Raw genomic sequence first — 126,520 nt, forward strand, 5'->3', positions numbered from 1 at the left:
TATAACTACTATAATACTGCCCCCTATGTACAGGAATATAACTACTATAATACTGCCCCCTATGTACAGGAATATAACTACTATAATACTGCCCCCTATGTACAGGAATATAACTACTATAATACTGCCCCTATGTACAAGAATATAACTACTATAATACTGCCCCCTATGTACAGGAATATAACTACTATAATACTGCCCCCTATGTACAGGAATATAACTACTATAATACTGCCCCCTATGTAGTATTCGCCTTCTCCTGTAGTGGGTGACATGTTCCTCGCTCCCTCTGGTGGTCACGTGTTCTCCATGTTGTGTCTGGGGATAATTCCTCCTTGGAGCGGCCGCTCTGTCCTTGTTCTGGCACCTGGGATTAGTGTAACATCTGTTCCCTGTATATTGCAGAGTCAGGGACAGAGGAGGAGGGGATAGTGCCGCCATACTGTGCTCCCCTCCACCCCTGACACATTGCAACAAATATCTAATCCTATCCTGTGTGATACTGTCTGCTGAGCTGTGTATCTAATCCTATCCTGTGTGATACTGTCTGCTGAGCTGTGTATCTAATCCTATCCTGTGTGATACTGTCTGCTGAGCTGTGTATCTAATCCTATCCTGTGTGATACTGTCTGCTGAGCTGTGTATCTAATCCTATCCTGTGTGATACTGTCTGCGGAGCGGTGTATCTTATCCCATCCTGTGTGATACAGTCTGCAGAGCGGTGTATCTAAGTCTTCATGTGTGATACAGTCTGCAGAGCGGTGTATCTAAGTCTTCATGTGTGATACAGCCAGTCGGTGAATAGGAGTCTGTGTAGCGGTGTATCTAAGTCTTCATGTGTGATACAGTCTGTGTAGCGGTGTATCTAAGTCTTCATGTGTGATACAGTATGCAGAGCGGTGTATCTAAGTCTTCATGTGTGATACAGCCAGTCGGTGAATAGGAGTCTGTGTAGCGGTGTATCTAAGTCTTCATGTGTGATACAGTCTGCAGAGCGGTGTATCTAAGTCTTCATGTGTGATACAGTCTGCAGAGCGGTGTATCTAAGTCTTCATGTGTGATACAGCCAGTCGGTGAATAGCAGTCTGTGTAGCGGTGTATCTAAGTCTTCATGTGTGATACAGCCAGTGAGTGAATGGCGGTGGGGGTCAGCCGCTGGTCACTAGGATTTGCAGGTCACACACAGGAGGCTGGTAACCCTTTCCTTGCTGGGGCAATGTGAGGGCCAAGGAGAAGAGGACACAGCGGCAGCTGGTCCAGGGAGGGAGAAGAAGTGAGAGGGATGGGTGGGGGGCAGTGCTGAGATTAGGCCTGCGCCGCCTGCGCCTGAAATCCTGTGTGATTAGCACAGGGCGAGCTGAGATGATAGGGCATTAGGTAGGGACAAGGAGCATGGAGCGGCTGCTGCTCTGAGGGTCCTGCACACCCCGGGGTCCTGGATGAGATGTCCTATCTCAAACCTCCTGGGAAGGAGCTGGAGAGATTCGATGGTCTGTCCTTGATCTACTGGTGAGTACAGCCGACTACAACCCCCATCATGGCAGCTGCTTCAGGTGGCATCTAGGGGGAAGTTGTTCTCGTCAGACATAGGGGGTCAGGACTGCTCTGAGGTCACTCCTGGTGGTGACCCTTGAACTCTTCTATGGGGGTCCTCACAGCCGTCCACTGGGGGAAGATTTCAGTGTTACCTTTTATCTGTTCTATATTTATTATGTTGCAACTTTGTTGCCATTGAATTATGTGTCTGCTACTTCTCCCTGTTATCAGCCATGCCAATGTATCCAGAATGCTCCATCCTCCCTGGCCCCCATGATAACCACTATATCTCCAGTATTGTAAAAAGTCTGTATAACTTCTTTGGCTGATATCTGATTCTGGGAAAGCTGGGTATTAGTGATACTTACACAAAGATTGTAACCCAGCTTTACATGTCACCCAGCTTTACATGGATTGTATTATTGTATCACTGGGAAAGTTGGATGACCGCGCTGGGCAGTGGACATAACATACAGAAATGATTGCACGGGATCTCTGACCCCCCCAGGCTGTCGCCAGGAAAGCTGAGTGATTCCTGAACTTATGGGATCAGACGGCGGTGCACTTTCATTTCCAGTGTTAGAAACGTAATTACTGGTTCCATGCGCTCATTAACTTGTATAATATGGAATGAGGCGCAGGACACGTGCCGCCACGATTACCCAGCGGGAGACTAGACACAGGTTAACTCTGTCAGCGCTGGTCGTGTATATATTGTGCTCGTCACCCAGCTTTCCCAGATTCATTTCCCAGAGTCATTCATATCTCAACTTTCCTAATATTCAGCACCAAACCAAGGGAACCCCCAGCTGAGGTACCCCAATAATACCACCATAGCGTGACCGTACACCCACCCACACCCTGCAGACCTTATAGGCCAATGGTGGCGAACCTATGGCACGGGTGCCAGAGGTGACACTCAGAGCTCTTTCTGTGGGCACCCGGGCCATCGCCCCAGCGCACCACACAGGACTCAAAGAATAAGTTACTGCTTTAATTTTTGGTTGGCACCTCGCGGGGTTTTGGGTTGCAGTTTGGGCACTTGGCTTCTAAAGGTTCCCCATCACTGATATAGGCGAATTCAGTGCAGTAATAAGTGAGAGTAATTATTCACATTGTCATCTTTTCCCTCTGACCTCCATGATGACTTCTTCCAGCCATGACTTAAGTTTCTAACACGAATACATTTACTGAATGCAAGTTATTGGGGCACATTTACTTACCCGTCCTGATCCCTGGGGTGCGTTGTCCGATGAGGATAAAGTCTGCCGCGATTCACTAAGATTGTGCGCCCGATATGTGTTGATTCCCCACTCAGGTCCCAGGAGTTCACCATCTTCTTCTTCCTGGTGCATGTAAGTGCTTGGGCTTGCGACACAATTTGAATTTTAAATCCTGCGCTCAGTCCGAATCAGTCGGATCGTCCAATGGCCACGCCCCCCCTGATTTGTGTCACATGAAAGTCGGTGCGAATGCGCCAAAATCTGATTCTGTGCGGCAAAAACCCTGTTAAATGCGGCACAAAATAGTCGGGAAACCTGACAAAAATGCTGTGTGCGGACCCTTGGTAAATGTGCCCCATTGACTCACAAACATAACTCAAAGGGGTTGTCCAACATTAATAAAAACTTAATCAAAAGCGCAGAGGAAAGTGAGTGTAAGTCTCCTTCCTCAGTCCACAAGGACATTTTTTATTAGTTTTGGACAACCCCTTTTACAGGGGAGAGGCAACTACACATTCAGCATTGTGGGGGAGATTCCAGCCCAGGTGAACCAAAACTACCAACACACAGTGACCATGCAGATCCTGGCCATATACTCGCAGACCGTAGTCGTGAATACAATACAGTAATATCAGTCCTTCATCTATTCCATCAGGCCCAGGCAGCCATGATGACTTCTTCCAGCCATGACTTGTTTAATTTACCAACATCTTAAATACATGAGTTTGACCCAAAAGTAAAGGGTTAAAATAGTGCCAGACCCTTAAAAGTGGAGCCTTACCCCTCCAGTACACTATGCTCCAGTACACTACGCTCCAGTACACTACGCTCCAGTACTCTTCCCTCCAGTACTCTACCCTCCAGTACTCTACCCTCCAGTACTCTACCCTCCAGTACTCTTCCCTCCAGTACTCTACCCTCCAGTACTCTACCCTCCAGTACTCTACCCTCCAGTACTCTTCCTCCAGTACGTTACCCTGCAGTTCTATACCCGCCGGTACTCTACCCTCTAGAACTCTAGTATCCAGTACTCTATCCTCCAAAAATCTACCCTCAAGAACTCTACCCTCAATTACTCTACCCTCCAGTACTTTTCCTCCAGTACTCTACACTCCAGTACTCTACCCTCCAGTACTCTACCCTCCAGTACTCTACCCTCCAGTATTCTTCCTCCAGTACTCGACACTCCAGTATTCTTCCTCCAGTACTCCACCCTCCAGTACTCTACCCTCCAGTACTCTACCTCCAGTACTCTACCCTCCAGTACTCTACCCTCTGGTACTCTATCCTCCAGTTCTATACCCGCTGGTACTCTACCCTCTGGTACTCTATCCTCCAGTACTCTATCCTCCAAAAATCTAACCTCGAGAACTCTACCCTCCAGTACTCTTCCTCCAGTACTCTACTCTCCAGTACTCTTCCTCCAGTACGTTACCCTCCAGTACTCTACCATGAAGTACTTTAACCTCCAGTACTCTACCCTGAAGTACTTTACCTCCAGTACTGTACCCTCCAGCAATATACACTCCAGTACTCTACCCTCCAGTACTATAACCTCCAGTACTATACCCTTGAGTACTATAACCTCCAGTAATCTACCCTCCAATACTATACCCTCCAGAACGATACCCTCCAGTACTCTACCCTCCAGTACTCTACACTCCAGTATTCTACCTTCCAGTACTATACCCTGCAGTACTCTACTCTCCCGTACTATACCCCCCAGTGCTCTTCCCTCCAGTGCTCTTCCCTCCAGTGCTCTTCCCTCCAGTGCTATACCATCCAGTACTATAACCTTGAGTACTATAACCTCCAGTAATCTACCCTCCAACACTATACCCTCCAGTATTCTACCCTCCAGTACTACACCCTCCAGAACAATACCGTCCAGTACTATACCCTCCAGTACTCTTCCTCCAGTACTCTTCCTCCAATACTCTAATCTCCAGTATTCTACCTTCCAGTACTCTACCCTCCAGTACTCTACCCTCCAGTACTCTACCCTCCAGTACTTTACCCTCCAAAAATCTATGCTCCAGTACTCTACCCTCCAGTAAATTTACCTCCACTGCTATACCTTCCTGTGCTATACCCTCCAGTATTCTTCCTCCAGTACTCTACCCTCCGGTACTCTATCCTCCAGTTCTATACCTGCTGGTACTCTACCCTCTAGAACTGTAGTCTCCAGTACTCTATCCTCAAAAAATCTACCCTGCAGTACTCTACCCTCCAGTACTCTACCCTCAATTACTGTACCCTTAAGAACTCTACCCTGCAGTACTGTACCATCCTGTACTCTACCCTGCAGTACTCTACCCTCCTGTAATCTACCCTCAAGAACTCTACCCTCCTGTACTCTACCCAGCAGTACTGTTCACTGCAGTACTCTACCTTCCAGTACTCTTCCCTCCAGTGCTCTTCCCTCCAGTGCTCTTCCCTCCAGTGCTCTTCCCTCCGGTGCTCTACCCTCCAGTGCTATACCATCCAGTACTATAACCTCCAGTAATCTACCCTCCAACACTATACCCTCCAGTACTTCACCCTCCAGTATTCTACCCTCCAGTACTACACCCTCCAGAACAATACCGTCCAGTACTATACCCTCCAGTACTCTTCCTCCAATACTCTACTCTCCAGTATTCTACCTTCCAGTACTTTTCCCTCCAGTACTCTATCCTCCAGTACTCTACCCTCCAGTACTCTACCCTCCAGTACTTTACCCTCCAAAAATCTATGCTCCAGTACTCTACCCTCCAGTAAATTTACCTCCACTGCTATACCTTCCTGTGCTATACCCTCCAGTACTCGACACTCCAGTATTCTTCCTCCAGTACTCTACCCTCCAGTACTCTTCCCTCCAGTGCTCTTCCCTCCAGTACTCTTCCCTCCACTACTCTTCCCTCCACTACTCTTCCCTCCAGTACTCTACCCTCCAGTACTCTACCCTCCAGTACTTTACCCTCCAAAAATCTATGCTCCAGTACACTACCCTCAAGTAAATTTACCTCCACTGCTATACCTTCCTGTGCTATACCCTCCAGTATTCTTCCTCCAGTACTCTACCCTCCAGTACTCTATCCTCCAGTTCTATACCTGCTGGTACTCTACCCTCTAGAACTCTAGTCTCCAGTACTCTATCCTCAAAAAATCTACCCTGCAGTACTCTACCCTCCAGTACTCTACCCTCAATTACTGTACCCTTAAGAACTCTACCCTGCAGTACTGTACCATCCTGTACTCTACCCTGCAGTACTCTACCCTCCTGTAATCTACCCTCAAGAACTCTACCCTCCTGTACTCTACCCAGCAGTACTGTTCACTGCAGTACTCTACCTTCCAGTACTCTACCTTCCAGTGCTCTTCCCTCCAGTGCTCTTCCCTCCAGTGCTCTTCCCTCCGGTGCTCTACCCTCCAGTGCTATACCATCCAGTACTATAACCTTGAGTACTATAACCTCCAGTAATCTACCCTCCAACACTATACCCTCCAGTACTTCACCCTCCAGTATTCTACCCTCCAGTACTACACCCTCCAGAACAATACCGTCCAGTACTATACCCTCCAGTACTCTTCCTCCAATACTCTACTCTCCAGTATTCTACCTTCCAGTACTTTTCCCTCCAGTACTCAACCCTCCAGTACTCTACCCTCCAGTACTCTACCCTCCAGTACTCTACCCTCCAGTACTTTACCCTCCAAAAATCTATGCTCCAGTACTCTACCCTCCAGTAAATTTACCTCCACTGCTATACCTTCCTATGCTATACCCTCCAGTACTCGACACTCCAGTATTCTTCCTCCAGTACTCTACCCTCCAGTACTCTTCCCTCCAGTGCTCTTCCCTCCAGTACTCTTCCCTCCACTACTCTTCCCTCCAGTACTCTTCCCTCCAGTACTCTACCCTACAGTAATCTTCTTCCAGTACTCTACCCTACAGTAATCTAACATGCAGAACTGTACCCTCCAGTACTCTACCCTCCAGTAATTTACCCTCCACTGCTATACCCTCCTGTGGTATACCCTCCAGTACTCTAGTCTACAGTAGTCTACCATCCAGTACTCGACACTCCATTACTCCACCCGCAAGTACTCACCCGCAAGTACTCTATCCTCCAGCACTCTATCTTCCAGTACTATACCCTCTAGAACTCTACGCTCCTGTATTTTTCCCTCCAGTATTCTACCCTCCAGTATTCTACCCTCCAGTATTCTACCCTCCAGTACTATACCATCCAGAGCTAAACACTCTAGTACTATACTGTCCAGTACTCTACCCTCCAGTGCAATACCCCCCAGTATCTACCCTCCAGTACTCTACCCTCCAGTACACTACTCTCCAGTACTATACCCTCCAGTACTATACCCTCCAGTACTATACCTTCCAGTACTATACCCTCCAGTGCTATACCCTCCAGTGCTATACCCGCCAGTACTCTACCCTTTAGTACTCTACCCTTCAGACCTCTACCCTCTAGTACTCTACCCTCCAGTACCCTAAGCTCCGGTACTCTACCCTCCAGTACTATACCCTCCAGTGCTAAACCCTTTAGAACTCTAACCTCTAGTACTCTACCCTCCAAAAATCTTCCCTCCATTACTTTACCCTCCTCTGCTATACCCTTCAGTACTCTACCCCATGGTGCTATACCTTTCAGTATTCTACACTCCAGTACTCTACCCTCTGGTGCTTTACTCTCCACTATTATATCCTCCAGTACTCTACCCTCTAGAACAATACCCTCCAGTACTATACAGTGCAGTATTCTTCCCTCCAGTACTCTACCCTCCAGTAGTATAACCTTCAGTTTTATACCCTTCAGTACTATACAGTGCAGTATTCTTCCCTCCAGTATTATACCCTCCAGTATGATACAATGTAGTAATCTACCCTCCAGTTCTCTCGCCTCCCTGTCCCCCACCCTCCAGTATTCTAATTTCCGGTACTGTACCCTTTAGTTCTCTACCTTCAGTACTCAACCTTCCAGTACTCTACCCTCCAGTACAGTACCCTGCAGTATGTTACCCTTCAGTTCTCTAACCTCTAGTACTCTAGCCTCCAGCACTATACCCTCTTGTACTATACCCTCTTGTACTATACCCTCTTGTACTCTACCCTTCAGTGCTATACCCTCCAGGACTATACCCTCCAGGACTATACCATCCAGTACTATCCCCTGCAGTACTGTAGCCTCCAATACTATACCACCAGTACTGTGCCCTCCAGGACTATACCATCCAGTACTGTACCCTCCAGGACTGTGCCCTCCAGGACTATACCCTCCAGTACTGTACCCTCCAGTACTATACCCTCCAGGACGATACCCTCCAGTACTCTACCCTCCCGTACTTTACCCTCAATTACTGTACCCTCCAGTACTCTGCCCTCCTTTACTCTACCAACCAGTAGTCTACCCTCCAGTACTCTACCCTCCAATAATTTACTCTCGAGTACTCTACCCTCCACTACTATACCATCCACTACTCTACCATCCAGTACTCTACCCTCCAGTACTCTACCCTCCAGAACTCTACCCTCCAGGACTCTACCCTCCAGTACTCTACCCTCCAGTACTCTACCCTCCAGTACTCTACCCTCCATCACTCTACCCTGCCGTACTATGCCTTCAGTTACTGTACCCTCCAGTACTGTATCCTCCTTTACTCTACCATCCAGTAGTCTACCCTCCAGTACTCTACCCTCCAGTAGTCTACCCTCCAGTAGTCTACTCTCCAGTACTCTGCCCACCAGTACTCTGCCCTCCAGTACTCTACCCTCCAGCACTCTACCCTCCAACAGTCTACCCTCCAACAGTCTACCCTCCAGTACTCTGCCCTCCTTTACTCTACCAACCAGTAGTCTACCCTCCAGTACTCTACCCTCCAATAATTTACTCTCCAGTACTCTACCCTCCACTACTATACCATCCACTACTCTACCATCCAGTACTCTACCCTCCAGTACTCTACCCTCCAGAACTCTACCCTCCAGGACTCTACCCTCCAGTACTCTACCCTCCAGTACTCTACCCTCCAGTACTCTACCCTCCATCACTCTACCCTGCCGTACTATGCCTTCAGTTACTGTACCCTCCAGTACTGTATCCTCCTTTACTCTACCATCCAGTAGTCTACCCTCCAGTACTCTACCCTCCAGTAGTCTACCCTCCAGTAGTCTACTCTCCAGTACTCTGCCCACCAGTACTCTGCCCTCCAGTACTCTACCCTCCAGCACTCTACCCTCCAACAGTCTACCCTCCAACAGTCTACCCTCCAGTACTCTACCCTCCAGTACTCTACCCTCCAGTACTCTACCCACCAGTACTCTGCCCACCAGTACTCTGCCCTCCAGCACTCTACCCTCCAGCACTCTACCCTCCAGTACTCTGCCCTCCAGTACTCTGCCCTCCAGTACTCTGCCCTCCAGTACTCTGCCCTCCAGTACTCTACCCTCCAGCACTCTACCCTCCAGTACTCTACCCTCTAGTACTCTACCCTCCAGCACTCTACCCTCCAGCACTCTACCCTCCAGTACTACACCCTCCAGTACTCTACCCTCCAGTACTCCACCCTCCAGTACTCCACCCTCCAGTACTCTACCCTCTAGTACTCTACCCTCTAGTACTCTGCCCTCTAGTACTCTGCCCTCTAGTACTCTGCCCTCTAGTACTCTAGCCTCTAGTACTCTACCCTCTAGTACTCTACCCTCTAGTACTCAACCCTCTAGTATTCTACCCTCCAGTACTCTACCCTCCATCACTCTACCCTCCATCACTCTACCCTCCCGTACTATGCCTTCAGTTACTGTACCCTCCAGTACTGTATCCTCCTTTACTCTACCATCCAGTAGTCTACCCTCCAGTACTCTACCCTCCAGTACTCTACCCTCCAGTAGTCTACCCTCCAGTACTCTGCCCACCAGTACTCTGCCCACCAGTACTCTACCCTTCAGTACTCTACCCTCCAGCACTCTACCCTCCAGCAGTCTACCCTCCAGTACTCTACCCTCCAGTACTCTGCCCTCCAGTACTCTGCCCACCAGTACTCTGCCCACCAGTACTCTGCCCTCCAGTACTCTGCCCTCCAGTACTCTACCCTCCAGTACTCTGCCCTCCAGTACTCTGCCCTCCAGTACTCTGCCCTCCAGCACTCTGCCCTCCAGCACTCTGCCCTCCAGCACTCTGCCCTCCATCACTCTACCCTCCAGCACTCTGCCCTCCAGTATTATACAACCTCTTCCTCACCTACACAACTTCCCAATCCCTCTGCTACCCCACAATCCAGTACCTGTCATCCTATTATTGATCCCATTGCGGGACATAAACATAATTACAACTACTATTGTTCCGCCCAAATATCATCCTACAGAGAGGACCCGAAAAATAGTGACAAATACAGAGCATCCAAAAATAATCGGAATCAGGTAAACAAATGCTATATGTACAGTTTATTATTAGAAACAGTCAGCAATACACACAGTGATGTCACAGTACAGGGATAGTACACACAGTGATGTCACAGTACAGGCATAATACACACAGTGATGTCACAGTACAGGGATAATACACACAGCGATGTCACAGTACAGGGATAATACACACAGTGATGTCACAGTACAGGGGTAATACACACAGTGATGTCACAGTACAGGGATAATACACACAGCGATGTCACAGTACAGGGATAATACACACAGTAATGTCACAGCACAGGGATAATACACACAGTGATGTCACAGTACAGGGATAATACACACAGTGACGTCACAGTACAGGGATAATACACACAGCGATGTCACAGTACAGGGATAATACACACAGTGATGTCACAGTACAGGATAATACACACAGTGATGTCACAGTACAGGGGTAATACACACAGTGATGTCACAGTACAGGCATAATACACACAGTGATGTCACAGTACAGGCATAATACACACAGTGATGTCACAGTACAGGGATAATACACACAGTGATGTCACAGTACAGGGATAATACACATAGTGATGTCACAGTACAGGGATAATACACACAGTGATGTCACAGTACAGGCATAATACACACAGCGATGTCACAGTACAGGGATAATACACACAGCGATGTCACAGTACAGGGATAATACACACAGTGATGTCACAGTACAGGGATAATACACACAGTGATGTCACAGTACAGGGATAATACACACAGTGATGTCACAGTACAGGGATAATACACACAGTGATGTCACAGTACAGGGATAATACAGTGATGTCACAGTACAGGGATAATACACACAGTGATGTCACAGTACAGGATAATACACACAGTGATGTCACAGTACAGAGATAATACACACATATGGGTATTTTATATACAGCCCCATCACCAGGCGCTGCCATGCTGTGGGGGACTGAGATTTGGCTGTGTGGGTGTTTGTGCAGCTCTGGGACCTGGTATATGCCCGGGTATGCCTGGTGCTGGCACCGGTCCGGGTCATGTATGTGCACTGTATATCTGGTGTGTGTCCTCCCCTCCTCCAGCTGTAGAGATGGCAGCACATCCCTCGCATGATGCAGCCGCTGCCTCCCTGGTCACAACAGTCTGTAATCAGCGCCAATCCCATTATGGGCTGAGGCTTTTGTCACTTGAAGTTCAGATCAAGTCCAACAATGGGTAGAAAACCTCTGACCCTCCGCAAAGGAGAACATGATGTGATACAGAGTCACCTCCACACAAGGTCAGGACCAATGTGTACAGGATAATAGTACTACAAGAACTACTACAGGAGAGGCAGCATCCGTATTGTATCATTATATGTACACAGTGCGGTTATATTTATAATAGCTATCTGCAGGACATAAATATAAGTATTTATATTATAGAATATAACTACTATAATACTGCCCCCTCTGTACAAGAATATAACTACTATAATACTGCCCCCTATGTACAGGAATATAACTACTATAATACTGCCCCCTATGTACAGGAATATAACTACTATAATACTGCCCCCTATGTACAAGAATATAACTACTATAATACTGCCCCCTATGTACAAGAATATAACTACTATAATACTGCCCCCTATGTACAGGAATATAACTACTATAATACTGCCCCCTATGTACAAGAATATAACTACTATAATACTGCCCCCTATGTACAGGAATATAACTACTATAATACTGCCCCCTATGTACAGGAATATAACTACTATAATACTGCCCGCTATGTACAGGAATATAACTACTATAATACTGCCCCCTATGTACAAGAATATAACTACTATAATACTGCCCCCTGTGTACAGGAATATAACTACTATAATACTGCCCCCTGTGTACAAGACTATAACTACTATAATACTGCCCCCTATGTACAGGAATATAACTACTATAATACTGCCCGCTATGTACAGGAATATAACTACTATAATACTGCCCCCTATGTACAAGAATATAACTACGATAATACTGCCCCCTATGTACAGGAATATAACTACTATAATACTGCCCCCTCAGTACAAGAATATAACTACTATAATACTGCCCCCTATGTACAGGAATATAACTACTATAATACTGCCCCCTATGTACAAGAATATAACTACTATAATACTGCTCCCTATGTACAAGAATATAACTACTATAATACTGCCCCCTATGTACAAGAATATAACTACTATAATACTGCCCCCTATGTACAGGAATATAACTACTATAATACTGCCCCCTCTGTACAAGAATATAACTACTATAATACTGCTCCCTATGTACAAGACTATAACTACTATAATACTGCCCCCTATGTACAAGAATATAACTACTATAATACTGCCCCCTCTGTACAAGAATATAACTACTACAATACTGCCCCCTATGTACAAGAATATAACTACTATAATACTGCCCCCTATGTACAAGAATATAACTACTATAATACTGCCCCCTATGTACAAGAATATAACTACTATAATACTGCCCTCTATGTACAAGAATATAACTACTATAATACTGCCCTCTATGTACAAGAATATAACTACTATAATACTGCCCTCTATGTACAAGAATATAACTACTATAATACTGCTCCCTATGTACAAGAATATAACTACTATAATACTGCCCCCTATGTACAAGAATATAACTACTATAATACTGCCCCCTATGTACAAGAATATAACTACTATAATACTGCCCCTATGTACAAGAATATAATTACTATAATACTGCCCCCTATGTACAAGAATATAACTATTATAATACTGCCCCCTTTGTACAAGAATATAACTACTATAATACTGCCCCCTATGTACAAGAATATAACTACTATAATACTGCCTCCTATGTACAAGAATATAACTACTATAATACTGCCCCCTATGTACAAGAATATAACTACTATAATACTGCCCCCTATGTACAGGAATATAACTACTATAATACTGCCCCCTATGTACAAGAATATAACTACTATAATACTGCCCCTAAGTACAAGAATATAATTACTATAATACTGCCCCCTATGTACAAGAATATAACTATTATAATACTGCCCCCTTTGTACAAGAATATAACTACTATAATACTGCCCCCTATGTACAAGAATATAACTACTATAATACTGCCTCCTATGTACAAGAATATAACTACTATAATACTGCCCCCTATCTACAGGAATATAGCTACTATAATACTGCCCCCTATGTACAAGAATATAACTACTATAATACTGCCCCCTATGTACAGGAATATAACTACTATAATACTGCCCCCTATGTACAGGAATATAACTACTATAATACTGCCCCCCTATGTACAGGAATATAACTACTATAATACTGCCCCCTGTGTACAAGAATATAACTACTATAATACTGCCTCCTATGTACAAGAATATAACTACTATAATACTGCCCCCTATGTACAAGAATATAACTACTATAATACTGTCCCCTATGTACAGGAATATAACTACTATAATACTGCCCCCTATGTACAGGAATATAACTACTATAATACTGCTCCCTATGTACAAGAATATAACTACTATAATACTGCCCCCTATGTACAGGAATATAACTACTATAATACTGCCCCCTCTGTACAAGAATATAACTACTACAATACTGCCCCCTATGTACAAGAATATAACTACTATAATACTGCCCCCTATGTACAAGACTATAACTACTATAATACTGCCCCCTATGTACAGGAATATAACTACTATAATACTGCCCCTATGTACAGGAATATAACTACTATAATACTGCCCCCTATGTACAGGAATATAACTACTATAATACTGCCCCCTCTGTACAAGAATATAACTACTACAATACTGCCCCCTATGTACAAGAATATAACTACTATAATACTGCCCCCTATGTACAAGAATATAACTACTATAATACTGCCCCCTATGTACAGGAATATAACTACTATAATACTGCCCTCTATGTACAGGAATATAACTACTATAATACTGCCCCCCTATGTACAGGAATATAACTACTATAATACTGCCCCCTGTGTACAAGAATATAACTACTATAATACTGCCTCCTATGTACAAGAATATAACTACTATAATACTGCCCCCTATGTACAAGAATATAACTACTATAATACTGTCCCCTATGTACAGGAATATAACTACTATAATACTGCCCCCTATGTACAGGAATATAACTACTATAATACTGCTCCCTATGTACAAGAATATAACTACTATAATACTGCCCCCTATGTACAGGAATATAACTACTATAATACTGCCCCCTCTGTACAAGAATATAACTACTACAATACTGCCCCCTATGTACAAGAATATAACTACTATAATACTGCCCCCTATGTACAAGAATTTAACTACTATAATACTGCCCCCTCTGTACAAGAATATAACTACTACAATACTGCCCCCTATGTACAAGAATATAACTACTATATTACTGCCCCCTATGTACAAGAATATAACTACTATAATACTGCCCCCTATGTACAGGAATATAACTACTATAATACTGCCCTCTATGTACAAGAATATAACTACTATAATACTGCCCTCTATGAACAAGAATATAACTACTATAATACTGCCCTCTATGTACAAGAATATAACTACTATAATACTGCCCCCTATGTACAAGAATATAACTACTATAATACTGCCCCCTATGTACAAGAATATAACTACTATAATACTGCCCCTATGTACAAGAATATAATTACTATAATACTGCCCCCTATGTACAAGAATATAACTATTATAATACTGCCCCCTTTGTACAAGTATATAACTACTATAATACTGCCCCCTATGTACAAGAATATAACTACTATAATACTGCCTCCTATGTACAAGAATATAACTACTATAATACTGCCCCCTATCTACAGGAATATAACTACTATAATACTGCCCCCCTATGTACAGGAATATAACTACTATAATACTGCCCCCTATGTACAAGAATATAACTACTATAATACTGCCCCCTATGTACAAGAATATAACTACTATAATACTGCCCTCTATGTACAAGACTATAACTACTATAATACTGCCCCCTATGTACAAGAATATAACTACTATAATACTGTCCCCTATATACAGGAATATAACTACTATAATACTGCCCCCTATGTACAGGAATATAACTACTATAATACTGCCCCCTATGTACAGGAATATAACTACTATAATACTACCCCCTATGTACAGGAATATAACTACTATAATACTGCCCCCTGTGTACAAGAATATAACTACTATAATACTGCCTCCTATGTACAAGAATATAACTACTATAATACTGCCCCCTATGTACAGGAATATAACTACTATAATACTGCCCCTATGTACAGGAATATAACTACTATAATACTGCCTCCTATGTACAAGAATATAACTACTATAATACTGCCTCCTATGTACAAGAATATAACTACTATAATACTGCCCCCTATGTACAAGAATATAACTACTATAATACTGCCTCCTATGTACAAGAATATAACTACTATAATACTGCCCCCTATGTACAAGAATATAACTACTATAATACTGCCCCCTGTGTACAAGAATATAACTACTATAATACTGCCCCCTATGTACAGGAATATAACTACTATAATACTGCCCCCTATATACAGGAATATAACTACTATAATACTGCCCCCTATGTACAAGAATATAACTACTATAATACTGCCCTCTGTGTACAAGAATATAACTACTATAATACTGCCCTCTATGTACAGGAATATAACTACTATAATACTGCCCCCTATATACAGGAATATAACTACTATAATACTGCCCCCTATGTACAAGAATATAACTACTATAATACTGTCCCCTATGTACAGGAATATAACTACTATAATACTGCCCCCTATGTACAGGAATATAACTACTATAATACTGCCCCTATGTACAAGAATATAACTACTATAATACTGCCCCCTATGTACAGGAATATAACTACTATAATACTGCCCCCTATGTACAGGAATATAACTACTATAATACTGCCCCCTATGTACAGGAATATAACTACTATAATACTGCCCCCTATGTACAAAAATATAACTACTTTAATGACTGGTCTATTATTGCCTCCCATAGTCTTATAGATGATTATAGTGAGTTGAGTATCTGCGGTGTATTTGTTACAATGTGTCATTGCAGTCTCCTCTCGGCGGTCTCCTGTAGGCGGCCGTCACATTGGCGCTCGTCTTGTGTAGATGATGATGATGCGATGTAACATTTAGGCCGGTCGCCCCCTGTGGCGCAGGCAGATGACACGGGATATCAGTGTTATGGGGTGACCTCTATGTGACTGCGGCTCGGGCTCAGGGTCTGGGGGTCAGTGTAATTACTTTTCAAGAAAAGATTAGTCGGGGGCGGTATTATTTATGGTGGGAGGACGGTTGATCTGTGCGGGTGCAGACAGTGAGATAATCCCCCTCCACACACAGACAGACGCTATAATGAATATACTCAGCACAAGCCTTCCAAGTTGAGGTGGGGGAGTAAAAAGTGCGGTATTATCTGCCCCGTGTATACAGGCGGTATTATATATGATGTCATTACAGGCTGCCAGGTCATAGGTGGAGGTAATATTTTTGCACACAGAGGTCCTGTAAGGTGAAGTGATTCAGGAACTTAGTATATAGGCGCTGTGTACTGTAGTATATAGGCGCTGTGTACTGTAGTATATAGGCACTGTATGGCGGTGTTATATGGACTCATGTTGGTGCTATTATGACACTTGATGATGGTTATATGTCGGCGCTGTGCCATGGTAATATTTGGGCACCTGTGTATAGAACCAGATGGTCGTATCAATTGAGGACCTGGTGGCGGTATTATTGAAGCACCATGTGGTGGTATTATCTCACTACTTGGTGGTATGATGTGGAAAATGATTGGTCCTATTATGTTGCTATTATTTTGAGTGTGTATGATGGTGTGGTGCGGGGGACTATATTAGAGAATTATTTGGAGACTGTATGGCGGTATTATCTAAACAATGTGTTGTGTAATGAGAAATCTGTGCTTTTTTGCGGTATTATTTGGGGACTGTATGGCGGTATTATCTGAACACTGTATTATGTAATGATAAATCTGTGCATTATTTGGGGGCTGTATGGCGGTTTTATATCTGCATTTTTTGGTCAGTATTATTTTAGGGTGGTTTAGCTGAATTATTTGGTTGCTCTATGGTGATAGTATATAGTATATATGGGTGATCTTATTTCTGCATTATTTTTTGAATAATTTGCTTTATTACGGTATTATTTAACTGAATAACTGCTCATTAATTATCATCACTAGGGCAGTATATGGTGGTATTATTTATGGACCATATGATGCTTTTAATTCTGTACTACATGGCGGTAAGTGATACTTACTGTATTGTGGTAATGCAGCACAGCTTGGCGGTTTTATTTAGGGAATGTGAGGTTCTGTCCTCTGGATGCTCTATGCTATTATCATTCGGACAGTATGTGGCGGTATTATTTATACTTCCTATGTTAATGTTTTTATCGCATTGTATGGTGGTATAAGTCAATCGTTACACTACGGTATTAATAAGAGGGATGTCTAGTCATGTATTCGGATACTCTATGGTATACAGTGGCAATAATGATACAGCGTATGGCGGTATTATTTATACCCCTTATGCTGGTGTTATTATTGCATATTATGGCGGCATAAGTCAATCGTTACACTACGGTATTAATAAGAGGGATGTCTAGTCATGTATTCGGATACTCTATGGTATACAGTGGCATTATTGATACAGCGTATGGCGGTATTATTTATACCCCTTATACTGGTGTTATTATTGCATATTATGGCAGTATAAGTCAATCGTTACACTACGGTATTAATAAGAGGGATGTCTAGTCATGTATTCGGATACTCTATGGTATACAGTGGCATTATTGATACAGCGTATGGCGGTATTATGTGTAATTGGTAGTGTGGCTGTATCTATAACATCCTGAGGATTCTGTGGAGGCGGATTAAGCCATAGATGGATGCAGATGTGATTAGATCGGAGTCCGTGCCCCCCGGTGCCGCCTCATAGCAGGGTCCGGAGATGAGATGGCGGACGCTGTGACTATCCCGGGGCTGCCCGCTGACTGGCACAGATTACAGTGACCCATTTAGTGGCTCTCACGTGACGCGCCCTCCCCCCCGCACACAGGCGCCCGCTCGCCCTCTCCTTCCACACTCGTCCCTGGTGGCAGCGCAGGAGGATGCCGTCCGTGTCCGTGTTCTGTAAAGGAGCCATGATGATCAGCAGGTGAGGCGCGATACTTTGTTGCCCGGAGGATTCCGGAAATGTTTCTTTTAATTCTTCAAGTTCCAAATGTGGATCCGATTAGAGGGAGGGTTCAGGGGATGTTCTTTCTGTCTTTGAAACCCAATTTTTCAGCCCCTGCCAGAACCACAGGACCCGGGTGCCGGAGGTTATACCCAGGGGAGTTTATGGTGCCGGGCGCTGTGTAATGTTCTGCAGTATTATAATTGATTTATGAATTTTAATTTAGTTTTTATTTTATTTGAATTCATTTTATAATATTTTCATTTACATTATTTTTAATGTTTAATAATTACATTATTACAAGTTTCCGAATCCATAAGGAGGTGTGAAGGTTATAACATGTCTGTACAAATATGAGTGTCAGTCCTCACATACACTACATAAAGGAAGGAAACCATCAGCAGGTGTCACCACGGACACTTATCCCTGGAGAGATGTGTAATCAGACCTCACACTGCTGTGCTCTGTGCTGTCTGTAGCCAGTGTTATGTATTGTCCTTGGACAGATGTGTAATCAGACCTTTGTGTATGTTGTTGTAGCAGCAGGACTGTGATATATGGATTTATATTCCAGGATCGTAGCGCTGGGGATGTGTCCTCACACTGCTGTGCTCTGTAGCCAGTGTTATGTATTGTCCCTGGAGAGACACTGCTGTTCTCTGTGCTCTCTGTAGCCAGTGTTATGGGTTGTCCCTGGAGACATGTGTAATTGGACTTCTGTGTATATTGTTAGTAGCAGCAGGACTGTGATATATGGATTTATATTCCAGGATTGTAGTGCTGGATATGTGTCCTCACACTGCTGTGCCATGTAGCCAGTGTTATATATTGTCCCTGGAGAGATGTGTAAACATATCTCACACTGCTGTGCTCCCTGCAGCGAGTGTTAGGTATTGTCCCTGGAGAGATGTTAGTAGAACAGGACAGTGCTATATGGATTTATATTCCAGGACTGCAGCTTCATATCCTCACACTGCTGTTCTCTCTCTGCCTTGAATAGTCTGCCTACTATATAGTCCCTTTTCTTTTCTTTGAATAATATATATAGTAATAAATCCACATTTTATAGTCCTGTTGTAATAACACACATCTCCAGAGATCTGCTGTCTTCAGAGAGCACAGCAGTGTGAGGACACACCTCTAGAGCTACAATCCTGGAATATTAATCCATATATCACAGTCCTACTCACACCACAGTCTGATTACACATCTTTGCAGGGACAATACACTGGCTTTAAGTGATAAAATCCTATTTTTTTGCCAATCCTATGTCTAATGCCACCACTAGGGGGAGCTAAGTCCATGTAAATGAATACAACTACTATAGAATCCTTGCAGAGAGCGCCTCTAGTGGCGGCTGCAGGAAAATGTAGTTTATTATGTTATATAAAAGCTCCAACCAGGACCGTTGGCTCGTAGCTCTATTTTTCCTGTAGGGGCGCTGTTTACCCTTCATTATTCTCTTGGAATATTAATGGAATATCTAACTCCCTATTGGTTCTGTGTTTGCAGGACATTAATGGGTCCGTACGGAATGGATCGAACTGTCTACTGCATGGAATTCAATGACTGCGTCAATGGACTGGGTGATGTATCTCCATATCTTCTCCTAACCCAGGGTCAACCCAAAAACATTGGGGTGGGAGGGGGGCTGCAGGATGTGCAGAGGCAGCTGTCACACCTAGGTGACCCCTGTGTCATCCCAGCAGGATACATAAACTAGGAGTCTACATAACTTGACAGCTCCTTCATGTCTTTGTGCCCTCTACAGGCCAATGAGGGTGGTGCACTGTGCAGCCAGGGCCCGCCCCTGAGGAGCAGCTGTAGGTTGCTGCCTGTATCCATACTGATTATCACCTATGCAGCCTCACAGTTTATGAACTGAATGTCAGAGCCACAGTAAAGACTGACACATGCAGGGGTGTAGCTTGCGGGTCGGCTCAGGTACATGGCAGCACTGGAGGAGGCGGCTCCAGGGATCTCTGTGCTCTCCAGCTGTATAAGCCGCTGACAGGTCGCGGTGCCCTTGAATAATAAGCATCTCCATAGTATTTAGGATTGGGGGCTTCCAGAGCCCGTCATGTACAGCAATCGCCCCCAGCTGTAATCACTCTGGATTTAGCCCCCCTCCCCCTAAGAGGATTTGTGAGATTTCGGGGAAATATGAGACCATTACCGCAATTGAGCGACGGATCGGAAAATTAAAATGGAAATCAGGAAGAGAAAGAACGAAGCGAAGGAGGGGATGGGGACCAACATCTATCCATCCGTCATCCATCATCCCTGGTGTAGCCCAGAATCCTAACTCCTAAATGTGTTCCACAGGAATCAAGGTGATTGGAGGATTACGGGAATTCTGTAGAGAAGAATATGGAGTTTATGTCAAGAGAATCCTTCCGGGTGGAGTCGCCTATTCTGATGGTAGGAGGAGCTTGTGTCTCCATGTTTCCTTCTCCAGATCTTCCAGTGTCTATTTCTTGTCCACAATCTCATAAACCAGTTGTTAAGTGGCAACAACTCTTAGTCTACTATATTGCTTGCCAAAAGACATTGGGGTCCTAAAATGGTGGCCACCAGTCATAAGGGTTGTATTTTGTTGGCCATAAGTCATTAGGGCTTTATAGTTGTAGCCATCAATCTTTAGGGTCATATAATGGTGGAGACGAGTCTTTAGGGTCATACAGTGATGGAGACCAGTCATTAGGGTCATACAGTGGTGGAGACCAGTCATTAGGGTCATACAGTGGTGGAGACCAGTCATTAGGGTCATACAGTGGTGGAGACCAGTCTTTAGGGTCATAGAGTGGTGGAGACCAGTCATTAGGGTCATACAGTGGTGGAGACCAGTCATTAGGGTCATATTGTAGTGGACATGAGTCATTAGGGTCATACAGTGGTGGACACCAGTCTTTAGGGTCATACAGTGGTGGAGACCAGTCATTAGGGTCATACAGTGGTGGAGACCAGTCATTAGGGTCATATTGTAGTGGACATGAGTCATTAGGGTCATACAGTGGTGGACACCAGTCATTAGGGTCATACAGTGGTGGAGACCAGTCATTAGGGTCATATTGTAGTGGACATGAGTCTTTAGGGTCATACTGTGATGGTCACCAGTCTTTAGGGTCATACAGTGGTGGACACCAGTCTTTAGGGTCATACAGTGGTGGACACCAGTCTTTAGGGTCATACAGTGGTGGACACCAGTCTTTAGGGTCATAAGTGGTGGACACCAGTCATTAGGGTCATACAGTGGTGGACACCAGTCAATAGGGTCATACAGTGGTGGAGACCAGTCTTTAAGGTCATAAGTGGTGGACTCCAGTCTTTAGGGTCATAAGTGGTGGACTCCAGTCTTTAGGGTCATACTGTGATGGTCACCAGTCTTTAGGGTCATACAGTGGTGGACACCAGTCTTTAGGGTCATACAGTGGTGGACACCAGTCTTTAGGGTCATAAGTGGTGGACACCAGTCTTTAGGGTCATATTGTGGTGCACACCAGTTATTAGAGTATGACACCGGTGGATATCAGTCATTAGGGTCATACAGTGGTGAAAACCGGTCTTTAGGGTCATATCTTTGTGGAAACCAGTCATTGGGTCATATCTTTGTGGACACCAGTCATTAGGGCAATATCTTGGTGGACACCAGTCGTTAGAGTCATGTTGTGGTGGACACCACTCATTAGGATTATACAGTGGTTGCCACTAGTCAGTAGTAGTCCTTTGCCGGTCATACTCGGTCATGAATGTCCTATACAGCTCCTTGCCATCACCTACTGCCAGCTGTTTCCACTCCAAGCCTTTTAAACAATCTTCATCCAGAAGTGGCCACTCCCATTCTCCATCATCCCTTTGGGCCACAATTTCCACCAATGCTTCTAGTAATGTTCTCAACACTTCATCCATAATTGTCTGGTGGGTTTTGCATGATCTTTAAAGGCCACGGTGGCTGATTTCATCTTTAATTATAATTTCTTCAGGCCGTCTGCAACCTGGAGATCAGATTCTGGAAGTCAACGGAGAAAGTCTCCTCGGAATCTCCAATGACAGGTGAGTTACGGCACAGTCAAGTTGTCAATTTTCATGTGTCCAGCCCTAGCGCTGATTTGTTGACCTTTCTCTGGCAGAGCTGTGGACATTTTACGGATGGCATCTGCTACCGGCTACATGCGTCTCCTCATTGCCCGAGATGATGAAGCCAGGTCTGGAAAACTTTTTGTCTGATTTTTTTTAGATGGTTATTTTGGTGTAGTCTGGTTAAATGATGAAACTTTACTAGAAAATCAAGGATGGAACTTCATAGATGGTTCCATAAGCATCATGGACACAAAGATTACTGGTAGACCTACTTAGCCATGGCCGGCCAACTTTTTGTCTGTTCTCCAGACCATCTATCATGTGGCTTTCCTAGGAAATCAAGGTAGGAGGTAAATAGAGACTTCCAGAAGAAACAAATATTACTGGTGAACCATCAACGGAGGTTGGAGCTCAAACATGTTGGGTCACAATTGGTGGCACTGTTCCTGATGGAATGATGGAGTTTTAGACCTCCGAAGGTCAACCCTAGTCCCTCCAGATGGGGGATTGTCCGTAAAGTTTTAGTATCAACCAAGATCTCTGTGGACATCAAGCCCCAAAGTCTACTTTTGTCCGTCCACCTCTACAGTGACCTAGGTGGTCTACCTGAGACAGCACATTAGTGAACCTGATGATTGAGCCTGACTCTAAGCTGAGATAACTCCAGCCCTGGTAGGATAGAGACATGACACAGCGGGAGACCTCTCCATTCAGGTCACCGTGTCATGGATTTGGAGACTTACTAGAAGACGGGCGTCTAATACTCTTCATGTTGTGCCTCTGCACATGGTGACATCTGGTCTCGAGAGTCCACCACATGACCTCACACATCCCCCATCATCACATTGGGGGTCATTTACTAAGGGCCCGATTCGCGTTTTCCCGACGTGTTACCCGAATATTTCCGATTTGCACCGATTTGCCCTGTATTGCCCCGGGATTTTGGCGCACGCGATCGGATTGTGGCGCATCGGCGCCGGCATGCACGCGACGGAAATCTGGGGCGTGGCCGAGCGAAAACCCGACGGATTCGGAAAAACCGCCGCATTTAAAAAAAGAAATGTGTCGCTTGGGACGCGCTTACCTTCACTTGGTCTGGCCCGGTGAACTCCGGCGCGTTCAGATGCTTTTCAGCGCAGCAGCGCCACCTGGTGGACGGCGGAGGAACTGCCTTAATGAATCCCGGCTGGACCCGAATCCAGCGCAGAGAACGCGCCGCTGGATCGCGAACGGACTGGGTAAATAAATCTGCCCCAATGTGTGCTATTTCTAAGTTTTTGTCACATGGGAGGAGCTTAGTTGTCACATGACTGAGGATCTGTGTCAGAGTTGGGGAATTACTCCCTGTTCTGGGACCCCTGGATCTCACGACTCAATAGAAACCCTAAACTCACGACAGCTTAGACCCTGGAACTCCTGGTGACCGAATTACAGAACAATTTCAGAAAAAAAATGATCCATTTATCTAGAAAATCCTGTTATAGAAAGAGATAAAGAATAGAGAGGCCGAAGCGATCGTAATACACAGAGAATATAAGATAAACTCCCAAAGTCATTATCCTAGAGACAGACCGACCCCCCGGGTGTAATCCGCTCCACCGCACCGATCTACTGCCAGATGTACAGAGATAACTACATCCCCTGCACCCAGAGAGGATATATGTGTTATACATAGGGGGCAGTATTATAGCAGTTATATTCTTGTACATAGGGGGCAGTATTATAGTAGTTATATTCTTGTACATAGGGGCAGTATTATAGTAGTTATATTCCTGTACATAGGGGGCAGTATTATAGTAGTTATATTCCTATACATAGGGGCAGTATTATAGTAGTTATATTCCTGTACATAGGGGGCAGTATTATAGTAGTTATATTCTTGTACATAGGGGCAGTATTATAGTAGTTATATTCCTGTACATAGGGGGCAGTATTATAGTAGTTATATTCCTGTACATAGGGGCAGTATTATAGTAGTTATATTCCTGTACATAGGAGGCAGTATTATAGTAGTTATATTCCTGTACATAGGGTCAGTATTATAGTAGTTATATTCCTGTACATAGGGAGCAGTATTATAGTAGTTATATTCTTGTACATAGGGGGAAGTATTATAGTAGTTATATTCTTGTACATAGGGGCAGTATTATAGTAGTTATATTCCTGTACATAGGAGGCAGTATTATAGTAGTTATATTCTTGTACATAGGGGGCAGTATTATAGCAGTTATATTCTTGTACATAGGGGGCAGTATTATAGTAGTTATATTCTTGTACATCGGGGCAGTATTATAGGAGTTATATTCCTGTACATAGGGAGCAGTATTATAGTAGTTATATTCTTGTACATAGGGGGCAGTATTATAGTAGTTATATTCTTGTACATAGGGGGCAGTATTATAGTAGTTATATTCTTGTACATAGGGGGCAGTATTATAGTAGTTATATTCCTGTACATAGGGGGCAGTATTATAGCAGTTATATTCTTGTACATAGGGGGCAGTATTATAGTAGTTATATTCTTGTACATAGGGGCAGTATTATAGTAGTTATATTCCTGTACATAGGGGGCAGTATTATAGTAGTTATATTCTTGTACATAGGGGGCAGTATTATAGTAGTTATATTCCTGTACATAGGGGGCAGTATTATAGTAGTTCTATTCTTGTACATAGGGGGCAGTATTATAGTAGTTATATTCTTGTACATAGGGGGCAGTATTATAGTAGTTATATTCCTGTACATAGGGGGCAGTATTATAGTAGTTATATTCCTGTACATAGGGGCAGCATTATAGTAGTTATATTCTTGTACATAGGGGGCAGTATTATAGTAGTTATATTCTTGAACATAGGGGCAGTATTATAGTAGTTATATTCTTGTACATAGGGGTAGTATTATAGTAGTTATATTCCTGTACATAGGGGGCAGTATTATAGTAGTTATATTCCTGTACATAGGGGTCAGTATTATAGTAGTTATATTCCTGTACATAAGGGGCAGTATTATAGTAGTTATATTCCTGTACATAGGGGGCAGTATTATAGTAGTTATATTCTTGTACATGGGGGCAGTATTATAGTAGTTATATTCCTGTACATAGGGGGCAGTATTATAGTAGTTCTATTCTTGTACATAGGGGGCAGTATTATAGTAGTTATATTCTTGTACATAGGGGGCAGTATTATAGTAGTTATATTCCTGTACATAGGGGGCAGTATTATAGTAGTTATATTCCTGTACATAGGGGCAGCATTATAGTAGTTATATTCTTGTACATAGGGGGCAGTATTATAGTAGTTATATTCTTGTACATAGGGGCAGTATTATAGTAGTTATATTCTTGTACATAGGGGTAGTATTATAGTAGTTATATTCCTGTACATAGGGGGCAGTATTATAGTAGTTATATTCCTGTACATAGGGGTCAGTATTATAGTAGTTATATTCCTGTACATAAGGGGCAGTATTATAGTAGTTATATTCCTGTACATAGGGGGCAGTATTATAGTAGTTATATTCTTGTACATGGGGGCAGTATTATAGTAGTTATATTCTTGTATTATAGTAGTTATATTCTTGTACATAGGGGGTAGTATTATAGTAGTTATATTCCAGTACAAAGGGGGCAGTATTATAGTAGTTATATTCTTGTACATAGGGGGCAGTATTATAGTAGTTATATTCTTGTACATAGGGGTAGTATTATAGTAGTTATATTCTTGTACATAGGGGGCAGTATTATAGTAGTTATATTCCTGTACATAGGGGGCAGTATTATAGTAGTTATATTCCTGTACATAGGGGGCAGTATTATAGTAGTTATAGTCTTGTACATAGGGGGCAGTATTATAGTAGTTATATTCCTGTACATAGGGGGCAGTATTATAGTAGTTATATTCTTGTACATAGGGGGCAGTATTATAGTAGTTATATTCTTGTACATAGGGGTAGTATTATAGTAGTTATATTCCAGTACAAAGGGGGCAGTATTATAGTAGTTATATTCTTGTACATAGGGGGCAGTATTATAGTAGTTATATTCTTGTACATAGGGGTAGTATTATAGTAGTTATATTCTTGTACATAGGGGGCAGTATTATAGTAGTTATATTCCTGTACATAGGGGGCAGTATTATAGTAGTTATATTCCTGTACATAGGGGGCAGTATTATAGTAGTTATAGTCTTGTACATAGGGGGCAGTATTATAGTAGTTATATTCCTGTACATAGGGGGCAGTATTATAGTAGTTATATTCTTGTACATAGGGGGCAGTATTATAGTAGTTATATTCCTGTACATAGGGGGCAGTATAATAGTAGTTATATTTTTGTACATAGGGGACAGTATTATAGTAGTTATATTCCTGTACATAGGGGGCAGTATAATAGTAGTTATAGTCTTGTACATAGGGGGCAGTATTATAGTAGTTATATTCCTGTACATAGGGGGCAGTATTATAGTAGTTATATTCCTGTACATAGGGGGCAGTATAATAGTAGTTATATTTTTGTACATAGGGGACAGTATTATAGTAGTTATATTCCTGTACATAGGGGGCAGTATAATAGTAGTTATAGTCTTGTACATAGGGGACAGTATTATAGTAGTTATATTCCTGTACATAGGGGGCAGTATTATAGTAGTTATATTCTTGTACATAGAGGGCAGTATTATAGTAGTTATATTCTTGTACATAGGGGGCAGTATTATAGTAGTTATATTCCTGTACATAGGGGGCAGTATTATAGTAGTTATATTCCTGTACATAGGGGGCAGTATTATAGTAGTTATATTCCTGTACATAGGGGGCAGTATTATAGTAGTTATATTCCTGTACATAGGAGGCAGTATTATAGTAGTTATATTCTTGTACATAGGGGGCAGTATTATAGTAGTTATATTCTTGTACATAGGGGGCAGTATTATAGTAGTTATATTCCTGTACATAGGGGGCAGTATTATAGTAGTTATTGTCACGGGTGGTCCCGTGGCCCATATCGCGGGTCGCGGGCTTACCCGTGCTTCCCTGCCCCCGCCAGCGCGCCGCCAGCGCTGCTTACCTTCCCCGGCTCCCGGCTCGCTCCCTGCCGCCGTGCGCGCGCGGTCCCGAATGCTAGGGCGCGCGCGGTCACTTCTCTAAATTTAAAGGACCAGTGCGCCATTAATTGGCGCTGGCCATTTTGGCAGAATCTATTTAAGCCTGCCTCTTCCTGCAAGCCCCTGCCGGATCTTCGTGCCTTGCGCCCTAGAGAAAGCTTTTCTGATGCCTTGTGCTCTTCTTGTGAATACCCGTTGTGACCCTGGTTCCGTTTCTGACATCGCTCCTTTGCCGCCTGCCCTGACCTGTTGCTACGTCCCTGACTCCGAACCTGTGCTGCCTGTCTTGACCTCCTGCCTGTCCCCGACTACGAGATTGCCTGCCGTTTCTGTACCTCAACCTTGGCTGCCACTGCGGACAAGTCACGCCTGTGGAACGACCTGGTGGTACCACGCCGCAGCTTGTCTAACCCGCTTTGCGACGGGCTCTGGTGAAAACCGGGTACCACTTAGACTCCGGTCCCAGGTAGTGGCTTGTGCCATCGTCCGCAGTGGTTCAGAGGATCCACAACCTCACGGACCCTGACAGTTATATTCCTTTACATAGGGGGCAGTATTATATAGATTGTCTGTATTGTGTTGTTTCAGGAAGGAATTCTCTGAACTGTTGGAGAAGTGCAGTTCTCATAGTGACACTGGATCTTCCCGGAGTTCCCCCATAATGCACAGCAGTGAGTATAAGATTATATATCATGGACAAGGGTGTAACTTGAGGGAATGTAGAGGGTGCGGTTGCAACCAGTCCCAAAAGGCTAAGGGGGCCCACAAGGTGTCACTTTCCTATATGAGAAGACTTGTACCATAAACCATATATTATAGTCAGTGTCAGACGGCACAGATTTTGCCCTGGGGTCCCATCAGCTTCATGTTCCACCACTGATCCTGGAGATATGTGGATCTATGGGGTAGGAGGACATTGTACATCTTCTCCTTGTTTCCATGTATCGCAGGCCGGTACCTGGAGAGCACCTCCTCCGAGTCGTCCTCGCGTTCCCAGAGTCCTTTGCTCCTAAGTCCGGCCAGCTCTCATAGCCAGTTTGGTGGCAGCAGCGGAGTGTCTTCATACTCCACCGCGAGGTAATGTGGACGTCTGTGAGATATGAAGATTTCTTGGGAAAATTATTAGTAATGATGATAATTTCTTCTGTTCTTCTCTCAGTGACTTAGGGGTCCAGAACATTTCCATACATAAATCTACAGGATTGGGTCTGGTGATCGGCGGAGGATCTAATCGTCAGGAAGGGCCCATGGTCTATGTGCAGGAGGTGCTACCGGATGGAGACGGCTTTCGGGTAAGAAAGTCTGATGATGTCAAGGACAATTGTAATCCTCAGTCCTAGGCTTTCGAGAAACATCAGAACTCAAGCCACACTTAGAACTGGGGACAACCGTACGGTTCAATCATGTTCGGAGTTAATGACTACGTTAGGGTTGGGCCAGGCCTAAGTATTTGGAAACTTCTAAAGCTGCACCTAGAAATGGGGGCAAGTGTAGGGTTCAGCCATATCTCGAGCGTTGGACATCCATAGGGTCGGGTTAGGCCTAGAGTTGAGAACTACTTTAGGGTTAAAGTCAGGTTTAGGTTTTGGAGAACCTCAAGAGCTACAGCAATGGGAGTCAGAGCTAATGTTACTGAAAATCCAGGCTAAGGATTAGGCAAATATCACCACGTATGACCCAAACCATCAACCCTAATGGGCTAAGGAAAGGGTTGGTGGAGCGTCTGTACCTGGTGGATGTATCTCTCTTCTTGGAGAACAGCAGACGTCTTCCTAATGCTCCTCAACCATCTTCACCTCATACTTACTTTCTAGGATGGACGACTGCGATCAGGAGACCAACTATTGTCCATCAACAAGGACTCAATGATTGGAGTCACCAATGAAGAAGCCAAACGCATCCTGGCCCGGGCCCGATTTAGGTGAGTGGAGGACCTAGTGATCCAGAGCAATGGCTGGACCATAAGAGGTTGGATACGTGGAGGCCATGATCTTGAAATCTTTACATCCCCCTCATCACACTGTTCATCCTTCTTCTAAGACAGGACAGCTGCACAGACGTGTCCTTCATTCCAAATACGGGCCGCATCCCCAGCGTCTCCGGATCCAGTAGTTCTTCCTCACTACAGCACAGGATGATGGGAAATGGACTGGCCCCATGTAGACTTAAGGTCCACGTCCGGTCTCCAGAGGTGAGAAGGGTCCATATTCTCCATTTACCATTGTAGAGTGTTGGTGGCCATCACAAACATCTTATGGGGCTTTCTCCACCCTTTGCCCCCCCCCACCCACTCCCAATAAGTAAGTGCCCCCTCTGCTAGCAAGGAAACAACATACCTCATGTTTGCATTGGTGATTTTTTTTTTAGTGCCGACATGAAAATAATGTGCCTTCTTCATCCCCCGATATTTGCCCCCCGGAACTTACCATATCAGGTAGGTGGATGCCTGTCATTATAATATCACATGTGTCATGTGACCCATTGTGACGTCTCCAGAATGGATTAGTGCCGTTACATCAAATCCCTCCCCCTAATGCCAAGCCCCACCCCTTCCACTAAGCCCCTCCCCAGATGTTGATCTTGTGAATGCCCCTATAAGGTACAGTCCCGGGCAGCAGATACCCCCATATTACACCTTGGGGTTGTCTATAGGGTCAGGGAGGAGGTTTATAGGATAATTTATGCCACATCCCGCAGCTCCAGTGTCTCCGCCAAATCACCGAACATCCGCAGGGAACAAGCAGAAAGTCTCCTTAGACCCCCATGTCCGGATCAAAGAGGAAAAGCTGGATCTGGTAAGTGATCCCTATCTTCTTCTCTAGTCACATCCAGAGCTGCGTCAGATTTCGGATGAGTGGAGTGTGGGTCCTGTACCCCATGTGATTGCTGCGCTGGTATTGCAGGTCCTGCAGTTCCTGGGGATGGACGTGTCAGATGAGAAGAGGAGAGAACTGCGCCAGGGCCTGATCACAGACTGCCAGGGCACCGTGGCGTATGGGGGTGGGTATATGTGCCCCTCCGGGGGTATCTACAGCCCTGATTATACAGCACATACGGCACAGGCCCAGCAACGAAGCACATTCCACTTCTGAGGGTGTGTCCTCACACTGCTGTGCACTGTGCTCTATAGCCCCTCCCATCTGCATTAAATTATGTCCAACAAGAATTGAGCTACAGCTTTTACTAAACTCCTGGAATATAAATCCATATATCACAGTCCTGCTGCTACTAACAACATACAGAAATGTCTGATTACACAACTCTCCAGGCAAATACATAACACTGGCTGCAGGGAGCTTAAAGCACAGCAGTGTGAGTACAACACATAACACTGCAACAGAGAGTACAACACAGCAGTGTGAGGATAATACATAACACTGGCTGCAGAGAGCACATCACAGCAGTGTGAGGACAATACATAACACTGGCTGCAGAGAGCACATCACAGCAGTGTGAGGACGATACATAACACTGGCTGCAGAGAGCACAGCACAGCAGTGTGAGGACAATACATAACACTGGCTGTAGAGAGCACAGCACAGCAGTGTGAGGACAATACATAACACTGGCTGCAGAGAGCACTGCACAGCAGTGTGAGGACAATACATAACACTGGCTGCAGAGAGCACATCACAGCAGTGTGAGGACAATACATAACACTGGCTGCAGAGAGCACATCACAGCAGTGTGAGGATAATACATAACACTGGCTGCAGAGAGCACATCACAGCAGTGTGAGGACAATACATAACACTGGCTGCAGAGAGCACATCACAGCAGTGTGAGGACGATACATAACACTGGCTGCAGAGAGCACATCACAGCAGTGTGAGGACGATACATAACACTGGCTGCAGAGAGCACATCACAGCAGTGTGAGGACAATACATAACACTGGCTACAGAGAGCACATCACAGCAGTGTGAGGACAATACATAACACTGGCTACAGAGAGCACATCACAGCAGTGTGAGGACAATACATAACACTGGCTGCAGAGAGCACATCACAGCAGTGTGAGGACAATACATAACACTGGCTGCAGAGAGCACATCACAGCAGTGTGAGGACAATACATAACACTGGCTGCAGAGAGCACATCACAGCATTGTGAGGATAATACATAACACTGGCTGCAGAGAGCACATCACAGCAGTGTGAGGACAATACATAACACTGGCTACAGAGAGCACATCACAGCAGTGTGAGGACAATACATAACACTGGCTGCAGAGAGCACATCACAGCAGTGTGAGGACAATACATAACACTGGCTGCAGAGAGCACATCACAGCAGTGTGAGGACAATACATAACACTGGCTACAGAGAGCACATCACAGCAGTGTGAGGACAATACATAACACTGGCTACAGAGAGCACATCACAGCAGTGTGAGGACAATACATAACACTGGCTGCAGAGAGCACATCACAGCAGTGTGAGGACAATACATAACACTGGCTGCAGAGAGCACATCACAGCAGTGTGAGGATAATACATAACACTGGCTGCAGAGAGCACATCACAGCAGTGTGAGGACAATACATAACACTGGCTGCAGAGAGCACTGCACAGCAGTGTGAGGACAATACATAACACTGGCTGCAGAGAGCACATCACAGCAGTGTGAGGATAATACATAACACCGGCTGCAGAGAGCACATCACAGCAGTGTGAGGACAATACATAACACTGGCTGCAGAGAGCACATCACAGCAGTGTGAGGACAATACATAACACTGGCTGCAGAGAGCACATCACAGCAGTGTGAGGACAATACATAACACTGGCTACAGAGAGCACATCACAGCAGTGTGAGGATAATACATAACACCGGCTGCAGAGAGCACATCACAGCAGTGTGAGGACAATACATAACACTGGCTGCAGAGAGCACATCACAGCAGTGTGAGGACGATACATAACACTGGCTGCAGAGAGCACATCACAGCAGTGTGAGGGCGATACATAACACTGGCTGCAGAGAGTACAGCACAGCAGTATGAGGACAATACATAACACTGGCTGCAGAGAGCACAGCACAGCAGTGTGAGGACAATACATAACACTGGCTGCAGAGAGCACATCACAGCAGTGTGAGGACAATACATAACACTGGCTACAGAGAGCACATCACAGCAGTGTGAGGACAATACATAACACTGGCTGCAGAGAGCACATCACAGCAGTGTGAGGACGATACATAACACTGGCTGCAGAGAGCACATCACAGCAGTGTGAGGGCAATACATAACACTGGCTGCAGAGAGCACATCACAGCAGTGTGAGGACAATACATAACACCGGCTGCAGAGAGCACTGCACAGCAGTGTGAGGACGATACATAACACTGGCTGCAGAGAGCACATCACAGCATTGTGAGGACAATACATAACACTGGCTGCAGAGAGCACATCACAGCAGTGTGAGGACAATACATAACACTGGCTGCAGAGAGCACATCACAGCAGTGTGAGGACGATACATAACACTGGCTGCAGAGAGTACAGCACAGCAGTGTGAGGATAATACATAACACTGGCTGCAGAGAGCACATCACAGCATTGTGAGGACAATACATAACACTGGCTGCAGAGAGCACATCACAGCAGTGTGAGGACGATACATAACACTGGCTGCAGAGAGTACAGCACAGCAGTGTGAGGATAATACATAACACTGGCTGCAGAGAGCACATCACAGCAGTGTGAGGACGATACATAACACTGGCTGCAGAGAGCACAGCACAGCAGTGTGAGGACGATACATAACACTGGCTGCAGAGAGCACAGCACAGCAGTGTGAGGACGATACATAACACTGGCTACAGAGAGCACATCACAGCAGTGTGAGGACAATACATAACACTGGCTGCAGAGAGCACATCACAGCAGTGTGAGGACGATACATAACACTGGCTGCAGAGAGTACAGCACAGCAGTGTGAGGACGATACATAACACTGGCTGCAGAGAGCACAGCACAGCAGTGTGAGGACAATACATAACACTGGCTGCAGAGAGCACATCACAGCAGTATGAGGACAATACATAACACTGGCTGCAGAGAGCACATCACAGCAGTGTGAGGACAATACATAACACTGGCTGCAGAGAGTACAGCAGTGTGAGGACAATACATAACACTGGCTGTAGAGAGCACAGCACAGCAGTGTGAGGACAATACATAACACTGGCTGCAGAGAGCACTGCACAGCAGTGTGAGGACAATACATAACACTGGCTGCAGAGAGCACATCACAGCAGTGTGAGGACAATACATAACACTGGCTGTAGAGAGCACTGCACAGCAGTGTGAGGACAATACATAACACTGGCTGCACAGAGCACTGCACAGGAGTGTGAGGACAATACACAACACTGCAGAATTTACTTTACATATGCTACTGGGGGTTTTGAATGACCTTCATGGCTCTTGTCCTATCATCCCATGAGATTAGTCCGCTGTCCTCCTGAAATGCTCTGTGCTGCTGTCACCATTCTCAGCTCTGGTTCCTGTCCTCCTTCCCTCAGATTTCCTTCAGGCCCTCCGTGACGGTCTCCAGGATGAGCTGGATGATGCCGGTCTGGACTCCAGCTCTATCCTCTTTACTCACTATGAAGCGGCCAATTTGCTGGACACATGTGCTTTCCATTCCCCGATCACCAAGGTAAGAGGCGAGTTCTAGCACCTCAGATCCTCAGGGGCTGCTCCGCCATGTGTGACCTCCTCCTGGGCTCCTCCGCCATGTGTGACCTCCTCCCGGGCTCCTCCGCCATGTGTGACCTCCTCCCGGGCTCCTCCGCAATGTGTGACCTCCTCCCGGGCTCCTCCCCCATGTGTGACTTCCTCCCGGGCTCCTCCGCCATGTGTGACCTTCTCCCGGGCTCCTCAGCAATGTGTGACCTCTTCCCGGCTCCTCCCCCATTTGTGACCTCCTCCTGGGCTCCTCAGCAATGTGTGACCTCTTCCCGGGCTCCTCCCCCATTTGTGACCTCCTCCTGGGCTCCTCCCCCATGTGTGACCTCCTCCTGGGCTCCTCCCCCATGTGTGACCTCCTCCTGGGCTCCTCCACCATGTGTGACCTCCTCCCGGGCTCCTCCGCCATGTGTGACCTACTCCAGGGCTCCTCCCCCATATGTGACCTCCTCCCGGGCTCCTCCGCCATGTGTGACCTACTCCAGGGCTCCTCCCCCATGTGTGACCTCCTCCGGGGCTCCTCCGCCAAGTGTGACCTCCTCCCGGGCTCCTCCGCCATGTGTGACCTCCTCCAGGGCTCCTCCCCCATGTGTGACCTCCTCCCGGGCTCCTCCGCCATGTGTGACCTCCTCCCGGGCTCCTCCGCCATGTGTGACCTCTTCCCGGGCTCCTCCATCATGTGTGACCTCTTCCCGGGCTCCTCCACCATGTGTGACCTCCTCCCGGGCTCCTCCGCAATGTGTGACCTCCTCCCGGGCTCCTCCCCCATGTGTGACTTCCTCCTGGGCTCCTCCGCCATGTGTGACCTCCTCCCGGGCTCCTCAGCAATGTGTGACCTCTTCCCGGGCTCCTCCCCCATGTGTGACCTCCTCCCGGGCTCCTCCCCCATGTGTGACCTCCTCCCGGGCTCCTCCCCCGTGTGACCTCCTCCTGGGCTCCTCCCCCATGTGTGACCTCCTCCTGGGCTCCTCCGCCATGTGTGACCTCCTCCCGGGCTCCTCCGCCATGTGTGACCTCCTCCCGGACTCCTCCGCCATGTGTGACCTACTCCAGGGCTCCTCCCCTAGGTGTGACCTCCTCCGGGGCTCCTCCGCCAAGTGTGACCTCCTCCCGGGCTCCTCTGCCATGGGTGACCTCCTCCCAGGCTCCTCCACCATCTTTGAGCTCATCCCGGGCTCCTCCACCATCTGTGAGCTCATCCCAGGCTCCTCCTCCATCTATGAGCTCATCCCGGGCTCCTCCGCCATGTGTGACCTCCTCCAGGGCTCCACCCCCATGTGTGACCTCCTCCTGGGCTCCTCCCTCATGTGTGACCTCTCCAGGGCTCCTCCGCCATGTGTGACCTCCTCCCGGGCTCCTCCGCCATGTGTGACCTCTTCCCGGGCTCCTCCGTCATGTGTGACCTCCTCCCGGGCTCCTCCGCAATGTGTGACCTCCTCCTGGGCTCCTCCCTCATGTGTGACTTCCTCCCGGGCTCCTCCGCCATGTGTGACCTCCTCCCGGGCTCCTCAGCAATGTGTGACCTCTTCCCGGGCTCCTCCCCCATGTGTGACCTCCTCCCGGGCTCCTCCCCCGTGTGACCTCCTCCTGGGCTCCTCCCCCATGTGTGACCTCCTCCTGGGCTCCTCCGCCATGTGTGACCTCCTCCCGGGCTCCTCCGCCATGTGTGACCTCCTCCCGGACTCCTCCGCCATGTGTGACCTACTCCAGGGCTCCTCCCCTATGTGTGACCTCCTCCGGGGCTCCTCCGCCAAGTGTGACCTCCTCCCGGGCTCCTCTGCCATGGGTGACTTCCTCCCAGGCTCCTCCACCATCTGTGAGCTCATCCCGGGCTCCTCCACCATCTGTGAGCTCATCCCGGGCTCCTCCTCCATCTATGAGCTCATCCCGGGCTCCTCCGCCATGTGTGACCTCCTCCCGGGCTCCTCCCCCATGTGTGACCTCCTCCTGGGCTCCTCCCCCATGTGTGACCTCTCCAGGGCTCCTCCGCCATGTGTGACCTCCTCCCGGGCTCCTCCGCCATGTGTGACCTCCTCCTCCCGGGCTCCTCCGCCATGTGTGACCTCCTCCCGGGCTCCTCCCCCATGTGTGACCTCCTCCAGGGCTCCTCCCCCATGTGTGACCTCCTCCGCCATGTGTGACCTCCTCCAGGGCTCCTCCCCCATGTGTGACCTCCTCCCGGACTCCTCCACCATGTGTGACCTCCTCCCAGGCTCCTCCGCCATGTGTGACCTCCAGCATCTTCCTTCTGCAGGAGATGGATGTTCCTGGTTTCTTTGACAGCTTAGATCTAGAGAAACTGCAGGACGAGGTGTCGGAGCTTAAGCTGGAAGTGCGGCGGCTGAAGGTGGGTGACAGGTCCTGGGTGTCAGTGATTTACAGCAGCAGATTTACAGAGCCACATTGTATCCAGATGCAGGACAGTAAAGGATTCTTCTACTGTCATCATCCCTCGTAATCTTGGGCAACTAAAGAGTTCATGTGGAGAAAGTGAAGAGATTAATGTTAGACTCTCTAGTGGCCATGGTTAGTGAAGGGGTTAAAGTCTGTATACCAGGTGCTCTTGGGTAGTGCTAGGATTGCTGTTACGACCTGGGTCAGCGAATAGGTTAATGTCTGTATTCACGGTGATCAAGGGCGATGACACCGGTAAAAGGAAATCCTTGATGGCCTAGGAAATGGGTTGGTGTCAGTATAACTGGTGTTCCGGGGCAGTGATGGGGTTGATGTCACTATAACTGGTGGTCCGGGGCAGTGATGGGGTTGATGTCAGTATAACTGGTGGTCCGGGGCAGTGAAGGGGTTGATGTCAGTATAACTGGTGGTCCGGGGCAGTGATGGGGTTGATGTCAGTATAACTGGTGGTCCGGGGCAGTGATGGGGTTGATGTCAGTATAACTGGTGGTCCGGGGCAGTGAAGGGGTTGATGTCAGTATAACTGGTGGTCCGGGGCAGTGAAGGGGTTGATGTCAGTATAACTGGTGGTCCGGGGCAGTGAAGGGGTTGATGTCAGTATAACTGGTGGTCCGGGGCAGTGATGGGGTTGATGTCAGTATAACTGGTGGTCCGGGGCAGTGAAGGGGTTGATGTCAGTATAACTGGTGGTCCGGGGCAGTGAAGGGGTTGATGTCAGTATAACTGGTGGTCCGGGGCAGTGAAGGGGTTGATGTCAGTATAACTGGTGGTCCGGGGCAGTGAAGGGGTTGATGTCAGTATAACTGGTGGTCCGGGGCAGTGATGGGGTTGATGTCAGTATAACTGGTGGTCCGGGGCAGTGAAGGGGTTGATGTCAGTATAACTGGTGGTCCGGGACAGTGAAGGGGCTGATGTCAGTATAACTGGTGGTCCGGGGCAGTGAAGGGGTTGATGTCACTATAACTGGTGGTCCGGGGCAGTGATGGGGTTGATGTCAGTATAACTGGTGGTCCGGGGCAGTGAAGGGGTTGATGTCAGTATAACTGGTGGTCCGGGGCAGTGATGGGGTTGATGTCAGTATAACTGGTGGTCCGGGGCAGTGAAGGGGTTGATGTCAGTATAACTGGTGGTCCGGGGCAGTGAAGGGGTTGATGTCACTATAACTGGTGGTCCGGGGCAGTGATGGGGTTGATGTCACTATAACTGGTGGTCCGGGGCAGTGAAGGGGTTGATGTCAGTATAACTGGTGGTCCGGGGCAGTGATGGGGTTGATGTCAGTATAACTGGTGGTCCGGGGCAGTGAAGGGGTTGATGTCAGTATAACTGGTGGTCCGGGGCAGTGAAGGGGTTGATGTCAGTATAACTGGTGGTCCGGGGCAGTGAAGGGGTTGATGTCAGTATAACTGGTGGTCCGGGGCAGTGAAGGGGTTGATGTCAGTATAACTGGTGGTCCGGGGCAGTGAAGGGGTTGATGTCAGTATAACTGGTGGTCCGGGGCAGTGAAGGGGTTGATGTCAGTATAACTGGTGGTCCGGGGCAGTGAAGGGGTTGATGTCAGTATAACTGGTGGTCCGGGGCAGTGAAGGGGTTGATGTCAGTATAACTGGTGGTCCGGGGCAGTGATGGGGTTGATGTCAGTATAACTGGTGGTCCGGGACAGTGAAGGGGCTGATGTCAGTATAACTGGTGGTCCGGGGCAGTGAAGGGGCTGATGTCAGTATAACTGGTGGTCCGGGGTTGGTGTCAGTATAACTGGTGGTCCGGGACAGTGAAGGGGTTGATGTCAGTATAACTGGTGGTCCGGGGCAGTGAAGGGGCTGATGTCAGTATAACTGGTGGTCCGGGGTTGGTGTCAGTATAACTGGTGGTCCGCGGCAGTGATGGGGTTGATGTCAGTATAACTGGTGGTCCGGGGCAGTGAAGGGGTTGGTGTCAGTATAACTGGTGGTCCGGGGCAGTGAAGGGGTTGATGTCACTATAACTGGTGGTCCGGGGCAGTGAAGGGGTTGATGTCAGTATAACTGGTGGTCCGGGGCAGTGAAGGGGTTGATGTCAGTATAACTGGTGGTCCGGGGCAGTGATGGGGTTGATGTCAGTATAACTGGTGGTCCGGGACAGTGAAGGGGTTGGCGTCAGTATAACTGGTGGTCCGGGACAGTGAAGGGGTTGGCGTCAGTATAACTGGTGGTCCGGGGCAGTGAAGGGGTTGGCGTCAGTATAACTGGTGGTCCGGGGCAGTGAAGGGGTTGGTGTCAGTATAACTGGTGGTCCGGGGCAGTGAAGGGGTTGGTGTCAGTATAACTGGTGGTCCGGGGCAGTGATGGGGTTGATGTCACTATAACTGGTGGTCCGGGGCAGTGAAGGGGTTGGTGTCAGTATAACTGGTGGTCCGGGGCAGTGAAGGGGTTGGTGTCAGTATAACTGGTGGTCCGGGGCAGTGATGGGGTTGATGTCACTATAACTGGTGGTCTGGGGCAGTGATGGGGTTGATGTCACTATAACTGGTGGTCCGGGGCAGTGAAGGGGTTGATGTCAGTATAACTGGTGGTCCGGGGCAGTGAAGGGGTTGATGTCACTATAACTGGTGGTCCGGGGCAGTGAAGGGGCTGATGTCAGTATAACTGGTGGTCCGGGGCAGTGAAGGGGTTGATGTCAGTATAACTGGTGGTCCGGGGCAGTGAAGGGGCTGATGTCAGTATAACTGGTGGTCCGGGGCAGTGAAGGGGTTGATGTCAGTATAACTGGTGGTCCGGGGCAGTGATGGGGTTGATGTCAGTATAACTGGTGGTCCGGGGCAGTGAAGGGGTTGATGTCACTATAACTGGTGGTCCGGGGCAGTGAAGGGGTTGATGTCACTATAACTGGTGGTCCGGGGCAGTGAAGGGGTTGATGTCAGTATAACTGGTGGTCCGGGGCAGTGAAGGGGTTGATGTCAGTATAACTGGTGGTCCGGGGCAGTGAAGGGGTTGATGTCACTATAACTGGTGGTCCGGGGCAGTGAAGGGGTTGATGTCAGTATAACTGGTGGTCCGGGGCAGTGAAGGGGTTGATGTCAGTATAACTGGTGGTCCGGGGCAGTGATGGGGTTGATGTCAGTATAACTGGTGGTCCGGGGCAGTGAAGGGGTTGATGTCAGTATAACTGGTGGTCCGGGGCAGTGAAGGGGTTGATGTCAGTATAACTGGTGGTCCGGGGCAGTGAAGGGGTTGATGTCAGTATAACTGGTGGTCCGGGGCAGTGAAGGGGTTGATGTCAGTATAACTGGTGGTCCAGGCTAGTAAGACGACTCGGCCTCCAGTGGTCACTTACACCTCTTTACATCCCATCCTTGGCCCGGACCTCATAGATCTTTTCTTACTTGGATTTTGTAGGTTTTATTACGAGAGGCAGAAACGAATAAAAAAGAAGCAGAAGAAGAACTGGAGAAGATAAACCAGGTGAGTGGCCACCTAATCCCTGGTCCTATGGCGTCCACAGACGACCTCTGAGGGAACGTCACCCATGTGGCTCCATGTTTTACAGAAAGTGATTGGACTCTTGTCCGAGAACCGAAGTCTTCAGAACAAGCTGCAGGTGGTGGAGCTGGCGCAGCGCCAGTCCCATAGCGCAGAGCACGACTACGAAGAAGTCATCCACCTCCTGGAGACAGAGATCTCCGAACTCAAGAGCCAGATGTCAGGGAAGAAGAAGCTGATGGCCATCGAGGTCCAAGAGGTGAGGAACCATGAAGCCATCATCAATCTAATGTGAATGTAGCTCTGAGCCTATGGGGGGCGCCAATGAGTGTCCTCTGTGCCTTTAGGGGATGGATCTGAACAGACGGTTATCATTGTCTGACTGTCAACTACGGAAATCTGAAGTAACCCGAAAACATCTGGAGGTGTCCAATAAGAAGCTACTAAACTTTGTACAAGTAAATATTATCCACATCACTAAAAATATGAAAAATTCTCTGCCTATGGATAAAAAACCCTCTAACCCCGGGAATATGTTCTCGGAAAAACCTCCTGTTACCACCAAATCCAGCAAGAGAAGACAAAGTATGGAATAGTGGAGGGGAATGAGGCTGCAGAATCTCTCTCTGTTATTGTGAGTGATTGCTGCGAGAGGGGAGGAGGAGCCGCAGGGAAGACGATATATCCAGGGAATACCTCCAGGGAAAAGCTTCTCTCAGAAACCAAGTCGCCAGAAATTCCATCGCTGAAGGAAAATATAGGGTCGAGAAAGGAGATGTAGCTGCAGGATCTCTCTGTGATTATGAAACTGACTGCTGCAAGAGGGGAGAAGGAGCTGCACGGAAGGAGGCCTCTAATTGGGCTTATACAGCCTTATCGAACATCTCCTCTGAAAAGCCTCCTGATCCCTATAAAAAAATAAAAATCAAAGGAAAACATTTATTAGAATACAAGGCGGGGGAAGAGAAGGGGGATGAAGCTGTAGAATCTGCTGCGAGAGGGGAGGTGGAGCTGCAGGAAAGATGACATCCAATTGGGGTTATACAGCCCAACATACAGCACAGGTCACAGTTAGCATCCACCGCGTATAGACCTACGCGGTGCCTCCACCATTAGCCCCTCCTCCTGTTACTATCAGATTTCTATGGTTTTATTTTATGGTTTTATTTTCTCTTCCCCAAGAAAATCCAGAAAATATTATCAGCATCTCTCCAGCTTCATGTCGAGAAAAGGTAAGACTCAGGACCTCTATGTTGATGAAAATTTACAAATTTTAACTACAAAGTAGACTCCACCCACAGCCCCACCCCCTGTATGTTCAGAAGTCGTTCTTCTCTTTTAGAGCTGGGGATGTAGAGGACGGTCCTGGCGAGAGTCCTCTGACCGTGTGCCTGCCCTCCGCTCACATGTTGGCTACAGAAGTCACTGACATCTTAGAGTCGTGTACAAGTGAGTGGTAGAACACCAAATATAAGGCATAACCCCCGCCTAAAACTGACCCCCAAGGACAACGGGGTCCACCCTCTGCAGATATACACATAATCACCAATATCCTACTGTTGTTTCAGCCTGTCCATTCTCTTGTGGCGATTTTCACAAGTACAACCGTACAACATACCAACCGGGGTGAGTACCGTGTCCCTATGATAGTTCTGATGGGATTTCATTGGGACAACAGTGTATAACATTTCTTCTCTTCTCTTTTTGTTAGACCTTCAAACCGAAAAGACAGCTGGTCCTCCTCACCATCCCCGCTGTCCACACACAACCTCAGCCGTAGTGAAGACGTTCTGTACACAGCCAAAGGTTCAAAGGATAAACCAAAATAAACCGTGCTATATGGGACTGGATCCATCTGCCAATGGAGGGAGCCATAGCCAAACACTCCCTGGACCACACAGTGATTGGAAATATGGCCGCATCTCCATAAAACCAAAGAACTCCACCGGGAAACTGGAGTGCCAACTAATATGGACAGCAAAGGGAAACCGAACCAAAAACCGAGTTCCGAAATGTACTGCCGCAGAAGCAGAAGATTCTCACTGAGCTCTGAACATGCAGAACCACAAGCAGGAAACTCACACTGAGCACTGAACTTGAAGCTCCACAAGCTGAAATGTTATTGGAGTGTGGTATATTATATATCAATAGAGGACCTGGAATTTAGGATTATTGAAAGACTGGGGATTATTTTGGCTGTCATCTGCTTTTCCTGGGGATGACTCGAGGACTGGGAATACATAGACAAGTCACTATAACGGTCATCATTACCAGATACTACAAATCACTAGCGATCACATTAGTGTGACATCTGTAGTCACATGGTTCTACCATCACAACGTACACATGTAGTGACCCCCCCCGAGTGTGTGTTCATGTGACTATGACCCCCATCATCCAGGACCTGAAGGGAAAAACTTTGTCTTTTTCTATATACAAATTTGCCCTTATTCCTTGTAAATAAACCATCTACATGATGAGAATATTCCTCTGTATGGATACTTCAACCTTTACTATCCTATCCTATTAACTAGCATTCAGTGTATGCAGCTCCTGTGCTCATCTATGTGGACTACACTATAGAGTAATCTGTAGTCAGGGAAGGACAGTAACTCACACACATGATAATGCAGGGACATTACTCATAGATCCGGGCACCGTGACTGTGGCATCTTCTTATATTTGTCATCCATGGCCTCCTTCCTTCTAAAATCAACTTTTAAAACTATGTTAATGATCTTGAGGGGCTGAGCCCTGAACCTGCAGATCCACAAGCAAGGAACACCCACTGAGCTCTGAACTTGTGGCTCCACAAGCAAGGAACACCCTATGAGCTCTGAACCTGTAGATCCAATAAACCTCTAAAAAAGTGTAGCATAAGAATGAAACACTCACTGAGCGCTGAACCTGTAGATCTGAGCATGCAACTCTATGAGCAGGGAATATCCACTAAGCTCTGAACTTGCAGCTCCACATACAGGAAACAACAACTGAGCTCTGAACATGCAGATCCATAAACAGGGAACATCCACTTAACTCTGAACCTGTGGCTCTTCTAGCAGGGGACATCCACATCAAAGGACCAACCGGTAACCTCTGAATCTGCATCTCCACAAGCTGGGAACACCCACTGAGCTCTGAACCTGTGGCTCCTCTAGCAGGGGATACCCACTGTGCTCTTAACCTGTAGATCCACAAAAAAGGAACAACCACTGAGCTCTGAACCTGCAGTTCCATAAGCAGGGCAGGTCATGGATAGCACATATAAGAAGACTATCACAGCCCTGCTGCCTGGATCTATGACTAATTGTCCCTGGTTTATCATGATGGATTTTGATGATAGATGTACAAAAATTTTCTCTCACAGGTTAGAGAGAAGGGAAAAAGGAGCTTCACAGAAAAATTTTTTTTAGCTGGAAAGCCTTAAATGCCCACTGAACTCTAAACCTGCAGGGCCACAAGCAGAAAACACCTACTGAGATCTCCATTACCAGGGAAACCCACTGAGCTCTAAACATGCAGATCCACAAGCAGGGGACACACACTAAGCTCTGAACTTGAAGGTCCAAAAGCAGGAACACATACTTGGCTCTAAATATGCAGTTTAATAAGCAAGAAAAATCCACTCAGCTCTGCGCCACCACTAACAGCAGGGCGCACCCATTGAACATTGAATGGCCATTCTAAAGGCTGGCAACACCCCCTGAGCTCTGGACTTGCGGCTGCACAAGCAATCACACTACATTGAGCCAACATAACCTTCTTAGATACACGGACTTAGAGCTAGAGAAGAAGTCTTTGTGTCTACACTATCTCTGACAAATGTAGATAAACTAAAATTTATTGAAGCCAGAGCCCGAGACAGGAAGTGTTGTCAGTGGGACACTCGCTGCATAGAAGACGGGAGACGAGGTGAACAATCTAGAATTTATTTCATTATGAAACATAGGCCTGAGCTCAGTCACAAAAATCCTCTGCAAATAAGTTAACAAGTCATTAAAGGCAAACGTGATGAAAAGTGCTGGTAGTGTCGGGGGGCCGGGACCCCCGTCCTTCGGTCACCCTACACATGATAGCCCTGTAGTAACGTCACTTCCCGAGGTTCTCAGGGTCCACCTGGTGGTGGCACCTGCTATAGCTGCACATGGGTAAGTAGGTCCCTGTAGATTTGGTTTCAGATGAACCGAACAATTATGACCCCTGGGGCCTCATGTCTGTGAATACTCAATCTTCTTGACCTACAGGCCTCCGCAGGCCCCGCCAGGTCCGGGAGCAGGCACATTCCAGGGCGGAGGACCCTGCAGTGTCTCCATTAGTAAAAAGGCCAAGGAAAGCATAAGGTCCAAATGCTAAGGAGAGGAGGGTTTCCTCCACCCCCCAATGTTATCTGGAGATCAGAGAGCTGCTGTGAGACTTGTTTGAAGAGCTGGTGACCCCGCTGAGCTGGGAGAAGCCGCTGCAAGACTCCAGGCTGGACATGGAGCCCCTGAAAAATAACACAAGAATAACACAACAATGACTGCCACATCTAAAGCTCAGTGTGTTACAGACAACTTTTATGTAGAGTTCTAGTTTAAATGGGTTGCACCGGATCAGAGAAACATGGCTTCATCAGTAAATAGCCTGATATGTAGGTGTAGTTGGTATTACAGCTAAGAAACTTCAGCATAAGAAGGAAACACCCACTGAGCTCTGAATATGTGGCTCCACAAGCAAGGAACACCCTATGAGCTCTGAACCTGTGGCTCCACAAGCAAGGAGCACCCACTGAGCTCTGAAACTGTAGAGCCTCATGAAATAAACCTAAGAAACTGCTGCATAAGCAGGAAACACCCACTGAGTCCTGAACCTGTAGATGAAAAGGCAAGGAACAACCACTGAGCTTGCACCACCCCAAAAATGGCATGCCCTAAAGACTCTGAATTTGCAGCTCCACAGGTAGGAAATACCCACCGAGCTCTGAACATGCAGTGGACACCCACTGTGGTCTTTACCTGTAGACCCACAAAGCTCTGAACTTGCAGCTCCACCAGCAGGGAACACCGGCTGAGCTCTGAACCTTTGGCTCCTCTAGCAAGAGACACCTACTGTGCTCTTAACCTGTAGATCCACAAAAAGGAACAACCACTGCGCTCTGAAGCTGCAGCTCCACAAACAGGGAACACCCACTGAGCTCTGAACCTGTGACTCCTCTAGCAGGGGACATGTACTGAGCTCTTAACCTGCAGCTCCACGGCCAGGGAACATTCACTGAACTCCGAACCTGTGGCTCCTCTAGCAAGGGACACCCAATGATCTCTTAACTTGCGGCTCCACAAGCAGGAAAAGCTACCTAAACTGAAAAACCTGTAGATCTCCAAACAGAAAGTGCCTGTTACATTGGGTAGATTGCTACATCTAGGGGCAGCTTGTATCCAGAGTTCTTCTTTAAAGACATTTCAGCAGATTACATAAAAATGACCGGTCCCATTGACACACAGCATCACCAATAGGTCATGTTTGGTATTGCAGCTTAGATGCATAAAAGCTAATAGGCTGTAGTACCACTCACTCCCTACTGTCAGGAGTGGCGCTGTTATGAGCTTTAATTACCTGAAGTCCTCTGATGCCAGAACCTCGAAGTAATACAGGACCTTACACTTGTGACTGGACCCCTGCAGCGAGGCCAGGACGTCGTCCACCCGGGCCAGGCTGGAGCCCGACGCAGGACTGTGCATCTTCCATTGGAGGATGTAGAATCCAGGCCAGCGAGTCACATGGGACCCCTAAGGAGACAAGGAGGAGTCTGGGTAATTTCCTGCACAACATGGTCCAGGATGGGAGTTGTAGTCAGCACATTAGTGACATCTAGTGGTCATATGTGATAATGCAGCCAATATACTACAACCCCCATCTGAGGAGCATGAGGATGACCCACCTGGATGCTCTCGCCCTCCCGGCACACCAGGGGCGACTCCACCCTCCTGTAGTCCACCCCCAGGACCCAGTTCTTGTCCATCAGCTGCACGTTGTTGCCGGAGGTAGCGCCGGTCGCCCCGGACGCGGGTTCCTTCTGCCCGACCTCTGGCGCCCGCTTAGAATGGAAGAGGCTGAAGACGACATCTCCACGGAGGACATCAAAGTCCCAGGTGATGACCGACTCCACCTCCACGATCTCAGCTGTGATCTGCAAGGAACCGGGAGACGTGTGGTCAGGGGTGTCTCACTACACGGGGAATGTAAAGCGGCACCATGCCGGGGCGCTGTATGGCGGCACCATGCCGGGGCGCTGTATGGCGGCACCATGCCGGGGCGCTGTATGGCGGCACCATGCCGGGGGGCTGTATGGCGGCACCATGCCGGGGGGCTGTATCGTATGTGTGCTCAGTATTAAAGACACCTTATAGCTGTGTTACATTATGTGAGGTCTACATAACAGTTGCTAAATAGCAGTATTATGTGTGCGCTCTATATGACGGTATTATGTGTGCGCTCTATATGACGGAATTATGTGTGCGCTCTATATGACGGAATTATGTGTGCGCTCTATATGACGGTATTATGTGTGCGCTCTATATGACGGTATTATGTGTGCGCTCTATATGACGGTATTATGTGTGCGCTCTATATGACGATATTATGTGTGCGCTCTATATGACGGTATTATGTGTGCGCTCTATATGACGGTATTATGTGTGCGCTCTATATGACGGTATTATGTGTGCACTATATATGCACAGGCGGCTTAATTCTGCTATACAGCCATACACTAGGGTCACTGTATGTGTGAGTTACATTACGTGGGTCGCCATGTAGCAGTATTATATGGGTGTATAGTGTGTGCTCCATACATGACCCTGCAGTACATGGCAGTTTTAGGTGGACACTGTTTGGCGGTATTATCTCTGCTCTCCTCTTACTTCATGTGGGGCCCCCTTGTAGATGAAGGCAGAGTGGTAGAGGGTCTCGGTCCACAGTCGGATGTGATCCGATGTCTCCGCTTCGTCGTCTGATTGGTAGAGGGATTTGGGGACCAGGCCGCCCTCCGGGATATTACACTGTAACACACGACAGAGCCAGATCTTACACAGACGACCCACAGGGAAACGGGGCCACAGAACCAATAAGAACCACAGAACCTGTAGCGGACCTGGGGCTGCAGTGTAAAGCATGGGGGAGGGGGGACAAGCTTTTCACACTGCAACTGACCAGGTACAAACTCCGCCCTCTTACCATACAGTCTCCGCCCAGAAAATCGGGGATGATCTCCTTGTCCAGGTAATCGCAGACGCCGCCAGGACCCTGGTAGTTGTTGCCGCTATAGATCAGGAACTTGCGGCGCGAGTTCTCATTGATGAATGGACTGACCTGGAAGAGAGGGTCCGGTGAGGAGGGGGGCCCCGGCCTGCGGGGGGCGCTATATATAACTATAGTCTATGGTATATCTCACCAGTGTCCACAGGACAGGGAAGACTCGGGGGGCCCGGACTATCAGCAGCCGCCCCAAAGTCTCCGGGTAATTGGCCTCCACCACCTCAATTATCCGCAGCAAGGCCTTCACCCCCGGCCGCCACAGGTGCCGCATGTTTAACCCTTCCAGGTCCACGAGGCAGGTCCAAGACCTGGGAAGACGGATCATTATACAGCAGATACATAATTTAATGAGATAAAAGTAATGAATGGATGTAGTAGAGCTGTGTGTGCAAGTGAATGGATGTAGTAGAGCTGTGTGTAAGTGAATGGATGTAGCATAGCAATGTGTGTAAGTGAATGGATGTAGCAGAGCTTTGTGAAGGTGAATGGATGTAGCAGAGCTGTGTGTAAGTGAATGGATGTAGCAAAGTTGTGTTTGTAAGTGAATGGATGTAGCATAGTTATGTGTGTATGTGAATGGATGTAGCAGAGCTGTGTGTATGTGAATGGATGTAGCAAAGTTGTGTTTGAAAGTGAATGGATGTAGCATAGTTATGTGTGTATGTGAATGGATGTAGCAGAGCTGTGTGTAAGTGAATGGATGTAGCAGAGCTGTGTGTAAGTGAATGGATGTAGCAGAGCTGTGTGTAAGTGAATGGATGTAGCAGAGCTGTGTGTAAGTGAATGGATGTAGCAGAGCTGTGTGTAAGTGAATGGATGTAGCAGAGCTGTGTGTAAGTGAATGGATGTAGCAGAGCTGTGTGTAAGTAAATGGATGTAGCAGAGCTGTGTGTAAGTAAATGTATTCAGTAGAGCTGTGTGTAAGTGAATGGATGTAGCAGAGCTGTGTGTGTCAAATATATATTTTCAATTATTTTGATTACCAAAACTGAGGTGTGTCTTATAATAATATTATTTTGGACTATGGTACCTAACATCATATAAAATTATATAACAAAATATGATATAATAAAAAGTAGTATAACATAAAACACTACCCTGCCGTCTTACCTACCTGATTGGTTGGCCAAAAAGGTGAGTGTTCTCGTCGCAGCGTCTCTGCCCCTCCTCATTGATGGACAGGACCTGTAAAATACCGAATGGGACCAGAATTATGTAAATTTGCCCTAATCCAAGTGCATTTTTCTAGTGTAAAGTACTTATAGGATGTGTGGAGTTATAGTCTATATATACTATATACACTCACGTGGCGCAGGATGGCCTCCTCCCCCACCGCCTTCAGCAGCCCCTTGGTGTCTATCTGTCCCAGGCGCAGGATATACAGCGGACGCCCATCTGTAACAGAATAGAGTCATATTTTCTGTCACTTGCAGTACCACTTCTCACCACCGCTAGAGTCTATATAGAACAGTACAACAGCGCCCCCACCAGTGATGTGGGACTGACCTCTGTCGTGGTAGTGCCACCCCCCGGCGTAGTACTCCTCCAGTATCGGGGGCGGGCGCCAGGTCTGCAGGATGTAGTCCACCTGGTACTGCTTGCGCCAGGACAGGGACTGGCAGAGCATCTCTCGGGCTTTCTCCAGGTTGAAGTCTCGGGCACGGAGGAAACGCAGGATGTGGTCGTCTTTAGGGATCTGCACATGAGGACGGGATATTTAGACGGTAACAGGAGGGGGTGTGGTCAGAGGATGGTGACGCCCCCCCGCTGACCCTTCACCTTGCCCTTGTGGGTCTCCTGCAGCCATTGTCGCAGGTGGATGAGGGCGCTCTCCTGCAGGGGGGTGAGGTGTCCCAGATAGCGCTCAATGTACTCCGCCTCCAACTTATCTCCTGGGGGAAGAAGAGAATGATGGGCGGGGCCATCAGGAGTGACATCATCATCATCCGTGCTACCAGGAGTGACATCATCATCCGTGCTACCAGGAGTGACATCATCATCCGTGCTACCAGGAGTGACATCATCATCCGTGCTACCAGGAGTGACATCATCATCCGTGCTACCAGGAGTGACATCATCATCCGTGCTACCAGGAGTGACATCATCATCCGTGCTACCAGGAGTGACATCATCATCCGTGCTACCAGGAGTGACATCATCATCCGTGGTACCAGGAGTGACATCATCATCCGTGGTACCAGGAGTGACATCATCATCCGTGGTACCAGGAGTGACATCATCATCCGTGGTACCAGGAGTGACATCATCATCCGTGGTACCAGGAGTGACATCATCATCCGTGGTACCAGGAGTGACATCATCATCCGTGGTACCAGGAGTGACATCATCATCCGTGGTACCAGGAGTGACATCATCATCCGTGGTACCAGGAGTGTCATCATCATCCGTGGTACCAGGAGTGACATCATCATCCGTGGTACCAGGAGTGACATCATCATCCGTGGTACCAGGAGTGACATCATCCGTGATATCTGGAGTGACATCATCCGTGGTACCAGGAGTGACATCATCAGTGATACCAGGAGTGACATCATCAGTGATACCAGGAGTGACATCATCCGTGGTACCAGGAGTGACATCATCCGTGATATCTGGAGTGACATCATCCGTGGTACCAGGAGTGACATCATCAGTGATACCAGGAGTGACATCATCAGTGATACCAGGAGTGACATCATCCGTGATACCTGGAGTGACATCATCCGTGGTACCAGCACATACCCCGTCCCATATCCTGCACTTACCGTCCTGTTCGGCTCCCGGGGCGTCTGCTCGTTGCGGTGTTGGTGCGGATGACGCCTCCAGCTCCGGTTCCCGTCCCTCTATGCTGCACCGGTGCCCACTAGTGGCCGCCCTGGAGACGTGCGGGGGTCCCCCTGTGCCCCCTGGGGTCCATCGCGGGATGTGAGTGATGCCCTGAGATATCAGCTCATTCAGGTAGAACTCAATGACCTCCTTACCCTGTAACCAGCAGAATACAAGACTGAGACCCCCCGATATTCATAGTTACCCCAAATCATCTTACAAGAGGGCGCCCTAATGTCCAACCCCGCCTCTAGGGGAGGGGCATAGATGACCATAGGGGGAGCACAGGTCACACTGGGGGAGCCACACAGTTGACCCTAGCTGGGAGGGTGGGGGCACTAATAACCCTATTGGGGGGGGGCACAGATGACCCCAGTGGGGGGGGGGGGAGGGGCACAGATGACCCCAGTGGGGGGGGGGCACAGATGACCCCAGTGGGGGGGGGGCACAGATGACCCCAGTGGGGAGGGGGGCACCGATGACCCAGTGGGGGGGGGGGCACAGATGACCCCAGTGGGGGGGGGGCACAGATGACCCAGTGTGGGGGGGGGCACAGATGACCCCAGTGGGGGGGGGGGCACAGATGACCCCAGTGGGGGGGGGCACAGATGACCCCAGTGGGGGGGGGGCACAGATGACCCCAGTGGGGGGGGGGCACAGATGACCCCAGTGGGGGGGGGGGCACAGATGACCCCAGTGGGGGGGGGGGGCACAGATGACCCAGTGGGGGGAGGGAACAGATGACCCAGTGGGGGGGGGGGCACAGATGACCCAGTGGGGGGGGGGGCACAGATGACCCAGTGGGGGGGGGCACAGATGACCCAGTGTGGGGGGGGGGGCACAGATGACCCCAGTGGGGGGGGGCACAGATGACCCAGTGGGGGGGGGGGCACAGATGACCCAGTGGGGGGGGGGGGCACAGATGACCCAGTGGGGGGGCACTCACCCTCTTGATGTTGGCAGTGTACTGCTTCATTGCGATCTTCTCCACCGTGCTCTCAAAACCAAAGAAAGATTTGATGTCCAGTGAAGCCGACTGCTCGAAGCAGGTCCAGTCCTCATTGTCAGGATGGACCTAGAACCACAGGACAAGCTCTAGAACCGCTGCACAGCCCCACCCTGTCTACATGTCCAGTACACCTATAGGGGGGCACAATAAGGGGGTGCCTAGATTCTTGGGGAGGCCACAGTGTCCCCCTCATCTGTCTCCCTCATGTCCTGCTGGTATTCATCATGGTCCTGCCAGCAGGGGGCGCTCTGGAGCTTTATGTCCTGGCAGACGGACCTCCACAGAACAGGAATCTGCTCAGGGATTGTAAGACCACAGGGTGTAGTAAACATTCTGGCCACCGGGGGGCGCTCCTGTCCTGTCTGTGAAAATCTTACAGAAAATCCTAAAACCTCCCCAGTAATAAGGTCCTTGAGTCGTCCTTTTCTGTCAAATGGTAAAAAGGAGAAATTCTAAGCCTCGTTTTACCCAAAACAGGGAAACAGGCAGATCAGCCGTCACCCCCATCTGTCAGCTCCTCTGCACACATAATACCGCCATACAGTGCAAGGGGTGAACCCACTGTGTACAGCACCACCACATAGTGCAGAAATAGTACATAATACTCCCAGGTACAATCTATATAATACTGCCATATAGTGCAGAGACTTTGCAGAATATCTCCCTACGCTTTCCACCTTATACCGCCATATAGTGCACAAATGATATATCATAATACATGAAGGGGCTGGAATATTACTTATACTATATAATACATATCTTACAATATACAACTCACATAATACCACTATATTGTGTACAAGTAATATATAATAAACCCTAAAGAGCCTACATTATACCGCCATATAGTTTCCACATAATACCACCATATAGCACAAAATGAATATATAATAGCCTACAAAATTACCGCTGTATAGATGACACACTATATGACCACATGGTGCACATACAATAATCCAATAATTGGCCTTCATTATACCGCCATATAGTGCCCACTATATTATACTGCCATATAGTGCCCACTATATGATACCACCATACAGTGCACTAGTTTTAGTTTGCTCTAGGAGTCCCCTTAGTCACCCCGGACCCTAGGCATCTGCAGATGGTGTCACCCCCATGACTTTTTGTGCGGAGCCTCATCTTTAAGACTTCAGCCTCAAATTCTTTTCTGTTTGAAGACAAGTGAAGACAAGATACAAAATATTCCAAATATGTAAAGCGGCCGATGACTCCTGATGTCTGTATCACAGCTGCGGACCTCCCCCTGGTCCTCCACAGGGTTCCCATTTCATCCTGTAGCTGTATCGGAGCTTGGGAAAGCTGGGTGGTTACCAATCTGGCTTCTCTGGCTGGGTGGTTACCAATCTCAGCTTCTCCGGACTCTTGTGCAGCACAATGATGGAGTGACAGGAGTAAGGGGGGGGGGGGGACTCACGGAGTAGCTGCAGGTCTCGTTGACCAGGACTCGGGTGGAGAAGGTCTCATTCCGGGCCTCGATGAGCAGCGTCCGCTCCTTCCAGTTCAGGGTGTTCTTCTGGATAAAATAGACGTATTCCACCCCTGCGATCTGTAATATAGAGGAGGTGTTACTACAGTTACATATAGAGGGCGCTATGGATTCCTTATATAGAGGGGCACAGTGCGGGGGTCTTTGGCCTCATCTGCACTGACCATGTGAGATCCTCAGTAGAGCGACTCCTACTCGTTCCTTATAGTCCATCAAATTTTATCTCCATTCCCAAGTCCTGGGCGCCTCATGCCGCTACTCCTGTGCCCCTTACCACTAGATCCCTGGGGTGCAGGAGGTCCTACGTTTTGGTGGAGCTCAGTCTGCGTTTACCTTTTTGAGCAGCCGAGGGGCGTCCACGTTGAGCTTGCAGCTGCGCTCCACCACGTGGAGGGACCCGTCCTCGCTCTTGTGCTCATTGATGATGTCGCTGCCGATGAAGACCGGGATGAGCGGGCAGGTAGGGAAGCGCTTCTCGTAGGCCTGCAGGAAGGAGAAGATTGGCCGTCTACATTCACATGACAAAGAAAAACCCCAAAATGTCCCCTATTCACCACTACCTTCCACCTATTTTGGTTATTTACTTGGATAACCTTCCACAAGTCCACGTGCCTAGTCCCCGATTTACACATCCTATGATCCATTATGGCTTTGCAGCCACTGCCTAGCATTGCCCACTATAGGGGTGACCACAAATCACATTCCACACTGAACCAGATGAGAGATGTGGGGACACCATGAGGTCATCATGCCGAAAAGGATGAAAAACTCCTCACGTAAAGATCCCTACGCTACTTCCCTATAATAACAAACTTTCTCCTGTAGCTTCAACACAAGAAATTCCGTGGTAAATGAGGTGACGATGAGAAGAAGCGCCGAGCTGACAGAAGACATCAAGCCCATATCTCATCCGAGCGAGATAATCCCGAGTGCCAACATTCCTGTAGACCTTCTACATCATGGATTCGTTGACGACTAAGTATCTTCTAGGGCAGTGATGGCTAACCTATGGCACTGGTGCCAGAGGTGGCACTCAGAGCCCTTTCTGTGGGCACTCAGGCCATCACCAAAGATGACTCTAGGTATCTTCCTGCAATCCCAGACAGCCCAGGACTTGCTGTGCACAGAGGTATTTTATATATATTAAAGTGACAGCTCTACCTGGGACTATTTTCTGTTTTATTGGTGTCCTCAGGTGCTGGTATCAATGAAAGATGTGACACAGAAGGGAATATAAATCACAAATTAAATTTCTGTGTTGGCACTTTGCGATAAATAAGTGGGTCTTTGTTGTAGTTTGGGCACTCGGCCTCTAAAAGGTTCGCCATCACTGTTCTAGGGGTTCTAGAAAGGGTCAAAGATCCAGGGTATGTTCCGGGAAGAATTTACTTTCCCAAGAGGAGAACAAATGTTAATGATGTCATCGTTCTACCCAACTTTTGATGTCCTACAAAAAGTAGAGAAGACTTTTCATCCCATCAAGGACATCTCCGCATTATACCTTCCATGACTGATGACCTTTCATGACTTCCGTGACTGATACAATGTCAAAGATGAAATAGAGGATTCATTTTTACTTCAAGGTGAGGACTACAACTGGTCATCTCCTCAATGTTCTACCTTCTAGATGACACTTATGATGTAATCTGTAGGAGAAGGAACTTTTCATTTCGAGGTCATCTATGGAGTCCAGAAGAATCTTTTTCTCATGATGAGAAGTCCCCAATGTTCTACCTTCCATGTGACACTTATGGAGAAAAGTTCCTTCTCCCACTGATTCCATCATGAGATGAGGACAATTAGAAGCCATTCCTTGTTCTATTATCCATTTGTGACATTTGATGTCATCTATGGAGTCGAGAAGACGCTTTCCCTCAGAATGAGGACAACTGGTCAACTACTACACAGTCCACCTTCCATGTGATTGTTCCGATATCATAGATGAAGTCGAAAGGAATTTTTTTCCGCCAAGAAGAGGACAGAAATCCATCATCATACAAGATAGAAATGGGTTAAAGAGAAAACATCTGCTGACGCCTGCAGAACATTCCACAAGTGCCGATCCTACAATGGGTCCAGGGAAGGACATTCCTCTGAAGAGTGGAGATAACCTTCTGATAAAGACACAGAGAAGGTCCCTGGACTGCTGCAACTCCACAAACCGATCCGTGATGGCATCTGACGTACATGGCAGAGAAATCACTGGACTAACGTACAGACCCTGGCGCAGGCGGAGCGTCACATGACAGACGACAAAGCAACTTGGGAAAATGTAAAAGTTACCCCATTTTTGTAGTAGTATATCTAAAAAAAATGCTAAAAAGATCAACTCAGAAGACAAGGGCATTTGCTCTAGATAGCTGTGAATGTGTAGAATAATCTCCTGAGGGGCTGGTTCTTTACAGTAAGAGCTGTGAATGTGTAGAATAGTCTCCTCAGGGGCTGGTTCTTTAGGGTAACAGCAGTGAATGTGTAGAATAGTCTCCTTAGGGTCTGGCTCTTTAGGGTAATAGCAGTGAATGTGTAGAATAGTCTCCTCAGGGGCTGGTTCTTTAGGGTAGTAGCAGTGGATGTGTAGAATAGGCTCGTCAGGGGCTGGGCCTTTAGGGTAATAGCAGTGAATGTGTAGAATAATCTCCTCAGGGGCTGGTTCTTTACAGTAATAGCAGTGAATGTGTAGAATAGTCTCCTCAGGGGCTGGCTCTTTAGAGTAATAGCAGTGAATGTATAGAATAGTCTACTCAGGGGCTTGTTCTTTAGGGTAATAGCAGTGAATGTGTAGAATAATCTCCTCATGGGCTGGTTCTTTACAGTAAGAGCTGTGAATGTGTAGAATAGTCTCCTCAGGGGCTGGCTCTTTACAGTAAGAGCTGTGAATGTGTAGAATAGTCTCCTCAGGGGCTGGTTCTTTACGGTAATAGCAGTGAATGTGTAGAATAGTCTCCTCAGGGTCTGGCTCTTTAGGGTAATAGCAGTGAATGTGTAGAATAGTCTCCTCAGGGACTGGTTCTTTAGGGTAATAGCCGTGAATGTGTAGAATAGTCTCCTCAGGGACTGGCTCTTTAGGGTTATAGCAGTGAATGTGTAGAATAGTCTAGTCAGGGGCTGGTTCTTTAGGGTAATAGCAGTGGATGTGTAGAATAGTCTCCTCAGGGGCTGGTTCTTTAGGGTAGTAGCAGTGGATGTGTAGAATAGGCTCGTCAGGGGCTGGGCCTTTAGGGTAATAGCAGTGAATGTGTAGAATAATCTCCTCAGGGGCTGGTTCTTTACAGTAATAGCAGTGAATATGTAAAATAATCTCCTCAGGGGCTGGCTCTTTAGGGTAATAGCAGGAAATGTGAAGAATACTCTCCTCAGGGGCAGGTTCTTTAGGGTAATAGCAGTGAATGTGTAGAATAATCTCCTCAGGGGCTGGCTCTTTAGAGTAATAGCAGTGAATGTGTAGAATAGTCTACTCAGGGGCTTGTTCTTTAGGGTAATAGCAGTGAATGTGTAGAATAATCTCCTCATGGGCTGGTTCTTTACAGTAAGAGCTGTGAATGTGTAGAATAGTCTCCTCAGGGGCTGGATCTTTAGGGTAATAGCAGTGAATGTGTAGAATAGTCTCCTCAGGGTCTGGCTCTTTACGGTAATAATAGCAGTGAATGTGTAGAATAGTCACCTCAGGGTCTGGCTCTTTACGGTAATAGCAGTGAATGTGTAGAATAGTCTCCTCAGGGTCTGGCTCTTTAGGGTAATAGCAGCAAATGTGTAGAATAGTCTCCTCAGGAGCTGGTTCTTTAGGGTAATAGCCGTGAATGTGTAGAATAGTCTCCTCAGGGACTGGTTCTTTAGGGTAATAGCCGTGAATGTGTAGAATAGTCTCCTCAGGGACTCGCTCTTTAGGGTTATAGCAGTGAATGTGTAGAATAGTCTAGTCAGGGGCTGGTTCTTTAGGGTAATAGCAGTGGATGTGTAGAATAATCTCCTCAGGGGCTGGCTCTTCAGGGTAATAGCAGTGAATGTGTAGAATAGTCTCCTCAGGGTCTGGTTCTTTACGGTAATAGCAGTGAATGTGTAGAATAGTCTCCTCAGGGGCTGGTTCTTTACGGTAATAGCAGTGAATGTGTAGAATAGTCTCCCCAGGGGCTGGTTCTTTACGGTAATAGCACTGAATGTGTAGAATAGTCTCCTCAGGGTCTGGCTCTTTAGGGTAATAGCAGCAAATGTGTAGAATAGTCTCCTCAGGAGCTAGTTCTTTAGGGTAATAGCCGTGAATGTGTAGAATAGTCTCCTCAGGGACTGGCTCTTTAGGGTTATAGCAGTGAATGTGTATAATAGTCTAGTCAGGGGCTGGCTCTTTAGGGTAATAGCAGTGAATGTGTAGAATAGTCTCCTCAGGGTCTGGTTCTTTACGGTAATAGCAGTGAATGTGTAGAATAGTCTCCTCAGGGGCTGGTTCTTTACGGTAATAGCAGTGAATGTGTAGAATAGTCTCCTCAGGGGCTGGTTCTTTACGGTAATAGCACTGAATGTGTAGAATAGTCTCCTCAGGGACTGGCTCTTTAGGGTAATAGCAGCAAATGTGTAGAATAGTCTCCTCAGGAGCTGGTTCTTTAGGGTAATAGCCGTGAATGTGTAGAATAATCTCCTCAGGGGTGGTTCTTTAGGGTAATAGCAGTGGATGTGTAAAATAATCTCCTCAGGGGCTGGCTCTTTAGGGTAATAGCAGTGAATGTGTAGAATAGACTCCTCATGGGTGGTTCTTTAGGGTAATAGCAGTGAATGTGTAGAATAGACTCCTCAGGGGTGGTTCTTTAGGGTAATAGCAGTGAATGTGTAGAATAGACTCCTCAGGGGTGGTTCTTTAGGGTAATAGCAGTGAATGTGTAGAATAGTCTTCTCAGGGGCTGGTTCTTTAGGGTAATAGCAGTGAATGTGTAGAATAGTCTCCTCAGGGGTGGTTCTTTAGGGTAATAGCAGTGAATGTGTAGAATAGTCTCCTCAGGGGCTGGTTCTTTAGGGTAATAGCAGTGAATGTGTAGAAAAGTCACCTCAGGGGCTGGTTCTTTAGGGTAATAGCAGTGAAAGTGTAGAATAGTCTCCTCAGGGGCTGGTTCTCTACAGTAAGAGCTGTGAATGTGTAGAATAGTCACTTAAAGGATTGGATTACATAGCCATACATTTGTGCAGTGGTATGAGGTCTGTATAATGAGAACAGATGTTTGGTAGTAATGTGGGGCCTATAGTAGGGAGAGGATAGTGCGAGAATAGTATGTGAGTATTAGGTAGTCTGTATTAGGAGAATGGGAGTATGTAAAGATCTATGGTAGGAGAGGATTTGTAGGTCCATCTCATGTCCCTATTACCCCCACACATACTTCTCTCTGCCCACGACACGGTTAAGCAGATCTATGTAATCCAATTTACAGGCGCTAAAAATACAGTCTGTGCACAGGGCTAAGGTTATGACTTTCCCTTCATAGACGAGCCCAGGATGGCGGTATTATGGCCACATACTGGCTACACGGCTTGTATATAGGAGAGTGTGGATTATAGAAGAAAATTCACATACCACATATATACATATTGTACATGCAGCGGTGATATGTTGTGTTCTTCTGGATGTATAATGTGCGGCACATCTTATCTCACAGTGCCAGGGCTTTCCTGCTCACTGGACCTGTCACCAGGACTAACTATTATTAGTACAGAATAAAACTATATAATACATCATGTGTCACCCACTGCACTATACTATGCAGGATATATCTGACAGCAAAGCACAACCACCCGCCATATATAACAGAGAATTACATATATATAGTAGTTATATTCCTGTACATAGGGGGCAGTATTATAGCAGTTATATTCCTGTACATAGAGGGCAGTATTATAGCAGTTATATTCCTGTACATAGGGGGCAGTATTATAGCAGTTATATTCCTGTACATAGGGGGCAGTATTATAGCAGTTATAGCAGTATTATAGTAGTTATATTCCTGTACATAGGGGGCGGTATTATAGTAGTTATATTCCTGTACATAGGGGGCGGTATTACAGTAGTTCTATTCTTGTACATAGGGGGCGGTATTACAGTAGTTCTATTCTTGTACATAGGGGGCAGTATTATAGCAGTTATATTCCTGTACATAGGGGGCAGTATTATAGCAGTTATATTCCTGTACATAGGGGGCAGTATTATAGTAGTTATATTCCTGTACATAGGGGGCGGTATTATAGTAGTTATATTCCTGTGCATAGGGGGCGGTATTACAGTAGTTCTATTCTTGTACATAGGGGGCGGTATTACAGTAGTTCTATTCTTGTACATAGGGGGCGGTATTACAGTAGTTCTATTCTTGTACATAGGGGGCGGTATTACAGTAGTTCTATTCTTGTACATAGGGGGCGGTATTACAGTAGTTCTATTCTTGTACATAGGGGGCGGTATTACAGTAGTTCTATTCTTGTACATAGGGGGCGGTATTACAGTAGTTCTATTCTTGTACATAGGGGGCGGTATTACAGTAGTTCTATTCTTGTACATAGGGGGCGGTATTACAGTAGTTCTATTCTTGTACATAGGGGGCGGTATTACAGTAGTTCTATTCTTGTACATAGGGGGCAGTATTATAGTAGTTCTATTCTTGTACATAGGGGGCAGTATTATAGTAGTTCTATTCTTGTACATAGGGGGCAGTATTATAATAGTTATATTCTTGTACATATGGGCAGTATTATAGTAGTTATATTCCTGTACATAGGGGGCAGTATTATAGTAGTTATATTCTTGTACATAGGGGGCAGTATTATAGTAGTTATATTCTTGTACATAGGGGGCAGTGTTATAGTGGTTATATTCTTGTACATAGAGGGCAGTATTATAGTGGTTATATTCTTGTACATAGGGGGCAGTATTATAGTAGTTATATTCTTGTACATAGAGGGCAGTATTATAGTAGTTATATTCCTGTACATAGGGGGCAGTAATATAGTAGTTATATTCTTGTACATAGGGGGCAGTATTATAGTAGTTATATTCCTGTACATAGGGGGCAGTAATATAGTAGTTATATTCCTGTACATAGGGGGCAGTAATATAGTAGTTATATTCTTGTACATAGGGGGCAGTATTATAGTAGTTATATTCTTGTACATAGGGGGTAGTATTATAGTAGTTATATTCCTGTACATAGGGGGCAGTATTATAGTAGTTATATTCTTGTACATAGGGGGTGATATTTTATCATTGGCATTTTCTGGTCTTTCCGTCTGGATTTTCCCTGTATTACTGGTGTTAGGAGTAGGAGAAGAATATTCTGTCTCTCCCCTCTATTACTCAGTGTCATCTGTTGTGTAGAACTTCTCAGTAGAAAATCAGATTCAGGGAGGAAACAACTTGTCTGAACACATTGGAATCCACAATTCCGGCTCATCTGCCTCAGTCAGTCCAGTCCGGTTCTCTCAGCCGATTACTGTTCAGCAGAAGTGACTGCACCAGACGCCAATTTATTACATAAGGAGAAGGAGCGGTAGTACAGGACAGACAGGATCCCTCAGATATCATTGGAAACACAGAATTTCAGGAATTGCTAAATTATTTAAGGGGTTGTAAAAGAAAAAATGTCATCTTAAAATGTCCCATACACAACTCTGTGCCCATATTGAATGATGCAGCTCTCCCCTCCCCTCTCACAGGAGGAAATCCCAGCAATCTCACAGTGGTTATTCTATTCTCTTCCCATGTGCCATAACTTTTTTTTTTTAGTTGTTTACAACTAATGGTAAAAGCCATAGCAGTGGTGAATGAAATATTCTTACTATCAGACGTGAGATCCGGTCCTCCGCCGCAGGAAGGAGCTCATTCTCACCGGATTGAAAAACAATTAGGCCGCATTCCACTCCTCTATTTGCATTCGTGCCTTAGGTGCTTACTGAGGAACTGGTGATCCTTTCTCCTCCAGGGTCCCGTGTTCTAATCCCAGAGTCTGATAATCCAGAGATTCCAGACAATTAGGAAGCTATCAACATATTATATACGTAATTGTCTTGTATCCTTAGGACATTCCCAGGAGCAGCCATAGGGGACCTCACTATGATGTTTTGGGATTACATGTGCTGGATTATCAGGATTGCATGGATTAGAGGATTGCTTCAGGTTTTGCATGGGTTTGCATATGGGACAATCCATTCTCTACATATGTTGGGTCTGTGTCAGCCATAGGCCGTCACGTCTACTGGTTACTCTTACATTAGACTTGGTGACCTTGAAGTGTGGAGCTCTAGGAGGGGGAAGGGGCTCCTGCAGGAATTTAGCCTGGGTGCATGCACAGCACATAGTATAGAGCAGCTAACAAACCCTCTGCAGGCCAGACCAGAACCGGGCAGTTCTGTGGATGGAGGTCAGGAGATAAGAGGTGACTGTGACCCTCACTGACTCACATAACCTGCAGGGCCAGCTTTGTACCTACCCTCATAACCTCCATGTCCAGGAGACAAACCTGCCAGAGGCCTACACATCACAGCCATCATCCTAGTGGTAACCTGAGGACACCATCAGTGGTAGCACCCAGGAGAGGAGGGCTTGTGTACGAGTCACAATGGAGGTCCGTATTTAGTAAGAGGGTCTGGGGTCTATATCTGTAGTCAGTTATTCATTATGTTTAGTTTTTTACGCAAGTTATTTTTAGGTGCCAGGTCAGATGTCTATATCTGTTTAGGGGGTCCGGTTTGTGGTTCATATTCGATCAGGAGGTTTGGTCTGGGGTCTGCATTTACTTAAGGTTCTGGGGTCCAAATGAGATCAGAGCGCCTGCATTCCTTTAAGAGCTGTGATCTACAATTTGTATCAAGTGGGATTAGTCTAGCGGGTTTGTTTGGGGTCTGAAGGGGTCTCTTGTCCTATTTAGTTTGTGGTCTGGGGTCTGTATAAAACTGAAGGTATAGACCCCCAGACAGTGAATATATTTTGAGTTGTGTCTGGGTATTCACTTATAAGTCTGGGGTCTTATTTAGATCATGGGGGCTGGTGACTTATTGTTAGGGGTCTGTAGTCATTTATGAATTCTGGGTTTATATTCGAGTGGGATTGAGTTGGTTTGGTTTGAACAGTCGGTATTTAAAAGGTCTGGTCTGGGGTCTATATTCACCTAAGCATGCTGTCTGGGGTCTATACTTGACTAGGGGGGCTGGCCTGTTTACTTAGTAGGTCTGGGGTGTGTACTTGATTAGGGAGTCTGGCCTGTTTACTAAGGTCTGCGGTCCATAATTAGTTAGTGGGTCTATCCTGTTTACTTAGTAGGTCTGGGGTCTATACTTGATTAGGGAGTCTGGCCTATTTACTTATTTCTGGAGTCTATACTTTATTAGTGGGTCTCTCCTGTTAGTAGGTCTGGGGTCTATATTTGAATATGGGGTCTAGCCCGTTTACTTAGTAGGTCTGGGGTCTACAATTGATAAGGGAACCTACCCATTTACTGGGTAGGTCTGGGGTCTATATTCATTCTTTGATTAAAGCTTTGATGAAAGGGGCCATATACATTTGGTGTGACATGCAATCCCCTTGATGTCTCTTTTCCCCAAATATAACATCGCAGCCAAATCCCCCCCTCCTTCGGAGAGGCACCCGGGATCTTCCTATGACAGGACATACTCCTCGTGCCGCGGTTATCACTATATGACACAGCAAAAATAAGGCAACAGTAGACAAGAGACGTGCGTGCCGGCAGGATGTGCTGCTTTCCCTAAGCCCCGGATACCTGATCTGTGACCGTGTACAGTATTTGTGTATCCACCACAAGGAGCATTGCTCTCTTGGTGGGAAGGGTTAATACTAGAGATGAGCGAACATGCTCGTCCGAGCTTGATGCTCGGTCGAGCATTAGCGTACTCGAAACTGCTCGTTGCTCGGACGAATACTTCGCCCGCTCGAGAAAATGGCAGCTCCCGCCGTTTTGCTTTTTGGCGGCCAGAAACAGAGCCAATCACAAGCCAGGAGACTCTGCACTCCACCCAGCATGACGTGGTACCCTTACACGTCGATAGCAGTGGTTGGCTGGCCAGATCAGGTGACCCTGGGATAGACTAGCCGCTGGCCGCGCTGCTCGGATCATTCTGTGTCTGGATGCCGCTAGGGAGAGAGCTGCTGCTGGTCAGGGAAAGCGTTAGGGTGTTCTATTAGCTTACTGTTAGGCAGGAGTGATTCTCAAAGAACCCAACAGCCCTTCTTAGGGCTACAATAACGTTATACTTTTTTTTTTTTATTTGCATCTAGTACCATATTGTGAGGAATTTGCAGGGGGACTTGCTACCGTTGTGTTTAGCTCTTAGTGACGCACATATCCACCTCAAACACCAAAGTGGGAAAATTTAGTAGGGGTTTGATTTCAATTAGGCACAGTCTGCCATTTACTTTTTATTTTACGTTTATTTTTTTAATAACTCAGCGTCATCTCATCTGGCATAGTAGTGTGCTTTCATACTTGGCTAGAAAATAGCCATAGGAGAATCCAAACGGCTTACTTACGCCTACAGTAGCGTTCTATATATTTGATTTCTGGTTGATCTGCTGGTGGCTGTACTTGCTGCAGTGCATCTACTAGCCAATTGTGAGCAATTTGTAGTGAGACTTGCGACCGCTGTGTTTTGCGCTTAGTGACGCACATATCCATTGCAAAGACCGAAGTGGGAAAATTTAGTAGGGGTTGGATTTCAATTAGGCACAGTCTGCCATTTTTCCTTTTTTATTTTACGTTTATTTTGTTTCATAACTCTGCGTCATCTCATCTGGCATAGTAGTGTGCTTTCATACTTGGCTAGAAAATAGCCATAGCAATAGGATAGCATCGTTTGGTTTTAAAAACTCAAAAACACAAAAAAAAACAAAAAACACAAAAAAAAGTTTAAAAAAAATTAAAGTTATAACTCTCATTTTAAAAATGTTTAACCCGAGGGCTAGGGGTAGAGGACGAGGGCGGGGACGTGGGCGTCCAACTACTGCAGGGGTCAGAGGCCGTGGTCCTGGGCGGGGTGAGACACCACCTGCTTATGAGGGAGCAGGGGAACGCCGCAGAGCTACACTCCCTAGGTTCATGTCTGAAGTTACTGGGACTCGTGGTAGAGCACTGTTGAGGCCAGAACAGTGCGAACAGGTGATGTCGTGGATTGCTGACAATGCTTCGAGCAATTTGTCCACCAGTCAGTCTTCCACGCAGTCCACCCATGTCACCGAAATCGCCACTCCTCCAGCTCCTGCACCTCAGCCTCCTCCCCCCCAGTCTGCCCCCTCCCAGGAAAATTTGGCATTTGAACTGGCATACTCTGAGGAACTGTTTTCTGGACCCTTCCCACAGTCACAAACCACTTGTCCGGTTGCTGCTGAGCTATTTTCCGATGCCCAGGTTTTCCACCAGTCACAGTCTGTGGGTGATGATGACCTTCTTGACGTACTGGAAGAAGTGTGTAAAGAGGTGTCCGACGATGAGGAGACACGGTTGTCAGACAGTGGGGAAGTTGTTGTCAGGGCAGGAAGTCCGAGGGGGGAGCAGACTGAGGGATCGGAGGATGATGAGGTGACAGACCCAAGCTGGGTTGATAGGCCGGGTGAACACAGTGCTTCTGAGACGGAGGAGAGTCCTCGACCAGAACAGGTTGGAAGAGGCAGTGGTGGGGCCAGACGGAGAGGCAGGGCCAGAGCTGGTGCATCAGAGCCAAATGTGTCAACTAGTGAAGCTCCCGTGGTGAGGGCTCTTGCGGCGAGGGCTAGATCTTCAGAAGTCTGGAGGTTCTTTAAGGAAACACCGGATGACCGACGGACTGTGGTGTGCAACATTTGCCAAACCAGGATCAGCAGGGGTTCCACCACTACTAGCTTAACTACCACCAGTATGCGCAGGCATATGAATGCTAAACACCCCACTCAGTGGCAACAAGCCCGTTCACCTCCGGCCGTGCACACCACTGCTCCTTCCCCTGTGTCAGCTGATAGTCAGCCCCCTGCCCAGGACCCTGCCACAAAAACCCCATCGTCGCCTCCACGATCCTCCACAGCATCCACCAGCGTTCAGCTCTCCATACCCCAGACGCTGGAGCGGAAACGCAAATATAGTGCAACCCACCCGCACGCCCAAGCCCTTAATGTCCACATCTCCAGATTGCTTAGCCTGGAGATGCTGCCCTATAGGCTAGTAGAGACCGAGGCCTTTCGCAACCTCATGGCGGCGGCCGCCCCTCGGTATTCGGTCCCCAGCTGCCACTACTTTTCCCGGTGTGCCGTCCCAGCCCTGCACCAGCACGTGTCAGACAACATCACCCGTGCCCTGACCAACGCCGTTTCTGACAAGGTCCACCTGACCACGGACACGTGGACGAGTGCTGCCGGGCAGGGCCACTATATATTGCTGACGGCACATTGGGTTAACTTGGTGGAGGCTGGGACCGAGTCTGACCCTGGGGCTGGTCATATACTGCCGACGCCGAGGATTGCGGGGCCTACCTCGGTCCAGGTGTTTCAGGCCTACTATGCCTCCTCCTCCTCCCACCCCTCCTCCACCTCCTCCTCCGAACTACCATCCGTGGGCACGGCGCCATCAGTCGGTAGCTCTAGGCACAGCAGCAGTGCCGTCGCTAAGCGACAGCAGGCGGTGCTCAAACTGCTGAGCCTAGGCGACAAAAGGCACACCGCCCAAGAGCTATTACATACCCCAATCTGTCTGATTTGCTCACGAAGGTGCGCCGCATCTGTGCGCATTTCAGGAAGTCCAGCACAGATGCTGCCACTCTCAGGGCAGCGCAGCGCCGCCTCCAACTGCCCGCTCACCGACTGTTGTGCGACGTGCCCACGAGGTGGAATTCAACACTGACCATGTTATCCAGAGTTTACCAGCAGCGCAGAGCGATTGTAGACTGCCAGATGTCAACTTCCACCAGAAGTGGTAGTCAGGTCAGTCAGCTTCCTCAAGTCTACAATGAGGAGTGGACGTGGATGTCTGATATCTGTCAGGTGCTGAGTAACTTTGAGGAGTCAACACAGATGGTCAGTGGCGATGCCGCCATCATCAGCCTCACCATCCCGCTGCTTGGCCTGTTGAAAAACTCTCTGATCAGCATGAAGTCGGAAGCTTTGCGCTCGTCACAAGAGACGGGGGAAGAAGATTCCCTTGTTGATAGCCAAAGCACCCTCAGGTCTGTTTCTCAGCGCATATCGGAGGAGGTGGAGGTGGAGGAGGATGAGGAGGAAGAGGAGGAGAATGTTGGCGAGACACAAGAGGGGACCATTGTTGAGTCCTTCACTGTTCAGCGTGTATGGGCAGAAGAAGAGGAGTTGGAGGAGTTGGAGGAGGAGGAAATGGACAGTCAGGCCAGTGAGGGGAGTGAATTCTTACGCGTTGGTACTCTGGCGCATATGGCAGATTTCATGCTAGGCTGCCTATCCCGTGACCCTCGCGTTCAAAGAATTTATTCCAGCACCGATTACTGGGTGTTCACTCTCCTGGACCCACGGTACAAGCAAAATCTTTCCACTCTCATCCCTGCAGAGGAAAGGAGTGTGAGAATGCATGAATACCAGCAGGCCCTGGTGCACAAGCTGAAACAGTATTTCCCTTCTGACAGCGCTAGCGGCAGAGTGCGTAGTTCTGCGGGACAAGTAGCGAGGGAGAGTAGGCGAGCAGGCAGCTTGTCCAGCACTGGCAAGGGTACGCTTTACAAGGCTTTTGCCAGCTTTATGTCACCCCAGCAAGACACTGTCACCTGTCCCCAGTCTCGGCAGAGTAGGGCTGATCTTTACAGAAAGATGGTGAGGGAGTACGTAGCTGACCATACCATCGTCCTTAATGATCACACAGCTCCCTACAACTACTGGGTTTCAAAGCTGGACATGTGGCACGAACTGGCGCTGTACGCCTTGGAGGTTCTTGCCTGCCCTGCCGCTAGCGTCTTGTCCGAGCGGGTTTTCAGTGCAGCTGGTGGCATCATCACCGATAAGCGTACACGCCTGTGGACTGACAGCGCTGACAGGCTGACGCTTATTAAGATGAATAAAGCCTGGATTTCTCATAATTTCCAATCTCCACCAGGTGAAGGAAGCTCAACCTGAATAATTGATCCACTCCTCCTCCTCCTCATTTTCCTCCTTCTCCTCCTCTTTGTACAGTAAAGCAGAGGAAACTGGCTATTTTTTGACAGGGCCCACATACAGGCACTCAATCTATTCTATTTTTCTGGAGGGCCACCTACCTGCTCCTCTGGTTTGAAAACTTTTTGGGACTGCCACATACAGGCACTCAATCTATTCAATTTTTCTGGAGGGCCACCTACCTGCTCCTCTGGTTTGAAAACTTTTTGGGACTGCCACATACAGGCACTCAATCTATTCTATTTTTCTGGAGGGCCACCTACCTGCTCCTCTGGTTTGAAAACTTTTTGGGACTGCCACATACAGGCACTATCCAAATTAAATTGTCTCCATAGCAGCCTCCACACGTTGTCTCCATTGCTACCTCCAAAAGTCGTCCATATAGCTGCCTCCATACATCGTCCCTTTATCAAACGAGGTGTGTCAGGAAGAAATTTGGGTTGTTTTCATGGCTTCCACAACAAACTTGTTAACTTTGTCGCCACCCTGCTGTGTAATACACAAAAAATACTGGCAAACTTTTACCATTTACCAATATTATTTCAGCGCTTCTTGCGCATCTGTTTACATTCCCCTCACCCGGCATATCCTAAACTTATAAGAACGCTACTACACTTGATCTTATACAAAAGGTTCTTAGAAGTGCTGTTTGGGGAGTAGCCTAGAGACAGGGGCTTGGATTGGCGAAAGCTCGCCTGGCTGCGGAGCGCCAGCTCCATCCCAAGATCCAACTAACATAGTTTTAACTGCAGCACCTTTAATCTACTACTAGTTCACTGCCTCCATAATAATAATAATAATCTTTATTTATATAGCGCCATCATATTCTGTAGCGCTTTACAAATCATAGGAAACAAATACAAATGTAATGTAACAGAGCACAACATTTGTATGGAACAACAGGAGTGAGGTCCCTGCTCGCCAGAGCTTACGGTTTATGAAGATGATGGGGTAACAGGAGGTAAAAGAATATTTAATGGTCAAGCCATTCTTCTTAGGGAATAGAAAAAAATATAATAAATGGAATTGCTGTCGCTTGAACCACTCAGCCGTCATCTTATATAGCAGGTCCAGGGTGAATAGGACTGTAGAGAAGTCTGGTGCCTGTTGGTTGCTGGATAACAGATGGGAGGACGACACAGGACGGGTTAGTAGAAGAGTTAAAACTTCATGCAGTTAATGAGTGTTATAGGCTTGCCTAAAGAAATGGGTTTTAAGAGCACGTTTGAAACTTTGGAGGTTAGGTATTAGTCTGATAGTCCAGGGCAGAGCATTCCATAGAATTGGTGCAGCTCTAGAGAAGTCTTGGAGACGCGAGTGGGAGGTCCGCACTAGGGTAGAGGTTAATCTAAGATCACTGGCGGATCTAAGAGCACGGGTTGGGCGATAGACTGAGATAAGAGAGGAGAGGTAGGGGGGTGCAGCATTATACAGAGCTTTATGGATGAGGGTTATTATTTTAAACTGTATTCGAAAGGAGACTGGCAGCCAGTGCAGCGACTGGCATGAACTGTAAGCATACATGGTCCCCTTATCAAACGAGCTGTGTCAGGCAGAATTTTGGGTTGTTTTCATGGCTTCCACAACAAACTTGTTAACTTTGTCGCCACCCTGCTGTGTAATACACAAAAAATACTGGCAAACTTTTATCATTTACCGATATTATTTCAGCGCTTCTTGCGCATCTGTTTACATTCCCCTCATCCGCCATATCCTAAACTTATAAGAACGCTACTACACTTGATCTTATACAAAAGGTTCTTAGAAGTGCTGTTTGGGGAGTAGCCTAGAGACAGGGGCTTGGATTGGCGAAAGCTTGCCTGGCAGCGGAGCGCCAGCTCCATGCCAAGATCCAACTAACATAGTTTTAACTGCAGCACCTTTAATCTACTACTAGTTCACTGCCTCCATACATGGTCCCCTTATCAAACGAGCTGTGTCAGGCAGAATTTTGGGTTGTTTTCATGGCTTCCATGTTAACTTTGTCGCCACCCTGCTGTGTAATCCACAAAATATACTGGCAAACTTTTATCATGTACCGATATTATTTGAGCGCTTCTTGCTCACCTCCTTTGGTTCCTCTCTGCCACCCATTGGTTTGAAGCCTGAGTCCATTTAGGGTATGTCGCCATGCCACTCTCTAGCCTGCCACTGCTGCCGCTGCCTCTGCATGCCGTCCCCTATAGTGTCAGGGTCAATTATTGGATGTTTTAGATGCTATCTAGCTTCATTCTGTCACTCTGTCATGGCCATGCTGTTGCCCATAATTTTGGCATAATGGTGCGATTAAGCAGCCTCAGAGGCATCCATGCATGCTGCCCCTGCTGTTTCCTGTCCATTTCCGTGGTGTTTCCATCCTTTTCTGAGGTTCCCAGGTGTTTGGCCAAGCTTCCCTGTGCAGAGCCTTGGTCCCCTTGAAAAATGCTCGAGTCTCCCATTGACTTCAATGGGGTTCGTTATTCGAGACGAGCACTCGAGCATCGGGAAAAGTTCGTCTCGAATAACGAGTACCCGAGCATTTTAGTGCTCGCTCATCTCTAGTTAATACCTGACACCCACACTACAGACTTAAAGGGGTTGTCTTATCCCAAAATCCCTTTTCTGACTCATAAAGGGGCCCCAGGGGGTGGACGTCTCCTCTTAGTTGATCGTCAGTTTTATAATGAATTGTTAGCTCCAGAGCTACTTCCTGTCGGCCATCTTGGAGGCCATGGAGAGCCGAGTAGCACCAGAGCTACTTCCTGTCGGCCATCTTGGAGGCCATGGAGAGCCGAGTAGCTCCAGAGCTACTTCCTGTCGGCCATCTTAGAGGCCATGGAGAGTTTTTTCCTCATGTATCCCACCATAAGTCTCTGGATTTGATTGAGCTAGAAATTGTGGGTTTCCAGTGACTATAGGCAAAGCAGATAAATAACTTATCATTAAGATAATAAGACCAGACAAATGGGAAGGATTAAATAAATGAGAGGCTTTTCTAAGACACTGAGCCCCTTACTGACACTGGGCTCCATCTGTCAGGTAGGTGGCCGGCCCGGAGCCTCCAGGCCCCTGTTGAATCTGAATGAGAGCCAACTCCTGGGACTGATGACATGAATATTCACCGTGTCTGCTCTGTGCCTGTACATGAAGGGAAACAAGCGCTCGCAGCTCCTGAGGGCAGCCTTTACTTATCGAGGACATCAAGAAGAAGTCGTAACAAGAATCCTCCGTCTTCTCTCTAATGATAAGACAGGGGAGATCCAACGAGAACAGAACTTAAAGGGATGTTCCCATTTCAGAAATTAATGTTATTGTTTGTATTATAAAAAGTCATGTAATTTTCCTACATGCTTTCTGTATCAATTCCTCACAGATTTCTAGATCTCTGCTTGCTGTCATTCTATAGAAAGCTTCTGTGTTTTCTACCGGCAGACAGAAATCTGACCGTGGTCACACAGGTGCACGGCTCGTTAGTATCATAGAGAGTAATCACAGCCGTGGGATATAACGAGCCGCACACCTGTGTGACCATGGTCAGATTTCTGTCCACTGGTAGTAAACATGGAAGCTACCTAAGCAAGCAGAGATCTAGAAAACCGTGAGGAATTGATACAGGAAGTATATTGGAAAATTATATAACTTTTTATAATACAAACAATAACATTAATTTGCTGAAATAGGAATATCCCTTTAAGCTGCCACCTGTGACATCACTGCTATCACCTGTGGTATAACCGCAGCATAGGGAGCGGTAGGTGTTGTGATATCATCCGGTTTTAATAATGAGCACTATAGGGGCAGCACTCCGTGACATCACTAGGATCCACACCAGTTATACTAAGGCCCTGGTGTGACATCAAAAACTTCTGCTAAAGTGACATCACTAGATTCTGTTTGTGACACAACAGGGGTCAGCACTACGAGTTCAGCACTAAGATTTCATACTGTGACATCACTAAGTTCTACTTGTGACATCCTGCGGTACCCTGATATCACTAGGACCCACCTGTGACTTAACAGAATTCAGTATTCTGACATCACTAGGACCCTCTTGTGACATCACTGACGTCATTAGGTTTTACTTATGACATCGCCGAGTTCCGTACTCTGATATCATTAGGTCCCATATGTGACATCACTAGATTTATACTCCGACATCATTAGGTTCTACTTGTGACATCACTGAGTTCAGTACTCTATCATTAGGTCCCATTTGTGACGTCACTGGATTCATACTCTGACATCACTAGGACCCCCACCTGTGACATAACGGAGTTCATACTCTGATATCATGAGGTCCCACTTGTGACATCACTAAATTCAAACTCTGACATCATTAGGTTCTACTTGTGACATCACTAGGTTCCACTTATGATACAAGTTTTGTAAGTATAACATCACTAGGCTTTATGACATCACTAGAAGCTCATATGACATCAGTATTCGGAGAGGATCCATATTGGTCATGTGACATCACACCAGGCCAAGTCCTCCTCAGTGTAATGTAGGAGAGCAGATGAGATTCACTCTAGGGGCCCCCAGGGACCCGCGCTGTAACAGCTGCTGCAGACTCAGCATTTACATGAAAATCTGAGCGCGGCCCCGGGGAACAGGAGCCATTACTGTAAAAGCCTAAACATGTTTCACTGAAAACAAGCAGCTAAATGGGAACGGCCATATTGCTCATCACCCAGCTTTCCTAGCAGCAGATAAAGCTAAGAGACCACTTAGCATGAGGCGGAGCATGATAGTAGCTGGGATATTCCTGAACCTAGAGGGAAGGGCCCGGGCCCTGCAGATTGGGCCCCTGTAAGAAGCAGCTGCAGCCCCTGCGCCGCCATGACACCCGATCACCATGACAAGTGTTTACCTGTCACACATAAGACAAACACAGGAGCCCTACAACAGGTGCACCTTAAACGGGCCCTCCACCTATAAGTAACACAGGCCCCACAGTATACAGGACTCATCAAAACTGTCCTTGTAGCCCCAAGCAACAAATCAGAGCTCAGCTCTCATTTTATAAACTGCTGTGGAACAATGAAAGCTGAGCCCTGATTGGTTAGTATGGTAACCAAGGACAGTTTTACTGCTAGGATTGAGGCCTAGTTGTTTTTACTTTGTTATTAAAGGGATTGTACCTAATCTCGTTATAATCCATTCTGTGGAGAACAATCTGATTGGCGGGGGACTCTCACTGATTAAGATAAATGATGGGACCCTATAGGGCAGATTAAACTTACCCGGTCCATTCCCGATCCAGCGGCGGGTTCTCCGACGCTGATTCGGGTCCGGCCGCGATTCACTAGGTGTCGCTGCAGCGCTGAAGTCCGTCGGAGTTCACGGAAGTTCACCAAGCTATCGTGGGTGCAGGTAAGTGCGTGTCAAGCGACACTTTTTAAAAAAAAAAATATGGCGGTTTTTCCGACAGCCACGCCCCCCCATTTCCGTTGCATGCATGCCGGCGCCGATGCGCCACAATCTGATCGCGTTTGCCAAAAACCCGGGGCAATTCAGGGAAAATTGCTAATATTCGGGAAACCCGACGGAAAAACGCGTTTCGGCCCTTAGTAAATGACCCCCTATGTGTTCAAAATGCCCACAGCACCTCCGCAGGGGAAAAGATGTATTACACAAAATTTTATTGAAATCGATGGACTGAGAGAGCGGTTCATGGATGATAAAGGGGTGACACCCCTCTCTAGCAGGGTCCGAAATCTGGGGTTTGCAAAAAGGGATGAGATGTGATCAATGTCTAGGGGCCTCTAATACGTGTCACACCGAGGACTGGATGGTAAATGTCACACATTAAAAATGTAAAACCCATTGTTAAAGTTTTAGTGTCTGGTGAATAAAGCTCCGTCATCAGATGCGCAACGCAGCCAAAGCCACAATACAACCGCCACTCACTGCCGTACACAGCGACGGCGGATAATCCAGGCATCATGAATGAATCATAGGTAAAAGACACTGTGAATGGGGACAGGGTTAAAATTTAAAGATGGGTGGAAATGGCAGATATCCATTACATCTACAGAGAGAGATAATGTACTGTGCTCACAGGAAGATCCGTATCTCCAGTTACACCGCCACTCACTGCCAGATCTACCGATATACAAGACACTCACCCGACACCACAGGCCAGACATGTCACCGCTCCTGACCCAAGACGTCCATCACTTGTCCTTTCATCACAGTATAATACATACATAGGGGGCAGTATTATAGTAGTTATATTCTTGTACATAGGGGGCAGGATTATAGTAGTTATATTCCTGTACATAGGGGGCAGTATTATAGTAGTTATATTCTTGTACATAGGGTGCAGTATTATAGTAGTTATATTCTTGTACATAGGGTGCAGTATTATAGCAGTTATATAGGGGCAGTATCATAGTAGTTATATTCTTGTACATAGGGGGCAGTATTATAGTAGTTATATTCCTGTACATAGGGTGCAGTATTATAGTAGTTTTATTCTTGTACATAGGGGGCAGTATTATATTAGTTATATTCCTGTACATAGGGTGCAGTATTATAGTAGTTTTATTCCTGTACATAGGGGGCAGGATTATAGTAGTTATATTCTTGTACATAGGAGGCAGTATTATAGTAGTTATATTCCTGTACATAGGGGGCAGTATTATAGTAGTTATATTCTTGTACATAGGAGGCAGTATTATAGTAGTTATATTCCTGTACATAGGGGGCAGTATTATAGTAGTTATATTCTTGTACATAGGGGGCAGTATTATATTAGTTATATTCCTGTACATAGGGGGCAGTATTATAGTAGTTATATTCTTGTACATAGGGGGCAGTATTATAGCAGTTATATTCTTGTACATAGGGGGCAGTATTATAGTAGTTATATTCCTGTACATAGGGGACAGTATTATAGTAGTTATATTCCTGTACATAGGGGGCAGTATTATAGTAGTTATATTCTTGTACATAGGGGACAGTATTATAGTAGTTATATTCTTGTACATAGGGGACAGTATTATAGTAGTTATATTCCTGTACATAGGGGGCAGTATATAGTAGTTATATTATTGTACATAGGGGGCAGTATTACAGAAGCTATATTCCTGTACATAGGTTCTCTGGTCGCAGTGTTACAGACAGGGGTTAAAGGGGTATTCCAGGAATCAGCATAATTCATATACAAGTGGGCACTCAAAATATAAGCTAATGTGTAATTAGTTGTTATTTAAAATTTTTCTCCCCTTAGCAGAAAATGCTGGTGACATGGACTGTGATGAAGAATTAAAATGCTACTGGCCCTTTAAGCAGTCCGTTAATTTCCTCTGCGCGGTCCGTCGCAGAAAAGAAGATGGCCGCTGGTCACATGTCCACATCACATGTCCTTTACCTGCCTGGGCAGGTCATGTGATCACCACTATGTTTGGCTGTAGTCGGTTGGTTGCAGTGCATCCAGTATGGTCAGTGTTGTGGTGATGGCAGTTACACATCATTACTATGGTAACAGAGCAAGAAAGTCTGTTATATCATCACTGTTAGCAGAGCATAAGTGGTAGGAGGAGTTACTGAGAACTAAAGGATCATGGAACTTGTAGTTTCCAGTGGCGGCCATCTTAGTGATAACTCCACCTACTTTAGAGAGGCCATAAATTTTGTAAATCATAAAATCATATTATTTTTAGCTCCGTTTTGTGACTAATGACATTGAGTATTGTTGTATTCATTTATTTATATCATCAAGGATTTTTGTGTCAGACGTTCATATTCCCGGAATACCCCTTTAAGTCTCCTGTTCTGCGCATCTCTCGGTGGAGAACATATAATGTGACGTCAGGGAACTTTGCACAGAGAGTGAAGACAAAGCGTTGCTCCTGTGATCAGCAGCTCATATATCGCTGAAGGCCCCGGGCCAGAGTAATCATTGTGTACTTCATGTAATACGCTCAATTGCAAAGATTAGGTAACAGATCCCATTTGTATAATGACAATGATCAACCTGCACCCAAGAGATTCACTATACACCGGGAGATGTGTAACCTGTACCTGCTGTAATATATATATATATATACACACGAAAGGAATCCGCAAAAGGAATCTGCACCATCGCCTTTATAATCACCATATTTTCCACAGCTACTCTCTGTGGCTAAAGGAACCCTAGACTAGGGTTTGAGCCGAAATGTTTACAAAATACACTTATTAACCACCATTTACAGGAGCCATATACAGACAGAGACAGTCAGACAGCAGAGACAGTAAAAAGACAGACAGACTCAGAGATAGAAATGGTCAGAGACATTTAAAATTCCCCAGGTTATAGCAGCTGTACTCACCGCCATGACAAGTTCGAATGGGTACTTGTAGACCCGCACGGGTGACTGGTACTTCTGAACCATCTTTTGTCCTTATCTTAATCTGAAAATATAACAAATAATCCATGAGTTGTTTTCCAGTTACATAGATTTATAGCAAACCTATGCTATAGGGGAGGGGGTTGTTTAGGGGAAGTAAAACCAGTCAATCAAGACACAATATCCTGCTGCACTCACTATTCTGCTGCTGGTGCAGTCACTGTGTACATACATGACATTACTTATCATGTACTGATCCTGAGTTACATCCTGTATTATACTCCAGAGCTGCACTCACTATTCTGCTGCTGGTGCAGTCACTGTGTACATACATGACATTACTTATCCTGTACTGATCCGGAGTTACATCCTGTATTATACCCCAGAGCTGCTCTCACTATTCTGCTGCTGGTGCAGTCACTGTGTACATACATGACATTACTTATCCTGTACTGATCCTGAGTTACATCCTGTATTATACCCCAGAGCTGCACTCACTATTCTGCTGCTGGTGCAGTCACTGTGTACATACATGACATTACTTATCCTGTACTGATCCTGAGTTACATCCTGTATTATACTCCAGAGCTGCACTCACTATTCTGCTGCTAAGGATGCTGGAAAACATTTTACATGTAGCAAAAGTAATAAAGCATAAAAGAGTAAAATAAGGGACCATAAGGGAAGATTCTAGTGGAACCTTCAAAGTCCTCGTCTGGATCAGTGAGAATTAATTTCTAGGCTTCATGTTCTACCAGATGGAATGAACTGGAAGCTTGGAAATTATCCAGAAAGGCAAATGTAGCTTCCTTCACTTCATAATTCTGTGTATCCAGACTGAACTGTGAACTGGTAAAAGAAGTTGCCTCAATGTTAGAAGGGCTTTGATAAAGCACCAAAATCTCTTCTTGTTGGAACAAGCTACTTCTAGGGGCTTTATGACCTCCTGAATATCTCAAGCTACAACATGGAAATTCAATGATCAAACAAATCCCACAATTCCATAATCTGAGCTGTGATGTGGACCAAAAAGTTCTACATGGCATACAAGAAAGAACCAGCGATAGGGAAGAGACCTTCAAAGTTCTTCTTTACTCCGCTCTTTGGCCTTCAGGTTCTTCCATGTGTTCTACAAATCCGAAAAGAGATCAAGATCCAAAACGAGACAAAACTTGGGAAAAGAAGTGGCCACAAAAGAGGAATGAACTGGAGAAGCCACATTTTACTTCTTGGTGGTGGCTACTTTTCTACTTGAACTTCAATCTTGGATGTCCACTCACTCTACAAACCTCGCTCCACCAAGCCCTGAACATCAGTGATGACCAAACACATCTACATGTAGTAAAAGCAAAATAAGGAACCAAAAAATAAAGATTCAACATTTTAGGTTTAGATCAATAGCCAATACCCCAACCTATATGTTTAATCCCATTCCACAAACCTAAATCTGGTGACCACGTACCCCAAAATTCAACAATACCTGCCCTCCAGCGGCTCTAGGAGCACCTCCACTCCCGTAGATGACCGCTCACACAGTCTTCCACTTGTTACTCTACTTCTCACCTCCACATTTTCATCTATTTTTGATCTTTCTAGGAAAATGCTGTTACCAGGAAGCCAGGAGACTCCCCAGACTCTGAGGACCTCAGGGAGCATCTCATTTTTCCTCATCTTCTATAAACATCTCACCCTTGGGGTTAATAGACGTCAGTGGCCATTCCTCAAGATGGATGGGAATCCAGATGGCAAGAAGAGAGGGGACACTATGGCACCAGGTGGATAGCAACCAGCTCTGAGAATGTGTTACATTATGGAGGGTGAGGAGCCACCTGACATGTAGCAGACATGAAGGTCCTGGTAATGTGACCATCAATCATCTGTATGGTAAATCACAGCAGTTCTATTAGTCTAAGGTGACCACAGGTGGGGCTATTGATCAACTATAGGTTTGATTATTGGGGAGGTGGGACGTAATGATTATTCCAGATGATCACAGAAGACTATTCCTTGTTCCATTGTTATGCCACCAGTGGTATCCAATCATCCACAATCGTCTTGTGGCTTTAAAGGGGACCTTTCACCTCCTCATACATGTGGAGATGAACATACCCTGTTGTAGGGGCTGCTACACAGATTCAGGAGCACTTTTTATTTTCTTTCTAGCCCCCACGGATTCCGAGATATCGGTATAACACCCGCCTCCCTCCTCTGCACCAGCTCCTCCTCTCTGACAGTGGAGAGGATGACAATGGTCAGATATCTTTACAGATATCTCCGCATCCGTGGGGACTAGAGAGAAAATTCTAAGTGCGTCTGATTCTGTGTAGCAGCCTCTATATCATGATATGTTCACCTCCACATGTGTGAGGTGATGAAAGGTCCCCTTAAATGTGAATAGTTACAATAAAGTGCTGCTCTGAAGCACAAACTGCAGCTTGGATACAACTTATAGTAAGAACGGGACCATTTCTAGGTTAGTTATTGGGTAGGAGACAAAGAAGACAACCAGTCCACAACCTCCTCTGTCCATGCTTACTGTTTCCCTGTAATCTAGGAAGAGTTCCTCTCCTCGAAGCATCCACCAAAAACAAAGTTTCCCCAATTAAAACTAACAAAGTCTCTGTTACCCGGCACTCGCAGACCTTGGCGGTGGAGGAGCGTGCCGTAGGCGGACCACCATTACATGACAATGCCCTGCTTCAGAGGAGCACAAATACTCCTTGTGCTGCCGGAACAACAGGAGGCTGGCAAGTCCCAGCTCCGACACACTGCGACGCTCTCCCAGCATTGTGCAGCTCCGCACCATAAGGAACGTGTAGGTGGGGAACATAAAGACGATTTCTTTTGCTTCAGCACACAAACTGTCAGCAGCAGCGGTATTATATGACGCTACACCCTGTATGCAGACATAGTAAGGACCAGGGGCAATACAATAATACTGAACCCAAAGCAGAAACTATTACATGTAAAAGATAAAGTAAGGACACAACACAACCAAGTCATGTCAATAATTACAACCGGAGAGACCCCCGAACTTATACTTAAAAGAAACATACGGTATTATTTATATCCCTTATTAATGATTCAGACCATTAACTGATCAGAATCCTATGTATCAGACCCCTGAACCATAAGAGGTTACAGTATATGGTGGTACATAGGGGGCAGTATTATAGTAGTTATATTCTTGTACATAGGGGCAGTATTATAGTAGTTATATTCCTGTACATAGGGGGCAGTAGTATAGCAGTTATATTCTTGTACATAGGGGGCAGTATTATAGTAGTAATAATCTTGTACATAGGGGGCAGTATTATAGTAGTTATATTCTTGTACATAGGGGGCAGTATTATAGTAGTTATATTCTTGTACATAGGGGGCAGTATTATAGTAGTTATATTCCTGTACATAGGGGCAGTATTATAGTAGTTATATTCTTGTACATAGGGAGCAGTATTATAGTAGTTATATTCCTGTACATAGGGGGCAGTATTATAGTAGTTATATTCCTGTACATAGGGGGCAGTATTATAGTAGTTATATTCTCTTACATAGGGGGCAGTATTATAGTAGTTATATTCTTCTACATAGGGGGCAGTATTATAGTAGTTATATTCTTCTACATAGGGGGCAGTATTATAGTAGTTATATTCTTGTACATAGGGGGCAGTATTATAGTAGTTATATTCCTGTACATAGGGGGCAGTATTATAGTAGTTATATTCTTCTACATAGGGGGCAGTATTGTAGTAGTTATATTCTTGTACATAGGGGGCAGTATTATAGTAGTTATATTCCTGTACATAGGGGGCAGTATTATAGTAGTTATATTCTTCTACATAGGGGGCAGTATTATAGTAGTTGTATTCTTGTACATAGGGAGCAGTATTATAGTAGTTATATACTTGTACATAGGGGGCAGTATTATAGTAGTTATATTCCTGTACATAGGGGACAGTATTATAGTAGTTATATTCCTGTACATAGGGGGCAGTATTATAGTAGTTATATTCTTGTACATAGGGGGCAGTATTATAGTAGTTATATTCTTGTACATAGGGGGCAGTATTATAGTAGTTATATTCTTGTACATAGGGGGCAGTATTATAGTAGTTATATTCTTGTACATAGGGGGCAGTATTATAGTGGTTATATTCCTGTATATAGGGGGCAGTATTATAGCAGTTATATTCTTGTACATAGGGGGGCAGTATTATAGTAGTTATATTCTTGTACATAGGGGGCAGTATTATAGTATTTATATTCCTGTACATAGGGGGCAGTATTATAGTAGTTATATTCCTGTACATAGGGGGCAGTATTATAGTAGTTATATTCTTGTACATAGGGGGCAGTATTATAGTAGTTGTATTCTTGTACATAGGGGGGCAGTATTATAGTAGTTATATTCTTGTACATAGGGGGCAGTATTATAGTAGTTATATTCTTGTACATAGGGGGCAGTATTATAGTAGTTATATGCCTGTACATAGGGGGCAGTATTATAGTAGTTATATTCCTGTACATAGGGGGCAGTATTATAGTAGTTATATTCTTGTACATAGGGGGGCAGTATTATAGTAGTTATATTCTTGTACATAGGGGGCAGTATTATAGTAGTTATATTCCTGTACATAGGGGGCAGTATTATAGTAGTTATATTCCTGTACATAGGGGTAGTATTATAGTAGTTATATTCTTGTACATAGGGGGCAGTATTATAGTAGTTATATTCTTGTACATAGGGGGCAGTATTATAGTAGTTATATTCTTGTACATAGGGGGCAGTATTATAGTAGTTATATTCTTGTACATAGGGGGCAGTATTATAGTAGTTATATTCTTGTACATAGGGGGCAGTATTATAGTAGTTATATTCTTGTACATAGGGGGGCAGTATTATAGTAGTTATATTCTTGTACATAGGGGGCAGTATTATAGTAGTTATATTCTTGTACATAGGGGGCAGTATTATAGTAGTTATATGCCTGTACATAGGGGGCAGTATTATAGTAGTTATATTCCTGTACATAGGGGGCAGTATTATAGTAGTTATATTCTTGTACATAGGGGGGCAGTATTATAGTAGTTATATTCTTGTACATAGGGGGCAGTATTATAGTAGTTATATTCCTGTACATAGGGGGCAGTATTATAGTAGTTATATTCCTGTACATAGGGGTAGTATTATAGTAGTTATATTCTTGTACATAGGGGGCAGTATTATAGTAGTTATATTCTTGTACATAGGGGGCAGTATTATAGTAGTTATATTCTTGTACATAGGGGGCAGTATTATAGTAGTTATATTCTTGTACATAGGGGGCAGTGTTATAGTAGTTATATTCTTGTACATAGGGGGCAGTATTATAGTAGTTATATTCTTGTACATAGGGGGCAGTGTTATAGTAGTTATATTCCTGTACATAGGGGGCAGTATTATAGTAGTTATATTCTTGTACATAGGGGGCAGTATTATAGTAGTTATATTCCTGTACATAGGGGGCAGTATTATAGTAGTTATATTCTTGTACATAGGGGGCAGTATTATAGTTGTATATTCTTGTACATAGGGGGCAGTATTATAGTAGTTAGAGTAAATATATTAGAATAGGTGACATTTGCAGATATATACATGGACAGTAAGTACCTCGGTGCAGATATTCCGGGGTGTTGGGGGTCAGTATAACCTGGTGCTGTATCTGGGCACATGTGCAGCGTCTTGTATATAGTCTGGAATAGAGGAATGGAGATCTCAGAAAGCAGAACACTCCCCCGCTGGGTATTCTGGGCAGTGTCTATACGGTAGTATATAGGCCGCACATTGCTATAGATAGGTTAGGGGCAGGAGACATCATGGCGCTACTATCCCTTTAAATATCCGGGTATGAGGATACTCTGTCCCGATGTAATCCCATCCTTTCCCCAAATAACCTTACGAGTTCTGCGTCTTGCCTGCGGAGGTCCCACTTGTCAGACAGAGGGGATACTTCCAGGCTCTGCAGATCGGGCCAGCACAGGAGGGTAATGCGTGCGCCCCCCGGAGGGTCCCGCGCTATCAGCAGGGCTGCGTACCGGCTCGGGTAACACGGGGCTGTAACGAGACCCGGTCACACCGCGAGAGGGAAGGAGCTGACACCCGCCGGCTATTTTGGTGATGGGATTGTTTCTGCTGTGGGGACGTTGTCACTCTTCTCAGCCTGACCCTAGACGTCGCCCTTAGAGGACATGTCCCTATAACGGGGTGGCAGTGCCATCTTGTCAGGGAGCTCTGCTACAGTCAAACTCCATTCAGGAATCTGGGAAAGCTGGGTTAAGAGTCATAAGAAAATAGTTCCAATAAAGCTAAGAGTTGCCATCCAGCTTTCCCAGACTCCTGAATGGCAGGAGATATGAAAATGATAATGTGATGTTTCAGTATATTTGTCGTTCAGGGCTAGGGAAAAGCTGGGTTAAAACTAATGTGCGAAAACTTTCCACACAGTAAAGATATGGAAGTGGTGGATGGGTACAGCTGTATAACTAAGGTCCTCAGCTATTCAGAATTCTGGGAAAGTTGGGTTAAAGTTACCGCTCTCTTTTCAGATTTGCCCTTCTGGATTCTGAAAAAGCTGAGTGAGAAGCAGTATTGCTGCCCTCAGTTTTTCCTGCCCAGGATCAGGGAATGTATATACATATAATGTTATGTGGCAGCAAGCAGAGGTGTGACACTGTTACTGATACATTGTAACAGAACATGTCCACATGAGCAGGACATAAAGAATGTGCATTTCCATTCACTGACAGGTATCAGAGATGAGCAGGAATTAAAGAATGTGCATTTCCATTCACTGACAGGTATCAGAGATGAGCAGGACATAAAGAATGTGCATTTCCATTCACTGACAGGTATCAGAGATGAGCAGGACATAAAGAATGTGCATTTCCATTCACTGACAGGTATCAGAGATGAGCAGGACATAAAGAATGTGCATTTCCATTCACTGACAGGTATCAGAGATGAGCAGGGAATCACCCACCTGCAGCCCCGCCCCGGGTCCGGCCAGTATCAGGTTCCTTACACATAATCCCACTTTATTAATGGCTTACAAGTTCTTTGCTTCCAATTTCTGTGAATTACTTTGCGCTCATTCCGGGGGTCCGGTTACGCACGGGAGCTTTGATACTCCGCCAGCAGCGCCCCCCCCCCCCCCCTATACCGGAGGGCTATTGGGTTACAGGCAGAGCCCCCCAGAGCTGGAATCAGAGGCATCTCACATAAGGCTGCGTAATCTACTTATATCAGTTGCCCTGCAGCTAGGGGGCGCTGCAGGCTGGAGCACTATTACAACCCCCTCTATGAGTGTGCAATTAAACTGACCTATATGGGGGCTCTTACAATTATCTATTACAGGGTTGTATCACCACTGACCCAAACCCCTCACTTCTAGAAAACAGAACTTTATAGATCTCTTCCCCCTGAATAAATTGACACAACTTCCATGTGTGTATTTGTCGCTTCAACCCTTGTTGTACTTTTTAGTTACTTGCAATACCACCATTGTCCACTATCCATTTACCATTGAAACCAATGAAACAGCGCCCCCCCCCAACTCAAGTCAAAATTGAGATTTTTGGCTATTTGAAATGACAAAAATTGAAATAAAAGAAACATTTGTAGTCAAAGTGAAAAACTCTACAATATCCGAATTGTACAGATTATGCAAAACAAAAAGCCTACATAGAGCCACTGTTCCAAATCCGTCACCTCCATAGCACACAACATTAAAGATCTCTTCCCGCTGATTAATATGACACCACATCCATGTTCATACGAGATTCCCTTCAATTCTTATTGAAATTTTTTCAATTACTTGCAATACCACTTTTGGCCACTAACCATTTTCCATTCATACCAATGCAATAGCGCCCCCACCCCAACTCGTGACTTTTGAAAAACTTTTAACTTGAGAATTAAAAATTTGCATTAAAAAAAATTACATATTTTAAGTCCGAGAGAAAAACTCTTCGCTATGTCATGTTTGGAGATTGAGAGGACAATCCCTTTAAATCTTCATATAGGATCAGGTGGATGATTTGATGGCCCTCAGGTCTGGACCATGAATTTTTCATCAGCTTCTCTAGAGAGTTGTTCTGTGTCCTGAGCTCAGATTTCCGCCCGGCTCTATCAGGCGATCAGTTTGCCACCTTCTCAAGGACAAGATCTTTCCACCGATATCGGACAAAGAAAACTCAAATTACAGCTGGAAGACGTAGAAAGTGCCGGAACGAGTCAGAAATCAGGTGCAGATCCCGTCAAGGTTCAGAGTCGTCCTCCCTCAAGGTCAGGAGCGACGTCTTGCAGCGGAGAGGCCGGCAGAATCCAGGAAAATGGGATATGAATTTTATATCAGGGTGTGGGAAAGCTGGGTGATGATAACATGGTCACTGTTCTTGCCCCCACACAGCTGAGTTAGGATCCTGAATGGCAAATCTGGTTATAAAGTCAATGAATCGCAATAAGCACTTTATCACAGATGTCTCAACCACATAAAACATCCTTTCTATTCAGGAGGCTGGGAAAGCTGGGTGACAACCCGTGCAGAAGTGATTTCAGCCCCTATCACTATCAAGAGCAGTACACTGATCCTGCTATACAATCATATAGTCATCCGCTTTGTAACAAGACAACTTTGCCATTCAGGGGCCTAGAAAAGCTGAATCACAACACATAGGGAAATCATTACACAATGTTAGCCGTTCTTTTACTCATCCACTGAAAAATGCCGCCAGCTACGCCATTCAGGGGCCTGGGAAAGCTGGGTGAGACCCCATAGAGAGGTCATGTCTGCTCCTATAACTTATTATTATGCATTCATATCTCATCTACTGTGTCAGGAGGCAGCCCTGCCGTTCAGGGGTTTGAGAAAGCTGGGGAAGGACTCATATGGAGGTCAGATCCACTCCTATAACTGTTATCATTACACAGTCGTATCTCATGCACTGTGTCAGGAGACAGGCGCTACACGTCTCTGATGCGCAGGCGCTACACGTCTCTGATGCGCAGGCGCTACACGTCTCTGATGCGCAGGCGCTACACGTCTCTGATGCGCAGGCGCTACACGTCTCTGATGCGCAGGCGCTACACGTCTCTGATGCGCAGGCGCTACACGTCTCTGATGCGCAGGCGCTACACGTCTCTGATGCGCAGGCGCTACACGTCTCTGATGCGCAGGCGCTACACGTCTCTGATGCGCAGGCGCTACACGTCTCTGATGCGCAGGCGCTACACGTCTCTGATGCGCAGGCGCTACACGTCTCTGATGCGCAGGCGCTACACGTCTCTGATGCGCAGGCGCTACACGTCTCTGATGCGCAGGCGCTACACGTCTCTGATGCGCAGGCGCTACACGTCTCTGATGCGCAGGCGCTACACGTCTCTGATGCGCAGGCGCTACACGTCTCTGATGCGCAGGCGCTACACGTCTCTGATGCGCAGGCGCTACACGTCTCTGATGCTCAGGCGTTACACGTCTCTGATGCTCAGGTGTTACATGTCTCTGATGCACAGGTACTACACGTCTCTGATGCGCAGGTGTTAAATGTCTCTGATGCTCAGGTACTACACGTCTCTGATGCGCAGGTGTTAAATGTCTCTGATGCGCAGGTATTACATGTCTCTGATGCGCAGGTATTACATGACTCTGATGCGCAGGTATAACATGTCTCTGATGCGCAGGTATTACATGTCTCTGATGCGCAGGTATTACATGTCTCTGATGCGCAGGTACTGGGGGTCTCTGTCTGTCTCCTCTCACCCCCTGCTGCCTCTCACCTCCCACCGCTGTCCCGAGCTCCGTACTCACTCTTCCCTCGGCCGCTCCCGGTGTCCCGGCTCCTCCGGCCGCTCCCGGCTCTGCTCATCCTCTCGGCTCCCGCTCGGCTTCATCTCACGCCACACCCACATCCCCGGCACTGAGCTCCAGCCACGCCCATCACCATGGCAATCGAACACTAAAACCATTCCGGCTTGGAGATTGGTCCATATGATGTGAAGACGCCAATGAAATGTTAGCAATCTACATAACCACGCCTCTGTGTTGTGACAGGACTTCACGTGCACCTGTCTTGTTAGAACTCCCCCTGTTCCCACATATAGGTTTCTCCCAAGAGCGAGAACTATAAGGGGTTGTACCATTACCATAGGGGTGTGCACTAGTCCTATCACCTGTACTGGCGGGGTGGAGTAATGAGGATACCTGGACCCCGCCCACCTCACCCGCTTCGGCCGCTCGGTGCACGCTGGGAGTTGTAGTCTCACTACATGTACAGGATTATAGCAGTAGTCCCTCTGTTATTCCGATTAGACATTTTTCAATAAAGAGACAACTGGGCGCTAACATGTAAATTATCACAGGGGCGTGTCCTATTCGAGCAGTGATTACATTGTACTGACTGCTCTGATGGGACACGCCCCTGTGACAAAAAACATGGTAGCGCCCACTTGTCTCTTCATTGAAAAATGTCTACTAAAGTTACTACGAGAATTAAGGGGAAACTGGTTATTAAAGGGATTTTCTGAGGAGAAGCAGAAATGACACAGAACGACCCCCAGTGTAATCACCGCAAAGCCCAGAGCCCCAAATATCAGGAAGAGACCCCCAAACACCACAACCACAGCAGCAGAATAATGGTCCTATTACCTGACCAGCACCGCCACCCAGTGGTGACAAGAGGAAGCGCAGGAGTCACACAGCGGCTACTGGAGCAGAACCAGGAGACTAATGAGTACTGACCGCAACCCAAACCTTACCGGACCACACCGCCTGCCCAATACTCATATCACTCATAGGGGGCAGTATTATAGTAGTTATATCCTGTACATAGGGGACAGTATTATAGTAGTTATATCCTGTACATAGGGGGCAGTATTATAGCAGTTATATTCCTGTACATAGGGGGCAGTATTATAGTAGTTATATTCTTGTACATAGGGGGCAGTATTATAGTAGTTATATTCCTGTACATAGGGGGCAGTATTATAGTAGTTATATCCTGTACATAGGGGGCAGTATTATAGTAGTTATATTCCTGTACATAGATGGCAGTATTATAGTAGTTATATTTTTGTACATAGGGGCAGTATTATAGTAGTTATATTTTTGTACATAGGGGGCAGTATTATAGTAGTTATATTCTTGTACATAGGGGGCAGTATTATAGTAGTTATATTCTTGTACATAGGGGGCAGTATTATAGTAGTTATATTCCTGTACATAGGGGGCAGTATTATAGTAGTTATATTCCTGTACATAGGGGTGCAGTATTATAGTAGTTATATTCTTGTACATAGGGGCAGTATTATAGCTGTTATATTTTTGTACATAGGGGCAGTATTATAGTAGTTATATTTTTGTACATAGGGGGCAGTATTATAGTATTTTTATATACTCTGTAGGTGGTGATAGTGATAATGTGATTATGAATCCTCTCCCTGTCGGGTGATGTCTGCGCTATATGCGGTATTATGGACAGTGAGGAGCGTTGGCCTCTCATCCCTCTGTCTTATGATATAGCAGCTGTAGATATGATGGGGGGGGATAGCAGTATAGTTACCGGTGCTGGGCTCCTCTATAGATCGCGGCAGGACCCGGGTGGCAGCAGCAGTCAGATGAGCGCTGTGTCACTGTCCCGGCTGCCAGCCCAGCTCTTTGTTGCTCCATCCTGCAGAGCCAGCACATTTCCCCCTGAATAAGTGCACTGGGAGCTGAGGGTGACATCATGCAGACAGGACCGGCCATTATCAGGATGATAACACCTTTTATATTGATTTCTATTGTGACTATGGCTATTCATGTATGTGCATTATAACCCGCTCACTCCTGGATCTATCATCCATTCATGGGGTGTGTCAGCCTGGAAAGTCATGTGGATGATGAGAGTTGTGGTTAGAGTCAGTCGTACACAGCGCCCCCTGCAGAATATATATATAAAGGATGATGCAGTATTATAAAAACACCTGAATACCATGAAGACCTTGTATCCACCTTGTTCCCAAATGTATCATTCTGCATATACAATGTTGCCACATGTGAGGCGTCTACCTTACATCCTGTGTATTATTTCAAACATACTTTTACAATACTGTATATGCAGAATGATACATTGGTGAACAAGATGGATACAAGGGGGGTCATTTACTTACCCGTCCAGAGGAGTTCACAGAAAGTGCATTGTCCTTGTATAATAAGATAATGCGCCCGATATCCTGCATATGTCGCTTCCCCGCTCAGGTCCCCGGAGTTCCCCTTCTTCCCGGTGCATGTAAGTGCATTGTCCGTGTATAATGTGCTGTGCAGGGAGTCACTAAGATCGTGCGCCCCGATATCCTGCATGTGTCACTTCCCCGCTCAGGTCCCTGGAGTTCACCTTCTTCTTCCTGGTGCATGTAAGTGCATTGTCCGTGTATAATGCGCTCTGCGGGGAGTCACTAAGATCGTGCGCCCGATATCCTGCATGTGTTGCTTCCCCGCTCAGGTCCCCGGAGTTCACCTTCTTCTTCCTGGTGCATGTAAGTGCATTGTCCGTGTATAATGCGCTGTGCGGGGAGTCACTAAGATCGTGCGCCCGATATCCTGCATGAGTCGCTTCCCCGCTCAGGTCCCCGGAGTTCCCCTTCTTCCCGGTGCATGTAAGTGCATTGTCCGTGTATAATGCGCTGTGCGGGTAGTCACTAATATCCTGCGCCTGATATCCTGCATGTGTCGCTTCCCCGCTCAGGTCCCCGGAGTTCACCTTCTTCTTCCTGGTGCATGTAAGTGCATTGTCCGTGTATAATGTGCTGTGCGGGGAGTCACTAAGATCGTGCGCCCGATATCCTGCATGAGTCGCTTCCCCGCTCAGGTCCCTGGAGTTCACCTTCTTCTTCCTGGTGCATGTAAGTGCATTGTCCGTGTATAATGCGCTGTGCGGGGAGTCACTAAGATCGTGCGCCCGATATCCTGCATGAGTCGCTTCCCCGCTCAGGTCCCCGGAGTTCCCCTTCTTCCCGGTGCATGTAAGTGCATTGTCCGTGTATAATGCGCTGTGCGGGTAGTCACTAATATCCTGCGCCTGATATCCTGCATGTGTCGCTTCCCCGCTCAGGTCCCCGGAGTTCACCTTCTTCTTCCTGGTGCATGTAAGTGCATTGTCCGTGTATAATGTGCTGTGCGGGGAGTCACTAAGATCGTGCGCCCGATATCCTGCATGAGTCGCTTCCCCGCTCAGGTCCCTGGAGTTCACCTTCTTCTTCCTGGTGCATGTAAGTGCATTGTCCGTGTATAATGCGCTGTGCGGGGAGTCACTAAGATCGTGCGCCCGATATCCTGCATGTGTTGCTTCCCCGCTCAGGTCCCCGGAGTTCACCTTCTTCTTCCTGGTGCATGTAAGTGCATTGTCCGTGTATAATGCGCTGTGCGGGGAGTCACTAAGATCGTGCGCCCGATATCCTGCATGAGTCGCTTCCCCGCTCAGGTCCCCGTAGTTCCCCTTCTTCCCGGTGCATGTAAGTGCATTGTCCGTGTATAATGCGCTGTGCGGGTAGTCACTAATATCCTGCGCCTGATATCCTGCATGTGTCGCTTCCCCGCTCAGGTCCCCGGAGTTCACCTTCTTCTTCCTGGTGCATGTAAGTGCATTGTCCGTGTATAATGCGCTGTGCGGGGAGTCACTAAGATCGTGCGCCCGATATCCTGCATGTGTTGCTTCCCCGCTCAGGTCCCCGGAGTTCACCTTCTTCTTCCTGGTGCATGTAAGTGCATTGTCCGTGTATAATGCGCTGTGCGGGGAGTCACTAAGATCGTGCGCCCGATATCCTGCATGAGTCGCTTCCCCGCTCAGGTCCCCGGAGTTCACCTTCTTCTTCCTGGTGCATGTAAGTGCATTGTCCGTGTATAATGCGCTGTGCGGGGAGTCACTAAGATCGTGCGCCCGATATCCTGCATGAGTCGCTTCCCCGCTCAGGTCCCCGGAGTTCCCCTTCTTCCTGGTGCATGTAAGTGCATTGTCCATGTATAATGCGCTGTGCGGGTAGTCACTAATATCCTGCGCCCGATATCCTGCATGAGTCACTTCCCCGCTCAGGTCCCCGGAGTTCACCTTCTTCTTCCTGGTGCATGTAAGTGCATTGTCCGTGTATAATGCGCTGTGCAGGGAGTCACTAAGATCGTGCCCCCGATATCCTGCATGTGTCTCTTCCCTGCTCAGGTCCCCGGAGTTCACCTTCTTCTTCCTGGTGCATGTAAGTGCATTGTCCGTGTATAATGCGCTCTGCGGGGAGTCACTAAGATCCTGCGCCCGATATCCTGCATGTGTCGCTTCCCCGCTCAGGTCCCCGGAGTTCACCTTCTTCTTCCTGGTGCATGTAAGTGCATTGTCCGTGTATAATGCTCTGTGCGGGGAGTCACTAAGATCCTGCACCCGATAACCTGCATCTGTCGCTTCCACGCTCAGGTCCCCGGAGTTCACCTTCTTCTTCCTGGTGCATGTAAGTGCATTGTCCGTGTATAATGTGCTGTGTGGGGAGTCACTAAGATCCTGCACCCGATATCCTGCATGTGTCACTTCCCCGCTCAGGTCCCTGGAGTTCACCTTCTTCTTCCTGGTGCATGTAAGTGCATTGTCCGTGTATAATGCGCTGTGCGGGGAGTCTCTAAGATCCTGCACCCGATATTCTGTATGTGTCGCTTCCCCGCTCAGGTCCCCGGAGTTCACCTTCTTCTTCCTGGTGCATGTAAGTGCATTGTCCGTGTATAATGCGCTGTGCGGGGAGTCACTAAGATCGTGCGCCTGATATCCTGCATGTGTCGCTTCCCCACTCAGGTCCCCGGAGTTCCCCTTCTTCCTGGTGCATGTAAGTGCATTGTCCATGTATAATGCGCTGTGCGGGTAGTCACTAATATCCTGCGCCCGATATCCTGCATGAGTCACTTCCCCGCTCAGGTCCCCGGAGTTCACCTTCTTCTTCCTGGTGCATGTAAGTGCATTGTCCGTGTATAATGCGCTGTGCAGGGAGTCACTAAGATCGTGCCCCCGATATCCTGCATGTGTCTCTTCCCTGCTCAGGTCCCCGGAGTTCACCTTCTTCTTCCTGGTGCATGTAAGTGCATTGTCCGTGTATAATGCGCTCTGCGGGGAGTCACTAAGATCCTGCGCCCGATATCCTGCATGTGTCGCTTCCCCGCTCAGGTCCCCGGAGTTCACCTTCTTCTTCCTGGTGCATGTAAGTGCATTGTCCGTGTATAATGTGCTGTGCGGGGAGTCACCAAGATCATGCGCATGATCTCCTGCATGAGTCGCTTCCCCGCTCAGGGCCCCGGAGTTCACCTTCTTCTTCCTGGTGCATGTAAGTGCATTGTCCGTGTATAATGTGCTGTGCGGGGAGTCACCAAGATCATGCGCCCGATATCCTGCATGTGTCGCTTCCCCGCTCAGGTCCCCGGAGTTCACCTTCTTCTTCCTGGTGCATGTAAGTGCATGCTATTGTGACACAATTTGAAAGTTAAATCCCGCGCTCAGTCCGATCGTCCGACAGCCACGCCCCTCGATTTCTGTCGCATGAAAGCAGGGCAGCTGCGCCACAATCAGATCGTGTGAGACACAATCCCAGCACAGACACCTGTTAAATACCTGTCCAAGCTGCAAAAATCCGGGAAACAGCGAACAAACCGTCGAAAGTGTGATCCATGACCCTCACTAAATAAGGTATGAAATGCAAAGTTTCGGCAGGCGTTTTATAACGCAGCAAATTTACAGCGATACATGTCTAATGTTTCTCACCTACTTAAAATAGATGTTTTACACCTAAGGCTGGTGGCACACGTGGCATTTTGAACCCGTTTTTGGGCCATTTTTAAGCAGTCCATTCTGAAATTCATCAGTTTTTTCAGTTTTTGTCAGTTTTCCCCAATTATGATAATTGAGAAAAACAGACAAAAACGGATGCATTATCAGAGCGGACTGCTTAAAAACGGCCCAAAACCGGGTTCAAAACGCCACGTGTGCCACCACCCTAAGGCCGCGGTCACATGTTCCGCTAGTATTGTGTTCATAACGCAATGTTAGCGCACAGGGTGGAGGGGTTCGGCCAAATCGCAAATGCTCTATGAGTGCAACGCTAGCGCAATGTGTGACCGTGGCCTCACCCATCGGCTCTCGTCTTTTGTTTGTGTATATCGTGCACTCTGCCGCTAAGATGAAGGGCACTTAGAATTTTCCCTGTTGCCGAAACATTTCAGCTTCTATTTTTGGTGACAATGACTTGTCCATATTTTAATATGTAATCAATAAAGGGAGCTGGAATCTGCCTCTGGCCTTTTTGAGTGACTCCCCGTGGCTGCAGTCCCGCCAGCATTGAAGGGGTCCTCCCAAGGTTGAAAAACATGGCACCTGAGCTGCAATACCTCAGCAAAACCATAGTCAGGCGTGGGCTGTTTTTGGAAGAAAGCTGCATTTTTTTTTAAACCCCTCGGATTAAAGCATCAGGGCGCTTTCACACGCTGTGTCACATTTTTTGATGTGTTTTTGACGCGTTCCAAAGGCTTCAGCCTTGATCACATGCTGAGGTTACACTGCGTTTTAGCAGATGCAATGGAAACACAATGGGGGCCCGATTCGCGTTTTCCTGACGTGTTACCCGAATATTTCCGATTTGCGCCGATTTTCCCTGAATTGCCCCGGGATTTTGGCGCACGCGATAGGATTTTGGCGCATCGGCGCCGGCATGCACGCGATGGAAATCGGGGGGCGTGGCCGAACCGAAACCCGACGGATTCGGAAAAACCGCCGCATTTAAAAACGAAAAATGTGTCGCGGAGCTTGCACTTACCTTCACTCCGCCTCGGTGTAATCCAGTGCGTTCCGATGCTCTTCAGCGCAGCAGCGCCACCTGGTGGACGGCGGAGGAACTACCTTAGTGAGTCCCGGCCGGACCCGAATCCACCGCAGAGAAGGCGCCGCTGGATCGCGAATGGGCCGGGTAAGTAAATCTGCCCCAATGTGATCAAGGCTGAAGCCTTTGGAATGCGTCAAAAAAAGCATCAAAAAATGCAACTCAACACATTGGGGCGCATTTACTAAGGGTTCGAATCGCGCACTTTCGTCAGGTTTCCCGAATTATTCCGAATTTCCCCGTTATTTTGGCGCATGTGATCGGATTGTGGCGCATCGTTGCCGGCTTTCACGCGGGGGCCGTGGCCGTTGGAAAACCCGACGGATTCAGAAAAACCGCGGAATTTAAAAAAGAATTTGTGTCGCAAGATCAGCACTCACATACAACGGGACGAAGAAGGTGAACTCCGGCAGACTTCAGCGCAGCAGCGACACCTGGTGGACATCGGGCGCACGATCTTAGTGAATCCCGGCAGAACCCGAATCAGTGTCAGAGAACGCGCTGCTGGATCGCGACTGGACCAGGTAAGTAAATGTGCCCCAGTGTGTGAATGTGTCCTCAGAGAAGCTCATTTCTGGAGTTCAGCTGTTGTCCATCCGTGGAGCCTTTTTGGTCTGTGCAAGTCTTTACTATCATGGACTGTTTGTACTTTACCTGTACCCTGCTTTACACTGCAGCTCTGCTTGCTCACATTGACTTCTGTATGTAAGGATACTGACTGTATAATAAACCACAACTGAGCTGAGCAGGAAGATGAGGGGAGAGGGGCTGCAGTACCTCCATGATGGGCTCTTCCAGGTAGCAGTCTCCAGAGTCTATTAAACATCTATTATCTTGCTCATCCGGATTAAAAGCCATTTGGAGTCTCTGGAAATTCGGGAGTGACCCACCACGTTCCTGTACCCTGCGCAAGAGAACGAGATCAGTCACACAAGAATAAGAACCTTAATGCAACATGAACTAGATGGAGTCTGGGAGGTCAGAGATAAGAAGAATCCCACCAGTCATATAGAAGATACTTACTACCTATGTCATTCCTAAATACAGGCGATCCCCTACTTAAGAACACCTGACTTACATACGACCCCTAGTTACAAACGGACCTCTGGATATTGGTAATTTTTTGTGCTTTAGTCCTAGGCTACAATAATCAGATGTAACAGGTATCACAGGTGTCTGTAATGAAGCTTTAGTGCTAATCCTGGTTCTTATGACAATCCAACATTTTTTAAATCCAATTGTCACAGAGACCAAAAGAATTCTGTCTGTGATTACAATGATAAAATATACAGTTCCAACTTACATACAAATTCAACTTAAGAACAAACCTACAGACCCTATCTTGTATGTAACCCGGGGACTGCCTGTAATCCAGACACAACTTTGTAATTTTGACAAACTTCCACAAGATGGCAGCACTGACCTAAAGATCAGGAAATCCAGGAATACAATGAGAATAAGCCCCGTGGCCTAAAGTGTTTCTTTAGGCCACGTTCACACGATCCATGGCTTTTTTGACACATCCCAAGGACTTCAGCCTTGATCACATGCTGAGGTCATGCATTTCCAAGTCAAGTACCTACTATAATACTGCCCCATATGTACAGGAATATAACTACTATAATACTGCCCCCTATGTACAAGAATATAACTACTATAATACTGCCCCTATGTACAAGAATATAACTACTATAATACTGCCCCTATGTACAGGAATATAACTACTATAATACTGCCCCCTATGTACAGGAATATAACTACTATAATACTGCCCCCTATGTACAAGAATATAACTACTATAATACTGCCCCCTATGTACAGGAATATAACTACTATAATACTGCCCCCTATGTACAAGAATATAACTACTATAATACTGCCCCCTATGTACAGGAATATAACTACTATAATACTGCCCCCTATGTACAGGAATATAACTACTATAATACTGCCCCCTATGTACAAGAATATAACTACTATAATACTGCCCCCTATGTACAAGAATATAACTACTATAATACTGCCCCCTATGTACAAGAATATAACTACTATAATACTGCCCCTATGTACAAGAATATAACTACCATAATACTGCCCCCTATGTACAGGAATATAACTACTATAATACTGCCCCCTATGTACAAGAATATAACTACTATAATACTGCCCCCTATGTACAGGAATATAACTACTATAATACTGCCCCCTATGTACAAGAATATAACTACTATAATACTGCTCCCTATGTACAGGAATATAACTACTATAATACTGCCCCCTATGTACAAGAATATAACTACTATAATACTGCCCCCTATGTACAGGAATATAACTACTATAATACTGCCCCCTATGTACAAGAATATAACTACTATAATACTGCCCCCTATGTACAAGAATATAACTACTATAATACTGCCCCCTATGTACAGGGATATAACTACTATAATACTGCCCCCTATGTACAAGAATATAACTACTGTAATACTGCCCCCTAGGTACAAGAATATAACTACTATAATACTGCCCCCTATGTACAGGAATATAACTACTATAATACTGCCCCATATGTACAAGAATATAACTACTATAATACTGCCCCCTATGTACAGGAATATAACTACTATAATACTGCCCCCTATGTACAAGAATATAACTACTATAATACTGCTCCCTATGTACAGGAATATAACTACTATAATACTGCCCCCTATGTACAGGAATATAACTACTGTAATACTGCCCCCTATGTACAAGAATATAACTACTATAATACTGCCCCCTATGTACAAGAATATAACTACTATAATACTGCCCCCAATGTACAGGAATATAACTACTATAATTCTGCCCTCTATGTACAAGAATATAACTACTATAATACTGCCCCCTATGTACAGGAATATAACTACTATAATACTGCCCCCTATGTACAAGAATATAACTACTATAATACTGCCCCCTATGTACAGGAATATAACTACTATAATACTGCCCCCTATGTACAGGAATATAACTACTATAATACTGCCCCCTATGTACAAGAATATAACTACTATAATACTGCCCCCTATGTACAAGAATATAACTACTATAATACTGCCCCCTATGTACAAGAATATAACTACTATAATACTGCCCCTATGTACAAGAATATAACTACCATAATACTGCCCCCTATGTACAGGAATATAACTACTATAATACTGCCCCCTATGTACAAGAATATAACTACTATAATACTGCCCCCTATGTACAGGAATATAACTACTATAATACTGCCCCCTATGTACAAGAATATAACTACTATAATACTGCTCCCTATGTACAGGAATATAACTACTATAATACTGCCCCCTATGTACAGGAATATAACTACTATAATACTGCCCCCTATGTACAAGAATATAACTACTATAATACTGCCCCCTATGTACAAGAATATAACTACTATAATACTGCCCCCTATGTACAGGAATATAACTACTATAATACTGCCCCCTATGTACAGGAATATAACTACTATAATACTGCCCCCTATGTACAAGAATATAACTACTATAATACTGCCCCCTATGTACAGGAATATAACTACTATAATACTGCCCCCTATGTACAGGGATATAACTACTATAATACTGCCCCCTATGTACAAGAATATAACTACTGTAATACTGCCCCCTAGGTACAAGAATATAACTACTATAATACTGCCCCCTATGTACAGGAATATAACTACTATAATACTGCCCCATATGTACAAGAATATAACTACTATAATACTGCCCCCTATGTACAAGAATATAACTACTATAATACTGCCCCCTATGTACAAGAATATAACTACTATAATACTGCCCCCTATGTACAAGAATATAACTCCTATAATACTGCCCCCTATGTACAGGAATATAACTACTATAATAATGCCCCCTATGTACAAGAATATAACTACCATAATACTGCCCTCTATGTACAAGAATATAACTACTATAATACTGCCCCCTATGTACAGGAATATAACTACTATAATACTGCCCCCTATGTACAAGAATATAACTACTATAATACTGCTCCCTATGTACAGGAATATAACTACTATAATACTGCCCCCTATGCACAAGAATAGAACTACTATAATACTGCCCCCTATGTACAAGAATATAACTACTATAATACTGCCCCCTATGTACAGGAATATAACTACTATAATACTGCCCCCTATGTACAGGAATATAACTACTATAATACTGCCCCCTATGTACAAGAATATAACTACTATAATACTGCCCCCTATGTACAGGAATATAACTACTATAATACTGCCCCCTATGTACAGGAATATAACTACTATAATACTGCCGCTATGTACAAGAATATAACTACTATAATACTGCCCTCTATGTACAGGAATATAACTACTATAATACTGCCCCCTATGTACAAGAATATAACTACTATAATACTGCCCCCTTGCTGAGAGGTTGTGTGCAGTGTGAGCTCCTGAGGTCTCCTCATGTCTGGAGCTAGCCCAGGGCGGGGCCACCCTGGGTGGGGATCTTCCCCATGCAAGGCCCAGGCTCCAAGGCCTAATCTGGGAAATAACTCCCAGACACCCAAACCAATGGATGAAAATCCAAAAGTCTCCAGTGCAGTAAGTCATGTCAGCGGCTGCAGTTCAGCCAGAAGTAGTGAAGATGTTGTGAAGAAAGAAGCAGCAGTAAGTTCCAGTTTGGTGAAGTCACCTACCAGTGTGAATGTGCAGCAGAAGCCAGTGAGTGGGAACACAATGTTGGGACATCCAGGACAGAGGAGCGAGCAGGTTGTGCAGGAGCAGAGGAAGCCTCCAGCCCAGGCCTCACCTGTGCCGTGTACACCTCCATCATCCAGGCAGAGGAGGACATCTCTGGAGAAGCAGACCTTGCTGGAGAACCTGCAGCAGCCTGTACTGATCCGATCTGAGCGCACAAGGTATGGGAGTGGAGGCAGCAAGGCCGAGACCAAACTAGCAGGGAGGCCTCAGGCTGCCACAAGTGCTGCTACTGGACAGTGTCATCCCCCAGCAGTAAGAGCGGCAGCGCGTCAGAACCCAGCAGTGGCGCAGAGGCCCGGACCCAGCAGAGTGCCATCACCTACCACCTGTAAGCAACCTGCAGCAACTCCATGTACAGCGGCTGAGCGTGCACCTGCAGCAACTCCCTGTGCAGCGGCTGAGCGTGCACCTGCAGCAACTCCCTATGCAGCGGCTGAGCGTGCACCTGCAGCAACTCCCTATGCAGCGGCTGAGCATGCACCTGCAGCAACTCCCTGTACAGCAGCTGAGCGTGCACCTGAGCTCCTCCTGGCTGATCAGATCCCAACACTGGTAAAGAGACTGGGAAACCTGAAGGAACAAAAACTGCTGCTACAAAAAAACATTGACTGTGCCTACAAGCTCAAAGCAGCAAATCCGGAGAGACATGAGCTGTTAGACAAGAAGCTGACCACCCTGGCCAAGCAGCTCGCTGACAATGTCGCCCAGACTGAGGCTGTCCTGGAGCAGATGGGTCCCCTGGCAGAGACCTACAGGAACCAGGAGCGCTTCCAGGCCCAGAGACCTCATGGAGGGGCATCTAATCCTGCAACTGAGACCTGCGCTGGTGGTGTCCAGCAGACCCAGGGGAAACCTATACTTCAGCCTGCGACTTTCCCGTACCAGCAAAGGGTTCTCTACAAGAGAGATGAAGCCATGGATCAGCAACCACCTACAGCAGAGGCACCACAAGTCCCAGCAACCTGCAATCTGCAGAAGGATCACAGCCGTCCCTCTGATGTTACCAGAGCAGTGAAAACACCACATGTCCCAGCATTCAGCGTGCAACGTGGACATCTGCCTGATGCTAGTGGTGGAGAACAAGCACCACAAGTCCCAGATGACGGCTCACTGCAGCAGGACTGTGCACCTGATCCTAAAGGTAACGCTGTGGCATCTGAGCAGGATCATCAGGACTCTGCTGGGACTGATGGTACTGACAATGATGGGACTTCAGTGCCTGATACTGCTCATACATCAGTGCCTAATGCCTTTGCCCCTACTGTCTGTGATACTGCTGCCCCTAATGTCTGTGACACTGCCGCCCCTAATGTCTGTGACACTGCTGCCCCCAATGTTGGTGATACTGCTCCCCCTAATGTCTGTGACACTGCTGCCCCCAATGTTGGTGATAATGCCGCCCCTACTGTCTGTGATACTGCTGCCCCTATTGTCTGTGACACTGCTGCCCCCAATGTTGGTGATACTGCTGCCCCTAATGTCTGTGATACTGCTGCCCCCAATGTTGGTGATACTGCTGCCCCTAATGTCTGTGACACTGCTGCCCCCAATGTTGGTGATACTGCTGCCCCTAATGTCTGTGATACTGCCGCCCCTAATGTCTGTGACACTGCTGCCCCCAATGTGTGTGATACTGCTGCCCCTATCGTCTGTGATACTGCTGCCCCTAATGTCTGTGATACTGCTGCCCCTAATGTCTGTGACACTGACGCCCCTAATGTCTGTGATACTGCTGCCCCTATCGTCTGTGATACTGCTGCCCCTAATGTCTGTGATACTGCTGCCCCTAATGTCTGTGATACTGCCGCCCCTAATGTCTGTGACACTGACGCCCCTAATGTCTGTGACGTGACACTGCTGCCCCCAATGTTGGTGATAATGCTGATTTATCTGCGTCTGTTCCTGTTACCAATGTTGATAACATTGTGTGTGATAACGTTCCAACAGGGGAAGGGCAGTCTGTGTGGGATGTTGCCATAGAGCAGGCAGAGCAGTGTATGGAGGCTGATGGTGGGGAGGGGGTAGTACAGTCTGATGCTCAGGACTTCCCCCCTCTAGTTGCTGAGGTAGCAGACCCTCAGAGTACAGGAGCCCAGCAGCCCCCGCAGCGCCCCCAGACACAGCAGGGTACTGGCCCTCACCAGTCTTCTTCTGGCAACGCCTGGAGCCGGGGTGCACCATCTTTTTCATCCGGCTCTCATTACACCGGTCAGGCGTTTAAGAGGAGGAATGTGGTGAGATTTAGGCACAGAGGGGCCAAGGAGGACCTACCTGACAGGCGGTTTGTGGTCAGATCACTATTGTGTGAACAAATGGGTTTCTCGCCAAGTGACATTTTGGCAGTAATTAACCTCCCCGACCGCCAGGGATATGATGTGAGCTTTAAGCTGATGTGCAACCTGGACCGGTTTTGGGCCATCTTCCCCAGGTTTAGAGATGCAGAGGGGTGGAATAATTTCAGCTTCATCCCCATCTCTAAACTTGGTACAGTCACTGTCACAGTCATCTTCTGGAATGAGTCTGTTCCCCAGCAGGATATTGTCATCTGGCTCAGGAGACATTGTGACCTCATGTCAGAGCTCACCAAGACCCGGGATGAGGACGGGATCGGGACAGGAGGGTGGAAGGTCCTGGTGAAATTAAGACAGTACAACAACATAACCCAGCATCTGCCCAACTCCTTCTTCATTGGCCGGGAGAAGGGGGTATGTTTCTATCCGGGTCAGCCCCGTAGATGCTTCAAATGTGGTAGAGTCGGTCACATCGCCAGTAATTGCTCTGTGGTCAAGTGCAGCCTGTGTGGGGATATCGGCCATGTGAGTGCGGACTGCCAGAACATCAGGTGTAACCTGTGCGGTGAGATCGGGCATGCCCACAGGGATTGTCCCAATGCCTGGCACAACACATGTAAGAGCTTCCCTGATGAAGACCTATTGGCAGGGGCAGATGACCTGGGGGAGGAGGAGGCATTGTTATTAGGGTCAGATCAGGCTACGCCAGAACCTCAGCAGGTCCTAGAATCAAGTGATGCTATGCCAACACCAGACCAGCCTCAGACCCAAACCACAGAGGGAGATATGGAAGTTGTCCAGCAGGTTGCACCACCCTCAGTGCTCATTCCCTCTCCAGCCACAACATCTGCTAATAAGAGGAGGAAAAAAGATAGGTCCACCCGGAAGCCTGAGGGTGAGTGGACCACAGTTCACAAGTCATCAAAGATCAGAGTGGACAGTGGAACAGACACGACCATGACAGTGAATAGATTCAGTGTCCTCTCAGAGTCAGACGCAGAGGAGGAGCTAGAGAGGGAACTGTAGAGGATGGTGGCAGAGTATGACGAGGATCCCGATGGTGACCCCCCCTCAAAACGGAGACCCCATAGGGTGGGGCCAGAGTCTGAATCAGACATGGAGACGGGTGGTGAAGAGGAGGGATCTGATCCAGATTTATGATGATGGGGACACTCTCTCTGCTTCTTGTTATAGCTCTAATGGCGAACTTCAACCTGAAAATAATATCTAGCAATGTCAACAGCATTAGGGCAAGAAGGACCAGACATGCGGTGTATGAACATCTACATTATCTCGATGCCGATGTCTTTTTCCTACAGGAGACTCATCTTAATAGTCTTAGTTTGTTAAAAGAAGCAGAGAGAGAATGGCGCTCCGGGCCGTCCATCTGGTCACTGTCTGTGGAGCCATGTGCCGGGGTCTCCATACTGTTTAATACCCACGATGTCACCATTCACAGACTAACCGAGGTGTCGATGGGAAGATGTTTGGTGCTGGAGGTTACTATCCGAGGTAGAAGGCTCCGGCTTATCAATATCTATGGTCCACAGACAGTGACTGACAGAGTCAATCTATTTAATGAGGTGAAGCCCTATTTATTTACATCTCTCCCAGTCATCATGGCGGGTGATTTCAACGCCACTAGGACATTGAGTGACAGACCCACTGGTAGACCTCTTGCTAGGGACTCTAAGGTCTTAAATGGTATTATAACACAGTCAGGTTTATCTGATGTCTTTGTGCAGGGTGGCAGAAAACCCAAATTTACCTACTCCTGTGCTGGGAGGTATAGCAGAATAGACCTGGCGCTGGTGAGTTCCTCGGAGGTCATTGGGGATAGAAGTGAGAAGTCTGTCCCATACTCGGATCACCTGGCCCTATACTTCTACTTGGGTAATACAGAACGTCCAGATATAGGAAGAGGCTTGTGGAGACTAAATTCTGCCCTATTAGAAGAGGTTTTTGTCCAGGAACAAGTCCACTCTCTTATACAGGGGGAATTGGAGAGAGTGGATTTCTATAATCATACATCTGACTGGTGGGAGAACGTCAAGGAGGAGATCAGGTTCCTCTTAAAGAGACTGTCAGTAAAGAAGGGGAAGAGTAAGTACAGCCAGTATCTCAAGCTGCGGAGAGAATTGGAGTCACTGTATTCGGCGGGTGGGGATGAAAAACAAAAGATTGACCGACTGAAGTCTGAAATAAAGCAGTATCAGTACAGCCGCTACACGTCCCTGGTTGTGGAGCGTGACTATGGAAACGTAGTCACGCCAGATCCATATGAGAGTTGCCGGGAACGTGTGGCTAAGAAATCAATCACAGGTCTCACTGACTCCCAGGGAGTTTTGCAGGAATCTCGGGAGGGTATCCTGGGGGTGGTGAGATCCTACTATGCCGAGTTATTTCAGAAGAAGGTTTTGGATAAGGATAAAATGGCTCAATTCTTGGAGGCAACTCCAGGTCCTGACACTAAAGATTTGGATCTCTCTCCTTTGACAGCAGGAATAACAGAGGAGGAGGTTAAAGAGGCCATTGATAAGTTACACCTGAAGAAGGCACCAGGTCCTGATGGGATAACAGCTGAATTCTATAAGAAGTTCAGAGACCTCTTAGCCCCGATCCTTGTGGATGTGTTTACTAATTGTCTAGAAAATCACCTGATGCCTCCATCCATGAGAGTGTCCTCCCTTATTCTGCTGTCCAAAGGTAAGGAGCCTAGTGACATCAAGAACTGGAGGCCGATCGCCCTCTTGAATGTCGACAGGAAAATTCTGGCAAAAATTCTATTCTCTAGATTAGTCTGTTTGTCCCCGGCACTGTTGGCAGGCTCTCAGTACGGCACAGTAAGAGGGCGGAACATCTCTGGAGCAGTCATCTCGATAAGGGAGATGTTTGAGAGATGTAAAGCTCTGAGGTGTGGGAGATATGTTGTAGGTCTGGACCAGGCTAAAGCCTTTGACAGGGTTGATCACGATTATCTATGGGCCACTTTATCAAAGTACGGTATTCCGGGACAATTTATAGATTGGCTAAGAACTTTGTATAGAGAGGCGAAGAGCTTTCCTCTGATCAATGGTTGGCAGGGGGACACTTTTGAAGTAGAGGCGGGGGTACGACAGGGCTGCCCCCTGAGTCCACTGCTGTATGTGTTTGCCATAGACTTGTTTCTGCGATCACTGCAGCGGTGTGACTTTCGGGGGGTGCCGGTCCCCCATTGCTTGCCTTTGAAGGTAGTCGCCTACGCGGATGATGTCACTGTGGTGATATCTGAACCTCGTGAGGTGGAGATGTTGTCTGCAGCCATCAGAAGTTACTCAGAGGCCTCCGGGTCTCTGGTCAACCTTGAGAAGAGTCAGGCTTTCTGGACATTGGATGCTGCTCCTGGCTTTGATCTGCCACAGTTCGCCAAGGCCTCCACCCATATTAAGATCCTTGGGGTTAAATTTGGGAGGGAAGATAATGCCAAACTAAATTGGGAAGAGAAGTTGGAAACCGGAAATGCAAAGGTTCAGCGATGGAAGAACTGGAGGCTGACCTATAGAGAAAGGGTTACTCTGATGAAGACTTACCTGGTCCCTGTCTTCCTCTACGTCTCTGTCGTCTTTCCTTTGCCAGAATCTTTCTCCGCTAGGCTCTTTAGCCTGTTCTTCCAACTTTTATGGGGGAACAGGTTGAACCCAGTAAAAAGAGGGATCACCTACCTGCAGAGGAGAGAGGGTGGGCTGGATATGTTAAATCCAAGGGTTTTCTTTGACTCCATGTTTCTGAAAGTTAATTTTGGTTGCCTGGACTCAAACAATGGTCTCCTGTGGGTAAGTAGTGTCAGGGACTGGATATTGCCTTTTGCAGAGTCTTGGGTGCGAGGCGGCAGTCTCAAGAGGGGCCGATGGACTCCTGGCTTCCTCCCCCAGTATCTGGTATATGGTCTGAAGTGTGTCAGGATGTGGAAGCTGGAGAAGTCCTACATTGTCAGTAACACCAGGAGAGATCTCTATACTAGGATATGTCGGGCTTTCTACCACTCACCACTTGCTCTAAGAGACTGTGTGACCACCACCTTACAGAAGAGTCTCAGGTTCCTCAATGGGAAGCGACTTCCCCCCAAGTTGTTTGATATCTCTTGGTTGTCACTACATGGGAAGTTATTTGTGAGAGGGAACCTAAAGTTTGTGAGTGTGGCAGATAGGAAGTGTCCCCTGGGGTGTCAGCAGGAGGAGACGATGGAGCATTTCATCTCTGAGTGCTGGGGAGGGAGGAAGATCTGGAAAGGAAGTATCTGACCTGCTGAACATCCCGAGGCTGCAATTCCTCCAGTACCCGGAGATCATCTATGGCGTCCCATCTCCAGATGGTATTATAGATCCGGGAACCATGTATCTCATAATAACAGTGATAAAGTATTACCACTGGCATGCCAGAACCCGGGTGTCCCTGCACAGAGAGGACTATAACTACACGGCTGTGGTATCCCAAATATTGTCTGAGCTAAGGTGGATAAAATCACTGGAAGTCAGAAAAGACCAGAGAAATAGGAAATTATGGGGGAATATATCTGGTGTTTAATTTCTATATATATTGAATTTACATTTAACTTTTTCCTTTCCAGCAGCAGCAGCTATGGACTCTAAGTTACATTTACTCTGAGTTTATATTTGTTTGATTCCTAATTGTGTATACAGAAGAATGTATTTATGATTTTGTTTAATTGTATTTTGTTGGTTTTTACAATAAAAATTGCCCCCTATGTACAGGAATATAACTACTATAATACTGCCCCCTATGTACAGGAATATAACTACTATAATACTGCCCTCTATGTACAGGAATATAACTGCTATAATACTGCCCCCTATGTACAGGAATATAACTACTATAATACTGCCCCCTATGTACAAGAATATAACTACTATAATACTGCCCCCTATGTACAAGAATATAACTACTATAATACTGCCCCCTATGTACAGGGATATAACTACTATAATACTGCCCCCTATGTACAGGGATATAACTACTATAATACTGCCCCCTATGTACAGGAATATAACTACTATAATACTGCCCCCTATGTACAGGGATATAACTACTATAATACTGCCCCCTATGTACAGGAATATAACTACTATAATACTGCCCCCTATGTACAGGAATATAACGACTATAATACTGCCCCCTATGTACAAGAATATAACTACTGTAATACTGCCCCATATGTACAGGAATATAACTACTATAATACTGCCCCCTATGTACAAGAATATAACTACTATAATACTGCCCCCTATGTACAGGAATATAACTACTATAATACTGCCCCCTATGTACAAGAATATAACTACTATAATACTGCCCCCTATGTACAGGAATATAACTACTATAATACTGCCCCCTATGTACAAGAATATAACTACTATAATACTGCCCCCTATGTACAGGGATATAACTACTATAATACTGCTCCCTATGTACAAGAATATAACTACTATAATACTGCCCCCTATGTACAGGAATATAACTACTATAATACTGCCCCCTGTGTAGAGGATTATAACTACTATAATACTGCCCCCTATGTACAAGAATATAACTACTATAATACTGCCCTCTATGTACAAGAATATAACTACTATAATACTGCCCCCTATGTACAGGAAAATAACTACTATAATACTGCCCCCTATGTACAGGAAAATAACTACTATAATACTGCCCCCTACGTACAGGAAAATAACTACTATAATACTGCCCCCTATGTACAGGAAAATAACTACTATAATACTGCCCCCTATGTACAGGAAAATAACTACTATAATACTGCCCCCTGTGTAGAGGAATATAACTACTATAATACTGCCCCCTGTGTAGAGGAATATAACTAATATAATACTGCCCCCTGTGTAGAAGAATATAACTACTATAATACTGCCCCCTATGTACAAGAATATAACTACTATAATACTACCCCCTATGTACAAGAATATAACTACTATAATACTGCCCCCTATGTACAGGAATATAACTACTATAATACTGCCCCCTATGTACAAGAATATAACTAATATAATACTGCCCCCTATGTACAAGAATATAACTAATATAATACTGCCTCCTATAAACAAGAATATAACTACTATAATACTACCCCCTATATACAAGAATATAACTACTATAATACTGCCCCCTATGTACAAGAATATAACTACTATAATACTGCCCCCTATGTACAGGAATATAGCTACTATAATACGGCCCCCTATGTACAGGAATATAACTACTATAATACTGCCCCCTATGTACAAGAATATAACTACTATAATACTGCCCCCTATGTACAAGAATATAACTACTATAATACTTCCCCCTATGTACAGGAATATAACTACTATAATACTGCCCTCTATGTACAAGAATATAACTACTATAATACTGCCCTCTATGTACAAGAATATAACTACTATAATACTTCCCCCTATGTACAGGAATATAACTACTATAATACTGCCCTCTATGTACAAGAATATAACTACTATAATACTGCCCCCTGTGTACAGGACTATAACTACTATAATACCGACTCCTATGTACAGGAATATAACTACTATAATACTGCCCGCTATGTACAGGAATATAACTACTATAATACTGCCCCCTATGTACAAGAATATAACTACTATAATACTGCCCCCTATGTACAGGAATATAACTACTATAATACTGCCCCCTATGTACAGGAATATAACTACTATAATACTGCCCCCTATGTACAAGAATATAACTACTATAATACTACCCCCTATGTACAGGAATATAACTACTATAATACTGCCCTCTATGTACAGGACTATAACTACTATAATACCGACTCCTATGTACAGGAATATAACTACTATAATACTTCCCCCTATGTACAGGAATATAACTACTATAATACTGCCCTCTATGTACAGGACTATAACTACTATAATACCGACTCCTATGTACAGGAATATAACTACTATAATACTGCCCCCTATGTACAAGAATATAACTACTATAATACTGCCCTCTGTGTACAGGAATATAATTACTATAATACTGCCCCCTATGTACAGGAATATAACTACTATAATACGGCCCCCCTGCGGTATGTAAGTATACATCAGGTATGACATATGACAGGTGGGTGTGGTGGTACATAGTATATATGTAATATATATCATGTATGGTGCGGTATATTCGGGGACTTGCAGTGATGACATCTTGGAGTCTGTAGGAGACATAAATAAGTCTGACCTCCTGCAGTCACTTTCTTGGTCTCCCATAAATATCACTTTTTTCTGGAGACTCTTCTAGCGGCTAAAATTGGCTCTTTGGGGCTTGTGGTGGAGGCTGCAGAACTCATCTATTTGTGGCTGGAGGCGGTCGGGGGGGAGTAGGAAGAGGAGACGTGAGCAGGAGGACGGGGGACGAGGCAGCAGAGGCGCAGGGAACAAGAAGGGTAAAATACAAGGACAGGGGCGACACAAAGGACTATGGCGTAGTGGGCGGAGCTTCACTAGGACATCGCTGAGGGTTTGGACCTTTGTGCCGTTCTCTTACATTGATGATGATGATGGCAGGTGCAGCCATGTGCAGGTCTCTCCTGGTCTTCTCCGTCTTGTGCCTTCCGGGGGTCTTCCCGGAGCAGACCCGTCTTCTGGAGCAGCGGAAGCCTTTCTTCGAGAGGTTCAGACGCCTGGAGGAACAGGTGAGGAGGAGCAGTGACAAATAGGGTCACTTTAAAGGGGCACCCTACTAACAAGAAGTGCGGGGGTCACAAGCAGGAGAATGGGGGGTCCGTGGTAATATCCAGGAGAAGGTGACTATATAACTCAGCAGCCAGGACCCCCAAATCTCCAGACAGATCAGGGTCTCGCCTCACCAGGTTTAGTATATCTAATATTGGGATCACAGCTGAGGGACGTTTTGGGTCTTTATAGGGTACAGACACCTTTTTATAGTACTGGAGGTATATGGGTATTTTGGCACAAAGTAACTAACAGGTGGCAAACAAACTAGAATAGAAAGTGTTAAGACACCAAATTTATCATCCAGGATTAATCCCTGTGGGAGGTTTTTAGACCCACAGAACCAGCAAATCTTCCCCGATGTGACCATATATGATATTACTGATGCCATCTATCCTGTATAATACTCCATAGCTGCACTCACTATTCTGCTGCTGGTGCAGTCACTGTGTACATACATGACATTACTTATCCTGTACTGATCCTGAGTTACATCTTGTATTATACTCCAGAGCTGCACTCACTATTCTGCTGCTGGTGCAGTCACTGTGTACATACATGACATTACTTATCCTGTACTGTTCCTGAGTTACATCTTGTATTATACTCCAGAGCTGCACTCACTATTCTGCTGCTGGTGCAGTCACTGTGTACATACATGGCATTACTTATCCTGTACTGATCCTGAGTTACATCCTGTATTATACCCCAGAGCTGCACTCACTATTCTGCTGCTGGTGCAGTCACTGTGTACATACATGACATTATTTATCCTGTACTGATCCTGAGTTACATCCTGTATTATACCCCAGAGCTGCACTCACTATTCTGCTGCTGGTGCAGTCACTGTGTATATACATGACATTACTTATCCTGTACTGATCCTGAGTTACATCCTGTATTATACCCCAGAGCTGCACTCACTATTCTGCTGCTGGTGCAGTCACTGTGTACATACATGACATTACTTATCCTGTACTGATCCTGAGTTACATCCTGTATCATACTCCAGAGCTACACTCACTATTCTGCTGGTGGTGCAGTCACTGTGTACATACATGACATTACTTATCCTGTACTGATCCTGAGTTACATCCTGTATTATACTCCAGAGCTGCACTCACTATTCTGCTGCTGGTGCAGTCACTGTGTACATACATGACATTACTTATCCTGTACTGATCCTGAGTTACATCCTGTATTATACCCCAGAGCTGCACTCACTATTCTGCTGCTGGTGCAGTCACTGTGTACATACATGACATTACTTATCCTGTACTGATCCTGAGTTACATCCTGTATTATACCTCAGAGCTGCACTCACTATTCTGCCGCCGGTGCAGTCACTGTGTACATACATGGCATTACTTATCCTGTACTGATCCTGAGTTACATCCTGTATTATACCCCAGAGCTGCACTCACTATTCTGCTGCTGGTACAGTCACTGTGTACATACATGACATTACTTATCCTGTACTGATCCTGAGTTACATCCTGTATTATACTCCAGAGCTGCACTCACTATTCTGCTGCTGGTGCAGTCACTGTGTACATACATGACATTACTTATCCTGTACTGATCCTGAGTTACATCCTGTATTATACCCCAGAGCTGCACTCACTATTCTGCTGCTGGTGCAGTCACTGTGTACATACATGACATTACTTATCCTGTAATGATCCTGAGTTACATCCTGTATTATACCACAGAGCTGCACTCACTATTCTGCTGCTGGTGCAGACACTGTGTACATACATGACATTACTTATCCTGTACTGATCCTGAGTTACATCCTGTATTATACTTCAGAGCTGCACTCACTATTCTGTTGGTGGAGTCATTGTGTACATACATGACATTTGATTTGTATATGTCAGAGCTGACCACTTGTAACTTACTTACTTCCCAATGCCTAACACTGTCTTGCAGTATGCATGGTCATATCTGCTGATGGGTTCCCTTTATAGATTTTTTATACAGATGACCGGTGTATACGGATTATATGATGATCTGAAATCTGCTTCTTTGCAGTTTCGCCGCTTTCAAGAAGTAACCTTGACACGTCTACAAGGAATTGCTGAAAACTACAACATCTCCTACAACATTGACGCCCGTTTCCATAACATTTATGAAAAGCTGCAATCACAAGCTGAAGCCTTCAACGCCACCAATGAGGAGACTCAGAACGAGCTGAATGGCATCAAATTCTGGCTGAAGAAAATCCAGAAGAAAACCAACAAGATGGACTTAAAGATTTCAGCCCTGGAGGAAGCCATGACCGAGAGGAACAAGCAGATGACCAAGGAGAACAAAGTAAGAGATGTGGCTATGGGCAACCTGACGACAACCCTCAGCAGCCAAAAGAGGATCATCTACCAGCTGGTGAAGGACAAGAGCGCACTGCAGAAGGGGATGGAGATCTTCCGTGAGTCTCTGGAAAGACAAGGCACTAAGATATCTGATCTGGAAAAGAAGCTGAAAAATATGCACCAGAATGAGATCCTACAACCCAGCGCCTTGATGGCAGCACAAGAAATAAAAGAAGAACTTGAGACGAGGCAAGATTCTCCACCACAGAGTGACCCCCGACCGAAAACTGTCCAACAACGCATGGTCAAGCTGCAGGCCAAACATAACCAGAGGAAGAAACTACATGAAGAGCAACAGATCCTGATGACCACCATCAATAAGATGTCCTCCATGGCAGCTCAACGTAGCGAGGAGACCAGGACAATGGGCCCATCAGAAGAAGAGAGGAACACTGGTCTACAAACTACAGGGGCACCACTAAGCGTGACACAGTTCCAACAAAATTACCACAAAACTACCCAATATGACGACCAGGAAGTGGATGACCCCAATGACATTCAGATATCTGCCTTACAAGGAAATCTGGCAAAGGATGATGGACCTCCCGGAGAAGAGAAGACTCCAGATGTGCTCGCTACTACTAGGAAACCACCTCTTGTCACACAGGCTCCGGAACCTGAAGAGAAGACCACCAAGACCCCAGCAACACGTAAGATCATTCATTTCAGATAGTGGAGCTTAGACACTAGGAAAGAGGGGAGGGCGGGAACCATTTTAGTAAATTTGAGGGTACCCATAAGTACATAGACTCGCATAGAAGCCACCATTTACTGCGGAGATATAAACAAAAAGGTAGAACCCAGACCTCAAAATATAAGTTTGATATCTCAGACCCCATACCGTAGATCAGTGATGGCAAACCTTTTAGCCGCCGAGTGCCCAAACTGCAACCAAAAATTAAAGCAGTAACTTATTGCTCCCTATTCTTCAACAACTTTTGATCATATTGGCCTTCTACGGACAAGATGGGAAATTAGCATAATTGTAGCTTGTTTCCAGTGTCCCCCTGTACACAGAGAATCGTGGTGCCAGCAGGAGGCCCTGTCTACTCCTTCTTCCTCTTCCTGACTGAAAGCAGCATCTTTTGCATGAAGCAGTCCTGTGTCCTTTCTTTGTGTCCAGTCTGGTGTTCTGGGCAATGGCCTGGGTGCCCACAGAAAGGGCTCTGAGTGCCACCTCTGGCACCCTTGCCATAGGTTCGCCACCACTGCCCTAGATCATAATTATTAATACTTGAGGACTAGAGATGAGCGAGCACTAAAATGCTCGTGTACTCGTTATTCGAGACGAACTTTTCCCGATGCTCGAGTGCTCGTCTCGAATAACGAGTCCCATTGAAGTCAATGGGAGACTCGAGCATTTTTCAAGGGGACCAAGGCTCTGCACAGGGAAGCTTGGCCAAACACCTGGGAACCTCAGAAAAGGATGGAAACACCACGGAAATGGACAGGAAACAGCAGGGGCAGCATGCATGGATGCCTCTGAGGCTGCTTAATCGCACCATTATGCCAAAATTATGGGCAACAGCATGGCCATGACAGAGTGACAGAATGAGGCTAGATAGCATCTAAAACATCCAATAATTGACCCTGACACTATAGGGGACGGCATGCAGAGGCAGCGGCAGCAGGCTAGAGAGTGGCATGGCAACATACTCTAAATGGACTCAGGCTTCAAACCAATGGGTGGCAGAGAGGAACCAAAGGAGGTGAGCAAGAAGCGCTCAAATAATATCGGTACATGATAAAAGTTTGCCAGTATATTTTGTGGATTACACAGCAGGGTGGCGACAAAGTTAACATGGAAGCCATGAAAACAACCCAAAATTCTGCCTGACACAGCTCGTTTGATAAGGGGACCATGTATGGAGGCAGTGAACTAGTAGTAGATTAAAGGTGCTGCAGTTAAAACTGTTAGTTGGATCTTGGCATGGAGCTGGCGCTCCGCTGCCAGGCGAGCTTTCGCCAATCCAAGCCCCTGTCTCTAGGCTACTCCCCAAACAGCACTTCTAAGAACCTTTTGTATAAGATCAAGTGTAGTAGCGTTCTTATAAGTTTGGGATATGGCGGGTGAGGGGAATGTAAACAGATGCGCAAGAAGCGCTGAAATAATATCGGTAAATGATAAAAGTTTGCCAGTATATTTTGTGGCTTACACAGCACGGTGGCGACAAAGTTAACAAGTTTGATGTGGAATGCCCTGTAATAGCTCTTGGGCGGTGTGCCTTTTATCGCCTAGGCTCAGCAGTTTGAGCACCGCCTGCTGTCCCTTAGCGACGGCACTGCTGCTGTGCCTAGAGCTACCGACTGATGGCGCCATGGCCACGGATGGTAATTCGGAGGAGGTGGAGGAGGGGTGGGAGGAGGAGGAGGTATACTAGGCCTTTGAGACCTGGACCGAGGTAGGCCCCGCAATCCTCTGCGTCGGCAGTATATGACCAGCCCCAGGGTCAGACTCGGTCCCAGCCTGCACCAAGTTAAGTGTAGTAGCGTTCTTATAAGTTTGGGATATGGCGGGTGAGGGGAATGTAAACAGATGCGCAAGAAGCGCATGATGCGCATGGAGCTGGCGCTCCGCTGCCAGGTGAGCTTTCGCCAATCCAAGCCCCTGTCTCTAGGCTACTCCCCAAACAGCACTTCTAAGAACCTTTTGTATAAGATCAAGTGTAGTAGCGTTCTTATAAGTTTAGGATATGCCGGGTGAGGGGAATGTAAACAGATGCGCAAGAAGCGCTGAAATAATATTGGTAAATGATAAAAGTTTGCCAGTATATTTTGTGGATTACACAGCAGGGTGGCGACAAAGTTAACAACTTTGATGTGGAATCCATGAAAACAACCCAAATTTCTGCCTGACACACCTCGTTTGATAAGGGGACGATGTATGGAGGCAGCTATATGGAGGACTTTTGGAGGTAGCAATGGAGACAACGTGTGGAGGCTGCTATGGAGACAATTTAATTTGGATAGTGCCTGTATGTGGCAGTCCAAAAAAGTTTTCAAACCAGAGGAGCAGGTAGGTGGCCCTCCAGAAAAATGAAATAGATTGAGTGCCTGTATGTGGCAGTCCAAAAAAGTTTTCAAACCAGAGGAGCAGGTAGGTGGCCCTCCAGAAAAATGAAATAGATTGAGTGCCTGTATGTGGCAGTCCAAAAAAGTTTTCAAACCAGAGGAGCAGGTAGGTGGCCCTCCAGAAAAATGAAATAGATTGAGTGCCTGTATGTGGCAGTCCAAAAAAGTTTTCAAACCAGAGGAGCAGGTAGGTGGCCCTCCAGAAAAATTGAATAGATTGAGTGCCTGTATGTGGCAGTCCCAAAAATTGTTTAAAACAGAGGACCGGGTAGGTGGCCCTCCAGAAAAATTAAATGCATGAAGTACTATAGCAAGAGCCAGTGGGCCCTGTCAAAAAATAGCCAGTTTCCTCTGCTTTACTGTACAAAGAGGAGGAGAAGGAGGAAAATGAGGAAGAGGAGGAGTGGATAAATTATTCAGGTTGAGCTTCCTTCACCTGGTGGAGATTGGAAATTATGAGAAATCCAGGCTTTATTCATCTTAATAAGCGTCAGCCCGTCAGCGCTGTCAGTCGACAGGCGTGTACGCTTATCGGTGATGATGCCACCAGCTGCACTGAAAACCCGCTCGGACAACACGCTAGCGGCAGGGCAGGCAAGAACCTCCAAGGCGTACAGCGCCAGTTCGTGCCACATGTCCAGCTTTGAAACCCAGTAGTTGTAGGGAGCTGTGTGATCATTTAGGACGATGGTATGGTCAGCTACGTACTCCCTCACCATCTTTCTGTAAAGATCAGCCCTACTCTGCCGAGACTGGGGACAGGTGACAGTGTCTTGCTGGGGTGACATAAAGCTGGCAAAAGCCTTGTAAAGCGTACCCTTGCCAGTGCTGGACAAGCTGCCTGCTCGCCTACTCTCCCTCGCTACTTGTCCCGCAGAACTACGCACTCTGCCGCTAGCGCTGTCAGAAGGGAAATACTGTTTCAGCTTGTGCACCAGGGCCTGCTGGTATTCATGCATTCTCACACTCCTTTCCTCTGCAGGGATGAGAGTGGAAAGATTTTGCTTGTACCGTGGGTCCAGGAGAGTGAATACCCAGTAATCGGTGCTGGAATAAATTCTTTGAACGCGAGGGTCACGGGATAGGCAGCCTAGCATGAAATCTGCCATATGCGCCAGAGTACCAACGCGTAAGAATTCACTCCCCTCACTGGCCTGACTGTCCATTTCCTCCTCCTCCAACTCCTCCAACTCCTCTTCTTCTGCCCATACACGCTGAACAGTGAAGGACTCAACAATGGTCCCCTCTTGTGTCTCGCCAACATTCTCCTCCTCTTCCTCCTCCTCCTCCTCCACCTCCTCCGATATGCGCTGAGAAACAGACCTAAGGGTGCTTTGGCTATCAACAAGGGAATCTTCTTCCCCCGTCTCTTGTGACGAGCGCAAAGCTTCCGACTTCATGCTGATCAGAGAGTTTTTCAACAGGCCAAGCAGCGGGATGGTGAGGCTGATGATGGCGGCATCGCCACTGACCATCTGTGTTGACTCCTCAAAGTTACTCAGCACCTGACAGATATCAGACATCCACGTCCACTCCTCATTGTAGACTTGAGGAAGCTGACTGACCTGACTACCAGTTCTGGTGGAAGTTGACATCTGGCAGTCTACAATCGCTCTGCGCTGCTGGTAAACTCTGGATAACATGGTCAGTGTTGAATTCCACCTCGTGGGCACGTCGCACAACAGTCGGTGAGCGGGCAGTTGGAGGCGGTGCTGCGCTGCCCTGAGAGTGGCAGCATCTGTGCTGGACTTCCTGAAATGCGCACAGATGCGGCGCACCTTCGTGAGCAAATCAGACAGATTGGGGTATGTCTTGAGGAAACGCTGAACTATCAGATTTAACACATGGGCCAGGCATGGCACATGTGTCAGTCTGCTGAGTTGCAGAGCCGCCACCAGGTTACGGCCGTTGTCACACACAACCATGCCTGGCTTCAGGTTCAGCGGTGCCAGCCACAGATCAGTCTGCGCCGTGATGCCCTGTAATAGCTCTTGGGCGGTATGCCTTTTATCGCCTAGGCTCAGCAGTTTGAGCACCGCCTGCTGTCGCTTAGCGACAGCACTGCTGCTGTGCCTAGAGCTAGCGACTGATGGTGCCATGCCCACGGATGGTAGTTCGGAGGAGGAGGTGGAGGAGGGGTGGGAGGAGGAGGAGGCATAGTAGGCCTGAAACACCTGGACCGAGGTAGGCCCCGCAATCCTCGGCGTCGGCAGTATATGACCAGCCGCAGGGTCAGACTCGGTCCCAGCCTCCACCAAGTTAACCCAATGTGCCGTCAGCGATATATAGTGGCCCTGCCCGGCAGCACTCGTCCACGTGTCCGTGGTCAGGTGGACCTTGTCAGAAACGGCGTTGGTCAGTTGGCACGGATGATGTTGTCTGACACGTGCTGGTGCAGGGCTGGGACGGCACATCGGGAAAAGTAGTGGCGGCTGGGGACCGAATACCGAGGGGCGGCCGCCGCCATGAGGTTGCGAAAGGCCTCGGTCTCTACTAGCCTATAGGGCAGCATCTCCAGGCTAAGCAATCTGGAGATGTGGACATTAAGGGCTTGGGCGTGCGGGTGGGTTGCACTATATTTCCTTTTCCGCTCCAGCGTCTGGGGTATGGAGAGCTGAACGCTGGTGGATGCTGTGGAGGATCGTGGAGGCGACGATGGGGTTTTTGTGCCAGGGTCCTGGGCAGGGGGCTGACTATCAGCTGAAACAGGGGAAGGAGCAGTGGTGTGCACGGCCGGAGGTGAACAGGCTTGGTGCCACTGAGTGGGGTGTTTAGCATTCATATGCCTGCGCATACTGGTGGTAGTTAAGCTAGTAGTGGTGGAACCCCTGCTGATCCTGGTTTGGCAAAAGTTGCACACCACAGTCCGTCGGTCATCCGGTGTTTCCTTAAAGAACCTCCAGACTTCTGAAAATCTAGCCCTCGCCGTGGGAGCCCTCGCCACGGGAACTTCACTACGTGACACATTTGGCGCTGATGCACCTGCTCTGGCCCTGCCTCTCCGTCTGGCCCCACCACTGCCTCTTCCAACCTGTTCTGGTCGAGGACTCTCCTCCGTCTCAGAAGCACTGTGTTCACCCGGCCTATCAACCCAGCTTGGGTCTGTCACCTCATCATCCTCCGATCCCTCAGTCTGCTCCCCCCTCGGACTTCCTGCCCTGACAACAACTTCACCACTGTCTGACAACCGTGTCTCCTCATCGTCGGACACCTCTTTACACACTTCCACTACGTCAAGAAGGTCATCATCACCCACAGACTGCGACTGGTGGAAAACCTGGGCATCGGAAAATTGCTCAGCAGCAACCGGACAAGTGGTTTGTGACTGTGGGAAGGGTCCAGAAAACAGTTCCTCAGAGTATGCCGGTTCAAATGCCAAATTTTCCTGGGAGGGGGCAGACTGGGGGGGAGGAGGCTGAGGTGCAGGAGCTGGAGGAGTGGGGATTTCGGTGACATGGGTGGACTGCGTGGAAGACTGACTGGTGGACAAATTGCTCGAAGCATTGTCGGCAATCCACGACATCACCTGTTCGCACTGTTCTGGCCTCAACAGTGCTCTACCACGAGTCCCAGTAACTTCAGACATGAACCTAGGGAGTGTAGCTCTGCGGCGTTCCCCTGCTCCCTCATCAGCAGGTGGTGTCTCACCCCACCCAGGACCACGGCCTCTGACCCCTGCAGTAGTTGGACGCCCACGTCCCCGCCCTCATCCTCTACCCCTAGCCCTCGGGTTAAACATTTTGAAAATGAAAGTTATAACTTTAATTTTTTTTTTAGTTTTTTTTGTGTTTTTTTGTGTTTTTTTTTTCTTTTTTTTGCGTTTTTTAGTTTTTAAAACCAAACGATGCTATCCTATTGCTATGGCTATTTTCTAGCCAAGTATGAAAGCACACTACTATGCCAGATGAGATGACACTGAGTTATGAAAAAATAAACGTAAAATAAAAAGAAACTGCCAGACTGTGCCTAATTGAAATCCAACCCCTAATAAATTTTCCCACTTCGGTCTTTGCGATGGATATGTGCGTCACTAAGCGCTAAACACAGCGGTCGCAAGTCTCACTCCAAATTCCTGACAATTGGCTAGTATATGCACTGCAGCAAGGACAGCCACCAGCAGATCAACCAGAAATCAAATATATATAACGCTACTGTAGGCGTAAGTAAGCCGTTTAGATTCTCCTATGGCTATTTTCTAGCCAAGTATGAAAGCACACTGATGAGATGACGCTGAGTTATGAAAAAATAAACGTAAAATAAAAAGTAAATGGCAGACTGTGCCTAATTGAAATCCAACCCCTACTAAATTTTCCCACTTTGGTGTTTGAGGTGGATATGTGTGTCACTAAGAGCTAAACACAACGGTAGCAAGTCCTCCTGCAAATTCCTCACAATATGGTACTAGCTGCACTACTAGTGCCAGCAAGCCCAGCCACAAGCAAACAAAAAAAAAAAGTATAACGTTATTGTAGCCCTAAGAAGGGCTGTTGGGTTCTTGTTGAATCACTCCTGCCTAACAGTAAGCTAATAGAACACCCTAACGCTTTCCCTGACCAGCAGCAGCTCTCTCCCTAGCGGCATCCAGAGACAGAATGATCCGAGCATTACGGCCAGCGGCTAGTCTATCCCAGGGTCACCTGATCTGGCCAGCCAACCACTGCTATCGACGTGTAAGGGTACCACGTCATGCTGGGTGGAGTGCAGAGTCTCCTGGCTTGTGATTGGCTCTGTTTCTGGCCGCCAAAAAGCAAAACGGCGGGAGCTGCCATTTTCTCGAGCGGGCGAAGTATTCGTCCGAGCAACGAGCAGTTTCGAGTACGCTAATGCTCGAATGAGCATCAAGCTCGGACGAGTATGTTCGCTCATCTCTATTGAGGACACATCCTATTTACCAGGTCATGTCACCAGACATCACCAAATAACTAGTGCCAACAAATGTGGGTTGGCATTTTGAGGACTACAAGCAAAGTTGCCCCTTAATGCGATGCTTCATATTTTTGAGTGGCATGACTCTGTCCAAAGTGCTTTCCTCCTTTTGGTCAAGACCAAGGGGAACAGAAGCTGCTTCCAGTGAAATTGCATCCTACCACTGTGTGGGGTCCCCCTAGTCTCCAGGGCCTACACAGATGCGTGAGATGCATTTGAGGAAAGTCCTCCCTGAAAGCCAAGGTCCAGTGGGTTGTGCCTAGAGGTGATGAAGAAAAACGAGAAGGGTTTCTTAATTGGAGTGGTCGGGGGTCTGTATAGTCTTACTTACTGTGTAACTCCTAGGGATTATCTTCTTCAAAATGTTGTTAGATCCTTCTTATTTTTGTTCTTAACTGTCAGCCAGATCCCTCATGGTAGCACAAGCCATGACCATGGCCACATATGAAGGTAAACTTACTTGTTTTCTTCTTCTCTTTCTTTGTTGCAGTCTGTAATGTGGACTCCATGCTTATTTTCCCGACTTCCTCCACCGAGAACTATGCAACATTCGCAAAAGAGTTGAAGGAACCTTTGCACGAACTCTCCATCTGCAGTTGGGTGAAGACTAACGTAAGCTACGTGGGCACAATCCTCTCATATGCAACAGAAGAGAACGACAACAAGCTGGTTCTTCATGGTAGACATGGAGCAACCTATGACTCTCTTCACTTTGTCATCGGAGACCCGGCCTTCCGTGAACTCCCCATTGTCCCTCTGGCAGATGGCAGCTGGCACCATACCTGCTTCATTTGGTCCTCCATCCAAGGCAAATACTGGTTCTATGTTGACCGCAGGTTAATTTCTACAGGTTCCAGATTTCAGAAAGGTTATGAGATACCTCCTGGAGGATCCTTGGTTCTTGGCCAAGAGCAGGACACCTTGGGTGGTGGTTTTGATAGCTCAGAAGCTTTTGTTGGACAATTGGCAGGATTTGCTATGTGGAATAGAGCCTTGGCACCTGGAGAAGTCTCTAGCATTGCCACTGGGAAAGGCTTGCCGAGAGGAACCGTCTTAACCATAGCTGATGCCTCCTCCCTTCATGGCTCAGTGGAGCGGGTGGACTGTACTTGTCTGGAGCACTGCCTGTAGACTTCCATAAGACTTGTGTAAATAGGAAACTGCTTCTATATTGGACTATTCTTTTAGGGACTGCTATGTGCACGTCATGGGACAATAACAGACCCCGCTGTTGTGACCAATTATCCAAAATATGTAGTCAGTCATAGCATGTGCTGGATTGGTCCACCAGAAAATCCTGTAAAAGTTCAGTTTCACAATATTATGGTGGACAGCCACTCGTTCACAACCTCTGGCTTGAAACTTGGACTTTTTTTGGGTTGACCCACAAATCTCCCTTCCAAAACAAAATATATGAAGAACAGCCTGAAGGTTCAGAATTATGACCCCAGACGACCCCTTGGACAACTTTCAGCTGGCCATACACTTTTGATTGATTAAGTTGGAATTGGAATAAGTCAGCTTAGTGCGTGTATTGCTATAAAACATCAATAGGTGGCAGTGTACACCTCGCTATTTACCCTATTTATAGGACCTGCTGGCCCTTTAATGTCCTGCAGATCTCCTGCGTGTGTAAGGTCAATGTATGTTCATTTTATTTGTGTGTTCTGTGACAAGAATATAAATACATTTCTCTACCTGTGTATAAGATTCGCTCTGTGTTTTCAAGTTCTAGATATACAACTTAATAGAGCATAATGGAGATCTCCATAATGTGACCCCCTATTTGCAGTTTCATGATCTACAAAACATTGAGTGAAGACCAATCTGTGAAGATCCCCACTGTGGGCCCCAAAACATCATGGCTCTACTGGTCCTGGTCAGTGGTCTAACAAGACTTCAGTGGGCTTTGGTGCAAACTTTGGATCAGGGCCCAATATACATAAACTCTCACTGCCACCCTAATCCTGCACATTACACTTGAGAATGCACATATATGCCACACAGAATTATACTGAAAGCACCATAGTCATACACCATTTATAGAACAAAATAGTAAATGGACGGCACCCCGTAGGTTGCGGTGCTCCGGTTATGGCCTTAGCCTCAATACAGATTATGAAAGAGATCCCGGCACTCATCAAATACGTGCAAAACGATTTTTATGGTAAGTCCAACTAACAGCATGCTATGCAGGGACACAAAATTATCTTGTGTCCCTGTACAGCATGCTGTAAGTTGGACTTACAATAAAAATAGTTTTGCACGTATTTGACGAGTGCCGGGATCTCTTTCATACACCATTTATAGAGCAGCCACCCCTACACGCATAAAATGTCCAGCAGCCTCCCTCATTGATAAAATGTCCAGCATGCTCCCTTATTAATAAAATGTCCAGCAGCCTCCCTCATTAATAAAATGTCCAGCAGCCTCCCTAATTAATAAAATGTCCAGCAGCCTTCCTCATTAATAAAATGTCCAGCATGCTCCCTTATTAATAAAATGTCCAGAAGCCTCCCTCATTAATAAAATGTCCAGCAGCCTCCCTCATTAATAAAATGTCCAGCAGCCTCCCTAATTAATAAAATGTCCAGCAGCCCCCCTCATTAATAAAAGGTCCAGCAGCCTCCCTCATTAATAAAATGTCCAGCATGCTCCCTAATTAATAAAATGTCCAGACTGCTCCCTAATTAATAAAATGTCCAGCAGCCCCCCTTATTAATAAAATGTACAGCAGCCTTCCTCATTAATAAAATGTCCAGCATGCTCCCTCATTAATAAAATGTCCTGCAGCCCCCTCTCATTAATAAAATGTCCAACAGCCTCCCTAATTAATAAAAGGTCCAGCAGCCCCCCTCATTAATAAAAGGTCCAGCAGCCTCCCTCATTAATCAAATGTCCAGCAGCCCCGTTCATTAATAAAATATCCAGCAGTCTCCTGTCATCACTAAAACACAGGGCCCCTTACAAAAAAAATCTGTACTGATCCTCATCCGCTCTGTTGCTTCCACTGCAAAAGCCCAAGCAAAGACTGATCCGTGCGCTCTTCCCACACACACTGAATGATGCGGCAGTGGTGCAGCTTGATGACATCATACAATGTGCACAGGCAGAGCGTGCAGACCTGTCTCTGCCTGTGCACGCTCATAATCAACTGAAGGCATGCCGTGTATCCATAAAATTGATTGTTTTCCCCTCTCCCTCTCTCTCTCCAACCCTGGGTGTGGTTGCACCCCCTGCAATATCAATATAAATCCTTGTTATAAGGTTTTAGGTCTCCTCAGATCTTTGTATGACAGTGGAGTTTATACGGTTAAAAAAAGACACATGTCCATCAAGTTCAACCAAAGAATGGAAAGGTTTGGATGAGGAAGGGATTTAGGGGAAACGATTCGATGTAACATAACCGTTAACGTTAAACAACACTGAGTGACTGTTTTGCTAACTATGGCCCATATCAGGAAGGAAGAAGACCCAGCTCTAAAGATGGGGAACTAAACAAGGATGAAGTGAAGATCTTCTGAACCAAGCGAGAAGCAGAATTTGGTGGTGTCACACTTTGTACATCTGCAAAAAGGTCTCCTATGGTTTTTGAATCGCAGTGCTTGACCGTGGCACTAGAAGAGGCATCTGATGTCTCAATGTCCTCATTATAAGGTTGTATCATGAGGGTACCACTAATGCGGTGCCAAATTTACAAATATGGGCTTCATGATGAAAGTTGAAGGTGATATTTTGAGAATTCAAAGATGGTGACTAGAGGTTTCTAGAGCTTTTAAAACCAGCGAGAAGCAGAATTTGGAGGTGTCAAGATTTACATATCTTGTACCTGGCTTAAAGAGGACCTGTCACCCCATTTATCGGCACTAGGAGATGTTACTAAAGTAAGCGGCTCCTAGTGCTTGAACAAACGTCGCAGTGTTAGAGTGATAGCGTTATCGGAAACGCTATCTAACACTGCGGCGGGGTACAATGTAGTCGTCGGACCGCTCGCAAAGCTGTCCGACGTATTCATGAGGGGGCGGGGTTGGGGCGTGTTTAGGGGCGGTAACGCACAGCAATCACTGCCACCCTATGGAGCGAGCGGGGGAGTCTGGGGAAGAGGAAGCGCCTCGGACCACCCTCTCATGAATACATCGGACAGCTTTGCGAGCAGTCCAACAATTACATTGTACCCCGCCGCAGTGTTAGCATTACCGGAGGTTTCCGCTAACGCTATCCTTCTAACATTGCGGCGTTTGTTCAAGCACTAGGAGCTGCTTACTTTAGTAACATCTCCTAGTGCCGAAATTTTGGGTGACAGGTCCTCTTTAAGGAGGTTAAAGTAGAATCTGTGCACTTCCCCGGGGGGGTAGAGGGGCTTCAGGTCCTTATCATAAACTTTCCTTAGGGTAGAAAGAACATTTCCAAAGTTGGGTGCATATATTTTTAAATATGGACCTCGTAGAGAAGCTTTTAATTAAAAAAAACTTGACCAGCCTCTTCAGGTGGTGATGAACCTCCAAATATATAAGCTGGAGATTCTACTAAATACGAGAAGTAGAATTTGGTGGGGTCAGGCTTTGCAGGTTCCCTTAGGTTTAGGATTAGCAGTGGCCACAGGAGGATACAATAGCACCAGAGTGGGGTCTCAAAAGGTTAAAGGGGGGAGGGGAAGTCTACAAAATGACTCAAGTGGTCAAAAAGAACCAACAACAACTCTCCAAGAGCGGTGGATTCTCTTAGTTCTATGATGGTTCTTAAGTGACGAGTCCCTCCTGTTGGGAGTTATAGTCTAGATCTAGTCCGATCGGCACCAATAACTCATTATAATTTCACTTGATGATTTCAAGATGAACAAACCCCTGACCTGGTGAATCGGCTCTGATTTATGACCCCCTTCCAGGAACTGACCCCCGGACTGTTGGTGTTTGGAGAAAGTTTACCCAAGTGTGGTGAAGTTTTACTATGTCATATGGTCGGTGTTCCCCACTGAGCGGAGAACTTTAAATAACCAAAGAATAACAAGTGTTGAGGAGGTGCTCGGGTTACATCTTTCTCCAGGACTCTGCTTGGCCATGAAGAGGTCTTTTACGAGACCAGGTTGGTGTCTTCAGAAGCTGAAATGGAGTCGTGGAGGAATTTGGTTGGCATTCTCTTCTGTCTGGCTTGGGGCTTGTCTTGTGGGGACGTTGGGTGGCCTTTGCTAAATTTGGACCTCTTGGATGTGGACATCAAGAAAGAAGTTGACCAGGCTCTGCAGGTGGTGAACCAACCAGGCTTCCAAGGATGGGGGCTGGAGCTTATAAAACAGGTGAGGAGCACGGAATTTGGTGGTGTCAAACTTTGCATATCTTGCACATTTGGAACATGAGGACCCCTTAGGTCTGTGCGTGGTTCTGACTGATGGAATTTACGATGGCATCAGAGGGAACCCCCCCCCCCCCCCCACAAGGGATTCTCCACCATTGAAGTACTGTATATGACATGTGATGATGGTCAGATAGGTCTTCATATAGATCTTTCAATGCTAGCATTGACCACGTAAGAAGCCATTTTAAAAGTGGGTGTGACCAATAATTAGAGGGGTGCTTCACTTTTACTGATAAATTCATGGCCAGAGGCTGAAAAGTACTGTCCCGCAGGATGTCAGATGGAAGAGACACGTTATCAACACTATGTGAACCCTTATTTTACATGTACTGATACACTGTAACAAAAAATAAGTCCAGGACAGAGATTTTGCTGATACTTTTACATCACATATGTTCTATAAAAAGCAAACCATTGTTGCTAGGACAGGTCTTTGAATGTAACAAAGGATCATTCCGTTCACTGGCAGCAAGCAGAAATCTTCACAGTGAAGAGGAATGGAGACGCACGGCTTATAGGAAAGTTGCACACTGATACGCAGGCCGCTCCTGTGGCTCAGGTAACAGCGCTGTCCTCTGCTCTGTTGCAGGCCGCCCCCCGGATGCACATTGGCCTCGTGGAATTATGGCTTCAGTTTAGGAAACTCCAGAAAGATCAAGAAGAAACGTGGAGGAAGATGAAGAGGATGATGAGGATGTCAGCAGCGTCCTGCCAAGGTGTAACTCGTGCCACTAAATCATTATCCATATTAAAACATTAAGCCCCTCCCCCATTAGGCCTTTTAATGGGCCAAACCAAAATAAAACACCACTTTTTTATGTAAAACAGGCTTATAAGCCACGCCCCTTATAACAGAAATCATCTATTCACTAAATAAGCCAAAACACCTTCTTCCAAAAATCTGATTACTAAATCCTTCTGCTGATGGCAGGCTGGTCCCTTGGACTTTGCCACCTGGAATTCCCTTCATGAAACATTGCAACATTGTATCCTTAGCAACCGGGCTGTCAGTCAAAGAGAAAGTCATGATGGCAACTGTATCAGGCGTATTTAGTAATCAGATTTTTCTCTTTATAAGTGAAGATATTTATACGATAATAGCTTTTGTTATGTAGTAACAAATTTAGGAGCAACCTTGAGGAAAGTAACACCTCATTGTGTAAATTTACATACCCCCCCTGTCCATTTACAGTTCAGTGCATACTTGCACAGAAAATTTGGAGCCCCTCGTGGAGTTCCAGAAAAACAAGTAAATAGACCGCTGTGTGCAGAATGAACCGCGAAAGATTGTAGAAAAATTGTGTGAACATGTGACATAAAGGGGTGTGGCTTACGATAAAGTAGGCGTGGCTCAGTGTACAGGACTGATGGCTACTATGTAATCCTCATCACTCCAATTATTTTACAGAGCTGAAGGACAATATTGGGGTCCTCCGATTGTCGGAGCGGATGAATGAGCTTGAGAAACGGGTGGAAGTGCTGGACAAAAGGGTGAAGACTATGAAAGATTTACGTGAGGAAGAATCAGAAGAGAACATGAACTCTCCAGAGCAGCTGCCTAAGGGGGCGTGCCACCCGCAGCCGTGTGCCAATAGTACCCTGCGCCCCAGGAAGGGTAAAGTGAACACTACCCAGCTCGCCCTCAAGGTGGCGGCTCTCGCCGAGTTACTGAATGGCCACAATGAGCTCTTGGTGGAGCTGTACCAGAGAATGACGGCTCTGGAGGAAGCGAATGCAGCAAGACAAGCCGCCACCCCCCAAGACGGGAGCGGAGGTGGCCACTGAAGGGGCGTGGCTTAACCTTTAACATCGGTAACACGACCCCCAGTGACCAGAGTTCAGATCTTACCAAAAAAGAGAATGAGGGCAACAGGTTTATAACTGCAGCTCTGGATGTGACTGGAGTATATGGCATGATGTAACAGTTTTATTACTGCAGCCCTGGATGTGACTGGAGTATATGACATGATGTAACAGGTTTATAACTGCAGCTCTGGATGTGACTGGAGTATATGGCATGATGTAACAGGTTTATAACTGCAGCTCTGGATGTGACTGGAGTATATGACATGATGTAACAGGTTTATAACTGCAGCTCTGGATGTGACTGGAGTATATGACATGATGTAACAGGTTTATAACTGCAGCTCTGGATGTGACTGGAGTATATGGCATGATGTAACAGGTTTATAACTGCAGCTCTGGATGTGACTGGAGTATATGGCCTGATATAACTCCAGGGGGTCGTAGTATTGGGCTGCCCCAAAACAACCTCTCCATGGATTGGCTCAGAATAAAGTTTAAGGGGAAGCTTCGCCATAGTGGGGTCTGCACAGCCTGAGACCACCACCAATGCAGCTGCTAATCACACAGGAGGGGGCAACAGAGAGGTTTCATTGTAATGGTCCCGAAATCTGACCGGTGACTTTCTGACTTTGTACAATTAGATATTTTTTTTTGTGTAACAAAATAAAAACTATACTTGATAATAAAAAATACTAACGGATGATGAGCCAAGTATTACTGCAGGGAGGAGGCGTGAGGGGGCATTGTAACAACCTGCATGTGCCGTGTCCTTCCATTGATTGCCTAAATAATACCGCCATACCGTGTCATCACCATACCGCCATACACCTAGAATAACTGCAAGCTGCTGAAAATACCCCCACACTGTGCATAAATAATACCCCCACACTGTGCATAAATAATACCCCCACACCGGGTATAAATAATACCCCAACACCGGGTATAAATAATACCCCCACACCGGGCATAAATAATACCCCAACACCGGGTATAAATAATACCCCCACACCGGGCATAAATAATACCCCCACACCGGGTATAAATAATATCCCCACACCGGGCATAAATAATTCCCCCACACTGGGCATAAATAATACCCCCACACCGGGCATTAATAATACCCCCACAGGGGCATAAATAATACCCCCACACCGGGTATAAATAATACTCCCACACCAGGCATAAATAATACCCCACACCGGGCATTAATAATACCCCCACGGTGGGCATAAATAATACCCCAACACCGGGTATAAATAATACCCCCACACCAGGCATAATTAATACCCCCACACCGGGCATAAATAATACCCCCACACCGGGCATAAATAATACCCCCACACCGGGCATAAATAATACCCCCACACCAGGCATAAATAATAACCCCACACCAGGCATAAATAATACCCCCACACCGGGCATAAATAATACCCCAACACCGGGTATAAATAATACCCCAACACCAGGCATAAATAATACCCCCACACCGGGCATAAATAATACCCCCACACCGGGCATAAATAATACCCCCACACCAGGCATAAATAATACCCCCACGCCAGGCATAAATAATACCCCCACACCGGGCATAAATAATACCCCAACACCGGGTATAAATAATACCCCAACACCGGGCATAAATAATACCCCCACACCGGGCATAAATAATACCCCAACACCGGGTATAAATAATACCCCCACACCGGGCATAAATAATACCCCCACACCAGGCATAAATAATACTCCCCCACCGGGCATAAATAATACTCCCACACTGAGCATAAATAATACCCCCAAACCGGGC

General features: G+C 46.5%; 3 protein-coding genes across 9 annotated transcripts; 2 read left to right on the plus strand and 1 right to left on the minus strand.

Annotated features, from left to right (window-relative positions):
• The first annotated feature begins 1,349 nt into the window (after positions 1 to 1,349).
• On the plus strand, positions 1,350 to 42,825 carry LOC140074705 (syntaxin-binding protein 4-like). 2 transcript variants are annotated; one of them, XM_072119801.1, is made up of 22 exons: positions 1,350 to 1,509; positions 20,102 to 20,175; positions 20,915 to 21,010; positions 22,573 to 22,642; positions 22,720 to 22,794; positions 28,360 to 28,442; positions 28,722 to 28,848; positions 28,931 to 29,063; positions 29,586 to 29,692; positions 29,812 to 29,962; positions 30,139 to 30,205; positions 30,469 to 30,566; positions 30,675 to 30,771; positions 34,305 to 34,441; positions 36,725 to 36,817; positions 40,257 to 40,322; positions 40,408 to 40,599; positions 40,688 to 40,798; positions 41,523 to 41,572; positions 41,683 to 41,789; positions 41,909 to 41,966; positions 42,052 to 42,825. In XM_072119801.1, the coding sequence occupies exons 1-22, from the start codon at positions 1,445 to 1,447 to the stop codon at positions 42,167 to 42,169; spliced, it is 2,175 nt and encodes a 724-aa protein (XP_071975902.1). In that variant the 5' UTR covers positions 1,350 to 1,444; the 3' UTR covers positions 42,170 to 42,825. The 2 variants fall into 2 exon arrangements, with proteins under 2 accessions (XP_071975902.1, XP_071975903.1); XM_072119802.1 differs by lacking the exon at positions 1,350 to 1,509 and adding an exon at positions 18,315 to 18,568.
• A 1,428-nt stretch (positions 42,826 to 44,253) lies between these two features.
• On the minus strand, positions 44,254 to 93,212 carry SEC14L5 (SEC14 like lipid binding 5). Of its 6 annotated transcripts, none has more exons than XM_072119805.1 (17): positions 87,005 to 87,021; positions 81,060 to 81,142; positions 75,392 to 75,473; positions 53,312 to 53,461; positions 52,907 to 53,038; positions 51,406 to 51,534; positions 50,399 to 50,615; positions 49,413 to 49,525; positions 49,140 to 49,329; positions 48,940 to 49,028; positions 48,748 to 48,818; positions 47,770 to 47,941; positions 47,553 to 47,687; positions 47,240 to 47,377; positions 46,258 to 46,506; positions 45,933 to 46,105; positions 44,254 to 44,826 (listed from the first exon to the last, which is right to left on the minus strand). In XM_072119805.1, the coding sequence occupies exons 3-17, from the start codon at positions 75,452 to 75,454 to the stop codon at positions 44,724 to 44,726; spliced, it is 2,124 nt and encodes a 707-aa protein (XP_071975906.1). In that variant the 5' UTR covers positions 75,455 to 75,473; positions 81,060 to 81,142; positions 87,005 to 87,021; the 3' UTR covers positions 44,254 to 44,723. The 6 variants fall into 6 exon arrangements, with proteins under 6 accessions (XP_071975906.1, XP_071975905.1, XP_071975908.1 ...); XM_072119804.1 differs by lacking the exon at positions 87,005 to 87,021 and adding an exon at positions 85,255 to 85,416; XM_072119807.1 differs by lacking the exons at positions 81,060 to 81,142; positions 87,005 to 87,021 and adding an exon at positions 93,096 to 93,212.
• Positions 93,213 to 106,847: 13,635 nt separating this feature from the next.
• Positions 106,848 to 118,968, plus strand: PTX4 (pentraxin 4). The gene is made up of 3 exons (XM_072119810.1): positions 106,848 to 107,148; positions 109,223 to 110,210; positions 118,049 to 118,968. Exons 1-3 carry the CDS (start codon positions 107,005 to 107,007, stop codon positions 118,687 to 118,689), a joined length of 1,773 nt encoding a protein of 590 aa, XP_071975911.1. The 5' UTR covers positions 106,848 to 107,004; the 3' UTR covers positions 118,690 to 118,968.
• The last annotated feature ends 7,552 nt before the right edge of the window (positions 118,969 to 126,520 follow it).

The sequence above is a fragment of the Engystomops pustulosus genome, chromosome 8, assembly GCF_040894005.1.
Source record: "Engystomops pustulosus chromosome 8, aEngPut4.maternal, whole genome shotgun sequence".
Classification (NCBI taxonomy): Eukaryota; Metazoa; Chordata; class Amphibia; order Anura; family Leptodactylidae; genus Engystomops; species Engystomops pustulosus.

Excerpts from the sequence above, each read along its gene's own strand:
- LOC140074705 (XM_072119801.1), top strand. The coding sequence starts at position 1,445 with ATGTCCTATCTCAAACCTCCTGGGAAGGAGCTGGAGAGATTCGATGGT. Across the intron at positions 21,011-22,572 it reads TGGAGTCGCCTATTCTGATG|GCCGTCTGCAACCTGGAGAT; the intron begins GTAGGAGGAGCT and ends TAATTTCTTCAG. Across the intron at positions 28,849-28,930 it reads TCTTCATACTCCACCGCGAG|TGACTTAGGGGTCCAGAACA; the intron begins GTAATGTGGACG and ends TTCTTCTCTCAG.
- SEC14L5 (XM_072119807.1), bottom strand. The coding sequence starts at position 75,454 with ATGGTTCAGAAGTACCAGTCACCCGTGCGGGTCTACAAGTACCCATTC. Across the intron at positions 49,526-50,398 it reads CCCGGGAGCCGAACAGGACG|GAGATAAGTTGGAGGCGGAG; the intron begins GTAAGTGCAGGA and ends TTCTTCCCCCAG. Across the intron at positions 46,507-47,239 it reads ACAAGGGGGCCCCACATGAA|ATCACAGCTGAGATCGTGGA; the intron begins GTAAGAGGAGAG and ends GGTTCCTTGCAG.
- PTX4 (XM_072119810.1), top strand. The coding sequence starts at position 107,005 with ATGATGATGATGGCAGGTGCAGCCATGTGCAGGTCTCTCCTGGTCTTC. Across the intron at positions 107,149-109,222 it reads TCAGACGCCTGGAGGAACAG|TTTCGCCGCTTTCAAGAAGT; the intron begins GTGAGGAGGAGC and ends GCTTCTTTGCAG. Across the intron at positions 110,211-118,048 it reads CACCAAGACCCCAGCAACAC|TCTGTAATGTGGACTCCATG; the intron begins GTAAGATCATTC and ends TCTTTGTTGCAG.